Source organism: Centroberyx gerrardi, chromosome 9, assembly GCF_048128805.1.
Source record: "Centroberyx gerrardi isolate f3 chromosome 9, fCenGer3.hap1.cur.20231027, whole genome shotgun sequence".
NCBI lineage: Eukaryota > Metazoa > Chordata > Actinopteri > Beryciformes > Berycidae > Centroberyx > Centroberyx gerrardi.
The window spans coordinates 17,290,039-17,434,217 of record NC_136005.1 but is presented as its reverse complement, the minus strand read 5'-3'; the positions used below and the strand labels follow the sequence as shown (position 1 = coordinate 17,434,217).

General features: G+C 42.2%; 5 protein-coding genes across 10 annotated transcripts in view; 1 reads left to right on the top strand and 4 right to left on the bottom strand.

The window, feature by feature from the left end:
* LOC139922329 (protein sel-1 homolog 3) overlaps positions 1–4,957 on the top strand; it is an 11,704-nt gene extending 6,747 nt beyond the window's left edge. Inside the window, exons 17-24 of one of the 2 annotated variants that reach the window (XM_071912819.2) lie at positions 269–352; positions 483–564; positions 864–939; positions 1,025–1,143; positions 1,340–1,461; positions 1,659–1,773; positions 2,025–2,088; positions 2,373–4,957. In XM_071912819.2, coding sequence (XP_071768920.2) covers positions 269–352; positions 483–564; positions 864–939; positions 1,025–1,143; positions 1,340–1,461; positions 1,659–1,773; positions 2,025–2,088; positions 2,373–2,650 — 940 coding nt within the window. In that variant the 3' untranslated portion in view covers positions 2,651–4,957. The remainder of the gene's footprint in view (positions 1–268; positions 353–482; positions 565–863; positions 940–1,024; positions 1,144–1,339; positions 1,462–1,658; positions 1,774–2,024; positions 2,089–2,372) is intronic. The other variant, XM_078285798.1, reaches the window with a different exon arrangement.
* A 6,702-nt stretch (positions 4,958–11,659) lies between these two features.
* Positions 11,660–16,388, bottom strand: LOC139922332 (sodium-dependent phosphate transport protein 2B). Its single transcript, XM_071912821.1, has 12 exons — positions 16,340–16,388; positions 16,119–16,253; positions 15,883–16,011; positions 15,438–15,581; positions 15,158–15,269; positions 14,837–15,032; positions 14,542–14,637; positions 14,025–14,136; positions 13,177–13,344; positions 12,770–12,886; positions 12,482–12,606; positions 11,660–12,376 (listed from the first exon to the last, which is right to left on the bottom strand). Exons 1-12 carry the CDS (start codon positions 16,383–16,385, stop codon positions 11,822–11,824), a joined length of 1,935 nt encoding a protein of 644 aa, XP_071768922.1. The 5' UTR covers positions 16,386–16,388; the 3' UTR covers positions 11,660–11,821.
* A 10,529-nt stretch (positions 16,389–26,917) lies between these two features.
* LOC139922326 (proproteinase E-like) lies at positions 26,918–29,319 on the bottom strand. The gene is made up of 8 exons (XM_071912812.2): positions 29,277–29,319; positions 29,017–29,105; positions 28,831–28,928; positions 28,453–28,581; positions 27,967–28,103; positions 27,466–27,608; positions 27,093–27,245; positions 26,918–26,935 (listed from the first exon to the last, which is right to left on the bottom strand). The coding sequence occupies exons 1-8, from the start codon at positions 29,317–29,319 to the stop codon at positions 26,918–26,920; spliced, it is 810 nt and encodes a 269-aa protein (XP_071768913.1).
* Positions 29,320–89,722: 60,403 nt separating this feature from the next.
* On the bottom strand, positions 89,723–119,670 carry prdm5 (PR domain containing 5). 5 transcript variants are annotated; one of them, XM_071912840.2, is made up of 16 exons: positions 119,544–119,670; positions 118,626–118,709; positions 117,830–117,952; positions 116,244–116,412; positions 115,897–116,074; positions 115,575–115,667; positions 115,193–115,318; positions 114,191–114,266; positions 111,392–111,476; positions 111,142–111,299; positions 110,340–110,433; positions 108,475–108,635; positions 104,715–104,808; positions 98,182–98,267; positions 94,420–94,524; positions 89,723–91,798 (listed from the first exon to the last, which is right to left on the bottom strand). In XM_071912840.2, exons 1-16 carry the CDS (start codon positions 119,640–119,642, stop codon positions 91,634–91,636), a joined length of 1,896 nt encoding a protein of 631 aa, XP_071768941.2. In that variant the 5' UTR covers positions 119,643–119,670; the 3' UTR covers positions 89,723–91,633. The 5 variants fall into 5 exon arrangements, with proteins under 5 accessions (XP_071768941.2, XP_071768939.2, XP_071768940.2 ...); XM_071912838.2 differs by having other exon boundaries at positions 111,142–111,335; positions 114,191–114,270; positions 115,197–115,318; XM_071912839.2 differs by having other exon boundaries at positions 114,191–114,270; positions 115,197–115,318.
* A 7,175-nt stretch (positions 119,671–126,845) lies between these two features.
* On the bottom strand, positions 126,846–137,556 carry ndnf (neuron-derived neurotrophic factor). The gene is made up of 4 exons (XM_071912843.2): positions 137,164–137,556; positions 131,288–131,491; positions 130,649–130,773; positions 126,846–129,317 (listed from the first exon to the last, which is right to left on the bottom strand). Exons 2-4 carry the CDS (start codon positions 131,488–131,490, stop codon positions 127,921–127,923), a joined length of 1,725 nt encoding a protein of 574 aa, XP_071768944.2. The 5' UTR covers position 131,491; positions 137,164–137,556; the 3' UTR covers positions 126,846–127,920.
* Positions 137,557–144,179: the final 6,623 nt, after the last annotated feature.

The window sequence follows — 144,179 nt, the reverse complement described above, 5'->3', positions numbered from 1 at the left end:
GCATATCTAAAAATAAATGCCACTGTCATTGGCATTATTGTCTGGCTTAGAGAGACCCTGCTTAGCAATGTGACTTTAGTGTCTTTTGAATTTAAAGATGAAGGTGTTGTAGTGGCTGTTTTCAGAATGACCTCGAGTAATCACAAAGTATTTTAGGTCATGTTACAGTGTCGTATCACTTTTCTGTGAAATCCACAACTTGCCATTCAGCGTTTACATGGAGTAATTAAATTCCATAATACTTTATCATCCTTTACCTGCCATGTAGATTGTTGAAAAGGGTCTGTGAGCGGAATGGACACCTTGGATACATGATCAGAGAGGCTCTGCAGGCCTACCTCCAGGGCTCTTGGTAAGGACTTTCATTTTAACGACTTTTCATTTGTCCTCATTTTAATCATTTTCCATAGTGACTGCTAAAATTGTCTTCAGCTTCGGTTTGTGTGCCATTGTTATAACATTTCCAAACATTGATTTCACAGGGGTGAAGCGCTTGTAAAGTATGTTTTGGCAGCTGAAACTGGTCTGGGTCTGGCCCAGACCAATGTCGCTCACCTGTGTGAGGTATGTTGACTTTGGTTTTACTGTAACTCACTGTCTCCGTCCTTGAGATAATATGGCATTAGTTAAACAATGACAGTCCCTTTAATCTGATCTTAAGCACACCTCTAAAATCCCAGTCAAATAAATGGAGTTCAATATTCGTTTGAATGTGGCTGGTGAACAAATTTGCACATAAATCAAGTCACACAGGAAGCCCTCAAACCATGCTAGGGAGAAAATATAACAGTTTATAATGTAACCTTCACCCTTGCTGAAAGTCTCTGTTCCATCTCATTCAATACTCATTCTCCCAATTGCAGGCACTGAATCTCCGTTATGATTTTCAGTGGAGATATCATAACTATTCCATATTAAACTATGATCCCCATCCATCTGGTGAGTTCCTGTCTTGTCATATTGCCTTAACCTCTCTGTCTGTCGATCAGGTTGATAAACAGCAAGCACCTATCTTGTTTTACAGGTCTACTGAAAATGGGAGACTACTACTACTATTCCTCCAGCAGCCGAGAAGACTCATTATCCTTGGTTGGCCGGGCCATATCGATGTACAGCAGAGCAGCTCTAGCAGGCAGTCCTCAGGTGACAGATTTACTCAGGCTGTAATCTCACCACCCACCCCATGATAAACTTAATTAGCCTTCCACTGGCTTAAGCCTGGTGTAATAAAAACAACAAACAGAATTATACAGCGTTATTATTTAGAAACTTTCTCGGTGAACAACCCATCAACCCACTGTTAAAGTCTCATGATTTTTATTTTCACATTGACTCGCAGGGAATGTACAACTTGTTTGTTTTGGCACAACGAGGGCACGTTCATCCACTGAGCCTCCGAGGCTTGCTGAACGTGTCACGTCACGATAACCTGGACATTTTGGCGGAGAAGATCTTACAAAGGTGCTTCTTTAATTGAAAAACTGACACAATGAAAAATGAATAATATTCTGATTATTGTACAGATAACTGATATTAGAGCGTTGGATAGGAAATGATACTGGCAGTATGCTGTGCTTGTAGTTGTATAGGTTGAACAATAATATGGAGGCGTGATATCTACAATGTGTAACATGGTTTTCATTGTTTTGTTTCTGAAGATGTGTAGAGATTGAGCATGAAGATGCGGTAACGCCATGTTCTTTAGCTCTGCTCAGAGTCCAGATGGGAAAAGCCTTGAGGAAAATGACTCAGAACGGTGCACAGCTCGTGTTGGTAGGCATAAGGCAATCATCTAATTTGTAGTATAATAGAGAAATTCAACACACTGCAGGCTGCACCCCTATGTTGTCTTCCTTTGATAATATGATGTATCCTGAATTAGCCTCCATCTATTGAGTCAGTATAAGTGAAAATGCAAATAACACCTTCCTCATGAATAAGAAATTAAAGACACTATAGACTGCTATTTTGAGAATGAAAAATTTGATAATTTATTTAAACCTCCCTTTTCTGTTCCTCTATAGGCTTACGCATCTCTTCTCAGTTTCTTCATCATTATCATTATTGTTCCAGTGCAAATCTGTTTTGGTAAGTCAGTAATTGTAATCTTCTCCATTGCATCATGTGGCATGTATTTGCCACAGGGTGGTGTAATTTCCCCACACATTGGTTTACTGACTCTTGCCCTGACTTGCACGCTACATAAAAAGATAACTTGTGCTATCACCTTATTGAAATTCCTTGTTATCCTTTTCTCTTAAATTGTTTGCCACGAGTGGGAAACCTCCTTGGTTCTATATGAAACATGTAAATGATTATACTGACATCATTAAACAATGTGTGACCATATAATTACCTCTTTTCATCCTCAGAGCATTTGCAAATTAACACAGAACAAAGGAATGCCAATCGCCATGCAGTGGAGGTGAGGACAAGGACGTCGGCTGTCAATCAAGCCGGTGTCAACTGGAATAGAATGCAAGATGGCATCATGGGAAGGCTGGGCAGCATCTCAAGAATGGCTGAGAATCTCTGGCTTACCATACTGAATGGTGAGCAGTGGCTCCGGCAGACCAGTGATTTGGCCGTGACTGTGTCAGGCGTGTGTCTGTGTGCTTTCTGGATCACACTGCTCTATCATCTCTTATGACATACAATACCCAATAGAGTGATCCAATAGCCGCAGTAAAGCCCCAGACAGTACATAAGAGTGTGCATTTAGTGGATGAGTTACAACGCTATTCATATGACACATTTGTATTTTAGAGGCACCTGACTCATTTTAACTTAGGAGAATGAAATAAGAGAGGTGCTGACAGGAATGTGAGTGTACTGCTTTATCAGGCAGTTGATAATGATTTCCTCATTCGCCATTTTTTCCATTATTTCACTTGTGTAAAATACTTATCGCGCTGTTCATTTTATTAATACCGACCTACATTTTTTATTGTCCTGGGGAGGCGGTGCCAGGGGAAGACACTGAAGCCTGTATTATGCAACGTGTACACTAAAAGTTTAGTAACACAATTTCATCAATTAATGGGCTGGAATGTTTTGTTTTTTTTAGAATTCAGTGACTTCTTTTGTGAGAATTAATGACTTCAATAATGGCTTCACACTGTTATAATTGAAACGCACTGGCAAATGCTGTGGTGGTTGGGTTATAAACACAAAGGGCCAGCCAGAGCCTCAGTGATGGATTGGTGACAGGAAGTTTAGTTCTAATAGGTCAGCTATTAAGACTTGTTCCTGGCCCTATCAGTGACATGTTGATGATAAGTGTCCAACAGGAGACTGGACATGCAGCAACAGCATGCAGGGCTCCTCCTAAACATTTTATCCAAGGCCACTGCAGTGGCATTTCAGTAGTTATTGATTTAGTCCGTGAGCGGGCAGGTGCTTTAATCTCAGTCAATGCGTAAGATAAAGCAACAAGGCAACAGAATCCGTCTTACCCATCACTAAGGGAGACTACAACAGGAAGCCTGGCTTGAAAGGCTGAGTTGCCATAGCAATGTAAGACAATACCTGCAACACGCCTTTAGACCACTTCCTGGGTTTTAGTCAAAAATTTGTGCTTTTATTGTGTTGTTACTGTTACCATGAAGATAATCTGATGGCCTGTACCCCATAGAGGGATTCTGTTTCTGTGCGCTCGGACAAATATCTGGAACAGGCCGTGTTATTCAGTCCTTAACTGTTATTTACAGCTCTAGATGACTGTTGTGGTGATGTGGAGTTTATAGCAGTGTGTGTTGTTGCCTGGTATTCATGGAGCTGTCATTAGTTAAATAAGGAGTTTCACAGTGTAAACAGCAGTATCTGGAGCTCCTTCACTCCAGACTGATGATGCCTGTATAATTTGGGAATGGAATAATGATCTCCCTCTTCCTTGTTCTATCCTTGTCCTTCTTGTCTTCTCTCTCTGTCTGTCTTCTCCCAGTTAAGTATAGGTCACCAAATCTGAAATATTACATACTGTTTCACATATGCACTGTAACCTCAGCCTCACTTCACAGTTTGCTCTGTCGTAATTTTATTGGCCTGTATGGCCACCGGCTAATATTTTGAAAAACAAAACAACAACACAAAACAAAAAAATTACTGCTAAATTCACAGAAACAAAGGTTGAAATTATATTGATATTGATGTTGAATCTAGTGAATAGGAAATATGTATTTATCTTTAGAAACCATAATGCACAATTTGTCACTGAAGATGTACAATTTAAAGCACAATTCTATTACTGAGACTCTTAATTATGCTGTAAACAACAACCATTAGTTATTATGTGTTTTTAGCATTTTAAATGTTTTAGCAAGTTATTTTAATTAAAGTTACCTGGTTGGTCATGCAAGCAAATGGAGATGCTGCAGGAAAACTAACAGCCACCAGGCCAAGTTATCTAATGGTAAAGGTAATCTGAGGTTATGATTGATCAAAACATCTACCCAGGCTTATAATTATTATTTGAAAGGCTTTAAACTATGCGGCAGATCCTCTTGATTTCCATTTGATTGTTTAATGAGTTGATAACATACTGATGGATGTGACCTTGAGTTGTGGTACTGTATTTCAGTTCATTGCTATCAGACACTTTGACCAACATTAGTGCGAAGTGACAGAATCTCACATTTGATTTACAGCTTTCACACTGTACATTCTTATTCAGTTCAGTTAAACTCTCACTGAACCTGTGATGTGCTTTTGTGTGTAATTTTGTATTTCGTGTCTTGTGTGTTCTTTTTTGTATAACTTTGTATGTTGTTTTTACTCTGTACTGTTTGTTATTGTGCTGTTTCTTTGCTTTGACCTGCCAAGGGACTACAGATGCGAATTAGCTTGCAGCTATAATCTGGTACGGTGCATCAAATGGTGACATTTATGTTTGAACTGTACATTGTCCCTTTTAAATAAATAAATAAATAAAATAAACCTGCTGCTCTGTTTGAGCAACAGGGTGGGATCAAAACTTTGACCGCCACTGCATTCTTGTCAAGAATAAATCTGTTTATTTCACTTCTAGAAGTGTCAAAGTCCTGTGGGTTCAACCCCACTGGCGTCATATGTTTATTATTATGCATGTGCTATCAGTAAACCTCACAAAAAATGCAAAGAATGCATTTTATGGTTCTGACCTGATTATGGCTGCACAATTAATTGTGTACAAATGCATAGGCTATTGTGATTTTAGTTTCCATCATTATTAATGATAGAATTCGACAATATGTAAACATCTAATTTAATATCATTTACAATGGCTGCTGTACTATAAGCACCCTCACTGACTCCATTAAATTCTTCTGCTATTCACAATGAGCACTGCGACCGATCACTGCCACTGAGAGCCATTCTATGTGACTTGAGCATGCACAGCCATAGCAGAAACAAAACACACAGCTGGCAGGAGAAACGAGCAGCCTAGCACTTGAACGAGTGAATAGCCAAAACTGATAAACTGATATTAGTCCAAACATTGGGTAAGAATGGATAAATCCACTGTTGATAGAGAGACAAATCCACTTCTATTTGGAAATATTTTGGTTACAAACCAGTTGACGTCAAATAGACACTGTGCAAAGTTTTCTAAAAGGTGTTGTTGCACCTCAATAATACAGTCAGGAATCATCACAAAATCCAGTGCAATGAGCACTGCAATGAGCATCAATAACACTGTGCAGTGAGTCTTCCCAAATTCATTAAGACCAATAACTGTGATCAATAATTGTGGTCACACTATTAGGCACAATTCAGTAATAAAGAAGATGATTTTGGCCAGACAGATGCAGCTCTAAGAAAGGCACACACACACACACACACACACACACACACACACACACACACCTACACACACACACACACACACACACACACACACACACACACAAAATACTGGTGAAGTTCACATACACAGTTAAAGTGCATCCACGATCACACACACAGGCGACATCACCCATCAGCAGCCAATTCTTACATACTAACCTGCCTATTGCTGTAACACCATTGGTGCTACCATTAACAATCAGATGAACTTGGCCTTCTGACAGGATCATGTGGGGAGTTAAACTCTGGCTGTGTCACCTCAGGATGCCTGCTCATCTCAGATGCCTCTGTTCTTAACTCTGCGTTCACATACTGAGAAACTTAGGAAACCAGAGCAGAAATGTAAGAAGTCAACTTATTGCTTGGACACGTCTGCTGATATTGATTGGCCTGAGATCCTTGTTTGAGGGTAGTGTTGCCAGATTTGGTTTGTATAAAGGCCCAGACACAAGGTCATACCAGGTCACCAGGTCATAAAAATGTGCTGTAGTGCAGTACTGAACTATGATTATTATCACAAGTGTTATCCTGGCAATGCCTACTGTATATTCATATCAGCAGACAATAAATCTATTGAGGACTTGGGATATTAAGTGCGATTTATTGCCTTCTGGGCTAGTTACACAGGGCAAAATATACTAACACCTCAACTCCTTAGCCTCAGCTGGATTGTTCACAGCCTGGTATCATGAATAAAATGAATAAAAGGCCTATAGGCTGCTGACTTTTTTGAAGTAGATGCACAAACACAAATCTACACCCATCTGTTGGGCTATATGTTTGACCAGTTATAAGTTGAATACATGTATAGTGGCTGTCTAGCTTATTTTTACAGGCCTGCTGTATTCAAGGTTCAGTACAGTTGCCTCTGATGTGTGAGACAGTTAACAGAACGGCAATGAGACGAGTCAGAACCAGAGAAGGGTCTTAATCCATGTGACAGACAGCCGATACTTTGTATGGGCTTATAGCGCATTTGTACATATGTATGCATTCAACCAGTCCTTGCACCTTATATGAGGTCCTGTATGAATTAATTTATTGTTCATCAGTCTGCATTGTATCACGCTGTTGCTTATCAATACAGTATGTTCCAGTGAAAAAGCAAATCCCATGTGCATTCTTGTAGGCTACTTGTTTAAGGTCTATAAAACGTTTCACATTCTGAGATAAAAAACAAACATTACGTTTTTTCAATGTTTATGAAAATTATCTAGTGTAGCCAGAGGTTTATCAACCACAGTAACCTATTCTGGACTGTAGAGCCAAATGTTCTGGTGCAATGCCTGTAGGAAATAGAAGATGCAAAGCATGGGATCTGACTTGCAGGAGTAGGCTACATACTGGTGAAAAGTTACGTTTGTTTGATCAGCATTATACATTTTAAATTAGAAAGTACTTGGAGGGCGTAAACCTCTGTCAATGCTGAACAATTCTAACTTGCTGTTACACTCAAAGACATCATTCCTAAGTTAAAGTGATTTCTTGGCCATGCAAACGAAGCCTTAGGATTTGGAGTCAAGTCTCTCTCTCTGTTAGTTTTATAACTATTGTTAAAAAACCATAATCGTTAATGATCACTATCAAACTCTAATCAGTTGTTCCTTGGCCCAAGGCCTATCTGTCGACCAAATTTCATGGAAATCTGTTATAAATCTGTCATATATCTGTCATAAAATTTTGAGATATCCTGCTGACAGACAGACACATTTCTTAGTTCATCAATTAATAAAAGTTGGCCTGTTCTTGTGCTTTGGTATACAATAGAACTATTCTTATTTGAAGGTTTTACACAGTGACCGATCCCTTGAATTGCCATGTGATGGTTTAATGAGTTGATAACATACAACAGTTTTATTGCTTTTTGACTGCTACTAAGAACAGGATATCTGCAGGGCCCTGAAAAAAGTATTAAATTATATTATCCAAGCTCAAGGCCTCATAATAAAAGGTCTTCAATACAGTTCATGACAGAGACATTTCTTGTAAGACTGTTTTTCCAGTGAGATATCAGCCCAGTCATGCAGACCTATTCTGACATGTTTTCATTTTCACATTTATTTAAATTGAAATTAAAATTTGACTTTTACTATTATATATATATCTAATTCTAACTGGCATTGAAAAAGGTCTTAAAAAATCCTAAATTTAACTTGATGAACCTGCAGACAATGGACTCCCAAAATTTGATGAAATGAGCACAATGTCTTAAAATACAAATGCCTGCACTAAAAAGTGAGAGAAAAACGTTTTCCCAAAAAGGCTGTGTGGAGAGACGACTAGAAACTGGTAGAAGTTTGACATTGAAGTAGCACATTGAAAAGTAAGGGCGTTATGGTCGGTGTGGTAGATGGGTACAATTGCCCTCCGACTACTTGGTTTCAATTCCCAACTAATACCAAGAAGTTTTCTACTGTGAGAGAAGTTTTAATTTGTAGCTATAGGTTTTCTATTTTAACCATGACCAAAACCTAACCCTAACCTCCTGGGACTTCAAACTATTAGGTATCAGATGTTTATTTTTTATCTGGAAACTGACAAACAAGAAAATAAAAAGACTCACATACATGTACACGCACAATATTAAGGGTTAACACTGGTTATTGCTGCAGGACATGTGTTGCGAGGGGTGTAGTCAGCCAGCACTGAAGTCACTGCCACGATAGGCAGATAATATGTCTTTTTACCAAATGCTCGTTTTGTGTTTACCAGTGTGTCAACTCACTTAGAATTACACAGAGCACAGGGCGCCTGGTGGCTCAGTTGTCTAAGATGCGTACCATGTAACTGTGACGTCTTGGGTTTGAATGTGGCCCAGGACCTTTGTCGTTGTTGTTTACCCCCTGCCTGTCATTGTGGTAGCTAGTTAACAGTCAATGTGCTGCTAGTTTCAGCAGCCACCAAAGAGAAACCTCTCAGTTGTGACCAAAGTGGCTGGTGGTCCACACTCGAGTTCATCTGGGTGTTCTCACCTCGCCAAACAAACTGAAGAGAGGGTAAACACTCCAGTGTTTGCTTCAACGGCACCAAATATGTCAGGCGTGAAAGAAAGTGGGTACAAAACTAACTCAGTTACATTTACAAATCCCATGCAAAGGCGGTCAGAGCTCAGCTCATGATGCCTCCCCAAAAGAAATGGAATAATATGTGAGAGTCAGGGAGTTATGAACGGTGAGAGGGCTCAATGCGTGAGGTCAACATGATCTGCTTACTGGCAGTAAGGGTAACTCCTCAAAACAACTAAAGCATATTGTTCACACAGATTCTTTCATCTGTATCAGTTATTTATAATTGCTGTCACACCCTTGCTGTCTCTTAAGAACACTCACTTGGAATTTGTATCAGGAAAAACAATTTGGAGTCGCTCCAAAACAATTTTGCCATTTCTGCCCTTGGCAATGCAAGCCAATAGAAACCAATCCCCAGTCAGCTATGCTGGCAACTCCATTTTCTTTGTAAACAATCCTGAGCCATTTTGTTGCAAAATGTTGGCAGCTAAGGTTTTGCTATGACAGAGTTACAGCACACACCAAGACTGTTGACAGCTGTCCAGGATGAAGTAAGGGTGATGATGGTAAGCAACATTTACACCTACAAGCCTTCAACAATCACTGAAAGTCTCCTTTGCTGTGAGCAATAACAATGTCATTTCTCTGTGTGATGATTTCTTTCTAATATGTCTTTTTTCTTAACTATGACCACAGAATTGGAATGGATAGATAGATATTTCAATTCCATACTCTTGGATGGTGGGTTAAAGGATATTAATTTGGTCCTTTATCCTAGTCTACAGCAAACTGAAACATGGTTTGTTTCACTAGTAACAGCCTTACAGTATATTGGCAAAATTTAGCCACTGGTAATTGCTGTAATACTAAATGATAATGAAGTTTGGTTTTGAAAATACTGAGTTTTTGGTGTCAGTGTCTGTTTTTAATTTTAATAGAAATGATCAATGAATTCCCATTGATGGAGGTGAGAGCACTTTACATACGCTTTAACAGGTATTTACTCATGTTAATAAAATTCTGCCTATATATATGGCTAAATACTACTACTAAATGTTTAGTTATTAATTTGATTGTGCTTGCGATCTCATCTTTGCTCTGGCAGAAAAAGCCTGGTCAGTCAAGTTCATTGTAACATGCTGCTATCTGACTCTATGATGTTGGCTCAACATTTACTAGATATCATTATATTTGCTGCCTTACACAATGAATTGTTTTCATTGTATTTAATACCGTGCTTCCAGCGCTCTACTATGTTCCATCTTTGCGTTCTGCATTGTGCAACCACCAGAAACGTGTCTGTGGTTCAAGTTAAGGCTGGAAATGTGGCACAACACAGAAGCAGAACAAATGTTATTCTAACAATTGAAACTGAAGATAAAACTGGGTAACACTTTACATGAACTCCAGGACACATTCACCTGAACAGTTGTTTTCATGGCACATTCATGAACGCTGATTTGGTCCTTTAGCTTTCATTAGGTGTTCAGATAATGCTGTACTTGGCAATTGCTGTTTTAACTTAAAAACATTGGTATTTTATTTTGAATTATTTGCTCAATATATTGACACACTATTTCATTGCTGTGTCACAAAAATCAGGTACTTCATGCACTTTAATCAAAGCTGGCATATGAGTATATGGGTTGAATCAGTAATCATGAAAGTTATTTAGGCATTATAAATGTGTTATAAACTCGAGTTCATGTTAGGTAAGAGAGGGGTCAATTAATCATTTTAAACAATGATTGTTTTCTTAGGACTACTGTTATTTCTAAGTTAATTGACTTGATAGGGGTCATCATGGCTTGTTGATTGATTCAAGGTGATCTTGACCTGGAATCATTAACATACCACTCCCATTCAATAAATGAAAACTGCATTTCAAGCTACTGGAAACACAATGCAGTCTGTGGAAAAACTAATTAGATAGCTGTATCAGCATTGTCCACAGTACAAGTGTGTAGCCTAATATAGCTTCATAAATGACACTTAGTGATTGTTAGTAACAATAAAGTAATAAAAAAAAAACAATAAAATGAGTAGTGAGACTCTGCCTTTGATCTGAGCATACTGCGGAGTCCACTGGGCGCTCCTGGACCTCATAAATAAAGATAGTGGTGTAGGGCAGCGTAGAGGATAAGTGGAGTGTGGGTGGTGGTGTGGGAGGAGCAGACTCTTTCATTGGTCTCAGGAGGTCAGAGGGCTGCAAGACCAGGCAAAGTCCCTCTCTCTTCAAGCTACTGTTCAAAGGCACATCAGATAGGTCAGCAGGCAGCTATTGCTATGAATCTCATAAAGCCACTGTCGTTTTCTCTTAGCAAATTCATCTGGGGCCAGTAAATCTTCTGATCCATATCGTATGCAAGACCATCAGTATCAGGGCTGAATTTTGAGTGAATCGATCATTATTATATATCGATAGTTCTAGATTACTTTGGCTTCAGGCAATACATACCAAGCTCATATTGCTTACATAATAATGTACCTTCAAATGCTGAAATGACAGAACCGGACAATAAAAGTGACAATACTACAGCACTTTACAAATAATAATTTTTTATTTACAAATATCATATACTCTTAAATACTGAATAACAAATATTTAAATGCTACATGAAACATTTCCTCATATAATCTGCAATAAACCCAATGCCTCATATATATATATCATAAAAAATATAAAAATAATTCAGAACATTCTGAACCAACCATAGTTAAGCCATAGCTCTGCTTTACAGACAATCAGCCAGAACTGCCGAACAGCTACACTAGGTCCTGGGCTCAAAAAATACAAAGTGTATACTCAACACTTCTGGTGATATTCTCCAGCATGATGGTTTACAGTGTTTACTACAGTGGATGGTAAAGGGGAATCATCAATATACTACAACCTGAGAAGTGGTGAACAATTACAAGTGTGTTACAAATAGGTTGTTGCATAGAGTATCTCCTACAGATACAGCAGTTAACATTGATTGATTATTATGTTAAAGTTGTGTTGCTTTGACAGTCTCCTTGGCTGTCTCCTCTGCCTCCTCATCTTTAGACATTGCTGGATTATCATACATTTCCAGACACTTCTTGCTGTTCTTCCTAATCATTTCATCCTCAGTGGACTTGCAGCACTTGCAGCACTTGCAGCAGCAGCAATGTTTGCCACAGAAGCCCGTGGCAGAGGTCACCACTCTGTCCCAGGGTGCCATGGAGTGCAGGGGCCGGGGCAAAAAGTCCCAGTTGCGTAGGCCACTGGGCAGGTAGCGGGGACAGCGAGACTGCATCACATTTACAATGATTATAAAGATTGCCAAAACAATGATAGGCACGCCAACGCCGACCAGGACCTGCCAGCCGGCCAGCGACAGGCCAAATACAGTCAGAGGCATCACCAAGAAGCAAAGGAAGAGGTAGAGTGCAGCAAACCAACGGTATTTGGCCGTACGGTTCCCCAGTGCTCTGGCCAACCTGATGGGTATCCGTGTGAAGGGGATGGGATACCACAGCAAGATTCCCATGATGTTGAAGAAGAAGTGACAAAGTGCAATCTAGAGGGAACACAAATAGAGTCAGTCAGATTCAAACAAGGCTAGGAAACAAGGCTAGGAAAGAAAATACAGGTACACAAGGGGAAACCTTTTATTGCAACTAACCTGCAGGGAGTTGGCTAGTGTTTCACCAGGAGCAGCCATAGCAGCAAGAATGGCAGTGGTTGTCGTACCAATATTTGACCCCAGTGTCAGAGGATAGGCTCTCTCAAGGCTAATGACACCAATACCTGATGAAGGCAATTTGTGACAAGACATAAGCCATCGTATAGCGCCATTAAAAACTATTTAACCAGATATTGGTTGTATTTCAGCTCCAAATGTCAAAACAATGAGAGATACTGGGTAAAAAGATTTAAATGATTAGGTAAATAATGACAGAAACTGGCTTACCAACAAGGGGAGTTATAGCTGAGGTGAAGACGGAGCTGCTCTGAACAATGAAGGTCATTCCTGCTCCCACCACAATAGCAATGTAGCCAGTGACCCAGGCGAAGGGGAATGGGAAGTCTAGACAAACAGAAAGACAGGAGGTGAGCAATAAACCTGATGAAGTGAACATAGTATGATTTCCACACACTATAGGACCACATGACCACAGCAAATGAGGATTTCTGTTTATCAGTTCTTGTGCCTGAGCCTTCTCCTTCACACAACAGGACTGATGAACCTGGAGGTGAGCCAGAGGCGACAGAGAGGCTTTACCTGTGTTGCTCATCAAGCACCACCATCGCAGGAGAGGTGCTGACTATCAAACAGGATGTTCTGTCAGAGTATAGAGAGACGTTTTTGTTATGTACCTGTGTTGAGCACCTTCTTGATGACCACAGCCACCTGTCCCTTCAGCATGGAGTTGAGCAACTTGACGATGAGGATGAGGCAGGTGCAGAGGACGAGTAAAGACAGAGCGAGAAGAATGAGGCCCACTGCCAGGTCAGGCAAGTTAGCGTTGGCAAAGATATGGGGACCTGCAACAGACAAGTCGAAGACATGTTTAGCATTAAACTGGCCTCTCTCTCGAGGGTTGCAGTATACGGCAGCTAAAGATAGTCTTGTGTGGATGAGTCACTTCATAAAATGGCCTTAACAAACCTTCCCTGATAAATGAAGCTGATAAAACAGCAAGGATGGTATTCTGTGGAAAGTACTGTCTGTCCCTTTAATTTGAACATAGCTGTCTCTTTAATTTGAACATAGAGCACTTAGCAGTCCCACAGCCGATGACCCAAAGCAGGGCGATATATTGCACAAAGCCAGGGATTGATCTGAGCAAACAGGAGAGAGATGGGCAATTTGCTTATTTTGTTTGGCTGTTTTAGAAGCAAGCACCAAAGTATTTGCTTTAATTGGCTGTGTAAGACCTGAGAGCAGTGGTCCATTTTATGGTCATGTGGGACTCAGGTACTTCGGCAAGACAGCATGAATAGACCTATTGAGCAGGTAGGGAGGGCAATGGAGGACATTTGCTGAGTCACTATAAGAACTCAATGGTAGTCATTGTCCCTATATCAGAAAGTCTGGATGAAGGAGGTTGCTGTGGCAGAATGGGTCGCTCATATTTCACAGAGCTTCGGTAGATCAGGTAATCCGAATTGCTTTGTAGGCCTTTTTTGCGATCATGGCTATTCAGTGATGGAGGCATGCTTACATCTCTTGAGGTAAATGGTCTCAGACATATTCTTCTGGGTCCAGGTCAGGTTGCCCTCCACCCAACAGAGGGCACTGCCTGTGCAGGTCTCCACGGTCACATTCATATAAGTCTGGGAGAAAAGAATGCAGACCAAAAGAAGCATTGAATGTAAAAGTATATGAGATCAAGGAAAGCAAATGCACAATAGTTAAGAATTTAACAGAGCCATGATAATCTTATCGCCTTTATAATCTCAAAATTATTACACACAACATTCCACCTTCTATAAAATAGCAGAGTCAATACACCTTGACAGTATGATCTAACAACAGAATCCCTGTGGCCGGGATACAACAGCGACAATATCAATCATTAACAGAAAAAAACAGAGGTAAAAAGATAGCCTGCTCATACCACAGCTTTATCTTGTTTTTACTGTTTGAAAACATGCAAATTACAACAGATGTGTTCAGTTCAATGTGTGGCAAACTAATTATAATTTCTGCGTGTGATGAAGCTGTTGTTGATTCCTTACCGTGTTGGTCTCGGTTTTACACCATGTTTTTATCAGACTCTTGTTTCTGGCTGCCGGGTCACCGGTGGCAATGCCACTGATAACAGACTTGTCCAGCTAAGGGAACACAAATGTGACAAAAAGGATATGTCAGTGAGGCGTTTCTTCTAATGTATTTGTTGGTCTAAGTTCTTAATCCTACACAGCTTTCATGCCTGCAGATTTGTATCTGCTATCATTGTAGTGTGTCAGTGCCTTAGTTATGTTGTAATTACATCTCTTTAATGATGCGATTTTTCAGTATCACTGATGCTACCTGGATGATGGAGTCGGTGAGCGGGTCTGTGATGACGTTGAGCAGGTCGGGGGCGTTGTCTCCACCCTGGATGTTGAAGGAGTCGATCAAAAGCTTGGTGAGTTTGTACAGAACTCCTGTGGCGACCTCCAAGGGCAGAAGGATCAGCACAGACAGCCAGTTGAAGAAGTCATGGACAGTAGCACCAGCAAACGCCCTGGAAGGAAAAAGATTGTTTTAAATATCAGTTTCAGTGTTGTTTTACATAATACTACTGCACCATTGTTTTTATTTTACACATGTCAAAGGCAGGTTATCATTACACACTTTACACACATTTACCTGCGGAACTCATTTCGGTCTCCTGCCTGCATCATGGCCACAATTGTATTGGTGACAGATGTTCCAATATTGGCGCCCATGATAATCGGCACTGCAGACTGGACATCTAGCACTAAAGAAATTAAATTACATTATATTAATGCATAATAAACTATGGCTCTGTGTGCGTGCCTGTGAATGTGTGTGCATTTGTGCGTGATTGCACATGTGCATCTTGCATGTGCCGATATTTGCTTGTTTGTGTTTGTGTGTGTGTGTTTGGCTCCATGCATGTACTTACATCCAGAGGACACCATGCTGACCACAATTGAAGAGGAGGTACTGGAGCTCTGCACCAGCACAGTGACTAACACCCCGATCACCAGTCCAGCCACAGGGTTGGACAACACAGCATTGTCCTGAAAGATGTCACCAGCAGCCTTGCCTGTGCACACACAAACACCCTCAGGTCAAAAACATAGCAGACACTACTCCATACACACTCACGCATTACATAAGCAGGTCCACCAACACTAACAGTTTGTGGCGTGATCAAACAAATTAACTAAATGTGCAGTGATGGGTGTGGATAATGACCCAACAATCCCTGTCACAGTCTTTATCAAAACCCTGGTTATCTCCACTTGACTTTTATGGTACACAATTATGCTGTGTTGACAGTTAATAATCAAGATATTAAATGCCATAAAATAAACATTCTGTGAATTGAGAGAGGTTCAAGTTACCTCCGACTAGCTGGAAAGCAGAGCTGAGAACATCCAGAGAGCAGACAAATATGTAGAGGAATCCAAGCAGCAGGGCAAACTTCACTATAGCTGACATTACCCTCATCATCTTTCCTTTGGTGTCCAGATCTGTTAACAAAAAAAAAAAGAAGTGAATCAGCAGCGGGTTTTGCAAAGACGTCAAGGCATTCCCTATCCTAACATCATTGTGCACTGAGAATGGCGAGATGCCTCACCTGACCACTTGGGCCCGGTGTCTTTCAGCTCTGGGAGATCCCAGGGATCTGCTGCATCTGGATCCCCATCCACCAGGTCCACTGTGGAGTAAGCCGGCAGAATGGCTGCATCTTTAGTCGGAGTGTTATTATCATCTAATGGAGAGAAGGGAGACATGTTAGAAGAGGTAGTATCACTACTGTTAGAGGAGATATAAACCATCCCAGAGAAAAGAACATACCAAGAGAGGGAGAAGAATCGCTCCCCACTTCTGGCCTTGGAGCCATGGCTATCTGGTGAATAAAAAGTAAAAAATTAAAACAATTGAAAAAATAAATTAGTAAGGCCTGACAGCCTTTAATTTGAAGCTTGGGCTGTTAAAGTAGTAATGATGCACCTGTGTAACTAGACTACATCAGCCCCTCTCAAAATACAAAAAACTGGAGCTTATATTGTAACATTTTAATTTCCTGACATTATTTTGGTATCAACCTGTGCTTGTCATCAAAATATTGTTTGTTAAAATCTGTAGACAAGCGTCTCATCAAAATAATAATAACTAAGACTTTATTTATGTAGCACTCTTCATACATAAATGCAGCTCAAAGTGCTTTACAATAGAGACCAATAGACAAATTCAGGCAAAATAATGACCACCTTTCTAGTTGACCACCTTCCTGACCACCTATCGTGACCACCTTTCTAGCTGATCAACAGGTAGAATTTAAACCTCAAAGACTAATGAGACTAAAATAAGACGTCCTGCCAACTAGAAACACAAAAGCCAGCAACCGGCAGCGAACTTCACTTTATCTACAGGATTCAGGATCTCCAAGTTAATTAAAACACAAATTAAAGTAATTGTGCATATAAATAGCCCACAGTAGCTTTCCCTACACACTCTGTTTACGCCTATAATCGCATGATTTTTTGTGTGTAAATTGACCAGTTTTAACGTTGTACTATGATTGTTTTTACTCTTTCTGTGAAGCACCTTGAGATTTCGTTGTATTTTAAAGTGTGCTATATAAATAAAATTCATTAATATTTATTATTACTCTCCCGCGGTCCCTGGACCTTTAGCTCTGCATGATAAAGTATTTAAATCATAGGTTGTTACAAAGTGTAAAAAGTTAGTCCATAAGTCAGAGAGACAGTTCTTCAATTACAATAATTTCATAGTAATATAATATGTGAATATGTGATCATCTGGTCTTATCGATAAGGATAATAATGATGGCAGCATACGCACCTGCAGCGGAGTGCTTGTTTTTCAGGAGCCCTTAGCGGTGAAGAGGAGGCTTAGGAGGCTTTACCTGGGTTACCTGTTGTGCAGAGGCTGAGTCCTGCTTTTATACAGCACTGCACAGGGGGAACCCGCTGCTGGCCGTTCAAAGGTCGCGCACACATGTGCCGGCTACAAGTGACCCTAAGGTGCATCCTAATGAAATGTGGGGCACACTGCAGTATAATAAAACTGAAAGTCACCAATCAGAATTCAGAAGATGTTCTGAATTACGTGTGGAAAACTGCATTTAAATTTAGGCCCATCACAAAGTCCCATGGGAAGAAAAACAATAGGAGAGCTCGCCCGTAGAGCTTTATTTCTTAGTTTATAAGAAAATATGCTTTGGTGCTGTTATTGTAATAATTGCTAACAAGATTCAGTTTGAGGGAATTGTGAAACACTGTTGGCTGATTCCAGTAGACTATGGATAAAACATAGAGCCATCAGTATAAAACTATTGTAGGCCACTGAAATACAGCAGCAATCTGCAGACATAGAGCCTAACCCAAGGCACAGGGCATAGGCCAATACATAAATCAAGAATTACCTCGAGAAAGCTGCCCCCTGGTGGCTGTAAATGGGGCACTAGGTTGCATTCCCTCATTTCAATTTTACAAAATAAATCTTCTATTGGTCTGTTATCTTTCCTCAGTTGAAATGCCGCACAGTTACACGAAATTCCTCCAGATTTAAATATTTATGCACTCATTATTTGGTGTCACATTGGAGCAATAACTGGGTCTTTTGGGCAGTGCCTCAGTCAAGAAGTCTGCATGCCAATACCACATGCCTTGGAAAGAAAATTAAAAATTGTCAGTCAGTTTGTCAGTAATACTAAAAATCAGCAGGATTTGTTTGTTTTTCCAATCATCATGTGAGCGACCACAACTGTAACTGCAATATTTGTACTGTCACTGTTGTTAGTTTAAAACAACAGTGCTCAAGTGTTATACATTCTCCACACCTCTCTCTCTCTCTCTCTCTCTCTCTCTCTCTCTCTCACACACACACACACACACACACACACACACACGCAAACATGTTTATAGCTTCTTATATTTGGCACACGCATGGGCACACGTATACTCACACACTCACACACACACACTCACACACACACACACACACACACACACACACACACACACAGTTATAGCTTCTGAGATAACACACACACACACACACACACATTTTCTGCTTTATGGCAGAAGATATGGCTATAACAACACAGCATATTACTTTTGGAATTAAATCAAGTTAATATTGTCTTCTATATATCAGTAAATGATTAAACAAGAATCATTTTCAGTTAGATCCAAACTGCAATAAAATAATAACTACAGGCCTAATGCTGTGCTTGCATATAAAACGGTTCATTGAGTTGTTGGAAAAGAATTCAACTTGACAGGACTCCTGCAAAGTATTTCTTACTTGTTGTTCAATTGACTGATTATCAGTGCATTTGAGTTCAAGGTTACCCTCGTCAGCAATGTTTTCTATGACTTCAATCTCTGTAATCCTCCAATTAATTCTATAAAGTATTACATATAATATAGTGAATTTAATAAGACTAGTTGAACAATTTGTTTTACTTTGAAATGAAAGTTTGTAAACATGTTAATGATTAAAGTTTTAAAATGTCATGGAATACTCTGTAGTTTGAGCTGAGCACTCCTTTTTGGTGATTATGATTTAGATGGTGCACTGGTCTCTGAAATTGAACTCCAAGCACGGCAGCCTTTGTAAGAGTCCCTCATGATGCATCTAATCTGTTTTTGCCCCTAGAGACATTTTTATGCTTGCCAGCAGGACAAGCCTCTAAATCTAGATGCCCGTAGATCTGCTGAAGTCACTGAGTGACTGTAAGGTTTTCTGAGGCCCTTGTTGAACTGCATGTCTGGAACGCCTGTGGTAGTAACCTTTACAGGCCAGCTGCTAGCTCCCATGTACTGTAGCACACATTACATACACAACAGAAGAAAACCAGTGGAAGTTGTCAGTCAGTCAACACATAAACTAAACACCTTTACTGAAAATTACTTTAACTTCTTGGCTAATTTCAATTCCCATGCCTGTGCAACCAATAATATGATGAACATCCACTCATGCAATATAGGACATATAGTGCCAACCTATTGCGATTGTTTGACAGAGAGATGGCGCATAATGTCATCAGCATAGGAGTTAAAGGAGATGCACTCCCAAACAATAATATAGCTAGGAGACAGTATATAAAAAGAAGCTCAAGTACTGAGCCCAGAGGCACTCCACACATAATCAGTGAAGCAGAAGAGGCATGACCACTAATGGAGAAAACTTTCTGTTTGCAAGGTAAGATGAAAATCAGCCAAAGTCCTTCTGAAATGCAAGACTCGTATTTCAAAAGAGAATATTACATGGAAATACATTTTGAGTTTTCAATCAATTTCACTCAGGGTTTGGAGAAACAATTATAGTCACTGTGACAAGCAGCACCACAGTAAAAAGTGTGGCTTCTACTATGACTACATGTGTAAATGACAAAAAATATAACGCTGGAAATCATATAACGCTTGATAAAAAATATATAATGCTGCATTAAAACCCTTGAATCATATTGAATTGATTATTTTGACCAGGTAGCTTATACTTCAAAAAGGTTTTGGGGGGCTAAATATATAAAAAGAAAGATTTGATCTACCCTGCAACAGCAATAATGCATTTTTAAACAAGGCACAAAAGATTTTTATTGCATCTCATGGCGTTTATATCTTGTATTATTCCATCTCATCTACTCCCCACACAGCATGTGTGAATCTGACCATGAACAGCTCAAATGCCTTTCTTTTTAAATTTTTTTATATAAGCATACAAACTGAAATATTTATCTTAGGCAATATTGCCTGTTGATGGTAAAAGCTCCATCTTCATATAAATCACTATGAATGATTTCTTTGAATATTGTATAATTGCATTTAAACAGGTGTAATTATTAGCCACTAAGCACTGTACAGATAATAAACAAATAGATCCAGGTGCAGTGCGGTGATTAAATACCTGTTAATCATGAGTTACCTAGAATTTATTGTTTGAGCGCTCACCCAGAGAGTTAGCTTCTGTGCAATTATGACCCGATAATATTGTGTGATAGTTATTCGATTTTTTCCTAGAGTACTGTCTGTGTAGGTTTGTCCTTGACCTATCCAAAGTGTACACAAATACTTGACACGATGATATGGTGCTGTGCAGGAGCTAACCTGGACTGAAACTAAAAATGTAACCCAGAGTTAAGAGTAAAGAAGCATCTTCATGTGGCTATATTTTACAATTCACCCAGTTATTCATTGACTAACCCATTAGATTTGATGCAATGGTTTTTCCCCATGTGACTCCAGAAGACCCACATACGATGGAAAGATCAGCTGAGCCTTACCTTTAACCTTTGGAATGTTGCTTTCATTGTCCCTCCACCCACACTCTAATCAAAATGCTTTGAAATTATGTCTGTAACCACACAGTGCTTTTTGCCCAAAAAAACAAAACAAAAAAAAACCACAATGAGACCAGTCAGCACAGCATGTTTTTCTTTTTCCCAAGATCGATTTTAAGTGTATGCTTACCAATTCTCTCCTTTTATGGATCAAAATAAACTCCACTGCCTTGAGTCTTGAATGTTTTATGTTTTTTCTCCATGAGAATTATTACAGCATCAGAGTCAATGATTGCCCTCAGGGCCACTGAGTTGATGCTACGTATCTGCCATGCTGGCACAGTCCACCAAAGGTCAAAGAGTTTGCCCTCTTGTTACCGCTGGGGGCCGCCCTCTAGTACTACACTATGAGTAGGCAGTAGGAGTAATCCATAAAGCCATAAAACTCAGCTGCCAGAACTTGTCCTAACTGGTTGAATCTCTGAGGGTGGTGAGTCTGAGCTGCTATGAAGGTCATGACCAAACTGACAATGAATTTGGATGTGATGGAAAGTAGGATTCAGCATATTCAGCCTGTTAGAAGGCAAAATGGTATTAGATCTTGACAGTAATGATAACCTCACCTACACTGACCCTTAGCAGCATGGAAAGCACCTTCTTTTTTTTATAGATTCATTATGTAATATCTAGGGTCTGTTTGGCATCTGGACATGTTGCAATAATGGAGTAACCCTACACTCTGCAAAATAAGATTTAAAAATTGTAAGAATAGAGAGAGCAAACTAAAATTACTTTAGCTATTGTTTTAGTTCAATTGTGAACGTTTTGATTAATGAATTCTGAAAAGACACTAATAAACAAACTATTGTGAAGAATAAGGTGCTATGCTTTTCTAGACATTACTGCCCCCGACTGGCCTGAGTGTAATTTACTGACAACTGGTATATCATTAGTTATATTGTTTTGGCTTCACTGATCTGAAGCATTAACAAATTATTTGATGGAGTATAGAAAATTTAACTTCTGGAGTTTTGCAATGTCTTCTCACTCTATGCTGCATGTTGCATAGATAGTACACTGAGGTACAATAGGTGGTGTTGAGTGTTGACTCATGGCCCACATGCTGAAATAGGGACATTACCAATGAGGAAATAATCATTAACAATTAAACAATCAACATCTTTTACTGGTCACTAAAGTAGTGATGATAATAATGGAGTAAGACCAGTGGTATTCTGATTAAGTATACAGAATCATATAAATAATGTTATGTTAATGGAATTATACCTTTAATCTAATCAAAGAAAAATTTATTTTCATCACTAAGTTAATTGTCACTTATATATCATAAGAGTTTATATGTCATATGTCTGTGATTTCTATAATTTTGAGTGTTAGTAGTGATCATAGTAGTTGACATAATGCAGTGACCTCTTTCCTCTTTCCTTTACTTTCCACTGAGTGGAGCTGCTCTGACACTGTAGCGAGGCTCCAGCTGGTTCCCCTATCTACCAGCAGATGGGGACAGATAAAGATTAGGAGCTTTGTTTCACACATAGTTTAATGCAAAACATCAGCCTTTAATAGAAATCTAATCCTAAGATTTTAGATAGTTAATCAGTATCCATGAACACAAACAATTCTCTCCAAAAGCTAGAAACCAAAGAACATAAGCTCTGATTCATTAAGAGACAGTGTCTGGAGCTGCTCTGTCTGCTCCATGTATAATGAAGTGGAGACTGACTTTGTAGGCATAGATGTTTGTTTTGGCATTTATATTCATTGTAATTCCAAAAGTAAATGAAAGAAAATGTGTCTATACCCTTGCAAAAAAAAAGAAAAAGAAAATGTGTCTATACCCTTGCAAAATCACTCAGTCTGCTGTTCACTGTCAATGGAGCAGATTCATGTTTTGTCTCTTGATGACATCCAGGGGCGTGTCTAGGGGGTGGCCTGGGGCTACCCCTGAAATCTGCCTGGCCACCCCAGGTGCCACCCCCAAATCCTTAGTTATGATTGGCTGATGGGCATATTAGAGGTGGGACCATCAGGCCAGCGCATTGTGTTTTTTTTGTTGTTGTTGTTGATTTTTGTTCAAAACTATGCTCCTGTGTTCCAAGAAACATGCCTTCAAGCAACGGGAAGCAAAGAGAAAACCGGGATCTTTTAATGTGACAAAATAAAGCATGTCTGACCAAACTGAATGGCAAACATGAATGCAGCACCTGAAGATAAAAACCAAGAGGTAATGTTAGTAGCCTACATTTGTTATATGCATACAGTAGAGAGTGATGCTTGGAAACATTATGGATAATATCTGGGCCTTGTGTTCAAAATTTCATCACTTAATTCAATGATTCTCAACCTTTTTCATATCAAGCATCCCTAATTCAGTCAGCATTAGGGCCACGGACCCCCATTTGATTCGGACCCAAATCTGGGAATATTTTTATTGTTAGATACAATTTTGACGAGAATTCCATGACTGTCTGTATTGTAGGCAGATTGTAGTGGAGGAAAAGTATAGTTGCTTGTAATGTTGACAATTTAAGAATTTAAGTTTACTCCATGTATTTTCCCATTATTTTCTATTGGTTGTAATTATGGGCTGTGTCAGAGTCACATTTTCAGGAACATCCTATTGCAAAGTTAATATACCCATCTACATCAAACTTCAGCAATATATTAACACTTCCTTTAGAGCTCCATTGTATGAGTAAATTATTTTGGACTAAAATGTCAAGTGGAACCTTCAAATTCCAAGGTCACAATGTGACTCCATGATGAGATAAATGTAGAGTAACATGGAAGCTCCACTTCCATTTCTGAGTTTGAGAGTTTAGGAGAGAGAGAAGAGAAGGCCCTGTTGTTTTTAACAGCATTTAAATAAAAACCACACACAAAAAACCCCCACCAACAATTGATAGTCTAGTTAAGCATACACTATTGACTGTAGTGGAACTTACTAATCTCTACAGAAATACAACTATACAGGCAGCACATTATTTTAGATATCATTGTTGATATCTTTTATTGAGGAAAAATACAAGGCAAAGGGTTTGTGGGAATTTGAGGGATATAAGGGGGTGGTTGAAAATGGATGTAGGGGGGTTGTGTTTGTGTGTGTGTGTGTGTGTGTGTGTGTGTGTGTGTGTGTGTGTTGACAGTGAGTGGGGCATGTGAGGGGGTGGGGGGTTGGAAATGGATGCATGTGTGTGTATGTGTGTAAGTGTGTATGTGTGTGTGAGCACAGGTGTTAATGTGCTCACATTGAAGAATTGGAGGATTTGTTGGAGTCTTAGTTGGAAGTCGACTCCATCTTGTCCTCCTTGTTCTTCTTCTTTTTCTCCTTGCGTTTCGGAGTAAGGGCATCAGCGAGTCTATGCAGCAAGCTATGCTTCTTCTTCTTCTGCTTCTTCTCCAAAAGCTCATTGATGTCCCTCTCCAGAACAGCAGTCTTATCCATCATTAAGCTTTTTCTCTTTGCCTACTCTCGGTCTTTCTCCTCCAGGGCCTGCTGGTTGTCAATTTTGGCCCTGAGGAGACCGGTTCTCTCCTCCTGCCACTGGAGGAGGCTCTCCTGGGCCTGGACTTGGGCCTGTTCCTGGGCCTTTTCCTGGCCCTGTTCATGGGCATGGACCTGGGCCTTGATCTGAATCTGTGCCTTTTCCTGGGCCTGGACTGGAGCCTGTTCCTGGGCCTTTTCCTGGGCCTCTTTACGGGCATGGATCTGGGCCTTGACCTGGATCTGGGCCTTTTCCTGGGCCTGTTTCTGGGCTTGGGCCTGTCCAGGGCCTGTTCCTGTTCCTGGTCCTGGGCCTTTTCCTGGGCCTGTTCATGGGCATGGACCTGGGCCTGGACCTGGACCTGGGACTGTTCAAGGGCATGGACCTGGGCCTGGACCTGGATCTGTGTCTTTTCCTGGGCCTGTTCCTGGGCCTGGACTTGGGCCTGTTCCTGGGCCTTTTCCTGGGCCTGTTCATGGGCATGGACCTGGGCCTGGACCTGGACCTGGACCTGGACCTGTGCCTCTTCGTGGGCCTGTTCCAGGACCTGTTTCTGTTCCTGGTCCTGGACTTTTTCCTGGGCCTGTTCCTGGGCCTGGACTTGGGCCTGTTCCTGGGCCTTTTCCTGGGCCTTTTCCTGGGCCTGTTCATGGGCATGGACCTGGGCCTGGACCTGGACCTGGACCTGTGCCTCGTCGTGGGCCTGTTCCTCGGCTTGTTTCTGGGCTTGGGCCTGTTCCAGGGCCTGTTTCTGTTCCTGGTCCTGGACTTTTTCCTGGGCCCGTTCATGGGCCTGGACCTGGACCTGTGTCTTTTCCTGGGCCTGTTCCTGGGCCTGGACTTGGGCCTGTTCCTGGGCCTTTTCCTGGTCCTGTTCATGGGCATGGACCTGGGTCTGGACCTGAACCTGTGCCTTTTGGTGGGCCTGTTCCTTTTCCTTGGCATTTTTGCTGGGCATGGACCGGGGCCTTGACCTGGATCTGTGCCTTGGCCTTTTCCTGGGCCTGTTCCTGGGCCTGAGCCTGTCCAAAGGACTAACAGGTGCTGAGATGAGCGTCCATAACACTTCAATCATCTGCATCTACATAGCAACAAACATAAGGGACATATAGGCTACATCAGTGATCCTCAACCTTTTTCATATCAGGGACCCCTAATTTAGTACACATTAGGGTCACAGACCCCCATTTGATTATATTTTTTCTAGTGGACCCAAATCTGAGAATATTTTTATTGTTAGATATGACTTTGTCCAGAATTCCTTGACTATCTGTATTGTAGGCAGAGAGATAACAGTGAATCTATGACCAAAACAGTCATTCTTCTACATTCTCTAACTGTGTTAACTGCCACACACAGTGCCACCCTGCATTGAGTCTGTGCCCCACCTCGCCCCCCCCAGTCAAAATGGCCTGGACACGCCACTGTTGCCACACACTTTCATGTTGACAAATCCAGAATGAATTGTCTGAAATCTTAGAACAGCATGTGTGTATTCTGTCCTGTAAGGATGTGAAGTTAGGTGGTAAAGTGTGCTCCCACTATCTGTAACTGGGACAGGTCTTCCTCAGCTGGAAGACCTAAAACAATTCCTTACACCACAATTTTGTCATGAAAACAGTTTGGGGTTGGTAAAGACAAACATGGGTCTGGTATATCTTATGAAAACAGGGCCCAGGATTGTTATACAGTAAGCTACGATGTGGTATGTCCTTGGGCATAAAGCTTCACCGCAGTAAAGGTAACAAATAACAAATGTAGGCTTATTACAAATTTAACCATGTGACAGCAAATAGTTTAGCTTTTAACACTGACTTTTGACAAATCAGACATACAGCGGGCTAGATAAATTCTCTCTAGACCCACAGTAATACCATACTGTCAGATAAGCTGAGTTAAACTCAACAATCACACAGCTGAGTAGGCTACAGTAAATTATCTTTCTACGCTTCTTTGGCAGTGTTCACACTTTATCTTCTGGTTTACATGTCAGTTTGTTTCCTCCCACCAATCACATTGCAGATATGACTCATAACACAAAATTGTGTGCTGATTATGGACCGATCAGATTGCGGTATTATCATTATGTATCATGTTGAAAGTAACATAAAAACTGTTGTCAGATACTGGATATATAGGTTTGTCAAAAATGGCTGGAGATGCTCCTGTTATCTGATCCAGCAGACTGCTGAGGGAGAGTATTTTGGCATCAAGGTTAGCTATTGCTGCCTATTTATCTGATGTGAAAAGCCCCTTTCCCAGCTCAACTCCCACCTGGGGTGTGCTGCAGGTTCACCAACGCTGACACTTTGCCGGCCTCGGTGATGATTGATCGATAACACTGGTTCATAAGTCCTCCACACAGAAAGATGGTCAGCCATTCATCTTCTTATCACACAACGGGAGGGATGAAATATGAAGTGGTGCGATGCATTTTTACAGAGGTGGTCATTTTTTACTACACTTCTCTTTCATCTTTTCTAAGACAAGAAAAAATGCTGACCCTGTTCTGAAACTCAGGAATTAGCTGAATCTGGATAGTGAAAATAAGATTTATTGAGACATGAGACAATATTTTTTTTCGTAGTTGATCATCTGTTTGTGTCCAGTAGATCCTTAGTAGCGAAGCATGATCTGAGGAGACAAAGTCAGAAGTTTTCTCATGTGCCATTGATGAATACAATTTTTTGATTTGTCAGTGCAGTACATGCCTGTTTATCTACAGACAGAACATTCGAGCAGGTGAGGTGGTACTGTAGGTCAAGTACACCTGGTGTGTTGACTAACTTACATCACTGAGCCACTCGGTGAAGGCGGAGGTGCGGGTGAAGACGGTAGGCTTCTTCACCTCATTGCAGACACGAGAGGAAACAAAACTGGTTACACCCTGGACGTACCACTTACCGTCTTGACCCAGACAGTTCAGAGGGCCTCCAGAGTCCCCCTGAGAGAGAGAGAGAGAAAGAGAGGGGAGAGAGAAAGAGAGAGAGAGAGAGAGAGAGAGAGAGAGAGAAAGAGAGGGGAGAGAGAAAGAGAGAGAGAGAGAGAGAGAGAGAGAGACAGAGGGAGGGATGGAGAGGTGAAAATAGTGTAGTTGTCCTTGTTCATGACAGGTGATTTGGTTATGACAGGTACAGATTGCTTTGTTTTGGTGCCTCACGCACATTGCAGCCAGATACGGTGTCTCCTCCAGCACAGATCATGGTTTTCTTTACATTGATGCCCCACCAGTCGCTGCGGCTGCACACACTGTATTCCACCACAGGCAGCAAGGCCTGCTGCAGCTTATCAGGCATGGGGCCATGGGCTGCGACACAGAGATGATAAAGTTGGTCAGTAGCACATAAATATATCATGTACTGTGTATAGGTTGCAGATTGTACAATGCGTTCATCTTCAATTTATGTATTTTGATTTTACTATATTGCACTATACATTTTAAACGTGCAAAAAAGCCTTGTGCAGCTTTAATATACATTTTGCTTCTGTAGTCAAACATGAATGGCAACTGGCAGCATGCATTATGAAGGGCTGACATTGTCCACAAGTGAGAAGCCTACTCATTGTCCATACAAATGAAAATGCTACATAGTGGCATAACCATATAACAGCGATCAGTGGAGTGACAGGATGACAGAGTCAGAACTAGGACACAGTGACATTACTGTAAAGGTTTCCCCAGCCTGAGATGTAACATGGTGCCCCATGGGCAGGGATCTCTCCAGCCTCAGGGAGACAAGCCAGGCCAATGCTGTCATTCATAATGGGACTCTTATCCAGTTTCAGCAGGGCAAGATCATTGCTGTGAAAAAAATCAACATAGTTCAGATAATTTTTTCAAGATATTCACTGATAATATTAAATGCTTATGGTATATATGGGTAAGTAGGTTACAGTACTTTTTAAACAGCTCGTAATATGTTTTTATTGGGTTCTTTGCCTACAGGTGTTAATTAACAAGCAACATAAGTCATTATTATGGGTGTTACAGGTGATACACTAACATGATTCTTTATTGATGATTCTTTTCATTGTCCCCTCCATAGGGGGGGTCAGAGTGCAGGTCAGCTACAGAACAGCACCCCATGGAGCTGTTGGGGATTCAGGGATGCATGTTGTTGAGCTAAGTGACCAATAAGACGACCACTCACCCGTCACCCACATGGTCAATGTCCCAGTTGGGGTGGACAACAATGCGCAGCACATCTCTGATCTGCTCAGTTCCCTCCTGCTGGCTCATGTCATGCTCTCCCAGGACCACACGGTAGACATCTCCCGGCCTGTAAACCAGACGTCACTCAATTTCTCTCCCTTCAAAATTTAATTACCAACATAATTTCCCTCATAACTTTGTCATTTGCATTACAATGTCAGCACTGTTTTAACCTCACAGCACAACACTACGCTGGCTCACTCTGCTGAGTCATTGACCTCTCTCTGGCCAGTGCTCATTAACCTCTCAGCTGTTACTCTGAGCCCAGAGTGACCCTTGGACCATACAGTAGCCAGCGTGTCTTAATGTTAGTCACCAGATGCAGTGGCCAGCGGTCAGGACCCAGCGAGGACCAATCAGAGTTCCTCCACAAGTGTGATGGAAACGGCTGCCGTGCTTCACCTGCAGGGAAATCTGAGAAAAAATAATTGTGAGTTGTGAATAAATGGGAAATATGCAATTATGATTACTTTCAGGAGTTAATTAAAAAATATATGTTTACCTGCCAAGGCCAGCTGTGGGGACGAGCATCCTCTCCATTCACCACTCTGTTGGTATTAGGCTTGAAAGTGGGTGTACCACATCCATAAACTATAAACACACAATAAAAGATGCCATATTATGTGTAGATTTTGAGAGTCTATATAGAGCTAATTGTCCACAATTGATTCAGTATTAATTGCAATGCCTGACTTCTGTATTTTGGAACAATTATCTTACTTCTGTTTGATTTGGATTTTCAAACCAAGACATGCTACTCACCACATGCTGCCAGAAGCAGCAACAAGGCCAGTCTCTGCAGCATGGTGTCAGTCTGTAGAGTAGATGTACCGTCTCTCCCTCACAGCTCAGCTCTCTTATACCTCCTCAGTCTGTCTGTCACCCCAAACACTGATTACACAGACCCTATGGAACTCTGTTATCAGCATCCACCGCCGATTTTAGCTGGGAAGAACTTCCTGTTCCACAGATGCAGCCCACGCATTATTTGGTCCACTGGACTGTAGCTGCCAGGACACTGAATTGATTCCTCAAAAAATGTGTATGGTAAGAGAGGACAGAAGGGGAGGTTTATCAAAATGTGAGCTAGGGACAAATTTAGCTCCTAGAATTCACAAGAGATTGCTAACGTACATGTACTTGTGTATCTGGGCTGTGCTGTTGTAGATGAATTCCCACCACACCATCCTGCATCCCCAAATTAATTCAACTAAAAGTTTACAATGGGGGATGCAAAATGGCGAGAAAGTGAGAGCTGAGGTTGCAACTCCTGTGAATAGAGTGTGTGAAAGAGGAAAACAGGAGAAAGAGGAGAGGAAGGCAGAGAAATGGAGAGGGGGGCTTAGTGTCGTCAGCTGTGTTGGTGCTTAGTGTGCTGTGAGAAATAAATTTTCTTAGTGTGACCACAGAACTGGATAGCTTTGGGTTACCTTCAAGAGAAACAGCCCTGTAACAACTTTTTCCCCTTTAATAACATGTAATACGTCTACACTGGGGCCCAGGCTCCTGGAGAGTCTGGACCCAATTCTTTACGCCTCTCAGACAGTATCCTTTCCTCCATGGGGAAATTAATATCACTCTCTGGAGAAGACAGCACACATCTATAAATTTCCCCTTTTAAGAAGCAAATCAAATCAATATTGCCTCAACAGCTAAAAGGCTCTGTTTGTTTTCTCGCTGTGTTATGATAATTATCCACACCAGATATTTTATGTAAAGATTTATGAAGCTGACATGTGCAGTATGTTTGCATAACATAGCAATGACAGAACTGTGAATAATTCTGATTCGCATTGCAGCAGTTATAACTCACAGTGAATTAACCACTGAGGTTGCTTACCGGAGGTTAGTGAGACGGGGGGGTGGGCATGTAAATTTTGTGAGTGAGTATGTGAGAGAGCGAGATGCTCTGTTAAACCTTTACTGTAAAGTCTACAAAAATCAGCAATTCATTTGACAATGAAATAATGTGAATATACACACTTTTAAATCACTATAGTGCTGGTGAAATACTGTGAATTAGAATGTAATACCTCAGTGGACTTTCACACATCCTTGCACTCCACACACCACTAGCAGCTTTATTACCGAAACTGACAGATAGAGCTCACAATCACAAATAGAACAAATAGAAAGTAAAACACCTCCTGTTTTTGTACAGCCCACCCTCATAATCGGAGCAGATTCACTTTTTGCACTTTTGAACTTTTTCTAAAGCAAATTTATTGTGTGGATGACAGCACACTGTAATTTAACAACATTTTAGGCCTAATTTTCAGTAAATTATAATACTTTACTGCATACTTCGTAAATAATAGGGAAGGACTTTCTACAATCATTTTATTGCTTCATTGTAATGTTTTGATTAGAGCAGACAGTCCACTCCCTTATGTCTTTGTTTTCTTTATTCAGACAGTAAGAAAGCTGAAAGGGACACAGAGTATGGAAACACAAGAGGGAAAGCGCTATCAAATATTATTACAAAAACAGTCAAATAGTATCATGTAAATATATCTAATTTGAATGAAAAATACACTTCACATATTAAAGCATGTATTATCTTTTGTATTTTAAAAATAACAATTTTGCCTACTCTGTCAAAATGATTGCAATATGACTTTACAGTATCATAGTCACTGAATTTCATGGTAAAATTAATAGTTTGGTGTAAAATAATATGAGCTTTTCTTAAACTGAGTGCATCCATATCCTTTTTATTGTTTTTCTTTTTTTATACTCTTCTTTTATACTACTTTTAAATTTCCATTGAGACAGCGCTCAGCTATAGAACAAAGTAAATCAATATTTCCAAAGAGAAATACAGTTACCACAGTAGCGTGTCTGCTCTTTATTTACTGGTAGCTTAAGACAGAGATAAATTATCTGAGACCAGCCTTCACCGTTTAAGGCCAAGTGTAACTGCTAAGGTTTTCAGATATGTCAAGAATCTGCCTTGTGGAGCCTGGAGACTGAGGAAATGCTGCAAATGGGGAGCTTTGAACATAAATCACATTTTAGTGGCCTGTCAGATCAACTGGCCAATATTCTGTTTCCAGTCATATAAAAGAGGAATATCAGTCATTAATATAAGGCATAAAATGGAAAATTGGAGGAATAAATGTATAGCATGTCCAGCCTCTCGTGAGTTAGTTCATGATAAAGCCTTTCACCTCAAGGGAGGAAAAGGGTGATACATGAAAATGAGGTTGTTCGTAGAAAGCGTAAGTTCCAATGATGAATACTATGAAAGCGATATTAAGGAAGAAAGAGCAGAATCCCTATTAGTAGTGCAACTGTATTACACACATTTACATGGATTTCATCTAAAGATGTTGGCTGACATGACTTTATTTTAAAATATAATCAATTAATCTCATGCCTTATCTGGTCCCTTTCTTTTGATCCCCTTGGCTATTTTGGTACCGTCCACTTCTCTCCCTGCTGTCTGTGTTTGCAGTGGCTGGTTGCTGGTGATGGGAAAGCAGAGTGAAGTGAAGTCCTCCTTAAGGCTCCAGTCAGAGTTGATTATGTCTGGAAGTAGCTCAGCACAAATTACAGCCCTCAGGTTGGCTAACAGTTTTGGATCACATTTTTGACATGCAGTCCTGTCCTCTTGCCGGATAATGAGACTGGCTGTGCCGAAGCAAGTGTGAGCTGATTCCTCCAGTCGTGTGTATCCTGATCCTATTGCTGCTCCTCTCCATGCGAGGCCCAGTCAGGATGGATGGGATGCATTATCTCTAATTACTGCAGCAGATGTTAGTGCTGAATATTTTTTTTTTTAAAATCTTTATTTATCCAGGGAAGTTGACTGAGCGTGCATGGTTTTTTTCAGCAACGCCCTGTTTCACACTCGCACAGTTACACACTTTCTCACCTGAGAGCTGCATAGTCTTCTACTGTTGCTCACTGAGCTTCGCTGCAGCAGTCGGGGGTTAAGTGCCTTGTTCAAAGGCGCCTCGGCAGTAGATGCTGAAGGAGAGGAGTGTTTCTCATTCATTTTCCTGCACTACAAAAGAAGAATTTAAAGAATGTTAAACATCATTACCCTGTTATATGTATGTATCTGTCTGTTATGTATTGAGACGTCATTTCACATTTAGACTGACTTGGTTACAGTTGTCAGGTTTAGGTCATTTCAGGCACACCCGGGGATGTTAATGTTAGCAAATGAAGAGTGATATTTAAGCTTGTTGTTGTAAGGTTTAAGTCCAGGCTGAAATGAAAGCCAAATTTGTTTTGCCCTCAAGTGTCTTGTTCAGATTGCAGCACAATGTTGAGGTCATTGTCAGAAGGAAAAACAACTACAAAGAAAGCACAAACCTCTTTGTTGTCTGTCATGGGCCCTCAAGCCAACTAAACAAAAAGTAGAAGAAAAGAACGGGGCATTCATAACAACCAATTATACCCTATTCTGATAATTGGCATTGATAGATGAAGGAAACCCAAATCCAAATAAACTCAGACACCCTCTGGGCCCAGCAGCTGGAGCTTCACATCGCAGATACTTCACAGGGGATGAGGAGAATCTCTCTCTCTCTCCCATGCTCTGTGTGTGTGTGTGTGTGTGTGAGTGTATGTGTGTTACCATCATCATCTTCTTTTCTTTCACCGTCTTTGTCTGACAATGCAACCTCTACACCTCGGACCTCGACTGTCTCCCACTGGGCAGCTCAGAAACAGTGAGTTTTTACTGGTAATTGACTCCATTTGGGCATCTTGAGGCTCCTGTGGCGACACTTTTCAGTTTGATTCATTGCCACCCCCCCTCTCACCCGACTCCCCTCCACCCACTCCCCTTCCTCCCCAGTCCCCTACTCCTTGGGTCCCTAACTAAAACCTTGTTGGACAAATTAAAAACAGTTTAGTCTGCTGCACTGGCTTGCATCGTGAGCCCATAAACACAAAGTGCTTTGGTCATTTAAGACAGAGGCCCTATGATTATCTCTGCTCCTTTAACTCACAAATCAAATGTGGGTTCAGCTCCAGGCCCTGACATGTTAGAGACATTTTATTGTGTACAAAGGAGGAGAGTGAAAACGAGCAGCCTACTGTTCCTCATGCAAACCAGCTATCAATTCTACCAAAATGAGGGAGCATCCCCGCACATGGAGAGCAGGCGGAGATATGCACTCGATGAACGCAGCTGATTTGATTCACTGTGAGGGATTTTGACTCTGCGATGAGATAGGAAGAGGGTGGAACGCAATTTGATATTGTAACAGTCAAAACTGTAGTGACAGATGGAAATGAATTATGTTCATGTGTGAGATTTAGGAGAATGAGTTTTGGCACCAACCCCTCTGTGGTGCCACCTGGTTATTGTGAGATTCAATTGAACTGAACAGATCTGTAATTCGGGGTCCAGGACATCAAAAGGAAATCAACATAATAAGGCTTAAACGCTAACTTTCTGATGGCTAATGACCCTCAAATTGACTGTCGGGTTAAATTAGAAAGCTCAGTGCTTAACACTAACCTACCAGAGTTGAAATGAAATATGCTACTGAATTGTACTTTCTAAGGGGTGTTTTGAGAGAAACTCTGAGACATCAACAGAGGGATAGTGACAGAGAAACACCAGACAGAGAAAATTGAAAGACTGTCTCCTTCCTTAGTCCCCTCTCCCACAGAGGCTAGAGTTACTTGGCTGAGACTGATGGACAATAACAACGAAACCCTCCCAACACATTACCCCTCCATATTTCATGCTACACTATTTTGTCATTTCTTGTCATCTTGGTACTCTTTGTTCTCTGTTTTTTTTTACAAGTTCTGGACTTCAAACAAAAGATAAAATCACTGGAGAAATTTTTACGCAACCACATTGACACTTCAGACAATGTGTCAAGTTTCCTATATTCTCAACATACACATTTTAGCTTGTTTTTTTTAAGTTGTGTAAAATATTTTTCCCATGCTGGGAAACACGTACAAGTAGTTTGTTGTATCCTCCTAAAACAAAATAATTCCTTACAAAATGCCATCCAAATTAAATATATTAACAGTTACACTTAGTTGCAACCTTGCAGTTCTCTGAGTCACTGTATGTATGTGTGTGCACATGCATGTGTTTCCTTGCATGCGTGTGTACATTTTTTATTTATGTTTATGTCTACCTATGGTGCAAGCATGGCATTAATACATGGCATATGAGAAGAACCAGTATTTGATGTTAAATGCATAACATTTTCTCACATACGTGGTTTTTCACAGTGTGTGCAGCACATGTATGTGTGTCCATGTATGTGTGAGTGGTTATATACTTGCAGCCCTGAACAGATGCAGTTTAATCATGGCGAGAGGCTCTTTTTCAGGATATTTGTGCTTTTCTGTACGTGTTGGGTTCATAATGGGGCCATTGAACAGCTTCAGCTCACCTCACACTCACACTGACACCTGCAACACCCCTGCAAATTGGCAGGCAGCGGTGGTTTAATATACTGCGCTGTGAAGACTTCATAAATCTCGAGCAACCTAGCTAATAGTGCAGCTTTAAGGCCACTGAAGACAGAAAGCCAGGCCAGATGCACAGTACATGATTCATTGAAATATTTTCCTCACAGTGTCACGATGACACCTCAGCAACACAAAATTCTTAATATACTAACATAATATACTGATACAGCAAAACTTTGAGCCATTCGAGGCTGAAATACATAAATTTAACATCTCTACATTTTCTTGGTTGTAAAATGAAAACACAAAGTAAAAGTCTGTAACTCGAGATGACCTTGCAGTCACATGGCCGGCGGCACCAACGTGTTAATGAAAGTGACACGTACTCAGCTCAACCTGAAACCCGAGTCTTAAACAAATACATACAAATCACTGCCCTGATGTGTCCAGCACCGCTTTCACAGTGCCTGTTCTCAAGGCAGACATGGGAAAAAGCAGTTCTCCTGTCCTTGCAGGTAAATACACCTGTATATTTATAATTTTATGTAAACATTATATAAATATTGTCACAAATTCGTTGACATAAAGTTGGAGCATGCTGACTGGCGGAGCCTGCTGAAGTTTAGAGCGATACACAAAGAGCTCTCTGTGTTACATGTAAGCATTTACACATGCTCTCACACTTGAACACCATGCGCTCAAACACCAGCAACACTCCAGCACACACACACAATTAAAAAGTTCATTTTGTGCCTCCCATACATACTGCTGGTGCTCTTTGCTAAATCATTTGCACATTCATCGTGTACAGTATAGCTACAAACAATTTTTTATCATTTCGATTCCTCCTATAAAGGTTTAAATATCTCCTGATGCATCTCATGTTTCCCAGGTGGATTTATTTTTATTCTTTAAAAGGAATAGTCTGTGTGCGTCAGGGGTCAGGAGTGTGGCGCTGAGCATGCCGTTTTTCCAAACACAAGCCGAGTGTGTGTGCTAGGGCCCATGTGCTAGTGATTTCAGCACTCTCCTCTGTGTACGCTGGGATGACAGGGGCTGAGGTTTGGACTGCCTGGTGCCGGCAGCACCACTGTCAACGGGGGACCCAAGGCACTGATTGGTTGTGAAGGAAGTCCGTGTTGATAAAAAGATGGTACGCTGGCGGCCGATTGGCTGTTGTCCTTGTAGAGGTCCTACACTAAACAGCCTGTCATGTTCTCCTCGGACACTGGAAAGGTTATTCAGAGGACAGTTCCACATGGTCCTGCATCAGGGGAACGCAACTTTGGCTTGTTGGAGTTTTAATCTTTCAGAAGGTATTGTAATATCTAATTTTGTTAAACAGTGAAGACGGAGATGGCCTACCATGTGTGCTGGCAGACCCTTAGTGGACTTATTACTGTTCTAATGAATAGGGTGTCCCACATTTCCCTTATCCTGATGTGGATTTCAGACAATTCTAGTAGCCCTATGACATGTGCCTGTGAGTTTTCCTGAGCAACTAATGAGAGCAGGTGCAGATTCCCTCTTGGACCTCTTGAGTCCAGGATGTTGCTGTCTGTCTAACTTGCCTCTCTGGTGTCTGTCTGGCTCGTCCAGACAGGGATTCTCACAGGACGTGTTGGGGCCATTTGTCTCCTTTTTTTCCATGGAACTCTTTTGGGCAGATTCTTCTGCGGTTATGTAAGTCTTTGGGTGTGAGGAAAGGAGATTGGAAATCTCTCAAATCCCACTGGATGTGCCTGGAGTTGTTTGATTAGGGAATGTCACGCTGTTGTTCTGAGGAATGTTATGACAGGATCGGCATCCTCTTTGTGCCAGGCAGATGTTCCAAATTATACTATGAGTGGTATCAATCACTCCTTAACAAGCCAAGGAAAAAGGTGTGAACAGCAAATTCCACTAAAACTCTGGACGTGTTATGATAGCTATTCATTTTCATACCATTTCCATTTACTATCCACAGATGCACACCTGTCGTAGTACTTTAATATTTAACTGTACAGGACATCTCACACCATTTTCCTTACATCCCACACACATCATCTACATGACTATAACCATACTCTGCATCTTAAGGTTAAGTGACCTGAATGGCTTCTCTGAGTTGCTCCAGAGGGGGGCACTGTCTCAAAAGGCATTACAATGCTTCACAATACTAACTTCCACTATGTTGTATGTTATGGCTCCTATATTTTAGCTTCATAAGCATGTGCAACATGCTTGGCAAAAAATGATAGATCTAATACAATGATAAGAGCTGTATCTACTGTATTTAAGCCTCTCCTGGAGAATTTACAGCACTGTAATACAATTCAATGACAATTGAAACTTGCATTTTATGAGTATCTGTGCTTGCAATAATTTGTGGATGAGTTCCTGTAAAACTATTTCTCCTTTAGAGAGATCCAATATTCAACAGCGTTAAAAATATGCCTCCAGAATGTCACTTTGCGTCATTGCTTTACAACACAGCTTGCCTTATTCTGCTACAGAGCAAACACTGACCTTGCAGGTCTTAATTTGTGATGCCTAAGGGGACATTTGAGCAATGAATCATACAGTGATTATTTATGGGACCGGAGAAAAGACTTTTTTGTTTTGTTTTTCATTTTTATGGCATCGGGAATAGGAGAGGGTCCAACGAGGCCTGACCTCATCACAGTTAGTAGCTCCTGTGTTCGTGTGGCTCAGTTGCTGTTTTATTGTCCGTCTGTTCCTGGTTTTGGGTTAAACCCACTGCACTCTCACACAACTGTTCTGAGATCATATTTGGATGTTGGAGTAACAATCCTCTCGAGCAATGTGTTGAGGATGTAATTGGGAGTTTGCTTTCACATCGACTGAATTTGATCAGTTTCTACATAGTCTTTAGGGTTCCTATTTCTTGTTTAGTGCTGATTATGTTTCCAACACCAGAAACACAAGACGCTGCAGTCACCCTGTCTCCATTTTTTAATTACCGCAGGTGGTTGTGACAGTGTGCACCAGTGAAATGTTAATACAACCAGTAGATGGCAGTAGTGGGTAACTGTCAAACCAGGGTTCTGCAGTGCACTGCAGTGGATATTTGAGCCTGTTTATTTAATGGTCTATCAAGGGGAGAAGTGTTTCAGATGTGTTGTTTTTTTGAAGGAGGCACTTTTTTTGCTGAATCCAGGTGTTGTGAAAAGTTATGAATTAATGATAATATTTGGCGAAATATGTTCCTCCAGTGTATTAGGCACGAAACCTACTTGCTTTAATAATTCCGGAGTATAGTCGCTATATTCAAGGTGATGACAGAGTGGGCATGAGTCTGTATAAACCCTGACCCCACTGTAACCCTTCTTTTCCCACGGTCACCTTGGATGTTTGTCTTCTGCTTTCAGAAGGGTTGTGTGTGTGTGTGTGTGCGTGTGTGTGCATGTAGGTGTCTGTGTAGGTGTGTGTGTGTGTGTGTGTGTGTGTGTGAGTGTAAGCATAGCAGTCTTAAAGGATAAGGCCAGTGTTTTTTAATGCATTGCTTACCATCAACAAATCCTATGAAAATAACAAAATCAGCAATGATTTTGTTTTGCCAACAAGTCTCGTCCATGTAGCCGGTGCTCAATGAAGCCATGTCCCAGCAGCCATAGAACTCCATTGTATTAAAAAAACGATTAAAAACACGTCAAAGAGCCATGCCGTTGCTCTGGGCAACATATTTCATCATCGCGATGCACCGGGCCAGCTGACTTTTTCCTCAAACAACTTAATAAGCCGGCTATAAACACTTTGCGATCTCAGGAAAGTAGTTCCGTAGCACCGAAAATAGTCCCCGGCGTAATGAAGAATTTGTTCCCATTTGAATTTGATTTGGTAATAACTACAACAGTCTGACTTTTCGTGGTAACAGTTAGCGATTTTTAAAATTGAAACTATGTCTTTGTGAGCTGTATTTCAAGGTTTTTAGCTTACAATTGGAGCCAATGACTTCCGGGTTGACGGCTAAAAACGGTACGTGGGAAGTCTGAAAGTAACGGGAGTAGAGCATTGTTGATTTTGTTATTTTCATAGGATTTGTTGACGGTAAGCAATGCATTAAAAAACACCGGCCTTATCCTTTAAGTCCACAAGGACAGGAATACAAGACGTTATTCTGTAGTAATGCAGAAACTGAACAGTGGCCACAGACTTACTGCACTTCATTCTTTATATATTCTTTCTATATTTCTTATGATAGTAGGGTATTTAACAGAAAAGCCCTTTATGAACTAATAAATCAGTTGTTTTATGCCTTTGTATTTAGAATAAGAGAACAGCCTTCGCACTAACATAGAAAAGTCCAGTTACAGAGGAGAAGAGTGTTATCCATTCATCTGAAGATAAATGGATCACACCTGACAAGTTCTAAAGTTTAAAAATGTGAAGTCAAAGTTGATAATTTTTTCATTTGGAGTGAATTGCATCCCATTGGGCAGACCTACTAGCATGAACTTCAGAATTACATAATATTTCATGTGAAAGGCCTCTGTCCTCTTTGATGTGCAGCCAAACACCCAAGCCTAAACAGTTCGCACAAAACCACACACCTCCTTCACTCACACTTTTTATAGCTGCAGCTCACCTGTGTGTGTTTAGATGAAGAACGCTAACTACAGAGAGGGATGTTTTCATAAGTTAATGATTTCCTCTGTGAATGAAAACATGCAGACAGGAAAACTGAATTCTTCATACTTGTTACCATGCCTACGCCTCTCAAAGTTTAACTCTGTTCAGGCTACAGGATTCATGTTCTTCCTATTTTCTTTACACGCAGCAAATCCAATTGATACTGTTCCTAAATAAGATGAAAGAGCCAGTCGTTTTGAACTGATGTCATCTCCACCAGTAATGAAATTGTCTCAGTGGGGGGGAATCTGGTAAAAGTTTAACACAGATGAAATATACTGACAAAATACCTGGATGCAAGATGTTGGTTTAAAGATTTATTGAACAGATTTCCACTGATGAGAAAACAAACTTTAATAGGTAAGATATTTATGCTTCCTCCTGCCAGATGAATTTTCCCTCTTTGATGAAGTTTTCAGAATGTCAGTCACAGGATAAATCAGATGTAGCTGGAGCTATTACGTCCGCTGAACCCTTCTCTATTATCCTATTCCCCTTGTTAACTTTTAGCCATTCAAACACTGTTTGCATTGCGTGTCTGTGTGTGTGTGTGTGTGTGTGCCTGGGCGTGTGTGTTTGTTCGTGCGTGGGTAACTCATGCCTAAATTGTAGAGGGGATTGTTTCCAGGAGGTCGTAATGAAACACAGATCATTTCATCGCAGCGTAAACTAATAAAGCGGGACAAACAACAGCTCACGAACATAATCAAACCTGACGACAAGTGACAGGCGAGCATTAGCCGCGTTTCACAAAATTAACATTTTACTCTCTAGCAGGGCTAAAAGTCACATTCGAAAGGGCTGTGAGTTCTTCATGGAAGCGATTATGTGGCTGGCCCCTGGCCCTGTGAAGACCCTGACAGAGACACAAGGTCAGAGGTCAACCAGACCATTAGCAGCCTCATTATAGGGCTTCGCTTCGCATTTCCATGCTGTAGACAGAACAGTACCAGAGCTAGGACTAAAACAAGCACGAGATTAGGAGCCTCAGAGCCATCAGTACCATTGTGCAGCAATACACTGTGGTATCGCTGTGTGTGTGTGTGTGTGTGTGTGTGTGTGTGTGTTTCTTTAAGAGCATTAGCCACTTGCAGTTGCTTTCTCCCCACTTCATTAGAGAACCATCTCTGCAGAGAGTGGAGACCGAGCTTTGCGTGGCAGCTGAATACACCCCAGACTGAAAGTCATCATAATCCAGTTGATCTCTGAGATGTTTGCTCTCGCTTTAGCAAGCTTGATTTCTGTGATAACCCAGTTAGAGTGTTGGTCTTCGAAGGATGTGGAGGCTTAGATGTGTAACAGTATACTGTCATGAAGTAATCGCAGGGAAGAACACTGTAAAACGGTTGGTTTAAATAGTTCAGGCTTAAGTTACAGTTGCCAGCTAACAATAGTACCACTCGAATCATACGATCCTCTTGATGTCTTGGGCTCTCCTGATAATTCAACCAAAATGAGAGGCAGTGTCGGGCCGTCACTGGGGTGTCCGTTGTCTCTGGTGGTGTTGGTGTAGATTAGAAAGCTAAGAAGCCTGTTTCATATTCATGGGCTGATGGGGGATGGTATGGTGAGAGGAATTTCACCCGCCTCGCTTGTCCGCTATTGCTTGTGTATTGTCACACTTTCATGCACAAACACGTGCACATGCGCGTACACACACACACACACACACACACACACACACACACACACACACAAAGCCCACGGAATGGTTTGTGACTCTAATGGCCCTTCCTTTGGGGGCACTTTTAATTGTTTGGTCATCGTCTCCATGCTCAGTGTGTCACAGTCAATAAAGCCACATTAGAGGAGACAGGAGGTGAGGGGTGAGGGGGCCAACACAGGGGGTTAGGACCTCGGTGTGGAGACAATATAAAGCGTCTAAACCCTCCCAGAGTGGCATTCTGCTGCTATCAGAGCTCCATGGAGGACAGGCTGTCACTGTGGCCTATTGTGAGGCCAATGACTCATTCTTACTTGGGGAACAACTTAAAAAGGTCCCAGGGATTTCACAAACTGGGGACAAGCCCCTTGGATCTGCTTCAGCTGGTGTGTGTGTGTGTGTGTGTGTGTGTGTATGTGTGTGTGTGCGCATGTGTGTATATGTGTGTGTGTGTGTGTGTGACTGCCTTTGTAAGTCCTTGTGTTGGCACACAAACAATCAGTGAGAATAGGGTAAACTAAAGCCCATAAACTGCGTCCTTAATTCAGCCAATCAAATCCAAACATTAGGTAATTCTTGATCAGATATCATTTACCTCTAGCAAACCATATAATTTTTGCTAACCTTTGCTAATGCTTACAAAAATAACACGGAGCCTCTCAAGCAGAAAATAAACCGAGCCGAGATTTAATTTGGCTCATATGTTGGAGCAAAGGGCTTTTACATGCATGGCTGCAGTGCTTTATTTGATGTAACTTGCTTTTAAGCTGCTGTCAGTGATAGCCATAACATGTCACCAGGACCTGGGAACTGTGTGATGGTGAGTGCGATAACCCCGTGCCGCGGCTGAGCCTCGGAGCCTCCCAGAGAACCCCGGTCTTAACTGTCACCCTCAGCATCTGCAGACCACCAAGCTAGTCCTAGTGACCTCGCCGTGACCCGCTCCACCTCACTGTCATGAACTCTGCTCACCACACACCCAGCTATCTATCTAATGCGTGCCGCTTGGTCAGTCTACAATAGACTTTATACAATTTGTATGTCTGGTTGTGTGTTTTATTTCTATCTTGTATTCCATTCATGTTTAGTATGTTATGATTGCTGTTTCTTTAAGAATGTACTATTAGTCATTTGCTCTGACTTTTTCTGTGGAAGATGCACCAGATGAAATGTCTCTGTCTGATACATGGGGCTATCATAGGGAAACAATTATTCAATTCAATTCAATTCAATTCAGCTCAGTTCAGTCCAGTTCTGTTTAATTCTTTGGAAATTTGGTTTGCAGCCAGAGTACAAAAAATATGGTAAACACAAATAACATCATGCCAACATCAACCAACAAAAACATTAAAAACAATTATCCAGTTCCATTGTATATATGTTGGACTGGGTGAACAAACAAGGTACTTAACTGTGAGGCTTGTTGAAACCAATGAATTTAGCTAATCTTAGGTTGGTTGTCAATGTTTTGGACACAGGAGGTGCATAGAGAATGTAAATCCAGTCCAATGCTCCCTCTTAAAGGTCCCATACTATTTACTATTAATGAATTTGCAGTGATTGGAAGGAGTTAAACATGTGTGCAGGGAGAGGATGCAGATCACAACCAAATCCGGTTGTGATACATCACCTGGATTTAAATCTACAAAGTGACACATACCAGCAAAGTTTGAATTCCTATAATAGGGCCTCTTTGAATAAGAGAGAGTGGGTGCAGAGCAGACAATTTATGGGAAGCTGCTGACATTAATAGCATATATGTCAAAGGTGTCATTCATGCTAGCAAGGACCATCGCTTCCTCTAGGGGTGAGTCTCTTCCCAGTCTCGAACTGCGAGTCAAAGTTCAATGTGACTCTGACAGCTGCATGCTCCTGGTAACATGGCAGCATGGCAGCACTGCTAACTCACACATGACCCTAACTGTCCCAAATAACCTGGTTAGTGAACTTGCTGGCTGACCTGTCGGGATATGCATCAAATTCCATGTTCTTTCATGTACTACTGTTTGCAAAAACATGACATCCATCTTTGGCTCAATGCATAAATTAGTCAATGATACAGATTTTAACTTAGTTATAAAGCATAAAAATGAAAAGTTGGAGGTGTGTTGAAGAGTGATTGAATATTTCAAGTCACAGTTTTGCTCATTGTGACACAGTGGATACAACTATGACCAATGACCAATGATACTGATCAATGAGCTTAAGAAATCTTCAGTGTTCCATTTGGCTACACTTCTCATAATTAAGCAAATACTGTCCTTCCAAACTCATTGCAGCACAAATCCACAGTTACAACTCTTTTATTTTTTTTTACAGTATTATATGCTGCAGTCAGAGAAGAAATGTCTTCAATCCATAAATCACAAAGTCATTTTCTTTACTTTTTCAGGGTCACGGGGGGCTGCAGTCTATCCCAGCATACATTAGAAAAGCAGGGAAAAACCCTGGACAGGTTCAGGGACAGGCCAAATCCATCACAGGGCAAACACAGATAAACAGACAAATCACTCACACTTACACTCACAGTTATGGGCAGTTTAGAATCTCCAATCCATCTGACTTGCATGTATTTATGGTGCTAACCACTTATCCACTGTGCTGCCTCCCATGTAGCCTAAGTCAAATAATAATACCGGTAATATCAATTTGAAACTTGATCCTTGACTAGAGCCACAGCAAAATTATCATTATTTTTTTATTTTAGTCTCTTGACCAAAATTTTGTTTTGGTCAAAATCTAGTAATTTCATGCTACTTAAGCTTTATCTAGTTTTAGTCACCATCAATGTAAAGTCTTGACATTGAAGTCTACTTTTTGTCACAGCCAAGGGGGGTGAGTGGGCAGACCAAAACACAGAGCAGACTATTGGAATGCACTGGCACCCCTCCCTGCTCCCTGTCTGTGGACAAGTCCCTGTTGGACACATAACTCAGATGTGGGCTTGGACATAGTCTTCACTCCATATAAATCCTGGCCATTTTATGAGCCCCTGGCTTACTAAAGCTGTCCCGTTCTCCGACACGGCCCAATCAGGTCTCCCGTGGGAAGCTCACACATGTTGTCTTTCTTTGGGACATCAGAATAAGTGTCTTTTGATGTCAAAACCACAAAACCAAAACATTGCACAAACACACATTTTCCCCTTTGCTTCCGTGTCCTCTGTGATGACAACTGAACAACAAAACACTGAATATGTTAAATGAACTCTCTGTTATCATAACATCAGCGTCTCACCACACAGGACTGGGCCTCGCCATGTAGATGGAGGTATCGGGACCAACCTGGCCAATTAGCACCATCGGTGGATATGGGAAGCCAGAATCTCAGGTTAAGTCCTTATCCTCTCTGGCCTCCAGTTTAGAACCAACCTGCCAAACTAATTTATGATCTTGTTAAGAGAAACATTGCCCAGGATCTTGACGACAGGATTCCTGGCCCCAGCACTGCTACAGTATTTCACGATTATCCGACTATCCCTAGCGGTGTTATAAAACACCTCATATTACCACGCTTCCCCCTGTCTGTCTCTGCCTCACTCTCTTTTACACTCTCTCTGCGGTGAGGCTCATTCAAGAGACCATATTTTTCTTCCAAAACCTGAACTGGCATGTGACGTCCTTGGAAGCACAGTGAATGGTCATAAGAGTGTAGGATGTAACGGTCTTTAAGACAGGGAGTTGGCCAAACTGTAGGATTTGAGAGAGGCACAGTGGAGGGACCATACCACACTATTCAAGGCCCTATTATGAATAGCCAGGGGCCTGAAAAGTGAAAGACACAATGGAGAGCAAGCCTCTCTGTAAAGTGTGCATATTTCTCTTTACCTACTGGGACACTAATTTGCACTCTCCCATCATTGCTCTTATGTAGCCATTAATTCGAGCATCAGATAATATTTTTTAGACATTTTCAGTATATATTGCTCGTCTCAGAATGGATGTATGTTTTGCTGAGATGTTAATGCAGAAAGGTTGAAGTTAAAAGTCGCAAAGGGAAAGCCCATAACAGTGTTTCTCAGAGAAGTGTTTTACTGGCAGGTCTTTCACCAAAGCGTATAATACTGGTGTTGATTTTAGCTGGCTCTAGACGAACTGCAGTTAGCCCAGTCAATGGCACTGTTCAAGGCCTCTACATCATTCTCTCTCAGCAGAGCTGTGACTACCTCGTAAAGCTGCTCATAAACTGACACTAACAGAGCCAGCTATGCCCCAATACATAAAGCACCCAAAGCAACACACAAATGCATTAACTACACAGCATTAACAACAACTCACAGCACCAGTAATGCTTCTCACCTGAATACAGCTATCGTAGTGCACACGATCAAAGAGGCTTTAAGCAGATGCATTTTTATATCTAAATATAATAAACTTTATATTAGGCTGTTTTTTTTTAAGTTAAGACTATGTTATTGCCTCAAAAAGTTGCCGATGTATCGCCCTAAAGTGATTTGACTGAGAGCTCAAACTCTCTCTCCTGAAAAAAAAAAAAAAAGAGTAAGTACAGGCTGAATTAAGACATGAAGTTTTAAAACCTCTTTAGTAAGATGAAATATTATAATCTTCCAGAGTATGAAGAGATTGACCTGTCAAGCTCACACTGTAATGAGCAAGGGCTCCATATTAGCTCAAATAAAGACCAATTGTGAATTAGTTGGTGCTTAATCCTGCTATTATCTGAAATAAGAACAACTGGCCAGACCCAGTCACTGCTTGGCTGGGAATCTGTTTTGTGTCTTTGCTTTGCTTACGGTTTTAATTGTAACAAGCTGAGGGGAGCAAGCAGAAAGACTGAAATCTATTATGCCAATGTCACTAAGGCAAGCTTTCCCATTGGAACATCACAGCAAAAGGAGTCTTTAGGTGCAGATTCCCACCAGAATGGCATAGAAATACAGCCAAGAAAGCTAAGGCAAGTCTGAAGAGAAACATCCTCATTTTCCATGAAAATTGTTAAATTAAGAAATCTGTGAGGAAAAAAGATTCCAATCAAATGGACCAACAAACTAAGCAGACAAAAGGGGTCAAAGGTTTTTGTTTTTTGCTGTGAATGGAGGCACAGTGACTGAGGAATGAAGACAGAGCAGCATTTAAGGGCCCACAAAGCTGTGCATTTAAATAAACAGGGTTACGTCCTCCTCTTTTGGGCCCAATGAAGTCCATCAAAGAACATGGTAATGCCCTACTGAAAGGACGCAAGGACTCCCAAACTCCCGCCTTTTCACTTCGTGTGAAAGAATGTGACATAAAAAACACAACACCCCCCATGAAAAACAGACATAAATTGAGCTTTAAATTTTTTCTGCCCTGGTTACAGCTTTAAATCATTATTGGGGTTGCCATGTGGGCAATTTTGCAGTTTGCAGATGTCAATATTTGTTAGAGGTTAATGAATGATTTTGTGCCCTTAAGTAGTAAAAACAGCAGTACGGGGATCAATAATAATTGATGAGGGGCAAAAACAGTCCCAGCAACAGTGGAAAATATGTCACTTCTGTTGTTGTCATTAAAGTCATGTGTCTCTTCCGGGATCACCAAAGCTGATCCATATGATTTACTCTATTGTAAGATAATTGAAAAGCTAGTGCATTGAAAATTAAAGATTATTCACATAGAATAGCTTTTGATTTAGACTAGCCTAAATAGACTAGTGTAACTAACTAACTCAATCTTACACTTGTGGTGTTCATTTATGTAATAGATTGGTTATCCTCAAAATCAAGTTGAACTCTTTTGTAGCATGTCTCTTTAAAATGGCAATAACCACTGAAACTCTGAATAGCACAAGCCAGAAACCAGGAACAAGAGAAGATGTTGTTACATCTGAGTAGACATTATTTTCTCCACTCGTCATCTGGCCCTGCATGTGCATGCACACACACACACACACACACACACACACACACACACACACACACACACACACACACACACACACACACACACACACACAACACAACACACACACCCTTGCACACAGGGAAAGTAGCTCAGAGATTCTGGGCCAGTCCTGAGTGAGAGACAGGTGCTGCCCGCCAGCTTGGTCCCAGCAGAACCACCACATAGATGCAGCTCACTCACTCTGCAAAGCATCGACTTTCCAACTACGTTTAATTTTACAAGAACCCAGGGACCACTAGACTGGTGCGTATGAAATCACAGCTCTGGCTCTGGATCTGTGGCGTCTGGGCCTGGATGCTCTCCATGGAACCCAAGCCTCACACACATTTGCCTGTGTAAATACTGCAGTCCCCCACCTAGAGCCGGGGGTTGGTGGCAGCATGGTGGTGCCCTTCAGTGTTCTCTTTACAACACGTACAACAGCATACACTCACACATCTGCTCATTTAACTCATTTAGCATCAGGCTTTCAATGTGCAGGTTGTCTCATTTGGCTTGTTACTTTGGCTAGTTAAGGAGACAGAGGGAATCATATTTTACAATCCAGTTTGCAAGTTGGCTAAGGGTTGAATTTGGTTCAGATAAATGGGAAAATTATACAGACAGCATAGCTGAGGAATTCTGCTGTGTTTTAGGTGAAGTGTCAAAGCCACTCAGCACAGTCATAAATAGGCCATGGTCACATGATGGTATTTGTTCTGGTTTGTGATCAAGTGTAATTGAGTATATAGCATGTGTTCCTCTCTCTTTTGTCTCCCTCTCTCCCTCTCTTCTCTTTCAGCAGACACAGTATCTCATGCCACTGGATGCGATCCCTCTCTTCCTCCATATAAATGATTAAAGCGCTCATTAGCGTTAGGTGATATGGCTGCAGTGGAACTGGGCTTCCTGAGAGCTAGAAAAGAGAGGGAGAGGATGGAAAAGAAGACAGCGAGTGGACTGGCCAAGGAGAGGGGGATGGCAAGTGAGAAGAGAGGAAAAAAACAGAGTGGGGTGACGGAGAGGTGGAAAATGCATGGGTGGTAGGAAGCACGCGGGTGGTGAGATGAGTGTGGTGAAACATAGCAAGGGAAAGAGATGACGGATTAATGAAATTGATTGGAAATTTAATGTTGATGGCAAAAGAGGATGGGAAAGATGGTTGCAGCTGGGGAAAAAATGAGAAAGAGGTTTCACTTCTGTTTACATTCCGCTCTTCAAAATCCTAGCCTTTTGCACTAGGATTTAGTGAACTGAAGGATATTTCCATAGCAATAATTTTGGGGAAGACTTGTTTGTGATTCTTAGTGATGGAAAAAGTGTTCCACTCCTCTGTCATGTGGAGCAGAACTCAGGGGGCGGGACACAGGCTCAGGGGCCGTGACCTGCGGATATGAGATGAGTCTCATCACCTAATCATCTATAATCTGTTGTACAATCCCCTTCTACAAGCCCATGATTATGACTGTGACTCTTCCTTAAATAGGTCCCATTGAAGGGATTGCCCTTTCTGTACAGGTTCATTCATCTGACAGGGAGGTCTAGCTCAGATGAGCAAACTGAGGTTTATTTGCTTGACTGCTAAAAATCTACAGGACACACTTCTCTAAATAAAGCCTTGTAAACTTTGCCTTATGTGGTCACGCCTCAGGTATGCCGGTTTTGAGTGTGTGTGTGTGTGTGTGTGTGTGTGTGTGTGTGCATGAGTGTGTGTGTGTGTGTGTGTGTGTGTATGTGCGGGTGGCCTCCATAAAAGCAGATGTTACAGCACAGCACAGCACAGCAATAAATACAACTACTACAGCTTATTGCTTCATCAGTGATTTACAGCAAACTACTTTGAACCAATGAAACCATGAGTAAGAGCTTGGCTTTGGCCGCACCTGTTATCGTTGGCTGTGATAGCGTGTTTATCTGCTTCTGGCCTGAAACACCTGAGCGCTAAACACTGTTCCAAGTCCCAGGAGAGATAAGACTAAAAAAATGAAGCCAAAAATAGAATGAACTGAAACACCTGACACATTGAGACCCAATAAAATGCTATGAAGAATGAGGAAGTTAATGATTTTAATGATTTTGCTTCCCTTAAAAACATCTTAATAGCTTCCTAAATTCTCAAAAGCATCTCTTTTGAAAATTTGGAAGCTTCCTTAGGATGCACTTCTGTGCTTTTCTGCAACAAATGGTTTTTACCCTTCAAGGAGAATGTCACATTAGTCTGATCTTCCTCTCCCACTTGTAAAGGGCAAGCAGGTGTTCAGAATACATGTGCTCCTTGTCTTTGTCTTAATCTATATTTGGACAAATTTTTCATCCTGCAGAAATTATTCTGAAAATGTAGTTTTGCTTGCTGCTTCACCTCGAAAGAACTATAGGCTTCAAAAGGATTTTCAACCTATAAATACTTGGAAAGTAGTTTTACTGCGTTCAAATTAATTTTCAGTGTGCCTAAAAACTCACTATCAGCTAGACATGATAGAACATGAAGTCATGGCAAAGACACCTGCACCTATACTGAAATGTAACCAATGGAATGCATTTAACTAATGGAAACACAACAAAAGGTGATTTGTCTTACAAAAGGTGAGACAAAAGGTGGTGAAAAGTGAAGCCGAAATAGGAAAGACAGTCTGTGAAACTTGGAGTTCTTATTCTTTATTTTTGACAAATTAATGTAATTTGTCATGTCAGTGATTAGACCACCCAACTACTACAAAATGTAAGTAAGTAATATTTCAGCAACAGCTAAACAACTCTCAAACACTGCATACTGTTGATAGATGTTAGTAATGGCATGGCCTGTGTGAGATATGACAGATATGTTTACCTTTGACACCAATCACTCCATGAGCTGTGATTATGTAAGTTTAGAGATACACAGGTAAAGTCATTTCTGTGTCTCTGTCACACAACAATCCCCTCCTCCCTCTCCTTGCTGCTGCTGTGCAGCGGGCCTTGATAAGGCGTTGGTATGTGTTGTTTGGATCTATTCCCAACTCTCACCTCCTGACTTTTCAACTCCTATCTTTCATGACAGGTCTTGATTTTGTATAGTTGTTAGTGGTTTACCATATTATTAACGCTCGTTGGTGGTTGCTCACTGTCTCATAGCCTCGGGGATCCTCACATTTCTGCGAGCTGGAGCTTTTGAAAGAATGTTCCAGAAAATGGCGAGAACCAATGTGCCGAGAACCAGATGGGAGAAAAAGAGGCAAAAAGGAGGAGATGCTATCTAGAATGTGCAGAGTGAGCGATTTTCCGTCTGTTCATTTTTGACAAAGAAAAGCAATTAACAAGCACTGAGGAGGCTAATACTTCTCATTACAGACCTTTGACAGCCTTAGCGAGGCACCATACAAAAGAAGAAATTATACTGGGATGGGTGAAGGGATGGGAGAAGCAATAAACGTGAACCTCAGCTACTTTATGTAGCTATTTTAGGCCTGTCTATGCTCCCAGTACAATGTAACTTAACTTCTCCATGGACTTCATGCTCGTCTATGACAAGAATATATATATATATATTCCATTGGTTATATAGTACCTGTTCATAATAGACCGGCCTGCTACATATCAGCATTTCATTCAGATGAGCTGTTTTGTTGTGAGAAGCGACCTTTTTTTCAATAGGACAGCTGGAAATATAAGAATGAGCCTACTAATGAGTAAGTAAGTCTTTATTCATATAGCACTTTTCAAAACCAATGGTTATGAAGTTCTTCGCAAGGCAGGGTATATATACAGTATATATAGCAACAATAAAAGTTAAGGCCGCACTATAAAAGAGAGCAATAATGAATAAAAAATATACATAGATATAAAAAGAACACAGATATAAAGGAACAATAGAATAAAAATATTAAAGAAAGTACCGGTCAAGAGAAGAATCACTAACCTTAACTCCTGCATTGAGACAGTATTTGGCAATATAGGTCAACACATGGCACTCAGCATTAATCACTGTAATGCAATCTCTCTGTGGGTAACAAGTAGCAGGCCTTGTCTGCTATTTCAGCGCTGACCCAGTCTGAACAGCTGCCTCAGTCCAAGGCATTGTCCCGCTGTTGTTCATACAATCACCAACGACAACAATAACAGGGCAGAGTCTAAAGCCCACAGGAATGTCACACACAGACACTCTCACCTAGAAATGTACACAGACAATCTCAAGTCTTAAGAGGGAAAAATGTGTCACCTCAGCAATAGGATAGTAAAGTTAAGTTTAAGAGTGCTCTAAAAGGCTGGCTGTGTCCTAAAAAGAGCTCTTACCATCACATGGAATTTAAGCACTTCCTACTGAGACGCGCCCTTCTCCTTGTGTGTGGTTGTGTGCTTTTGTGTGTGTGTGTGTGTTAGTCAGATGAGAAAAACAGTGCTAACATTTTATTTTAACATTTATTGTGGTGCGGTTAGATGTCCATACTAACCTGCTAGTTCAGTGACATGAACAGCAGAGGTCAAGAATAGTAGAGTCTAGCACAGTATCCCTCAAAAAGGACCGAGCCATTCAGATTGCTGTAGTTTTGATTTGAACAAAGACTGTTTACCAGATTGTTGGCATTTTCCGTGAACAGTTAGTTCTCTTCTGGTTCTAACCTCACTGGTTCAGGTTTTCACCTTTCCTCCCTCGCTCCAGGACGTCTTGGACTCCCGTCAGGCTTTGTAAGAAGGATCCAAAGTTCTTTCCAGAGGTCTCTCCAAACTCCAGCTCATCCATCACTGTGATCTCTATTATGAAGCGAGCTCCCTACTGTGGTCAAGGACCGTGATAACAAGACAGCGTAGAACCAGATGTGTATAAAGGTGATCTAAGTGCAGAAGTGCATACTGTAAGTGTGTTGTAAGTGGAAAAGGAGAATAGATGTGAAGAAGAATTAAAGATTTTTGATATTTAGGGTTCAAGAGGGAGTAAACTGGTCAAAGTACGCACTGCACACTTGTACTACAACTGTATTCCTGCTGCCTTCAACCCCCCCCCCCCCCATCACACACATACACACACACACACACACACACACACACACACACACACACACTCCGGATTTTACTTCCAGCACATACAGTATTTAATCACAGAGTTATGACCCTCAGGTTGTCTGTCTTCCTGAGTTTGGCACAGTCATTCTTCTCAGTCCAACACACAGCTGGAAGCTCCTGGCTCACCTCTTTACCCTTCATTTATCTATTTCCTTTGAGAATAAAGGACACATTTTTCTCCATAAAAACAAGAAGAAAAACCCAACTCGATTTTAGTTTAATCTAAGTGCGCAGTTTGTATCTTTATTTGTGTACGCTAAGTCCTCTATACTGTGAGTTCTTGTCTAAACACTGTCTATTTTTGGTTGATAACTGGAAATTGAATCCCCTCACAAGGGACCACCAGTCCTGGGACACAGCAGCCCTTCGTATTCTCAGGTTGTCTGACCCCATTCTCTCCCTTGTGTTTTCACTGTTGCGACTGTACACATTTTTAAGCAGGGTGTTGTCGGGGGGAAGTGTGATAAAGTTCCCTTTTCTTTGCCTGTTTCTATGTTTGACTGTCTCTGCAGTTGGCCGGCCGGTCTCCTCCTGCTGCAGGGGGACTTTGGGCACGGGTGATTGTTTTACGCCAGGTTACAGGAAGGTCAGATCCAAAATCAATGAGGAAACAGCTCTGCTGCTCTCAACTCTATTTCTGCCAAGCAGGGTCCTCTGAGAGGAGCAGGGATATCAAGAACCCAAAACAGGAGGATCATTAACATGACAGATAGAGGGAAGAAGAAGAATGAGAGAGAGGGAGAGGAGAGAAATGAGAGCAAGAGAGAGACAGAGAGGCAGAGCAAGAGAGAGAGAGAGAGAGAGAGAAGAGTGTTATCACCAGTGTGAAATGTGAAACGCGCAGGTGTAATGGCAGTATAGTGTTTTCCTGAAAACATTCTTGGTGCTAAGCAGAATTTTATCCTTTGTATCCTTTTCCTGTGGCATACTCTCCACTGAATATAAGAGCTATTGCATGTTGAGTATCATGCGTGTTTTACAATTGAGGACAGGAAAAAAACAAAAAACCCTGCATGCAGGAAATTACTATAACCCACAAAATGTTTTAGCTGCTATTCAAACCACTGGTGAGGCATTGCACACTTGCGTAATTGCCAGTATCCTTATAAAAAATTGCATGAATAAATGAAATATAATAATAATACACAAATAATGTACGTATTTTAATTTGTATTCAAATGGGAATGAAAAGGGGTGGAAATCAACTTTTTATCTAGGGAATACCCAAGGAGTTTCCTCTTGAAAAGCTCTACACAATGCAATAATGTCCTGAGCGTCTGTGGGCCTTATAGAAAACCTCAGGGGGTTGCTTTAATGTTTCCTTCTTTCTCTGTTTCCTTGGGAGCAGAGCGGATATTACAGATTGGAAGCATAGTGTGTTTATGAAATCTCACCCTGAATATTAGCAATGTGAGCCGTTGGCTTTCAAGTTTTACTGTTCAGTGAGGTTGAACCAGACAGTTTCCAGCTTGGGACAAAGCAGGGCGCACTGATTTTGTTCCGCTGCCTTCCTAGCAGGACACTGGCTCCAAAAACATACAGCAGCTCCCAGTGCTGACCCCCATAGGTCAACACCATAACTCTGCCATCTACACTCATTCATTAGGCCTGAATTCCTTCGAGAGCGGAAAATACAAATCTTTTCAATTGCCTAGAGGAAGAGGAATTAACTTCTCACCCTTACTCTTGCCATCAAGCGTTTCTTGTCCTCTCTGTCTCTTCCAGATTTGCGCTCCATTCTTCTTCATGTGCAGGTCTGTATTGTAAATGCATTCATTACCAGGACCGGGGGGCAGGGTGTCCCGGGCCCCTCCATGCCTTCATTTTATGTCCTCCTGTTCTGGACCTGTCCCACCAGGCAGGGCATGGGCAGGAGGATATGAGCTGACAAGCATTTATGAACTCTACTCATAAATGCCAGTCAACATCAAAGCTCAGTCAGACCCGTGTTCCAGCGTGGTGTCAGCCCCACCTGCCTGTGAGCCTGTATGGCATCACTTCTTATAGGGAGAGCTACTCACCACTCTGATGCTGTACATCACAGTTCATGCCTGTCTTGGCTGAAGATTAAAAACAAGGGCTTACCCTGATGTTTTGATGTCTAATTATAATTACAATGGAGCGACTCCGAGCTACCGTATCATGTCTCTGTGAATGTGGTTAGGGGTTGGAGAGACGAGTTTAACTACACTCCTCTTCAACTCTTTAAGCGTGAGTGAATTCAGACCTTTAACACTGCTGAGGAATGGTGAGGATTAGAGTGAGGCATATTATAGGGCAAGGTTTTCCAACAATATCTGAAGTTATTATACCCTCTTAGATGTGGAGATGCAGTTAAATATTTCACCACCTGAACTCCCATGGTCACCATTACGTCACTCATGTACTGTAAGTGTGCACCTGTGTGTGTGTGTGTGTGTGTGTGTGTGTGTGTGTGTATGAGAGAGAGAGAGAGCGAGAAATAGAGACAGAGAGGGAGAGAGAGAGAAAGGGGGAGAGGGTTATAATAGTTTACAATACAATATAGAAGTTAGTTAGTTATTATTTAGATTTTTTATTTTATTCCAGTCATAGTTGTAGTTTATCAAATGGGATTTGGTCGCTCTAGTGTCTATTTTCCAGTATTTCATTGTAGTTTTCATTTTATTTGTGTTTTTGTGGGAGCAAAAAGAATGTTCTCAAAAAATTGCATTTTCATTGAAATGCATGGAGTGCAACTGAAGCTCAAATTGTTGGAAAATTACTGTAAAATATTCACAGTATCTCATACTGACAGTTGGTCTTAATTATTTCTAAATGGCTGTCTCCGATAGCCTGCTGCGTCATTTGGGTTTCACTAAAATAAATCAAGTTTTGACAATTTTTATTTTATTTCAATTAATTTGGAGGCAAGGATTAGAGTTTCAGATGAGGTTCAGTTTTCTCACACATTTAAGTTCCCCCTTTTTTTTTTTTTATCTCAATTTACAAAGATATTGTATTCATGCCAGCTGTCAATGACAATCTGCTGCACAAGCTGGACAAGTAAGGCATGAATAGAATCACATGACTCTACTTTCCAGTGAGGTTACTTGAATCCATCTGTGAAGATGTAATAAATCACTGGAGCATAATTTGCATAACCACACCCACCATTTCCCTGATTTGCCTGATTGTCTACAATGACAGATTATGACCACTAGGATTATCACAGCCTCATGAAACTAATCAGGACATTTCTATAAAGAGGTGTGTGTTGTCCAATTGCCAAAACAAGCAATTTTCGCAATCATTTTCAAACATTAGCAGTTGTTCCTACCATGTTATTGAAAACATTCTTCCATGTGGACTTGCTCTTGAAGATGCGCTTTGGAATTATTTTTGCCCTTTTTTTTGGTTATAATTTCCCTAAATTTGACAAAAATGTACCCCACTGATTGTACTGACCCACTACCTGCCACAGCAATTTAGGACACCTAATTAAGGTTGAGAATATATTTTATAGGCCCTTAAAGTAGAGTCCCAAAACTCTCCACACTATAGATTGATCCCTTGAATAAACAATATCCAATTGTGTTTAACGCAGATTACCTGTTGTGGACACAGATTACATGCAGATTACATTCCTCCACCACAAACTGGATTATGTGGCAATAACACAAATTGGACAGGCCTTTTTAACCTGATTGTCACGTGAAAAGGTTAGCTAGCGGTTAAGTTTAGGCAAGTAAACAACTTTGGTTAAAGTTAGGCTCAAGGTTAGACTAAACTAAAATGATTTGGTTAAGGTTAGGGTTAAGGTTATGGTTAGGTTTAGGCAACTTCACTCACAGTAGAAAACTTCTTGGTATGAGTTTGGAATCGAAACCCAGGTCGCTGGAGTTGAAGGCAAATGTAAATGCCCATCCACCACACTATTTCAATGTCAGACTACTACGTCTTTCTAGTTGTGCCTTGTTCGCGTAATCTTTTCATAACCGTAGTTCTCCAATTTTTCGTGCATGGAGCACATATTCGCATTTTAAGACATTGTGCCATTTCTGGTAATTTCAGTAGACCAGGCTCGACACTTGTACAGTATGTGGTACTGTGTGGTGCTGTAAGTATGTTGACCTTGTATCTCTATTGAAACAACCCCCACCATTTGCAAGGAGATTAACTATTCAAACTATGTTGCATGAGTGTTCAATTTTATTTTGTAAAAGGACACCTGGAGTGTCCTGATGCAAACGCACAATGTGTCTATTCAAAAGGGTAAAATGAATACACTATAAAATGAAAATGTGCAACAAATAGTGCACTACCAGACAGAAAAACATCAAATAAATTGTGTTTTATGTAAAATAAATTGTGTTCTTTGTTAAATAAAAGCTAAAACAGTGACCTGTGTCAAGATAACCCAGCCAGTCTCTAAAGCCCAAGGAAACAAAGCAGCATGTATCACTGAGAAACCCAAATCCCCAGTGTTAGATACAAACATGTATGCAGGTACACACAGCTTTGTTGAAACACATAAATCACTCCTTCACATGTTCTTTAGTGGGACAATACTGTGTGATTCTACTTTGTCTTTCTATTTTTGTCATTTTCTTAAACAGAGACATTTGCAGCTTTAGCCAGGTTTTATTCAATCTGAGCTTTGCGGATTAGCCTAGATGCAACAATGCTTTGCAAAAATGGTTTGACTGCAGCTTTTTCAAATACTTTCATAATCTTATCACACATTCTTCGCTTCTTCCAGTCATCTTGCACACTATCTATATTACAATGTGAAATTTTCTTGTCATGCTGCAGAGCACATTCAGATGACAGTGTGGGAATAATGCCATCCGAGTGTTTGAAGTTTCTCTGTGGTAATCCAGACAACATGCAGATGATTCATTGAATTTATTCAGTGGTGTTGAGACTGCTCTCAAGAAAACATCAATTACAGTGGATTGTTCTGGTGGCATTTCAGTTTAGTGCAAGTGGTTTGGCTGAACCAGCAAAGCAAAGGCTGTATGATGCGCGTTTAGTGAGTTCTGACACGGTCCAGATCACGGCTGATCCTAGTCTATTGAATAAGCACATGTCTTTGGGGACAGGAAGATTGATGCTGCTCCCATTGAACTCTGGGATATCCCTGTCCTTGGCTGGGCAAGATTTGGGGGTTTGTGGGTAATGGGGGGAAACCACTTCCCTTGCTTGTTAAACAAGACCATTAAAAGGCATTATGAGCTGGCCTCTGGAAAGGCTTTTGCGTGTCATTGCTTGCATCTGTTGGAGGGTGTTTCTGGGGTCTCTTGTTTCTTTTGATTATTCCAAAATAATTCTGCTCCGAAGTGTTATAGAAGTCAGTGGAAATATTGAGGGTAACAGGGAGATGCAGTGAAGGGAGCCCTGTGTGACAGGAGATGACAGCCATGAGGCCGTCTGAGTCTAACTGAAGCATCATCAATATTGATCAGTAAGTCGAAGTCAAAACATGTTTTATCAAATCTCATCTATCGAAAGTCTCTGTTTTTACTTGAGCAATATTACACAGCATCGATACAGGACATAAATCTGAATGATTATATAACATTCATTAAAAAAATATCATTACTGCGCAAACCCAACAAGGGCTGGACTAATGATCAGAGCTGACAAACGTTTCATTTCTCAGAATGACTTCAAAGCTTCCCTCTCCTAAAATGCAGCACATCCCATGATCTCAGCCATCCAAAGTCATGTCAGACCCTGAAACTAATCATGTGCTTTCCAGTTTACAGTGGTGGGATTAAGATTCAGATGGTAAGGAGGGGTTCGGAGGCCTGTTCACAATACCGTTCCTTTCTGGGCCAAAAGCCCCGGAGCCTTTGTCTGGAATCTAAGTGCTACGACTACAGATAGACAGTGGAAAAGGACAGTATGTTCATGCATTTCTGCACTCTAGCAGCCACATGTTTTGTCTTTGTAGTGTGTGTCTGTGTATGTACAGTATGTGCATGTGATGTGATCAGTGGTGTGAATATCATGTTTGTTCACTAAATATGTGCATAGTGTGGTATCCCTGATTTTTTTAACATAAGAAAACAGACATTTGTGGAGGTTTGTACTGTGGTTGCTCATCGTCCGTCTGTTCATGGTGACGATCCTCAAATGTACAGATCTGACCAGAATACACCCACCCATTAATAAGCTAGCTAGCTGTCTCACTAGCAAGCTAACCAAAAACAACTGATGCATGTAAAATCACAGCCACATATTGATTAAAATACAATGGCTCTGGACAATGTTGATAGTTACCACAGAAAAGCAAAGCAGCGGGTTACACTGCCTTTAAACTCTTTTACTGTATTGGTGATTGTCAGTTTATGCGGCGAGTCTTTCTGCTTATTATTATTATTTGTTTTATGTGTCCATCAAATAGCAGTCATTTTTTATTTTCTATGACACACTGTGGCTTATAAACTTGGCTGTGCAGAGGGCCTCGAATTCTTGGATAATCTCTGTTTTGGCTTAGCCCAGCACAGTGGAAAGGGGCAGGAACCCTAGAACTAGGTTCAAGCTCCGGGTTTGGCACACAGTGGAAAAGGGGGTTAATGTGATTAAGGTCATGTCTGAATAGAGACTTCCCTGTTAGAACCCTGAAGGAGGAGGATTAGGTTTGTCATATGTACAGAGGAGTCCTGACTGTGGTTGTGCACACTTCACTGCTTGGGAGGAATCCGTGAGGCGAGTGTCCGTGCTGCTCGGGATGTTCATTGGACAAAGTAATATGAGGGCAGTGTCAGCTGGAGAGGTACTGGGCTCAATTCCCAGAAATAACACACTTGGGCGTATGGAAATTACTGGAATGTTCGTGTAAGTGAGAGAGGACACCAAATGCAGAAAATGAGTAATATAATCTGGATTGTGCAGTTAGATCACAATGTGTGATGGTCATTAAGTATGCATGTAAGGAGAGAATGAGAATGGCATCGCTTTCTCTCTCTCTCTCTCTCTCTCTCTCTCTCTCTCTCTCTCTCTCTCTGACTGTGCCATCATTCCAGTTGCAGAGGATGGCCCTCTTATTGGGTCAGCTGAAAGTGGAAAATTAGCACAATTCCCCCAGGCTGGGATTTATCCCACATCTCTTCCAATTAGCTTCCTGAGCTTCTGGAGATAATTGCAGTGTACAGTGGAGAGACAGGAGCTTCCACAACCTCGCTCCTGCTGCATTCCCGTCTCAATTCCACAGACAGTCGTGCACTTCCTCAAAAAAAAAAAAAAGAAGCTGAGGGAACAGAGAGAAAAAGAGACAGAGAAACTATAGGATCAACATCCCATCTCTCCTGGTTAATCCTGCTTGGAGGCAGCCCCATCCCTTGAGCCTGGTTCCGTTAAGTACTTACATACGCTACCAGAAGTCAGGAGTTTGGAGTTGGGAGAAGTTTTGCATGTGTTGTCATTTATAGCGCTATCATCTTTAATAACGGGGAGGGATTAGCGCCATTGCCTTTTGATCCTATAATCCGCACTCTTCAAAATCCCAAACTTTATCGGCTTGCCTCTCTACTGGACCCACTGATCTGCTGGGAAAGACAGAAATTGACCTCAAATGAGGCGCTGTCCTGTGAAATCTCCGACAGGTGACAGCAGTAATTCATGGCAGGGAAGAGAACAGTTGGCCTAATGTGGCCATGGGAGATGAGCCTGTTGGCGCATATGAGGCTGTTGTCAGGGGAGATTAAAGGACTTCATAAATATGCCCTTCCATTTTGTGGTGCTGTATATCACTGGGCTGCATTAATCAGCGCTGCCCATCCATAGAGCAGTAATTGCATCTGAAGATGAAAGCCAAGGAACTTCATCTTTCCACCTGTACCATACATCGCATCACACATTTGTCACATATGATTCATGTCAAAACTGGAAGCAACATCGCACATCTTTCTCTCAGCAGCAAAATAATGGAGAAAATTTGCAACCTTACTTCTTGGTGGTATCATACAATACCACCTACAGTAACATATCAATGTGATAATATATGCAATAATTGTTCTTATAATAATTTTCACTGCATGCACCTAAAAATTGCAATTGTAAGTATTATATCTCATATTTCACTCTTTAGTTGTAGAAAATGATCAATAAAAAGGACTTAACACAAACCTTTTCTTCCGTCCCACAGTGCTGGAAAGCAAAGAACTGAATGCATGCACTAAAAACTTTAAAGGAAGAGAGATAAACAATTTTGAAGTGTCGTTTAAGGGAGGAAGTCACTGTAGCCATAATCGGGACCAGTGTTATGCCTGGCTTGCCTTGCTCTCTTCATTAATGTGACATGGGCTCCCTCCCATCGCGTTCGCAGGATTGATGTTCTACTTTCATTTACAGCCCTCCTTCCTCCACCACCATACTTAAACAGGGAGGGAGTAGGTTCATTTCAGCGTCTGAGAGAAGCGGCTCGTGATCGCACACTGGAACTAATTAATGAGCTAGGGCTCCGTTTATGTTAAGCAATGTTTGAGAGAAGAGAACGACAGGAACTTAATTACATGGTGCTGGAGACAAGAATAGCAGCTAAAGGTTTCAGCGCCAAAGGGTGCGGGTTGTAGGGGCTCGTAGCTTTGCGAGGCTTTCGGCTCGCGCTCGCATGTGCTGTCGCTGAGTGGATATTAAAGTCGTGTGTCACATTGTTTCTCTCTGAGATTTGCGAGTATCGTATTTCTTATGGGACATGTGCAGGGTGAAGAAGATACTGGAGATTTATTTCTCCCTTATTTTCATCTGCATTCACAGGCCGGCTGCATGGCCAAAGACGCTCACCATTACAACGCTGTTGCACCTTGGCTGAGAAACAACTTGAGCCTAGAATTAGGGACCTTTGGCTAAATTATAACCAAAAGACCTGGGATATATAGTCAGGTGTGTGTGTGTGTGTGTGTGTGTGTGTGTGTGTCTGACTGTCGTTCTGTGTGTCTGTACGTCTACTGCAGTGGTTCACAATGTGGGGTCCAGGGACCACCGGGGGTCCTTGAGGGGGTTCCAGGGGGTCCCCAGCAAATTGATGAATTGTTTCACTTCATTATTTCATTTACAAGAAGTTAACACAATTGGAGAATGCAGAAGAATGACTATTTTGATCATAGCTTCACTGTTATCTCTCTACCTACAATAAAGATAGTCATGGAATTCTGGACAAAATCGTATCTAACAACAAAAATATTCTCAAATTTGGGTCAAAATCTCATCAAGTGGGGGTCACTGATATGAAAAAGGTTGAGAATCACTGGTCTACTGCATGCGTGCCTGTGTATTTAAGTGTGTGTAAGTGCATGTGTGCACACGCTCATGTGTTTGCTGTGACCGTGTGTCTTCTTGTGGCTTGGTTGGAGTGACTGCGATGTTACTGTGTGATAATGTGATGCTGTGATACCCGTGTCCAGTGCTTGTGTGTGCTTGGTGCTCCCTGTGCGAGCGGCGGAGCCCCTTGGGTTGTGTGGAATGTGTGTTAACCTAGAGAGGGGGTTGGAGGGGTTGTCAGGAAGTGAGCCTGAGGTTAGCTGGGGGAGCCTGCAAGAAAATTTAGCTGCCATAAAACAAAGCGGGCTCTTGAAATACTTCACTGATGGATTTATAAACTTCAGACTGGAGAAAAAGGGGGGGTTGGTTTATTTAAGATGCGTAGATGTAATCCTTTTTTTTTTTTTTTTTTTTTTAGGATGGCCGCAATTAAGAGAAGAAAAAAAGAAAACGTTAACTACGGAAAGCCGCAGTGGATTCATTCAAAAAGACATCGACACAAAAGAGCTGGGAGTGCGAGGAGGGTCAGTCAGACTTGGGGTCACCGCTGTATAGGAGGAAGTTATTAACTTAGGGTCATATAATCGACTATGAGCCTGGGCTGCGGCCCTCCCTTTACCTTATTACACATGTGCTGCAAAGCCCTGATCCTCCACCCAGACCTCTATACATGCAAAGGACTTCAGAACTTTACAGGCTCCACACCTGGCAGAGGCAAGACATTTGGGTCTGCGCTTTACTTCTGTTAAAGTAATAATCTGCAACTTTTTCATATAAATACATGTCAGTTTTGCTACTCTCTATTGCCAATTGATACCATACGATAGTGATTCAACCTATATCCAGTTGAAAGGTTTTACATTTGCTGTTCTAAACACCTATAAGGGGAGAAATCCTGTGATGCACAATAAGTGATGTGTTTTATATTTACGGAAGCAGCAACAGGAGTTTGTTTGGATTAAATATAAGAAATATAAGAAGCCGCAGTCTACACTGAGTGTCTTTATTATTACAGTATGTTGGGCCGGTTCTTACATTGAGTGCTAAACACCAAAGCAATGACTGCTTATCACCAAAGGCGTCACCAAAATCAAGAAAAACAAGAATCTTGCGGATTATCACTTCAAGCATAAACCGATAATATTCTGGTCACAGTCTGAAAATGGACAATGACAATTAAAACTTTATTTGGAAACTTTTCTGTAACTTAAAGCCTGTGTATCCAATGGAAAACGTATATCCAGTTTTATTTTGAAGATGTTAATGTTTATATGCTATATACAGTTATATTGCGTGAAATTACTATACGCCTACTTTATGTTTAGCAATAAAAGCGAGACCTGTTCATGGCAAATATGGATTCAGTTTATGCGGTGGAATGTGGAAAACTCCAGTTGGTCACATGTTCTTGTTACCCCAACACATTTAAACAGTTTGTTATTTATGATGCTGGATTCCAGGGTTTCAGCGCTCACCAGGACCTCACCTGCTGTCTGGGCCAGCAGGAACCCTCAGACCAGACTGGCTAACCTCTGGCCATATGTGATAGACAGAACGGAAAGAATAGTCTCGCTGGTGACGACAGCTTGGTTTTGTGTGAGCGGAGGGGGAAGGGGTGGCTTGGGCGTGTAAGTGGAGAGAGAGAAAGAGCTGAGTTTGTAAGAAAAAGAGCAGTGTGCTTTAGCTTGGGAAAGGTGGTCAGCCTCTCCTCCTACTTCCCCTCACAACAAGCGTCCTGGAGAGGTGGCTGCCAAAGCCGCAGCACTTAGAGAGGAAACCGTGACCAGCTGTGACGCAGCTCTGCCTACACTTGTCACCCCGGCATCAATGAATTATTGTGCTATTGTGTCCCGACCTGGCTATTCCAAGTCTTGATACACTTAATTCGCCTGTTGCCTGCTTGCTCATAGCTTGGTGAAAGTCCCTATGTATAGTTTTATCTGCTGCCCTCTCACCTTGGCAGTGCGTCACCATTATGGAACAGTGAGCAGCATTGTTTAGCATTATGTGATCCATGCCCACTTACAGCTGTCACCAGAAAACCACACGGAATTCCCCACGCTATGGTAAATGTCATGCCTGGAAAAGGAAAACGTACTCTTCTGAAGGCTACTGTGTGGATAAAATCTCATTCAACTTTGGCTGACTGGTTGTCGAGTCCATATCCTGTGGCCCATTTATCCACAGTGCAAAGGATGAGTGTGTATTTTTGTCAGCCAGTGATCAGTGACCAACCTAATTACACACTAATCAATCAAGTGTAATGAGTCTGTGCCAGGTTGGGTGTGGCCCGCTCCACCCCTAATCCACTGCATCTGTTTAAGGGTAATCCCGCAACCCACTTGTTTAACTTCACACGCCATACTTTTTTTTGTTTTGTTTGTTTTTTACTGGTTTGGTTCCCATCCTGCGCTGACCTTTGCATCGTAGATGTCCTGCAGATTGGTGGGGAGTCAAATGACAAATGGGGCTTCGATCAGCTTTCGATGACCAGACAGTCTCGGGGTGAAGCAGCAATTTTAAGCTCTTCCGCTGAACTGAACTACAAGCATATAAATATAGAGCCGTTGCATGAAAAGTTTAAATCATTAGAGTTTGGCAACAAATGAGTCTCTGACACTTTCTGAAATTGAAGCAATTCCTAGTTGAGCTGTTGTTTCTGTGACAAAGACTACAAACTAAGACATTCACTTCCAGAGTGGCTTTTCAGTATTGATCCATGTCTTTCCTGTGGGCCGTCCCTCAGTGAAATGATTAATGAAAAAATAAATATGATACTCTTACTATTGTTTTTAAGCTGTAAGAGGAGCACAGAATAGTAAATGTATGAGAACAATGATTAACAACGAATGCATTATCCTCTCAAAACATCTCAATTCACGGTCATAAGGAAAGACAGACGAGCTGCAGAACAGAGAAGAAGCGTTGCAGTCTCCTCCGTTTTTTCAGTCGTATGCACTGATCTTTTTCTACGTTCTACAAATCTCCCCGAGACACAACCTCTCTTATGTGCTCTTTTATTTCCCCTTTTCTTTCAACTCGACTGCGCTAGTGTGGTTCTTTCATGACATTTCTGTAATTAAAGCCAAATGGCATATCCCTCGATTAGCCGTCCAGCTGCTTGTGTTTAATTCCATACAATCAAAGTGTCCTGTTCAGCTGCTTGCTGTCACGGCTACCAAAGCCATTTGTCACAACAGAGATAAAAGAAACATTTATGACCAATAACGGATATCACTTATGTTGTTTTACAGAGTTAAGACTTCTTTAAATAAGAAAGAAAGACATATAACATTTCAGGAACAATGGTAGTTACAGATAATGCTTTCATGGCCACAGAAACCACCTATTCACACAAATGTCTATAGTGTCACACTGGTGGAGCCACAATGTGAAGTGTTAGAGGCAAAGATGTCCCTGTTGGGAACTTAAGTTGTAAGCTTAGAAATGAAAGCCTGTCAGACTCATAATGCACGTACAAGAGCTTAACATTTCCAAAGTTGACACTTGTGGAAAAAATACAGCCCAAGTGTTACCTGATATTCTACACCCCTGTGTCATAGGTTCCTCCAGATGGGCTCTTTTTTCCAGAACCTTGTGACCTCTAGAAAGCGGCAATAGTGTGTGATCCCCCGAAAGTAAGAATACAAGCTTGTTTTTGTTTTTGGACCGGTTTCCTCGTGTTATGACTGGGATGCACGTGTGCCAACTATCAAGTGACCTCACACTTATACATACATGAACTCATCAGTGAAGCTTACTGAACTGCAGAGAGTGCAGCGCAGCTCACTGGCTCAAGAGGAAATGTTTGGAAAAACTCAGATTTTGTTCTTTTTTCTAGCCATGAGAAAGTGCAAGTATTGGTTTTAGAGCCTGTTGTTTAAGAGAAATGGATGGATGAATGATGGTGAACTTTTACACAGGCTAAAAACAATAATAAACTTTAAAACCTGAATGAATGAAAACAGAAATAGCACAACATACAGAATAAATACTCTAAATAAAACAAGGGACCAAAAGAAGTAAAAAGGATAGGAACAAATACAAAAGAATTCAAGACAAATTAAGATAAATCATTGCATAAAGTAAAAGCAGAAATATAGTAAAGATATCTAAGAAGAGATTTAAAAGATGATACTGATTTAGTGAGCTAGGGGTCCTGATGGCGAACGCCTGGTCAGCTTTACACCATGATTATGTCTTTTCTCTATTTGTCTTTAAGTAGTTTAACTACTATCTGCTGTATCACATCTGGCGCTGTGACGGGGAACAGAAACAGCATGTTCTCTCTATTAAGAGGGATTACACAATACTGTAAGGATATTTTTTGCTCTGTTTCTCTCCTTATTTCTTTGTCCTAAATCCTCCTGGCCTTGTTACATTCAAGAAATATCGGGGCACATGGGGTTACAGGATAGAGAAGCAACATCACATCAGGCCTGTCTCTCAGAATGAAATATATCTGTTTTCATAAAAAAGACCAAGAAAATAAAACTTTCCAGCCTCCTTAAACTGTCCAATCTTTTCTAGACTTTGGGCAGTTGTATTCCACCGGGCAAAATTATTCCAGTTTTGGACGCGAGTCTTCATTTTTAATGCCATGAATGAAACGAAGCCAAACTGATCCCATTTCTGGAAAACTTTTCATTCTTTATTTTGGCCTTTGCTGGAAAAATTATGCACTGAAATTGAAATCATTTCTTCACAGCTCTGCTGTGTTTTCGTATTATTATTTCCAACAGTGAAGACATGGGCTCATTGTTGGGGCATTGTGTTGGACGCAGTGGGGAAATTCTCCCTCTCCGACGCCAGTCCTGCCCTGTATCCTGGAGACAAGAGGCCTAAACACTTCAGCTTGAATTTAGTGCAATCGTTAAACTATTCTGAAGTAATTATGAGCCATTAAATGAAGAGTGGGATTGCCCTGTCGCCAGTGGAGCAAAAAGTCACTCCACATGAAGGTGATTTCAGGAGACGCAAGGGCCTCTGTGCCATGGCTACAGGCCGATGGGGTCTCCAAGCGGGCGGACCTCACACACACTGGAACACTGAGGACTAAATGGCATGAATGTGCAACAAGGCTGCTCACATTCAAACATGGATACACATACAGGCGCACACACACACACACATATATCATCTCATCTGAATTTTGCGAAGCATGATGATTTAGTTCAGTGTCACATTAAGTGAGCTTGCTCACCCTTCAGTCTGAATGAGGGCGTTGTGCGCATCCACAGCAGCCCAAACAGACAACTCAGGCTTTTTATTCCCATCGTGCATTTTAAATCTCGCACAGCTCCTGGATAACAACAACAAACATTGCACAGTATATTCATTATATCATGGCGTTTAAATATTTATAATTACTGATAAATAAAACATGATACTGAGATGAGACTGGCTGTATGTTTTAATTCACGTTAACAACAAAACGGTGATTTTAGCCATGTAAGACAGAGAGCAAAAACCCATAACCCCCATCCCATCTCATGCAGAGCAGGAGCAGCCCAGGCTTCTCTATTAAAACGTCAGAGTTGCTCAACCTCAGTGACATCTTATCTGATTCCCCCCTCACCCTCAGTGTCAGACACGCAGAGGGGATAAGCACTTCACTCACTCCGCTTCGCCACTCTGAAATGTCTCCTTCTCCCTGCGGAGTTGGGGTCTGAAGTTGGAGCCGGTGTCCCCGCGCTGACACGCTGCCGACCGCAGAGGGGCCGGTCCAGACTATCAGACAGATGTGTTTCATTTGGCTTTATCTGTTGACACATCCTGTCTGCGTTGCATGCGAGGACAGCATTACGCAGCGGCACCGAGGGCAGAGGCGAAGACACCAGACTGAAACCTGAACTCAACAGGGGGAACGTTCTTGTCTTTACTGCCGTCTTACACCGCAGCCGAGCGAACACGACTTCACTCTGTCCACACCAAGAAAAACACTTTTGAAGGCTCTGCTCTTAGAAATGGTCATTTTGACGAGCTTCAAATGTAAAGAGGCAAATATTGAATGTAAACACTAATATCAATATCATTCCTCCCATAGGAGAAAACATCATGATACATGCATATGCACACACACACACACACACACACACACACACACACACACACACACACACACACACACACCATTGTTCTTAGGCTTTTGTTCTGCTTCGGATCAGGGCTAGAAGTCAAAATCACACACACACACTTTCATGTAAAACTGCCGGTTAGTGAAGTGAAAGCAGGATTTGTTATGAGCTACTGTAAATTGTTAGGATGGAAATCAAGCTAAGTTTCACTTTTGTTCACTGGATAAACACTGCCATTAGTCATAATAGATATATAGCTTTGTGCTAGTTTATAGCTTACAAGTATTTTCTTCCCCAGTAAAAGTCTTGCCTCCACAGTGGGCTTCATTTGGGCTTGTAGGTCCATGTTTTCGCGTTCTTTAATTGTTTTCCACAGTCTATACTGTTCATAAACTCTGCGTGATCCTCCACTCCTCCCTGCTCTCTCCTTTTCCCTCATGAGTTAGAAGGCTGACCGAGAAAATGGGCTACAGAGAACGGGGTTACCTCGCATATGCGTGGTTGTCTTGCTGGAGCAGGAGCCGGCCTACATCGCTCTGATGTGGCGCGGGGAAGTGACCCGCCTCCCCACACACACGCATCCCCTGCTGGTCACTCATGAATATGGCTCTAATTGAATTCACTGGAGACAAACGAGTGTTAATTGGGAGGATAACGATGACCGCGGCCAACTATTCAGAGGCCAGCCTTCAAAAGGGAGGCCTCCTGCCCACTGCAGGCCTGTTCTTCCCAGCAGGAGGGGGTCTGTGGGGGTTCAGGGGGGGTTGGGGAGGGGGCTCTACCATCCTTTGTGCTCCTTTTCTTTGGGAGGAAGCAATAAAGCAATAAAAGCCTTGGCAGTTGAGTCCTCTCTGCTCTTACTCCCCCTACGCTGCAGTGTGAAAGAGGGGGCCCAGTGACAGATCCATAACCACTAACAAGAACTAGGCCTGTGTGTGTGTGTGTGTGTGTGTGTGTGTGTGTGTGTGCGTGTGTGTGTGTGTGTAGATGTGTTTGTGGGTACCCCTTGATTTTTGTGACTGAGAGTAATTTCTTTGTGGTGGGATGGAGCATGCAATAAGATGCACTTTCTGATTGTGTTGAGATTCTCAACACTCTCACGCCCCCAGAGCAAAACTTCAATATTGAGTTTTTAGTCTTTTGATGATGCAAATGCAAAGCAGGTAGAGTGATATAAACATATCCATTATTAAACAGTTATCCTCATCTGTCTGTTTCCCCATCACTCTATAAGGTCGAATACACACACACATATACGCACACATGTGCACACAGACACACAGACACACATTAACACATTAACACACACACACACAGAAATGAGTGCCTGACCCAAGATATCAGTTTTCATTTCATACAGTATTTGAACTGGATTGCAGGACCCTTGCTCATCCCTTTGGATATTACTGTCATTTATTTTATTGCAGTCCTATCCTCACTGTGATGAATTATGCTACGTCCATCAATATTTAAAGAAAGTATGAAGGCAAATATGTTTACACTCACTTGGTCCCTTCACTCTTTATATTGCTCCATCATAAATTCTTCATGAGGTAATATGACCAGTAATGCTAAAACACTGCAAAACTTCACTTACCATTCATGGAAATAAACAACAGCTGGCAGCGTTGTCTTATTACGTAATTGATTCCTGTGTTAATTACGATTAGTCAGCTTTAATCTCCCATACTTTAATGAGTCTTTAATCTTGAATCTCCTTTAACCTGCAGGTTGCTGGGTTTTTTGGGGGATAACAGTTTGCAGTCTCTGTCATTGGACAATAAAGAATAAGCAGGTATGGGGTCAGATGCCACAGACGGCCCATAAGTCAGACTGCTGCCTGGACTCAGCTGGTGGATAGACAAGTGGATTATGGACCAGTGGACTAGCTGGTTATACTGTAGTTCCATACGTTTGACCATCATCTAATGCCTTTCGGTATATCAGTACTGTAGTACGGAGTACTGTAGTGGTGTCAATGTGTTTTTACATGTTTTCATCAGAGGAGTTTGATCAGTCCGCTTAAGTATTTGTTCACTAAATTAAGCAAATTAGGAAAGACATGTCTTTAGATTAGTGTGCGACCCTGCCTGAATTTGGGCGTTCCTGATATATGGAAAAATTAAGATTAATTATTCAGCCTTCATGCCCCCTCAGTGGATCAGTGACTCAACTCAGTGGCCAGATATTACATATCCCAATCACCAGGTTAGTAAATGCTTCATTATTTAGTTTGTTTTGTTGGCAGTCCCGTTGACCTATACTGCTAATATGAATGAATGACTCCACTGTCCAATATCAGCCACCCACTCAGTAGCTAGATGGCAAGCTAGCAGTAAACTGCAAACGTTTCTTAGAACCGGAGATCGGGATTTTCACACTTCTTGGAGGTACAATCAACAATACAGCAACTTTTCGGCATGTTTTTCAATCTGTTTAAACAATGTGGTATGGTCTCAATTAATCTCACTAACTCACATATGGACAATACTCTTCAATATGGATATTTGTCTTTGTTCCCCCAAATTTCCCCCCATGCCTTGGCCAAGCACACTCGATGATGCGATGCTGGTTGAATGTATATTAATAGTTTATTAAGAGATACTCACAGTACGGGGCAGTGGACTCAGAGAGAAATGCTTCTGAAACAGTCGTTTTATTACAGCTTCTCAGTCAGTTCTCAAACAGAGATACTGCGGTGAAAAGTTTACACAAGTCCTACTATTTGTGTACTTGGCCTTTTCTCCGTGATTCATGGCAATTACATTTTTTCGGCGCTGAGGGTGATGTCCGACCGCACTGCCCTGACCTTGGGTTGAGGTACGGCCATTAAGATCCTCTTCTTCCGGTCGGTTCGCTGAAAATAAGTTCTCATCCTTTTCTCTCTCCTGCGGGAGCACAGCCGCACTCAATCACCCCCAGCGTGACCCTGGACTGTGGCACGAGTTCAAAGATATGCACAGCCCCCTGCATCACCCAGAGAATCTGTCCAATCACCCCCGTGTCCCACTGCCTCCCTCGCTGGCATCTGTCTTCTTTCCATATATCACAGGTGAGCGTTGGCCATAAAGGGGATTACTCCGTGGGGAGAGTGTGCATCCATTTCCACCATTAAACAGGATTCAGGTGCTGCCTCTTCTGCTCTCCATAGGCATCCAGTGAGTAATGGATACCCTGTGCCTCTCGCTGCCCTTTCTTATCTACTGTACAGTCTGGAGACGCTCACACACAAGCCCGTGCACAGGCATACACACTGACTCACACAGACAGACACACACACACATATATACACATAGACAAACACACTAGCAGACACCCACTCACTCAAACAGCCACACAGTGCTCCTTACTTATCTCCAGTGTGGAGGCACTCTGGCGTTTTATATGGGAGATCAGTGCTCAGCGAGAGGAATTTTGGATCATGACCCATTACGTGATGGATCGGCCTCTGCACTGTACCACTTCCTTCAGCCTCTGTCCTCCAGAGACTCATAGAGACATAATGTGCTCTCCAGAATCTCGCCATAAAGGCTTCTTGTTTAATCGCGGCTATATTTCACCGATTTTATCTAGGAATGTACTTATAGTGTCGGTTTTCGTCTGTTTGAACGAGAACTGCGGTCAAACTTTGCCGTGGGTGTCTGTCTATGTGTTTAGTAGCTGTGAACTTTCAGGCCATGTTGGACAGCTGATAACGCTTCATTGGTCTTGCAGTGCTAAAAGCCCTGGTCACAGCGCTGTATCTAAACACAGGAATGATTTTCACGGCTGAGAGGGCGACTCTCTAAAGGAGCTTTGACGGTGGATGGATGCCTGTAGTAGAGATGGAGGAACTGCTGACTCTGTAACTCACTGTGATTAGAGACGAGAGAGAGAGAGAGTGGGAGGGGGAAGGTATAGAAAGTGAGAGAAGACACCTTGCCATCCCTGCAAAAAAAGATATCATCAGGTTTCAGTGTTGAGGACTTAAGCAATGATATCAAACAAAGACGTTTGCCAAAAGAAACACACAACCGAAGCCCAGAGCAGATTACAGTGGAGGCGTAAACATTAGTGGAGTTTATATCTCAAGTGATAGTTTGAGTGAAAAAAGGAAAAGAAAAAGAAAAAAGGCACCGCTAATTAGCCTGGAGTGCAATCGCCTTTCGAACAAAGCTTTGGATTTTAATTACAGTCATCAAAATATAATCTTCAAAGTCCATTCCTCTCTTTTTCTTTCTCTTTCTCTCCCCGTCTGTCTCTCACTCATTCAATCTGTTTTGAGCATTTGGAATGACTTTGAAATGCCTTCAACAAATGGCATGAGTTATTGCCAACTGTATTCTATTTAGCTATCCTCCTGAAATCTGCATAAATGAAAGCAGTTACCTTGAAGTTTTATTCCACAATGGGATATCAGCCATTTCAAAAGTGATACTTAATCACAAACTTATTAGCTATTTTAGAATGTTTCCATTCCAAATACAAACATTTTTGAGAATGTAATCATATCTATATTTTTTAACTACTGTATGATGAATTTGAGTAACAATATTTTCTAATAATGGATATGTGGTGTTTTGGAATTATACCTTTCAATTGCCAACCAATGTGTATGGCCTGTGACATACTGTAGATAAGTACTAGAGAGGTCCCATTGGAATCAAGTGGGAGAAATATGCCCATGTAGCCTCTTATAACAGATTTCCCTCTTCTGTCCTCATCGCCCTTACTTGTCTCCAACACACTGCAACCCCCAAAACTCTAAAACCACATGGTAACAGAGCAGCAAAAACCCACAAAATATGTTTTCATTAGAGTATAATATCCACATACAGGTGTGACAGCATCAGGTCTGGACGTGGGAGTTAGAAAAACATCTCTATTTTCATTACTGTTCTCTTGGTTGCCAAAGTATGGTCAGGCGGTTAAACACAGCACCAAGTTGCTTTTTTCCCAGTCCAAAATGGTCAGAGGCAATGAATGGCACTTGTCTTTGATACACTTGTAAAAGCAGTTGGATGTTGTGATTCATCACACTGCGATTTGAGTACAGATACTGCAGGAAAAGGCTGATGGTGGGTGTATGACATAACTGAAAATCTGAAAAATACCTCATTAAAAGCTTTTCGAAGGCCATAACTCAAAAAGTGTGTAACCTATTACAGCTCTATCCCTGTGTATGAGATGTATAACTAATAAATCATTGCTAATATTGTGGTGATGGTGCCACTTGCCATCATGCCACTCATATCCAAACATGTCTGTAATGCTTTGAACACAATTCCCCCCCCCCCATGCTCAATCACTGGTGCTGAGAGCTGGGCCTCAAGAAAATGAGGTGAGGTGATTCAAAACTCAGGTGACTTGAAAGACACTTAACATGCAGACTGAGATGAAATGTTGTCGTGAAGCGGTTGCATGTTACACACACGCATCTGTTTGTCCCATGATGTCATGACTGTGAACATGGATGTGGTCCCCAGCATGGAAAAACCTAGGGCTTTTCTGGATATCCTGCCAGCGCTTGAATCAGATGCATTATGACTGAATGTATTCCCCCAAAGCATATACAGTACACAAAGACATTTTGTGGTGCCCAAAGCCAAAGTAAGCCTGTGGTGTGTGTGTGGTGACGTTGGTGGAGCTGGGGAAACTGTGATGGCAGGGCTTTGAGCGCAGGTATAGGGCTGTGAAATAAAACTCTCCCCTAGAGGAGCGCTGCCCAAACCATGTGTTTGACGTGAAATGTTCCAGAAGTGTTAAATTATTCCTGCGCGAAACCCAATCTATTCCCCTATCGTCACTCCGGTTTAGTCAAGTTTGATCCTGCCACCGCAGTTTAAAGTTGTTCTCTTTGAAAGGCTGCTGTTTTTTTCCCCTTGTAACTTCCTGTATCACAAGTAAACAGCCATAATTATTTATGTCTCCTGGTTCTGGAGCACAAAATGTTTGATGATTGAACTGCTTCCAACAAAGGGCACCAGAGAGCGTCTCTCAGGGGCTCAGATTATCCATCAAAGACCTCCGACAGAACCATAACCTCGCTTGAACAACACACAAGCAAGGTTATAGCAAATGCTTCTGGGGGATATTCCACAGAAACGCTCGCTTGAACACCTGAAAGAGCAGGGAAATGGAAATGGGAAATTCCCAGCTTATCAGACAGACATGGCATGGTATCCTGAGGGTTGTGGAACCCAGAGAGCACGTCGCACTGTGTAATTACTGGACTGAAATGCATACTTCATTATATGCCTCAGACCCCACACACTGTATCACTGTCACAATGGAGGTGAGAAAATGAGACATTAATTGTCAGTGACAGATGAAGGAAGTATTCCAGAAATAGCTCTTTTGCTTAGGGTGAAGGCAAGTGGATGTGACTGTATGTAATGATGATGGGTGTGCCTGATTTTGTTCTTAAACAAGAAGACTGGTGTCATTTAGAGTTAGAGCCCATTTACTTCTGTCTACGTCTAGTTAACATTTCCCCCAACCAATGCATGACATTATGAAATTAGATTTTTTCCCCCCTTTTTTCTTTTAAATACAAACTTTATATTTTGTTGTTGTCAAACCTACAGTTTGAAATGAACTGCTGTCCCAGCTAACAAAGACACCATAAATAAAAAGACACAGATGTGACAATAAAGTTTGTAAGCGGACATGTTTTGAAGGATTATTTGGTGGGGACTTAGATTTCTTAGGATGGGTGTCAGGTGATTGACAGTAAATAGAGCTCAGCGTAAAGCGCACACTGATATCAAAATACTCAACAATAGGGCACACTGAAATAACGATAAAACAGAAACTCTGACAAAAGGCTTCATCTTTACTGTGATGGATATCTAGCTTTGGCAAGTCTCAAGTCTGTGGAAGTTGTTTTTCATACTGTACAAGAATGAATGGCGTTAAATGGCTTCTTCTGAAGTTAGGAAAACAAGACCTGATATCTGTGTGCAGACAAACCAGGAATAATGTAAAGGAGGAGGGCAAGACGATTGGCACAAACTTCTAACAGAAACACAGATATTATCCTTTAAACTACATATAGAATGTTCTTGCCTTTGGCTTGAGAGCATGTGGAAGTTTAGTCAGTGACGATGGAAGCCGTGTTTGTGTATGTTGCTCTGACTCTGGGCCAGACAGTGGGGACACGGGGCACCGTTCATGACATGTATGAGAGGTGACTAGATGACAGACGCTAAAGGCGGGACCTTGTGTAAACAAACCCATTGAAGACAGTGTCAATCAACACCCCAGATTAGAGCTCAGGCTATTAGTCAAGTCAGAAATCCTTCATCTCTCCTTCAACAGAACAGCACACTAATTGCAGAACTTGTGGACTGAACTGACCCATAAACAACAAAGCTACAAACAACAAACTCTGAAGTATGACAGATTATCATAGACACTGGTGATGTAAAACCCAAATAACTTTGAGATAAAGACTTTAATGATGTTCACAGTAAACTGAAGCACGGCTTGATTCTGTGTCGGACAAAAACTTATTCAGGTTCATTACTTTGTAGATTCTTGCTGGAAGTAAGTACAATTCCAAAAGAATGAGTAATGAGATTTTAAACAAAGCAATATGGTAGGTGTTGTTTAAAGCATCTGGTCTGTGTGCAGTACATGAAGTCTGACTGACTGTCTTTGGCTATTCTCCTGAGACCCACACACAGAGATCCACATTGCCAAATACCAGGTGTTTGTTTATAATTGCCTAGACTTTCCTCTCTTAAGTGCCTGACAGCCATGGAAGTGAGATTGAATGGCAGCATCTATTACAATTCACTACCTCTGTAGAGCAGTCATGGTTGTCTGTGATACTAGAAGAATGGTGCTAGAAAACTGGTGTGATGTGTTTGAGCGAGAGAGAGAGAGAGAGAGAGAGAGAGAGAGAGAGAGAGAGAGAGAGAGGATGATGTCATCTGACAGAAGCGATGATTCTCTCATCCTCTCACACATCAGATGCACGGGAGTTTATAGAACCTGCATGCTTTTACTTTTCTGGGTAATCCCCCTCAATGACTGATGTGCTGCATATCAACCCCTATTTTGTTTCAGCAGTTTAATCTGACTGCTAGATTAGAGATAATGTTAGTTATTGTCGAAAAGCACAAGGTCTGCTTTTGTTTTGCTTGTATCAGAGTAATGTGACGTTCACATTCTCCACCTTGTCAGCAGTTTGGGAATGTGTGTTAGGAAGCAGAACTCAAAATATTTATTGTTTTGGAAGTATTATGTTAGATACTACTGTTCTACAAGCCATAGTGTTCATGATGCCATCACAGGTTCACAACAATCATATCCGTATCCACAAAATTGGATTAACTGATATCAAGGAAATTGATATTCTGGTTTTGCTAGATTGGATTTTCATTGAAAACAAAGATCACTTACAAACATAAAGGCTTTCCGTTTATGGCTACACACACAGGTGTGTAGTAAATGCATACACACAGGCACACACACACACACACTAAACATACACATACATAAACTTGAGTGTCAGGGGCAAAAAGTGCACATGTGATTCCCATCGTCTCTACGCAGAGTTAGTTCTGTTTTACAGATCCTTTTCTTACAAACCTACAGCTGGTCCTCGGATCCTTTTTTTTTTTTCAGAAAGTGAAATCACCCATTTTATATATTTATAGATCTCACAAGCTCTTTTCCACACTCCAGCGACACTTGTAAATGCAATCTCTCTCTGCGGAGGTTTTTATTGTGTAACCCGATGATTTGCTAGAGGAGCCAAAACGGATTTGGGATCTTTCTTAATAGCTTCATCTGTGACAGCAAAGTCTGGCTGTGTAAAGGTGACCAAATTGTTTATGGAATGGGACCTGAGATGGAAAAATGAACACAGTTGTCTTAAGTTCATTACTGTTTAGGGCTACAAATGAAGTCTGTGGTTAGGTATTGTTATTGTTTTGATAGAATAGAATAGAATAGAATAGAATAAAATAGTCATGTTTTTTTAATGATGGTGTGGCTTTTATTGCTTTGTGCACTATTAGGATTTGCTTTGCACTAATGAAAATAAGATGGAAAAATTAAAGAAAACACTGAAAAGTGCATGTGTTTTTTGGCAATTCTCTCTTTTGGCAAAATTCTCTTGGATCATTTGGTGTTCCACTGTGTTCATCAAAATTCAGCTAGCTCTCTGTTATTCTATGCTTGACATAATCTCATTATGTGTCTGTTTGACATCAAGCAAATTTGTCAAATTAGAGAGTAAAGACTGGGTGATGATGTATGCTCTTTTTATAAAATGCATAATCATTTGTTTTTGAAATACAACCCCTCCAATTAAAAAAACAGCTTGTAATTGCTCCAGGCCTCCAGGATAAACCGAGTGTGGCAATGTAACACACCATGACTTTATTTATCCAGGCAAAGTCAACTGAGTACGCTTGCTCCTTTCCAGCAACACCCTGCTTCTCTTCAGATAAACACATTCACACACACATTCACACACACATTCCTGGAAGCTGCACAGTCTTCCACTGTCTGTTGGCACTGAGCAGCTCCACTGGAGCAGCTGGGGGTTCAGTGCCTTGCTCAAGGGCACCTCCACAGGAGTTGTTGAGGGACAGGAACGTTACTCCATCACTTTCCCTCACTCACCCTCCTCTAACCTCAGCAGACCTTAACAGGCCTTGTCAATGCAGAGTCGATTACAGTGCCAACCTAAGACGTCTCTTCAGTGCAGCGGTGCTGGCATACGTCCATATACATTCATACACAAACACTGACATTCCTGTGCTTCTGGAGGTTCCTCTCTCCGCCTCTACAAGCTGAACTGGGACATATGATCCACTGCTTATTAAACAGAGCTTACTTGCAATTAAGCCTCCCAGATGGGTTTTGCTTGAGGTTCACTTTAAGCCTCTTTTTTCCTCTGTCTTCCCAAAAGTGATGAGTGAAGAGTAATAGGTTTTATAATGTGCTATAGAAAAATGACGGACTGTTGAAAAACGAGGGAGAGCCGTGAGAGCGTGCCGTTAACAAACTCCAGTAAACCAAACACTTCTTGTTTAGTCCTCACGAAATTACAAGAAAGTCTTCAATTAGACTCTTGAAACACAATCGTCAGAACTGTCATTCATTTTTCCCTTCCAGTGGTTTACATCAAGATATTATGAAGTGCTGTAAGTGATAGGAAATCCAATTGTGTTGCATCTAAAGTAACACTCTTATACAATATGATAATACATTGCACAGTTTGCACAGTATATGATCAAAGGGGATCTAGATAAAAATGAAATATTATGTTCCGACCCAAGGTAGTACATCATGCAAGGTAATGGCTTTGATTTGCCTTGTTAAGTGAATAACATGATGCGGGAGGTGAATTCACTTTTCCATCTGACATCATGTAAACAGCTTATTAGAAAAGGTAGTGTGTTTATCTGTTTATCCATACAGGTCAATGTGCAGGTAAGATTGCTGTATAACACACCAGAGGCAAAGTCATGATGTAAGAAAAGCTCGAAATAAAGGTTTGCTTTCTATTTTTGATTTATCAGTGGCTTTTGTTTGACCACACCACAAAAGCAAGCCAGCACGACATGCTCGTTTAACAGTAAACTAAATCTGATAATACACAACAGAAAGAGCTGGATGGGACAGCCTAAACATGATGCAACATGCTGCGGTGCACAGCTGTGCAGGGAGACAGGAAGCCAGGTGTACAGCAGCAGTGGTCCAGGATCCTGACGGGCCCTCTGATGCATGTGTAGGCCTCCAACACCTCACTCCGGACCTGCAGCACGCTAACGGCTTTTACAGAAACATCTGGCAGGCGACAGGTCTTTTTCTGCACTCCCTTGCCAATTAGTGTTTCTCTTCACTTCAAAAAACTGCGCTCCTCTACATTCCCATGCAGCACACAGCTTTCTGTCTCTCTGTTCTCAACCTGCTGGCTCCTGCCAGGTTGGACACACAAGGACACAAACATGAAAAGAAACCAATTAAAGGGGCTAATCTACCCATTTTTAAACATGAAGTTTATTTTTACAGTCTCCAGCTGGACTTCCCCTTCAGTGTGTGGAAGCAATCAGTAAACACAGAGAGAGAGAGAGAGAGAGAGAGAGGGGGGGGGGGGAGAGAGAGGGAGAGAGAGAGAGGGAGAGAGGGAGAGAGAGAGAATATAAAGATTATACATTCACAGATTCAAACGTCACTAAGCCCTGAGGATAAACTTGAGGAACTTATAAAGGGCCCATTGAAATAAGTTCTGATCCGAGTGCTTGGGCAATTGTCTCCAAATGGATGTAGCATTTTGTTTTTATCTGCAAAAGAGGGTCACTTTGTAAAAATTGAAACATTTGGTTTGTGTGTCTGGGCACCATGCCCATCATCAGCCCTCAAAAGCCACTTCAAAGTGTGTTAGTGTGTCCATGGTCGAATGAAGTAATATAAAGAAAAAAATCAGCAAACATTCTCATGTCTTTGTTTCATATTGTCTTCACTGATCTGTCCCGTATGTATTGTCTGACTACCATGTGACTGGAATTATCTGGCTGTGCTGCACACATTTGTACATTTTAATAATGTTGTAGCTCATCCAATAATGTTTTTTATTGTCTGAATGATCTCTCTGTCTTTCTGTCTTCAACTGTGTGGAGAGACACGAGAGACAAAAGGCTTTACTCATGGAGAAATGTAACCACCCGCACGAGAGAGGAGCCACATTGTAACTGTGCACGCTCTGTCTACCATACTATGTTTTAAGCACTGCTGTATTTACATGGTGTTATGGATTTTCTTGCTAACTGACATAGAGTGTATGCTGTGATCCAAACATCCCGACCAACCTGACCGCTCCTGTGGTGTTTGTCAAGCTTAAACCCTGTTTGACCGAGCTAATACCCTTCGTTCGCCCCGAGGATGACTCTCCTCTGCCCCCCAGTCTGACATGCTGTTCCCCTGATGGATGCGTCCTGTCTGGACAAGGTGGCCCTGTGCTTTCATCAGGCCCTCAGCAGGCAGATAGGCCAAGGGAGCAGGACGATCATCCCATGCCTCCGCACAGGAGATAAAACAACCATCCCATGTCACCACGCAGGAGATAAAACAAGGCTCCTCTTCACAGATCATACATCAACATTATACCAGCTGACACCAGGAAACAGCAAAGCATGCTGGGTAGATGACACACCTAAAAGATGGATCTCTTTAATCTGAGGAGTAAACACATAAATTATCCGGGGATATACTTAACCACGTCCATGGGAAGTTGGTTTCAATTTAGTTGAGACGTAGCCTTCGAGATATTTATCTGATGGCTAAAACAGATTGAGCCGCTTACACATCTATTTTGGACGTCTGAGGCATAAAATGTGTTTATTTCATATGTCACTGACATGCCTATAGAAATGCAAAACAGTGTTTGTCAGAGAATGATTTATTAACCTTGGTGAAAATCATCACATCAGATGTGTGTGTATGTGTGTGTGTGTGTGCATGTGTGTGTATGACAGTGACATGTCACTCCCTCACTATCCTGCTGGGATTTAGCATGCAGCAAAAGGAGAGGCTGACAGGTACTGTATAGCAGTTTTCCTTGTCACACTCTTCATCTGGGAATCAAAACATATCACCATCACACCTTTTCTGAGTGCTCTATGGCACTGCAGCGGCACATCTCTCTTAAGGTCTATAGTGATTTTTCAGCAGACCTTGAGGATCTGTGTACATCAATACACCAGAAGAGACAAAGAAAAATGATTGCAACGGTCTTCATCTCTCACCTTAGATAGATCTTGCCTCCGCTCTTTTTCTCTTTCCAGGTAGTTATGTTTCAGTCCGCTCCCTCGCTCTCTCCTGTACCCCTCCCTCATCTTTCCATTTCCTCTTCCTGCGATGATAACATAAACACGCACATAAAAGCTCACACACACAGACGGTGTGTTGAGCGTGATGCAGTTTGATCCTTTATTGAGTGGAACTGCGGAGGGTTACTCTGTACAGTTTACAGTTGCGATCTGACAAACAGTTGACATCAGCATCTCATTGTATCACTCGGCAGTTCCTCCCGTGTTCTCGACATTTCAAACCCAATTACATGTGATTGTTCTGTTGTCCTCGGAGCATGCTCGGACCGCCCGTCATCCTCCTTGCCACTTACCCAAATGTGGTTTTCATCTCTCTAACATGGTTTGGATTTCTCCTCTGAGCAGCTGAACTGCCTTCTCCCCTTTCCATGACCGTGAACCGGGCCACTGGATTACCGCGTTCAGATGCCCATGGCTTGCTGGGGACTGTTTATTTGGAGAGCTGGCCCTCACTCCGCCTCAACAACCGCCCAGACAAGTGCACCACGGGCTTTAATTATTGGAGTTTGAAATGAGGCTCCATTAAAATGAATGACCTCCATTAAAGCGGTATTAAGGGACAGATGCCTTTGCTGGTGGTTGTGAATGTGCGGGGGGGGAGCACTTGACCAGACGTACAAGTGCCTGAATAAACAGCTCGGCAGGTTTTTCTTTCCCTCGCTCCCTTTCGGCGAAGCCCCACTGCGACTGCCATCGAGATTACAACCACCTGGCTGTGCGTCCCGCTCTCCCCTACCCCAAACATTTTAATCATGGATGAAATTCATTTATATGTTGCGATAATTGTGCCTAATTGTTTCTTTGAAGGGGAGTGAGGCCCGCAGCATCTGGCTGACATATGGCTGTTGTGCTGCCCGACGCTTGAGAGAGTGACTTTGTGTCCCAGCATGAAACCGAGGGCCCTAATCCTCTCCCTGTTGCCCATTCGTGGAGGTGTGGCCCAAATGATGCCTTTGAGCTGTAATGAAGGTATACTGGGGAGCTGACCCGGTGACTGAGGCGGATGACGTACCCGAGCTAATGTACAGTAATGTGCTTATCCTCTCTCCACGTGTGTTTTGAAGGTGTGTCACCACAGGGACTGGCTGTCTGGACCTGTTCTTCTCTTCAGGAATTCAGCAGCTTCAACTTCTCCAGCTGGGCTTCCCCTTTCTGATTATGCATTCCATATGGCCCACAGATCCAGCGTTGGTATTCACAAACACACGTACTGCACTTTACTGTATATGTGCACTAATTAACACGTGCGTACATATACACATTCAGCAGACACACGCGCTCTCAGCATGCATAGACAAGCTCACAAATGCACAGTGGCAACAGTCCTGCAGAGGATGCATGTTCTCTCTCTCTCTTTCTCTCTCTCTCTCTCACACACACACACTCATACACACACACTAGTGTCAGCTATAAAGCAGACATTATCACCAAAAATAAGCACACAAACCTGAGTGCAGTCATTCACATATAAACATAACCTTGCCCAAAAGTGTCTGAAGATACAAACACAGGTTGCCATTGAAAAGGTGATTATTTTTCTCTCTCTCTCTCTCCTTGAGTGATATTTTAATTCACCCTGAGAGCCTGTCAGTCATCCCCCTCCTTCATTGAGTGTCGTTGATGCTGACATGTCACATCTGGAAGCTCTTCTCTACATGTGCTGCATAGACATTTCTCTGCTCACTTTCCCTTTCCCAGGAGGCCTGATTGTGAAGCTCCTGTGATGATGTGAAAAAGGAGACTGAGGCTTCTGCACAACAGCTCTGGGCTAATGAATGCATTCTGGACATATTCCTCTACCACGTTATGGGATCGGTTTTCCCAATAGATAGAGAATAAAGAAAGATCAAAATGGTAGCAATTTGCAACGAGTACATAATTCTGCGCTGCTGCTTTCCATGTTGAGAGTCTTTAACACCTGGTTTATTTGGAGGGGCTCTTCACATCCGAGTTCAGAAAAGTGAAACCTCTCTCTTCTCAGAAAGATGAGACAGTTTATGGAGGGATCTTGTGTACAGCATGCTACCATGAGCAAAGCAAGAAATCTCAATGATGTTTGCCCAACACTTGACACATTGTTGGGTTAGTGGGCGGCGACAGAGCCATTTCAAGCCCCTGTTTCCTGTGGAAAATCTATGCTAAGTCTGCTGCTGTGCTCTGTTACAGGCAAGGGTGTTTCCCTGGCAGGAGGAGAGAATGAAATAATCATTAATGTGTCTGAGGGGTAAATGATGTCATGCACACTGAATAAATGCTGCTGCCAGGCCATGCAAGATTTGGATATTGTTTCACAGAGAGAGTGACACTTTGGTCTATAGTGATTCAAAGGCAGCAGATAGGTGACACACTAAAAAACACACAAACACAGGTGTGCACCCACACACACACACACACACACACACACACACACACATACACATATGTAGCTAAGTCCATTGATGAAGGGTAGGATGATCTGCTTCCAGTTAGGTTGCACTCTGTTCCTGTTCAGCGAGTGTACAAAGGAATGGATCCAATTTCAGGACATGCTTTTAATGAAACTCAAACTGAAACACGTTTCTGATTGGAGAACAAAGCTGGAGAATCAAAAGCTGTTGCAGAGGTGACCTGGGCTAAAGCGTGCTCACAGCTCTAAACACCAGCTCTTCACAAAGGGCCAACTCCAAACAAGACCCCTCCGAAGCCTCCGGTTCCCGTAACACCGCAAAGCAGGTTGACAAATGTTGCCAAACTTTATACCTTTGCTATCTAGAATTACATTTTGTTTTGAAAACCGTATGACATGTGCATAAACTACAATTAAAGCTGCTTATGACTTCCAGATCAGTAACGGACAAAAGCAGAGGCTACTGAAACCCTGCAAAGCTTTGAAGATGAGAAAAAAAATCTGTTAAATGAATGGGAATCTCTTATCTCTGCATAAGAGTTCTCTCATAAGAGTTCTCTTATGCAGCATGATTCACAGGAGATTTGTCTACATCTATGACACATGAAAAGTATACATTGCAAATGGAACAATATGTGTGTTCTCTGATAAGATACGATTGTTTAACCAGGTGTCTAAAAGAGAACAGGCCCATTCTGAGCAAACTTGTTACTGTGAAAAGCTATGAAGTGAAAGACTTATTTGAAATGAAGTGGCTGTGCTTCAGTTATAAGTTATAAATCACAGAAGTCCCTTTTAACCAATAGGGTGCTCATTCTAAAAAAGTTAACCCTGTAGGGGTTAATGTAAATGTCCCCACTAGCAGCCTAATGCTGGTATTAGGATTTATGAAAGTAAAACCATTTCAGAGTTGAAAACGATTGCATCATTTGCATCTTGACTCCAGCACACAAGAGTACATGTTGTATACACATCCCACACAAATGGTCCATATCAATCCTGGGACTGAAAACCTGAGGTCATAAGTCCATTCTCCCAGTCGGAGTGGGTGTAAGGTCCATTATATGTCCCACAGAGACTAGTGTGTTTGGTAGGCTGCTGCCCCAAGGTCTGTGGCTCTCCCTGCACCTGTGGCAGGCCACGTCCCGAGCTGAAAAACACAAATAAATAACTGCCCTTCTGCTTAATGGAGCTTAAGAACGGCCTCGCTCATTTGCCGTGAAGAGCACAGGGTTTGAAACGGCTTCGAGCACAATGGCTCTTAGATAGCGCTTCACAGTGTGAGCGGTCCGCAGTTGTGTTGTGCATGAGTAAACTTGTGATCGTATCAGTTTAAACTGTGCGGAGGAAAAGAGAGATGTGAGAGCAACGATTGTAAAGGTTTGGTGCAGAGGTTAAATATACGGGTTGCCCACATTCACCAGGAGAAACAAGCAGAAAGTCGTACACACACATCTTTGTCTGCTACTGAGGCACGCCGACTGAGGGCCACTGCATCAAAGACTACTTCAAGGACATGGAGGTAAACTGTGCCAGTCACAACGCAAGCTGAAACTTGAGCACGTCAACACGGTTTCTTTCATTTGCTGTTCAATCGATGTTTAGATTCAGCATCTGGTTGTTTTCATTTTGAAGAAAACAACATCTTTTTTCTTTTAGTATCGTACATATTGTCTTCAAATTTCAGGAATACTACAAAAGCGTGCGTATTACGTATTCCCTCAGATTTTCATGGTAGCGAACAGAAGCTGGATTTTTCCACATCTTCTGACTGTTTCAGCGTGTGGACAGGTTGTTATTTATAACAAGGGGGTAATTTATGGGTACCTGAAGGCCCTGGCTACTCTGTACCCAGGTCAGCCTCACTCATTCTTCAGGCTGACAGGGCTGGGCTCCTGGAGTTATGGGATCAAGGCTGATGTCTTACAGACCACCGCTTGGGGAACAGGTATCTGCACTTCCTTATTTTATCAGCTTTCCAACAAGTGAACATGAACACGGGCCCCTATAAATCACTTGGTTCAGATGACAGCCCCGAGGCAGCGAGGCAGAGCATCGTCTGATGTCGTACATGTGTGCTGTCTTTTTTTTTTTTTTAACTTCACAGCAATGTACCATGACAGAGTTACCTCTCCTGCCGTACAGTAATACCTCTGTCAGTCTGTCTGCAGTTCACTTGCAGTCATCCCTACTTTGAGGACTGAGTGATGGCACTATAACTGTGCTATGTCAGTAGGGGGCCGTTTTAGCCCCTCATCTTTCAGTTTCCTTAGTCCCCATTTCAAGCAGCATCCACAGTAATATGTCACTGATAACAGCTATTATCACCAGCCATACAGAGCAAACAGACACGTGATGGACTCTTTTTTTTTTTAATATGTTTTACAGCATCGTCTGTATGCATGCACTCACATATTGCATGTGTTTATACAAGCTACCGAGACGGCTTTTGTTGATCGAGCGCTGAAACCAAATGGATGCATGACCTTGATTCTCTTTCCACTCCACTGTTTCTGTTTAAGGGAGAGAGGTAGCAAGAGTGTGTGTATATGTTTGTGTTTGTGTATATATGTGTGTGTGCGTGCATGTCTCAGCGTGTGTGTGTGTGTGTGTGTGTGTGTCTGTGTGTGTTTGTGTGTGTGTGTGTCTGTGTCTGTGTGTATGTGTGTGCATACACGCACATGAATGCACAGACATTCCATGTTTTTCAAAGAGTATGTATAGTGTGTGTGTGTGTGGGGGGGGGGGGGGTACGGTTGTGAGTGCGTGTGTGTGAAAATATTGTGTGAGTTAGTGAGGTAGTATTGTAGGAGTGGGGCAGACAGATACGGTCACGGTTAACTGGCTGCGACAACAAGACAGGAACAACGGATTCATTACGTTTGTTTGACCAATAGCTTCCTGTGAAAGATAGATGTGTTTTGGCCCGGGCAGCTGTTCATCCTGACAGCAGTCACTCCCCTCGCATGATGTCCACTGTGTGGTTGGGGAATTACAATTCAGTGCACGTATGTGTGTGTGTCTGCCTGTGTGTGTGGTCTGGGTTAGCAGGTTCAGCGTGTCTAATTCAGAGGGCTCAGACACAAACCCTGTCCCACCTCTCACTTCTCAGAAAGGCCACAGACACTGGAGGCCATTCTCCATGAAGTTAGCTTGCTTGTGCGCGTTCTGTTGTGTATATGTGTGCGCGCATGTGTGTGTGTGTGTGTGTGTGTGTGTGTGTGTGTGTTTATGTGTTCAATCGAGCAAAACTCAAATCAGCACATGAAAGGTGTGTATCTCAGTGTTGCTTCTCTTGCTACTCTGACGGGAAACAGACCCTCTCTGCGGTATTTGGTTTCTCCAAACTCACACACAGGACTCAATTTCAAACATGGTACAAATTCAAAGCAGAAATGTAGCATGAGAGGGGACAATAAGGCCAATGTTATGTCACTAGTTAAACTCAATCCCATAGATTGTTCACTGCTGTTCCAAACATAAATCTTGCATGAAGCAAAACATGAAGATGTTTAGGTTGCGTTGAAATCTGCTTTTCCCTTTTTCAACACACTTGAAGTACATGTTTACTTATAATGTATTATTAGCTTAAGAATTGTATTTCACTCCGCTTCAGTGCACGTCTTTGTCTAGAGTGAATCCCTCTCTCAGTGCTTTCTCTGTGTGTGTTCTGGTGGTGAAACATTGCGAGTCATTACCCTCGGCCTCTCTTGTTCTAACTGGTCCTCCAGCTCAGTGGGAGATTGGTGTTATTTGTGTTGGGCCGTGTGTAACGACGGTCTCCCAGAACACCAAGATTATGGGGGCTAAGAGAAAGAGGATAGAGAGGGGGAGGATGAGCAACAGTCTGACCAAAGTGAAAAGAGAAGAAATATGGCGCATCTCTCAACACATTTGCGCAAATGTTTTGGCTAGACCAGTTAAGTCTTCTCTGTCATCGCTAATCACCTAGCAATAAATCCCTGAGCAGCGGTGAATGAAGCTCGGTGGGACGGAAAGCCCAGACAGATGATTCTGGTTCTAGGAGAGGCAGCCATTACACAGCATTTTCAAACATTCACAAACTAATAGAAAGAATGGGTTGAATTTGTTTTCTGGCAGCTCATCATAGACATTTTTCTGTTTTCTGCTCTGTGGGCTACAATGAGCCTTGGCAAAGGTCAGAATTTGATTGGATTTTCTGTTGAATCGTTTGTTTTCTGCCGAGGAAAATTTGTACTTGGACAGCTGAACTTGAGCACAACATAAGCACAGCTTATTTTCCCCAGGCTGTGATTGTCGTTTGTGGTCATCACACATTATAAATGGCCAACCTTGTCCGACTCAGATATCAGAAGAAATCTGTTTTGTTGCTACAGTGCATGGCCACATAACACAGACACAAGACGTCCAGCTAGTGTGTATGAGGTGAGGACAGCACTGCAGTTACTAATGAGACTGAGGAGTGACGGCACACAGCAACAACCTGATGACAGAACTGACCAACACCAAAGCTCCAGAGGTGAGCCAGCATACTGACTGATGTCTTTTACCCTGCAGCCTTTCAGAATTGGCCTCTATGTTCTGTGCTATCTTACAAGTGCAGACCTTTTTTTTGCTGTCTTTCATCTCCATTTTGTTCTTCACAGTTGGAAAAAGACAACAACATTGTGGTTGTCGTTTGTGGGAATTAGCAGCTATACTTCATGACCGTGATTATGGCAAAGGCCTAACCATTCTTACAGGGTAAAACCTCCCTGAGAGTACAAAACTGGGGAAAAGGAGTCAATTCTTCATCATTCCTCTAGAACATTTCCTGGCCAGCTTTTTTTTTTCCTCTGTGCATTGTCACGTTCTTGTCTTTCTCACAATTCTGGGTCCAAGGCTCCATTGTGCTCCAGTGCTTCAAATGCAGTTCCATTTCCTTCAGGCAGTTCAAACATAAACAATCATGACATGCTGTTTCCCCTTCAATATACGTCTTCTCTGACAATCTGATTTTGCAGTTTGTTTTCTCATGGGAAACAAAATGTGATGCAAAATGACAATGACAAATGACATATTGTTCCCGTTTTTCTTCCACTACAAGTGAGTGAATTTTCTTAAGTTGACTCATGATGCTACTTGCTTGTGAGTTGAATTCTGAAATGCTGAATTACCAACAGTCATAGCTAGATTAAAAATCCACATTTTCAGAAATCACACTCCTTTTGCTTTGAATCTTAACTATTGTTGTGCTTAAGTGATTGTGTATAAATTAAGTGTGGGGGTTTGCGCAGGGTGGGGGTGGGGAGTAGCTGTGCACACTTTAATGATAGTTCCTCTCCCAATTTCCTCCTAATGAAATAATCCCTGTCTACCTGACCTGATACACCGCTCTCTTGCCTGGGGTGGAGTCTGAAGATTAAATTAGAACCATCTTGTAATTCAGCGAACAAAACAGACAGCGAGAGAGAGAGAGAGAGAGAGAGAGAGAGAGAGAGAGAGCGAGCAAGAGAGAGTGAGAGAGATAGAGACAGAGAGAGAGAGAGAGCAGCATCCAGTTGACAGTGGAATAATAATATGCAGTATTTTGAACAATTCAGGCTATCAAACCAGTTGTCTTTTAGTTATTTTACCTCTGAAGCCTTCTCCATCTCTAATCCGAGTGTCCAAAGGCTCTTTCTCTGTTCTTTCTCACAGACAAGTTTTTGGCTTAAGCCCTCTAGCCTCATGTCAAGCATTTGACCTTTTGGTGGTTTTGAGTATCAAGGTTTTTTAGGTACCCAAGTGCCACTCTGTCTGTTTCCATGGAAGCAAGGCTTTAAGTGAATGTCCATCAACGTTGAAAGGGAGACCCAGAATAGACCTAAACACACCCTGCCCATACATATTAAAATTCTTTTGCATGGCACCCTTCACTGGGCATCCACATTCCGCATTCCCCTGGTCAAGGCAAGTGGAAGGGGAGGCTACCTGTTTCCATGGCAATGCCAGCCAAACACCGAGGTCAGACAAGCGTGTCCATGTCATTCCCAACGTGACAGTGGTTTGCCATAAACCCTAGCCGGCGTGGTAATGACACTCCTGCGCAGTGGGCGGGGCTGGCATGAGGCTCTGTGGACGCTGGTCGGGGCCCAGTCTGGCCACACTCACAAATGGGGAGGCAACACAGGAAACTGGGGCTTCCAGTAAAAACATGTAATTAGAAACACATTGACTGGGAGCCTTGGCATGATACACCCAGTTAGAGGGGAGAGACACACGCACTCAGGGGTGCGCAGGGGAAAAGAGGTTTGATTCAAGTGGAGGACAAGATCACTGGGGTATTGGGTCACTGGGAAAGTCCCAGGAGAAAACCAAATTTTGTGAAACAAAAATGGAAAACCAGGGAAACACCAGGGGAAAGACACAGTGACAGGCAAGACGCAAACACACACACACACACACGCACACACACACACACACAGTACTATAATAACAGATACAGACATGGAGTAGTATAACAATCAAAAACAGAGATATCTCAGTTCACTGCGTAACTTCTCTGACCGGTCAACCCACTTAGGACAGACTAGGTGTGTGCTATGACAGGATGGCGGGGGCATGCGGTAGGCAATAATATCCCACTGTTGAAAATCCCTACTACTACTACTGTTTACAAGATGCAATATAAATGCCACTGAGTTTGGGAGAGCGTCAGCGTGGCCCTGAGGCCTCACCACAAAAGAGCAGGCAGCGGGCAGCACAAGCGCAGCTGGCAGCGTGGGCCTCAGCGGGGCCGGGTGAGCGGAGCCACGCCCTGCATGGCCATGCGGTGAACCCAGATCCAGAGGGAGCGCAGGTTAACATGGCCGCATGTGATCTGAGAACCATGTCATCACCAACCGTGCTCCTCAAGAGGCCTGACAGAGGCCGAGATGAGCCGCAGGAGGAGACCTTGTACAGTTTGTGAAGTACTGAGATGGAGCTGAAAACTAATCTACTGTAACATGAATACTGGTGTTGATTTAATTGTTGTTACACAAACAGCAAACACTCATTCAAAAAGTGAAGATAGACACACTGTAATAGTTATGTGTTTCTAGGAAGCCAAAACCACAGATGGCAGGGTTTATTGAGTTTGAACAGCAGCCCATTTGACAAACTTCACAGCACACTGATGAGAATAACTCAAGCTTTCCCAGGTCTCTCCCAGGTCTCTCATGAGATTCTCACAGAGTAAAATCCTAAGATACCTCTTAGTCAGGGAGCTTCAGCAGGGGATGAACGTGAGAAATAGTTCCTCCCTCCACAGAGAGAAACCATCAGAGGCACTCTTTAGTGTGTGGCTTTAGAGATCAGGCGAGTGGTGACTGTGGCCTCGGAAAAAAGCCTTAATTAGCCTTAGCTCCCAGCAGACTGCCAACCCAAGAATAGGGGTTACATTAACAACAAAAAGTGAACACTTTTAATCAACTCTCAAAGTGTTTCCTTGTACCCCAACGTCAACAGTTCACTAACACATAATTAGAATGAACAGAGGAAATGGATGTTTGGTAGGTGATGAGGTTTTATACATTTCAAAACACAAAAGTGTGAAGTGACAATTCACAGTCCGCAAATGCAGATTAAACGTCTGGAAAATGTGCAGTAATCAGAGGAACACGGGAAGCAAATGGGTCTGGTTATAGAACAGGAAAGAACAGAATTGCACTTCCATTGAAATACATATTTAACAAGGATTAATACAGAACAACAATGTAAACATATAAAGTACAATATCCCTGGGGACATTCATATGAAAACAAACTCAACGATCCATTATGAAAGTCAAGGAACAGAGTACTTTGGACTCATTTTGGTCTTTTGTCCCTAATAAAACACAACAACAGCAACACACATCAAGCACCAGTGATGCTGCTTCTCCAGACAGTGGGCCATGTTAAAGCATGTCAGCACCCTAGACCAGTGACGCCCTAAAGTGGGGTCCTGCAGGGGGTTTTAGGGGGGCCCCGACAAAATAAGGAATAGTTTAGTTTCTTCATTTTAATTTAGGACAGTAAGAGAATGATACAGGAATGTCTTTTTTGGTCTAATCTAGTTGTCTACCTAACAACAGATCATACCTAACAACAGAAATCTTCTCAGATGCCACTCACACAAAATCTCATCAAATGCAGGTGTGTAGTCTCCTCACCGTCCCACAGTGCAACACACACCATGCAGCATTTCTCAAGTTTTGTTAGGGCCTTTCGTAACTGCTGGATTAATACCATTTGGTTACTGTTCTCACCACTCAATTTCTCTGCTGCATCTCCTCTTCAGCCAGAGTGTGCTCAAAACACTTCAAGAGGAAGGGAACATTGCTCTGACTTCATAAATGGTCCAATTTGGTTTGGAAGTACACTCTGGGGTTTGCAATCTGTAAACATGTTGGGACACTTTGCACCAAGGAACAGGTATGAAAAATGTAACAGAAAGTTGTCAACATGCACATGGTCTACAAGTAAAACAACAGAAGTGTGCTAAAAGAGCTCAGTAAACATCTCTGGTTGTAGGTTTTCTTTGACAGCTGGAAACTGGCCACAGATGTACAGTAAGTTATTCAGACAGTTTGTCAGTGAAAGAGGTCAGGCTGTTACAGTATGTAACAGTAGTTAGGAACTCAGAAAGACTGGAAGCATTCAGTGAGAATATTTGTTTAGAGATGCAACTCCCAAAATTTAATCTCTACCAGGCCCTGTGACCAAGGACAGGGGTTTTGAAGGCGGATGAGAGATATTTGGTGATTTGGCTGGTCACGCCCAAATCAGTATCTAAAATTTATGACTCAAAAGTTTATTATGTACAGTATAGGTTTCAATTTTGAAATACTCTTGCTAATCATTTCCATATTCTACATGTGTATACTTTTAATAGCAAAACACTGTTATCTTATACATCTGTATATGTATAGGCTGTACTGGTTGTATGAATTATGAGACTGAACTTTTTTCTCTCTGAGGAATCGGATATCATTTTCAGTCAATGCTTCCATAATAGGTTCTAGCCCTCCGTTTCCCCGTGGACGTTCTCCATATGCACTTTGAGGTAGTCGTTCCTGGTGAACTTCTTATGGCACAGCTGGCACTCTGCCATGGGCCGGTTAGGGTTGTGTGTAAGCTTATGCCTGCTAAGCATCTTCTTCAAGCTGAATGACAGGTCACACACCTACAAAACACAACAGAGAGTATAGGGTTTTAATAATCATGGGCGTTGAAGCACACACAATCTCTTTAACATTGTTAACCTCTGATCTTGTTTACCAAATCCATCTGCTCACTGTAGCTCATTGTCATTATCAAGCTGTGAAAACCTTATCACAGGCTCAGCCAGAGATACTAAGAAAAATTTGTAAATCACACGCGATAGACCTTGGCGACAGAAATCACTTTTTTTTCCCAGTAGCGAGAGGGAATGCATTCAACTTAACATCCATCATAAATGAGCCATTTTACACTGTACAAATGACTCCATCGTCCTCTATCAATCATGATAATCCTCCATTGGCTAGCGTTCAGCTGCAGCTGAACACATCGGTTCAAGAATCGCAGCATGTCTCCTCCTCACTCGACTCCATCTGCTGCTCTTAGAGCCGTCGCTGTGAAGAACTTCAGTGCATGACAGGAGAGGAGAGCCTTATCTTTGCTCCTGAAACATCTGTAGCGTTTCTAAGCGTGACACACCCATCTCATAATTACAAACTCACAATTACATTCAAAACTCTCACACACAGTGCACATCTGTGGATAAATGGCAAAGAATAGAAGAGCTGAAAGAATGAAAAGTGGCAGGAAGAACGTCTTGAATTTGATCACAATCATGGTCTGACAAAAGTTAGACTTGTATATCAGACTATAATGCAGAATGTCTTCACTGGTGTCCACAAAAAATGGACTGGATTTACATAAAAAAATCTGATTTTCAATTCTTGTACGAGTCCTGACAAACCAGCCACTTTAAACCATGTTTCCCCGCACATTTTGAGTTATGTGCACTATGAAGACCATTGTCTTTAGTTTTTCAGGTTTTCCCCACAACTTTCGCAACTCCTGGTGTCGCTTAAAATCAGTTGCAGATTTTAGACGGGCCTGAAACAGTTGGTAAAGCATCGTGCAACCTTTATCTGACCCTCTAGTGCTGGGAATCATAAGCTTGCTAACTCAAATTATTCATCACTAGACCTTTCTTAGTAGACACTTGACGTTGAGTTGAATTATAGGCAAATGTATGCCTGTAATGTAATTTAATTTTGATTGTAGAGGTCACCTGAGAAACCATATACAATGGCTGATTGTAATATCATGTTTCTGCTATCATATCCATATGGCATTAAATATAGTGAGATCTAAAATCTGATCCAGTGTTCAGTGAAATATTTTGAAATTTAGAAAGCGACACACAGTAACAGAGAGCGATGAGAGAATGGCTTCCTTGTCTCGTCTTAACCCAGATGTTACTGTGTGCTTCTACAATGTTTTAATGCTGTTTTGATAGACAGAGCTTACAAAGCCCTCTACATGCTCGTCTGGAAAAAAAAACCTCATGGAATTGCGCACTCCTTTTGTTGGAGTCAAAATCCACCCAAAAATAAAACCCACATGTTATTTCTATTATCTTTAATAGTTGAGTCTAGAATTATGTACATGAAAAAGTCTGTTCCAAAAAAGAATCCAGACGAATGTTGGATGTCACTGGGAGACACTTTCTGGAGCTGCTCCACTGACAATGAATAGGATACTGACTTTGTGGTCTTTAACAATAACTATGGGCAATTCCCGGGGGATATGGGCACATTTTCTGGTTTAGAACTCAAGGAAAATGCCATGATTTGAGGCTTACTTGGGTGTAAAGGCTCAAACAAATTTTCTGAGAGTTGACAAAGTCAGCCGATGGATCAGATCCAAAATTGTTTTTTGATGTTCATCATAGAATATAGAGATTTCTGCATTCTAGCTTTAGGAGAGAAATGTTCACAAATGTTGTTGCATCTAGCCTTTGGTTTTACATGTGGGTGGAGAGAGAGATAGAAAGAAGACCTTGCTCTTTGATTCTGAGGGGCTGACATCAAAGCCTGACATTCACCGCTGATGTTTTAGAAAGTTGAAATTGTTTCTCCTCTTAAACTCCACTGTGGCTGCTGGAAATATCTTGACATGACGTCACATCATCTATGTTTGGCCAGTTATCCACAGGAATAAGAAAAATACACCACCAAACAACAAAATGGACCCAGGAATGCGGGAATGCAAGGTACATCGCCAATAGCTGTTTTTTTTAACAGTATTAAAGTGTTTTACGGTGGATTTTTCCTTTCTTAAGACACAGTTCTGGCTTTCTAAATAAAAGAAAACAGCAAATATGGGGTAAATATGTTTTCAATTTTCAGAAATGGTGATAGAAAAGCATGGCATTCAAAGAGTCTTAAAAGGTTTGTTCTAAACATCAGCAAGATCTTCAGCCGCGTGTTCTCTCCCCAGTCTCTGAGAATAATTATTACTCCTACAGTATTATAAGCAGAGGGTAATTTCTCCCTCTGATCCTCTCAATGTGTTTACGTGAGATCAGCCCACTAGGCCCCTCCAGAGGAGCAAGATCGCTATCTGCCTCTTATTGAGCCCCCCTACCCCACCCCACCCCCAAACCCCCCTCCCCTTCCCCACATCTGGCCTCGTGCCAGAGGCTGCCAGAGCGCTGTCACACATACACACAGCCAAATACATGCAAGAATCCAGGGAGTAAAGACACTGGTTGGGTGTACAGTTTAGAAGAAGAGGTGGTGGGACACTCACATCACACTGGAAAGGTTTCTCTCCTGTGTGGGTCCTCATATGCTCATCCAGTCCTCTTTTCTGACTAAAGGCCTTGTTACACTCGCTGCATTTATACGGCTTCTCCTGCAGGGACACACACACAAGTATACACAGAATTAAAAAAAGGCACATCATCTCTCAGTATACAGCAGAACTTGAGACGAGGCTTCCCCAGTCTGTGCACATATGGACAAAACCTGGAAGAGAAATTGTGTCCAAAATGTACAAAGGCGCGCACAAGTGTAATGATACACATATGCGCGCACACAGAAAAACAAACAGACACACACAGCACAGAGGGAAACACGAAAAGGCATCAAGATATCCCTTTAACACAGACACACACACACACACACACACTCATATCCTCTCACTTCACACCCCGGTGCTCTCCCTGTGAGTTTATGAAGATATGAAATGAGAGATTGTACAGCCCCTGCAGTAGGGAGGAAATGACCGGCATAGGGGCCATCAGAAACACATGGATTCCTCTAAAGAGTAAGGAAAACACGCCACAGAAAAGCCCTTTGAACGTGTATCAGTGCACTGGCACTCTGGGGCTGTAGAATATCACTCCTCTGTCTCCACACCTCATCAGTTTACCAAAGAACATTTCCTTTGCGCCTTTCAGAGGCCTGTCTGGGTGTCAGTCAAAAGAGCTATCTCACTGTGGGTGTGTTTCCACCAAAAAACTGTAACTCTGCGTGTGTGCGCATATGTGTGTGTGTGTGTGTGTGTGTGTGTGTGTGTGTGCACATGCACGAGTGTTCAACAGGGTGGACATCCGCACAGAGTGGGTGTGTTTAAAAGTCTGAAGGGAAAAAGCGGTGACACTTAAAAGACTTTTTTGAGTTTGAGTTAAGAGAAATAAGAAGCATAGAGATAGTGGGACTTTGGGAGTACGGTTCGCAGTGTCAGTCTTTGGGAAGCTGTTTTTGACAAGTCTGGCTGATAGCAAAGGCTCTACCCATTTAAAGCTTAGTTGTCATGGGAACAGGGTGAATGCAGGAAGTAAGGGTCCTGGGAAAAGAGCTATCATGTGGGCGGGGCAAGGAGTGCCCAGTGACACAGGATACAAAAGGAGGTAAAGATCAGGTTCATTGCATGTGTGTGTGCGTGTGTGTGTGAGTGGTTGTAAGTATGCAAGTGTTTGTGTGCATGTGTGAGAATAACGGAAAAAAGAAACACCCAACAAAGTGTGAGTTGTGTGTCTGTGAGAAACCTGCCTCGAGGAAACAGAATGTGTGACGGTCTGTGTAATGCAAATTTCCAGTTAAACCTGCTGGTTTAACAAGGATCACTTTCCCAGTAAAGAATCCCCTTTTCCATAAGGGAATAAGGCTTCTTGAATAACAAAGACAAAAAACTATGAGGGGTCAAGGTTCAGAGGTCAGGAAACACATGGATGGACTTAGGTGATGCGGCGTACCCAGAATGCATCACTGTGACCCCGGTAACATCGAACATCTGTACCTGGTGACCTTCACTCTTCAGCAGCTGTTCACCCTTTGACCTTTGGCCTAACCTTTCCTCTGGATCTGTCCACTCTCTGCAGAGAGCGCATCTACGGACGTGAGGATGGAGCCTTGTTTATTTACTCCGAGACAGGCTCGCGTCTCATGTGTCATGTAAAATATGTGGGTGTTTGTAAAGCAGCATGGCTACAGGACGTCGACATACTCAGGGTGTAATTTGAAATTTAAAAAAAACTGTAGTTGGTCAAAATGGATTTCATTATATAGTGCGAATTATACAAGATGGATCTACCAACTCTCTTTTCTACTCTCTGTTAACAACCCTCATTATCTTTATTCAGTCATGGAAAGAGAAGTTGAACTGCAAAACTGTAAAAACTGTACTAGACAAATGATAAAAACGCCCTGCAGAAAAATCCAAAGCAGAAAATTGCAACTTTGCACATAAAAGAATTCACTTTGTCCACATCACAGAGATCAAAATGACAAAAAATAAAATATCTCCAAACAGCCAAAATGTCACCAGGAATGATCAGCATCAAACGTGCGTCTCACTTTAGTCACTGACGATGTGGTGTATGTGGAATAAACACGCAAGCTACAAACACATCCGTCTCAAATCTTCTGTACATTAACAGTGAGCTGCGGCTCCTTCTGCCAAATGACATTTGTTTTGCCGAACGGTGACTTCATCTGGTTCTGCTGTTTGTAACTGTTCAGCCCATATTTCAGAGCGCTGTGAGCAAAGGCAGATCTGGGAACATTAGGAACAAAGCATCAGTCAGTTTAATCAGCTGCTCGCTAGAAAATTATACCTGCCTGTTTCTACTAGGAGACTTCAACCCGGACGGGATACCTACATCATCAAGACAATCTAACAGCAGAGCACTGCTGTTCTGGACAGTATTAAAATAAAACTTTACATAAAGCCTTTGAATTAATAGCGTTGACAGGCCACTACTGTCACTGTCATAGCCATAGAAATTGATGACGGGGAAACCTATGATGAAATACATATTAAGTCCCATTCATCAAAAGTGACACTAACACACATACCCAGATGCACGGAGAGAGCTCATGGAAAGTGTCGCTTTGGCAGAGAACTTCAATGGGTCGAGAAGGGGTGCAGGGAAACGAGCGGTGTCCCTTCCCAGGAAATGACCTCATGACGTCCAGTAAGACCGTACCTTTTCCTCTCTCCACCCTGGGCTCTGACTCACTTTACATTTACATGTTCGGGGCATCAAAACAAAATGCCTCCTCTGAATGTTCTGCATCGCCACACAGTGAGCTGCTGTCTGCAGATTCATCTGTTCTCAGTTTATAAAGTGGTGGATTTGGGGCTGTGAATGACCAACACAGTATTTAGTGTATTTCATTTTCTCTTCTATATCTACAGTATCTTTCTCTTTCTCTTCTTTCACTAGGCGAGTTGTGTGAGCCTTTCTTTCTGCAAGCTCAGCAATACAGAGAAAGGCCAAACATAAAACCTGAAGCGTAGCACTCCAGATTGAATGATAAAGGTACTGGGACACCTGGGACTGGGTTGGCATCTCTCTCTCTTTCTCTGTGTGTCTATCCCTATTCACTTTCTTGTACTTTCTTTCTCTTACTCTCTCTCTCTCTCTCTCTCTCCCTTTCACAATGGCTTGCACAGACTTTCCTACATCTATAAAGTACACATCATATATGTTGCTCTCACATATTTATACAACTTATTTTGTGGTCAGAAAGAATTTTCTAATGGCCATCTGGTTGGCTGGTTAAAAACATCATCAGTGAAACAGCTCCAAAAAGTTATTACTCTACCTTTGCTTTCTGAAGGATTTTTTACATTTACATAATACACACTCATTGTCACTGTACACAACTGTTAGCTCACACTCAAATAAACATTAATGCAAGCAATCACACAGAAATGCACAGAAAGTAAAGACAACACACATCCCAGCTAACCAAATTATGTCAGCACAACATTCAGATAACCAAAGATTTGTCTTAGCGATGTAACTTATGTAACTTATGTGAATTTCATAAATAAGGACCACAATAAGAGACAAGAGTGAAAACAGTACTACAGTAGCTGCTTCTACTTTGAGCAATACTGCACTGAAAAAAAGTTAAAATATATATTAAGGTGCAAAAGTGCAATAATATAATTTTATGTGTTAGCTGGGATGCAAGCTCACAGTGTGTGCGGTTGGAAATAAATGGGAATACAAAATAATTTCCAGCTGCCCAAACTGTGCATGGAACAAAAACTTACGCGAGTGTGTGTGCGGATGTGCATCTTCAGACCATCATTCTTGCTGAATGCTTTGTCACAGTAGGGGCACTGGTATGGGCGCTCACCTAGGGAACAAAAACATCCATCAGTGTACTGTTCACAAGACCACATCATTCACATATGAAGCTGACACTGAACCATATATGTTTTAAACTAGGACTCCGGAGGACGTACTCACATTTTGATCGAGGAAACATCACAAAAAATTATGGACACATTCTCTAATAGAAACTCGACATATAAATCATATCACATATATGCGCGCGTGCACACACACAAACACACACACACACACGCACACACACACAGATACACAGATATTGTCTACCATAACCATTAACATCTCCAAGACAGATCTGCCCTGTCAGGTAGAAGGCAGGAAAAAAAGGACAGAGTGAAAAGTAATAGTTTTATATCATGGTCGTGCAAAAACTGACCAAAGTTCTCTGTTTCCAGCCAGCGCTGTGGCTGTGATGTCCTGCCTCACAGATGGAAGGTGTGTGTGTGTGTGTGTGTGTGTGTGTGTGTTTGCCAGCTTGGTCCTGCCCCTATCAATAGGTGCTGTTGCTGACATGCTCTACTGCAGAGACTGTTTTTTGACCTGGCTACTGGCGGAGCAGATATCTTTCTCTCAGAGACATTCATCTCTGATGCACATTTGCAAAGCGAAAACACATCTCCTTGTGTAAAATCCTTAGAATCCATAGCTTGCCATCTGAGCTACCATTGGCCCACAGTGTAGGAGCACATCAGAGGCCGGGCTGGCAATGTGGCTTATCCCAGTTGGATCAAAAGCAGTCCGGCCAAACTCCTGCAGATCCTATCTGAGCACGCACCAATGATGACAAAGAGGAAGTGACAGGCTGTCAGTCAAACGGCCCGTCGACACGTGGATCTGTTTACCCCCGAGCTGATCCACAGGCCAGATAGGAGCACCAGAGTTGATTACTAATCTATAGAAGGGATATGAGGTAACCCACAGAACCACAATGAAATGAAAGATTCAGACAAAAATACAGTACAATACTGACTAGAAAACATTGTGGGTTCAACAATTACTGAATTCATTTTCACAGCTGGGCCTTGACTTTTCACCATCAGACTAAAAACATCTTGATGACCAGGATAAAATATCAGTGAATCAAACAGAAAGCTGAGTTTTTCTCGCCTCACTTGTGTTATTCTTAAGGAAATAAGGGATTTTTGGATGGCAAATTACTCTCGTCTGAATGAAGAAATACTCCTGCTGGTGTAAATAGAACAGCTCCAGGGGGACGCTGGGAAAGCAATAGTAACTTAATAAAACGCTGCCTGATACAGATAGCTGCACATTTGTGTTCATTCTTGCACTACAGCAATCTAATTTCTCATCCACTTCATAGTAGTGTAATCTCTCTTTAGTGTCTAATTGTTGAACAGGCAAGCAAGTCATTTTATTGATGGGGGAGATGTTTTGCCCCTTTAAGTAATAAGGTTAATTAGCTGTGTTTCCCTGGGACTCAAAATGCAAAGATGCTTATTAAATCAGAGAAGCCACCCAGGGAGAATATGAGAAGAGTAATATTACCCCACGGCTACAAACACAACCATGTTAGAGGGATATTTCACTGCTGTTCCTTACAGTAAGTGAATGTCGCTTAAATTCACACCCTACTTAAGCGGTCAGGTTGAAGTCTTTATTGGCCATTTTCTATTATATTATTCCATTAAGATCTGGGTAGCAGAGGAAAACCTTCAGATCTGTCTGAAAGCGTTTACCAGAGTTATTTTTAAATTAATCGGATCCCATGAACCCTGTGTGAGTCTTTCAACATAAAAGCTACAATGGGCTATCATGTAGCAGATATAGAGGGTTAGGGTCTAAGCCCACCATAAACCCCCCACAAGAGGGCTTCCAAGGAGCACAGAGAGGAGTGTTATGAAACAAACTAATGAAATGTGTAGCCTCGTGTTGGTGTGGAAAGGGTTAACGTGACATATGCAGAGTGATTACACATTCTGAAACATGTGCAGAGGGCAGCTCAGCATTCTGGCCAGAAATCCCCTCCTGTGCAATTTCAGCCTCTAGGAGGCCTTTTGTTGACAAACAGGAAAATCTGAATCCCAGATGTGTTTTGAGACAGAGGAGAGCAAATCTTATGTCTTATGTAGCATGTGTGGTATCAGGTTAAGGCCCAGCGCTAGCCTTGGGGAGTCCTGGGGAAGGCATTAGTGTGCTAATAGCACCGGAGCACAGTGTGCCAGTGTACTCTGTGGCTTGGATCGCATCCCTCCCAGGAGCTGGCTAGTGTCAGTTAATACATAGCACAGACAACCACACCCTACAAACACAGGCTTACAATAAGTGCACACCAATTCACCTACTTAACCTGCATATGCTTAGGTTCTGGACATGTGTGCCTGCGTCATGACTCAACTGTAAAATACAAACAGAGAGCTTGGTGGTAGTCAATAACGGAGGGGGGGTCATTCATAAAGGTGGTCACTTATCGATTAAATATCTCATTGAACCTTACTAACAATACATTGTTTTTGTCTGACAGAAATCCCTAATTCACTGGTTCATCCTGCTCAAAATAAAATCAGTTCCCTCTTGAACTATGCCTCAGATACAGTATATGGTACTCAGCTAAGAGAAACTCAATCCCTAAGTGAAACAGGAAATAAACAAATGCTACTCTGGGAATGAAGTAGTAACATTCTTGTTACATTCATCTCTATTATTCATGCAAGAGGCTTAGTGTCTGTTCTGTTGAGCATTACTGTAACCAGAAACCCTCCACTTATTCTCCAGATTGAGCCAGATTGTTTGGGGATTATGAGGGGTGGCTGCAGCACTGAGCCGGGGCTTTATGTGTGTGGAGATGGTAACTGATTTAGCATGTGCTGAAACAGTACACCATCTCTTTGACCCTGGGTGTCTCCCCCACCCCCTGCTGTGGCCCTCACACTCCTTGTCTGCTAATCGATCCGTTTGGCACCCCTTGTGTGTTATGTGAGTGTGTGTGTGTGTGAGTGTGTGTGTATGGGTGTGTGTCTGGTTAGCAGATGGTCTGCTTTGTCGCCTGCCTGCCGCACAGCGTTCGTGTTATGGAGAACGCTTTGTAGCTTCGGGCCCTGGTCTGAAAGACATTAGTGCTGTCCATCAGAAATTAATTCCCGGCTTCCTCCAGTCCAGCCAGACAGTGGCCCTCCACTGTCCCTCCGCCTGGCCTGTGCCACATGCCGACAGGGGCCACTGAGGTAATGTGATATCAATGTGTTTGAGCCGATAAGAGATTGCCTTTGATCAGCCGTAGAAACGCCCAACAACTTTTACACTTGACCTTTTCATTACGGCCAGGGTCTCGGTAGATTTCTTCACTTCCTCAAACAATTCTCTTAAACTTGCCCATGTGAAGGAACCTGTATCAGACAAGTCCACGCCCGAGCCTCGCCACAGACTCGCCTTGCCACACATGCAACGGATCTGAACGCAGAATCCTGACACATCGCTCACAGCACAGTCCACACCACCCGAATTAACCATCTGCATGGCGCCCAAATAAGACTTGCACGGTGTTTGAGAGGAGAACCACTGCTCACCATAGGTACAGACGATAATTCAGAACGTGGTGATTTTACTTTACAAGACTGTAACCATGACCATGATCAAGACAAACAAAACCTACCAAAGTAGATCCAGTGATTCCAGAGCGCAGCCAGATGTACATTTGGACTGGAGCTGTTTTGGCCTGAGACCATTTAAAGCTGCTACGTGTAGCATTTTTTTTCAAAATATATCTTGGTATAATTACCGTAAACAAATGACACCATGGTCGAGACAATTGGTAGCCTCTGACTCACGCCAGTGGTACTGATAGTGCTAGTGTTTCTCAAAAAATAGAGCACATTTCCCATAAACCCTGTTGCAAATGGTTTTTGGTAATTATTCTCCCTTTGTTAAAAATCTGAAATTTCAAATCAAAGCAATTAATTACTTACTTTTTTGTTGTTTATTTTGTAGTCATTTAGCTGCAGTATATTATGAACTGTTTATATTACATAGAGTAAGAAATTACTTATATTTATGTAGAGTGGTCATTTTAATTTGTGCCTGTTTGGCCAGTGAAAGCACACTAAGGGCAAGTAGAACTCTGACCTACTGGCCTGACCGGGCAAGTGGAGTATAACCTTTATTCATAATATAAGATGGTCACTAAATAGGGATTTTGAAACTAAAATGAATAAAATGCAAATTTGTTGCAAGACAGCTGAAATTATAGTGATTATTTGTGCGTCCAATCATGACGTGTCCTATGATGTCAGTATGACATTGAGGCACTGGGTTCTGTCAACATTTCCTTTGGCACCAGTATTTTTCATAACCCCTCTACTGTTATTTACCACATCATGGCACACTTGGGGAAAAACCACTCACTCTGACCTATGATGTATAGTAGACTACATTTGCGCCATCATATGCCAAATTGAATAATCTAGAAAAAGGGTAGAAACACCCATCATAACTACTGAGTTCAACATCGTTCTCATCATCCCCTTCCAAGTTTTTGACGGCTCACTTTTTATGGGGAAAATGATGGTTGGTGATATCATCAATAATATTCTCTGAGGAGAGGCCTGCGCCTGTGGCTCTGAAAACAGATTTGGTTGAACACATGGAACAGCAATATGTCGTAGCCAAATCAAATCAAAACAAAAACCAAACCACTTAATACTTTCAGACTGATTTTTTTTAATCTCGCTTAAATCTACTCATCACTTTAGCCATTTCTCTCATAATGCTCAACAGTGTCTGGTGGTAAAATGATACGGGGAGGAAAGCTCTTGGGAACCCTTACAAAGTCCTCTGTGTTAAGCAGGTAAATAATCAATGCTGACTTTTCCTGAGAAGGGATAGCAGGAAGACAAACAAGATCAAGCTTTCCTCTCTGCCATCCAGGGAAACTGTCGACACACAAGTCTTAACCTCAGCTGGTGGCCTTCTTTAAGAGATTACTGACAGAAAAACCAGCCATCTTAAAAGTTTTACTTACATGACAGCGCCATTTTATGATTTACACATTCCAAAATTCTAGCACAATTTACATATCCACACATGAGTTACATGAGCTGTGTGTGCCCACCAAATTACTCCTCACTGTTAGAGAACAAGATGAGCCTTGTCAGGATTGTCGCTCAGGGAACAACTCACACTTTCACCAAAGCTTATTTTTCCTCACACAAAAACACAACAAACAAAAAGTCCCTGGTCTATAGAATGAGGGGACAGATTTACAGCCAGTCAGGGTCAAGGGTCATCCCGCTGGATGCTTTCTTGGAGTGGTCTTTTCTCTCCTTTCTCCTTTCTTTCTTTGAGGTGTCCCCTTCGCTCCCACCCCTCCCCCAGCATTCCCCCACGGCCCGCTCTTTTGTTTATTCTATATAAATACAATCAGACTGGGCCATGTCCCACACTGGTATACATTCTCTTGCTGTGCCTCTCTGTCTGTCTGTCTCTCCTTCACACATACACATGCATGTCAACATGCACACGCACACACACACACACGGATACAAAGGAAGCCGTTGACAAAGTGCGGCAGGCTTGTCAAAGGACCAATGTTTTGCCACCCTACTTCCTCACTCATGTTCAAATATACACACACAGCAATACACACTAACCTTATCAACACCTGGAGGAAACCTTTGATAGGCTACAGAAACGTTTTGATCATTTTTTATTTGATGTGTGCTATGGAAAGCAAAGGTAAAAAAGGGTGGGAGAGCTGACTGAAGCCAGATTAAAACACTGAGTATATAAGGTAAGTGATTTGCTCATTAGGATGGTCATTTACCATGTGCTGGTAATGATGCAATAGCTCTACTTGGATTCAATAGGCAGATAAGCCCAGAGAAAATCTATAGCCCTACAGCTATGAACACATTCCAGAGATTAAGGGATTGGTATATTATATTGGAAATCGCCATTGTTTGAGGAAGCTACTTAGTTTGAGAGGATTTCAGCAGGTGCATCTGTAGCAGAGTGAACTGATGTGAGGTTTCAATCCCACAAAACGGGGGAGGACAATAACGAGAACGAGGAGAGAACATGAGAGAGAAAAAGACAAGGAAAGACAGGCGAAGTTTAAGTGGGAGTGAGAAAAAGAGGGAGACAGCCAAGAGGAGGCAGAGAATCAGCGAGAGAGAGAGAGAGAGAGAGAGAGAGAGAGAGAGGGTGAGTGAAGGGAGTTTAGAGGCCAAGAAGTGTGTGTGTGGCTGTGCCAGGTCTCTGCACCAGTCTGTTGGTAAGGAAACGCACAGGAATGTGTAGCTCTCCAGTTTAAGGCAGTTTAATGAACATCCAGTGTGAAACAGGGACATTGTTGCTGCAGTGAGTAAACTGGCCGGCTCTGTGGATATGACCGCATGGGTAGTGCTGATACTCTGGATCTTTCACAGAGCATGTGATGTTAATGACAGTTGATGGTAGGTCGATTTGACAAAGCATCCCACTGTGGCGGGCCACTGACCTGTATGGCTGCGGATGTGGACCCTTAGCGTGCCGTTGCTGGCAAACTTCTGTCCGCAGTATGGGCAGATCTTCTCCTTCTCCCCCGTGTGCGTCTGGGATGGAAACGATAAACGGACATATGGTTGATGTTAACAAAAAACATTTGTAACGTTCATCCTCACATCCTGCCTACATTAAAAAATCAAAATGTGATCTGCTGTGATAGCAGAAATTCACTAACAGAACACTATCAAGGCTAGTGAAATTATGTTTTCTCATCTCTTCTAAGTACAAAGTTGATTAGATTTTGTTACTTTAAAAAGCAAACAGCATAAAAGCGAGCCCCGTACTCTGGGGTTCCACATTTAAATGCCGTCTGGAGAAGTTTCTCTTAATTGAACTGTGTGGTTAAGTAAAGAATAAATCAAATTTAATTATGTCCTGTAATGCACCGCTGTCTACTAGTAGACCCTGTGGATGGAAGTGCACATGTTCACATGACAGTGCTTCCATTGAATTATCCTGAAGGAAGGATCAAAGAACATAGGAGATGCAGATTTGCTACTAGGGTCCAAAGCCCAGGAGACAGAGGGCCAGGGTGCATGTATGCATTCCTCTCTTCATCCTTCGCCTGCTTCTTCTTCTTCCACTCCCTTCACCTCCCCACAGTCCAAAGTGTTGAGCTGTATGGACTCATAAGGGGTGCACGTGCACACAGGGGAGAGCATGTGGAAAGAGTGTGCTGCACGCCTAGCAAGGCTCACAGGCTTTTCTTTTTTTTCCTCTCTACCTCTACCTTTTCTTTCATCCCCTCCCCTTTGCTCCGCTCCCTCTTTCTGTGTCTCGCTGTTGAAAAGTGCGCTCTGAATTCTGCTCCTGGCCTGTTGTAAATTCCCGAGAATAAACACGAGTATGAAAGGCTCAAACTCAGAGTGACAGTTTCAACAGCAGTACAACAATACAGGAACACCTCCTCTGTGGGCCCCCATCCTTCCCTCCATCACCCCCCGTGTCCCTCCGACACCTCTGGTGTTTCGTTACAAAGGCTCCGTCCACACACACACACACACACACACACACACACACAAACCTATGCATTCACACACATACATGCACACACACAAACACATGCATACACACACACACACAAACAAACATACACGCAGGCACACACACACATTCATGCACACACACAAAACCACATATACAAACACATGTGTTCCAGATGGTCCGGTGTTGCATTGTTTAGTTAGTTGTTTGTACAAGAGGGAGAAACATCACTGGTACTCTACCTTCATAAATGGCAGCAGCATAACTTCCCCCTGGCACTTTCATCTGGGAACATCAAGTTCCAAAACATAACATAATGGAATTTATTGGGAGTTGTAGGTAATCATTAACAGTCTTTTTATATATGATTGATCTATATGTCATTAATTATTACTCAACAAACAACCCTATTACTTTAATTTATATGTGCATATGCGTACATGCTTCCAGCCTGGTACTGAAAGAGATGGGACAATCTTGTACAATACAGAAAACATATGTGTATGTATGCATGCACATACGCGCTGCACGCGGTACACTGTACATGCTGTACACACATGCCCCCCTCTCATATAACAAATCCAGGCTCATTCAGGAGAAAGCATTTACTGTAATACAAGAGCACTCTATGAATAACCCAGTTCTCTAGGTATAGGCCTGTTCTGCCAGAAATGCGCATCATTTCCACAAGCAATCAGTGGAGAAAGTACACACATCCATATATGACTAAAGCACAGGGAAACAAAAACATATGACAAGAATTAAAAGATCCATTCTCTCCTGCCTTGAGTCAGAAAGGAAGCAAGAGGATAAAGATTCAGTAATTCAGTCTCATATTCAGTATTAAAAGTCTTAGCGTTCTTAAAACAAACAAAACAAAAAACCTGCCAGTAGGGTGAGATAATTCCACTTATTTCCAATGCAATTTCATTTGTTTCAAGTGTCAGTTTCTTGAAACAAGGTAGAATAATCTCCCCACTAGTAAAATGAGAAAGTGACACTTGATTCAGAGAATTCTTCAGAAGTTCATTGGAAACAAGTGTAATTATCTCACCCCATTGGCAGATTTTTTTCACTTGTTTTAAGAAAAATATTATTTAAGACTCAATACAATATTAAGTGATAATGGATATTTTGGGCAGTGTAGTCCTGAGCACAGAGTCTAATGTTTTGCTGTGCATCGGTATCTGTCCCAGTCTCTAAGTCAGTCCATTCAATCTCTGTGGCTGTATTTACATGCTTGGAGGATTCCATTCATAACCTGGTTATTCAAGTAAACTGGTTTTGGGTTATTATGATGCATGTAAGCATCATAATAACCCAATAATTAGAATAACCCAAGTAAGCTCATACTGTGATTATGAGAAACCTGGTTAAGATGCTTACTCTGGTGTTAAACAGGTCACTCTGGCATGTAAACATCTCACTCCTTTCACTTTTGATTTTCACCATCTGCGCAAACTCAGACTCGCACAGCATTATGGGTATATCTTGATGCCAACAATACATGGCGGCAAGGAGTACTTACTCTTATTACAACTACTGGGATAATTTATTTCCCCTGTATTATAACTAACCAACTATTGCTCAGTCAAAGAGGGAGGGGGTAGCTGGCAGCCAAAACCTTTCATACTTTTTTGCTGGCGGATTGTTCTGTGGGCGGGACAGTACAGTTGGACAGGAATATTCTGATAATTGGCTTATTCATTGCAAAGGGAGACGCAACTGCAGGGTATCAAAAGGTGCATGTAAACAGCTTAACCCGAATAAGACCTGAACCGGCGTACGGCCAACAGCCGGGTTACTCTGTGCATGTAAACGTAGCCTGTTAGCTGTCCTCTCCTCAGCAGCCTGACTTTGATCAAGGCCAGGCCTCTCAGCAGTCTCCGGACTCTGTAACCAGTGAGACAGTTCATATGCTGTCTTCAGCCCTACTGTTCGGAGACAACCTCCAAGACATTTTCTTTTGCTGTGTGCCAAGAAGCTGTTTGGTTTCAATCTTGATCCATAACCACACCGGACGTTGTCAGATTTAGGGCTCATAATCTGCAGTGAGATCTGTTTGGGGCTTTGAAACCCTGCGGAGCTAATGGACTAACTGCCATTTCTAATCAAAGTGGGAATTGATTCCTGGCCTCTATGGGTAGCAATGGCGAAGGTGGATGTCCCTGCCAGGCTTGACAGTCCAAGATATTAGTACAACATATCAGCTAGCTACATCACTTTCCTGGGATGAGGAGTCACAGGAATAGTGGATATGAAACGATGAAAACCATTTGGTAGAGTAGATGGTAGGGCTGTCGTTTTTTTGATAACAGAAGATTGATGATGGGAAATCAGATATGATACTGCAATTCAGTTGAATGGTTATTACTTTTGCCTTTAGCGCAGAATGCAGCACTCAGAAAGCAGTATATTATTTGTAGTTAGGCAATGTATTTAGTCAACATTATTTGCAGGAATTTGTAATACAATGATAAATAAATGTTTAGGCTGCAGTTTCATGCAGTACTTGCTTCATATAATATCAGGTACTGCTCTGGCTTCATAAGATCAGCTACAGTCAATCAAGCTAATTTTACAAGGTTTCATATGTTATTTTTGACTGTGTACATTTCAAATGAATATGAATGAATTTCTCCTGATAACAGTTTTGTTTGAACTCAATTTTGTTAAAAAGTGACAGCAGAGATGAATTCACTGGGTAAGATTGAGTTCTTTTCATTCACCTTCTTGTGGCTCTTGAGGACAGAGGGAGTGACAAAGGCCTTCTCACACAGGTCACACTTGTACTTCTTATGGCCGTCGTGCACCACCTGGATGTGGACGTTGAGCGTGTCCTTCCTCTTGAAGGTGGCGTCGCACTGGTCACACTTGAATGTCCTCTCACCTGCAGCAAGGATAGGAGTCCAGGAGCATTTAAGAGCCATTTCCAGACATCTATTGTTGTGCCTCTAAATGCACAGCCATCACGCACAGCAAGAGGGGACCCAATTTCACCGGGACGATTGTGTGGGCAGAACTACAAAGAGGGGTGTTTCATTGCACCAGACAGTCCCAAACAATGGTCTTCAGAATGCTCTGGTTCTGTTTTTTTTTTTACCTTTTAACAAAAATGGGCTTTTACCATGGATCTCTAGCTGAACACATCCCAGGGGAAGACAGTAAAACAAATCGGTTGACCATATGTATTGCCTGAACATTGAATGGTTCTGTTTTGGGTTTTTTTTACAGTGAAAAAAACATGCCCTACTTTATGATTCATTCCACTGAAAAACATTGAAAACACCAGACAGCACTCAGACAGTGAGTTAGAGCACAACTCTCAGCTGTTCCATGCAAGAGCCCCTCGCAGAGTGAAGCATGATGTTATTCTTCACGCCTCTGCTCTCTGCCTCCATACAACAGGCTCTATTGTTGAGGAGTACTTGTTTCCATTATATGGAGATCATTCAATTTCCATAGAGTGGTTTAGAGGGTGTGCGTATGTTTGGCAGGGCAAGTGGTTACAAGCTTGTGTTCATTCTCCTGTTACCAAGGCCAATGATGGTCAGCTCAATAAAATGGAACACCAGTGCAAGCCGAGGTCCACTGTGTTTTTAATCAAACAGAAACATTTACTTGATGATCGTTAATGTCAACGACACCCTCAGATGATGATTTCATTAATCCCTGGAACAGGGTTTAAAACATTATTAAAATACACATGCACGCACTCACACAGTCACACACACACACGGCACACACACACCAGGATTACTCTTGAGGTGTTAATATGGCTTTTAAAGAAGGATTACCACAAGTGACATTTGACCCTACTCAAAAGTGCTGTGCATGTTTCATTGATTTAAAAAAAACAACTTGATTTAACGTGAAAATGCTATGACAGCTGTGCTTCATTTTCTCAGTGTGGGGCAAACGCATGAGAACTCATGTGGTACACAAACAATAACTCACAAAGACAGATACATTTATTCAATGGCAGGTCTTTTCTCTCTGTACAATGAAATCACACACTTTATCCTCCCGCCCCACATATTGTCTAGAACTTGATACATAATACTAGTCCCAGTATTATATAGCCCCATATCCCAGTGATTTCACTGAACAGTAATCTGTCTCCTGAGACATGGGCAGGAAATGCCTCGAGCTTCACAATCTCTTTGTTATCTGTCTCGATTCGGAGACCAGGACCGCATCCTGCCAAGACTCAGTGTGCGCAGGCACAAGGCTCCTGAACCCTAAGTACACCAGGGATGCTGCAACCCAACTCTCCAGGGTGCAAAGTGTCTGCTGGGCCACAGCACCCAGTACTGGGATGCTTTCTGAACGCTACTCTGACAGAGAAATAGAAAGAAAAGGCTTTTTGGGGGGAATATGGTGTGTAGTGTTAATGGAAATATGAGAGTCAGGTTGACTTGAAGGCAAGTGAAACTACAACCACCTACAACCTCATAAGAGATATTAAGATGCTTTGTAAGCTTAAAATTCTAGATGATTTAATAAAAATATAGAGATAAAATATGTAACTTTTGCCCACCAACAATTATTTGCATTCATGAGAACACACAAGCACACTCATACTCATACTTACTATTGTGGATGAGTAAGTGACGCTGTAAAGAGAAGGGGGTGCGGAAGAGGGCCTTGCACTCCTCACACTGGAACGGCCTCTCCTCCGAGTGTGTCTGCAGAGAGAGAGAGAGAGAGAGAGAGAGAGAGAGAGAGAGCGGATCAGGATCAGGATGAGAGGGAAGGCTGCTCTTTCATAACATACATACCATGCCATCTCTCTCCTTGGATAGCTGGGACAGCGGCCTCCTGTCTCAGTGTTGATGCTGATGAAGCTTCTTATATTGATGTGGGAGGATTTGGGCCGGGGGTTAACATAAGGCTCCATAGCTGATTTGGTTTGTTGACTTGATGAAGACAAGTAGCTTGAGGGGCTTAAGTTCAAAGTGCTTCTGTTTATCTGCTCACCCTCTGTGTCCCCCACCTGTCTGTCTGAGTGACGCCCCACTCCCATAAGTAAACATGGGGAACCTCAGGGGTGGACACAGGCCAGAGACCCCACAGGAAACAGCCACCAACGAGACCCTGATTGATTACAGCCTATCACTAATAATACTAGCTTTGAAGTGACTCTGCCTAAATGAATACTATCTATTAAAACTGACTCTAAAAACCTGCGCTATACAGTCTTCCTTAATGCGATTACATGTATCAATGAAACTGTAATCAGAGTAATAATAGTTGTAAATTGGAATATTGCTGTGTGAGGAAACACTAATCAGCTATATATGAACATATTAAAAAAGTAATTACCACAATTATGAAAGAATAATTCACCAATGGTTTAGTATGGAGAGTGTAACTCTGTCCCTCCATCTGCTCACCTTCTTATGATTCTTGTAGACGTTGCGGTGGGCAAACTCTTTCCCGCACAGCTTACATTTGTATGGCTTGTCCTCACTGTGGATGATCTTATGAGCCGTCACCTGGTCCAGACGCTTGAACGAACGACTGCAAATCTCACAGGTATATGGTCGCTTCTCTAATGGGTGACAGACCAGGAGAGATGCATTAAGGTGGGTAGAGATGATGTAAGAAGGAGTGAAGTTTTTAAGGCATCTTTTTTTTTCTTACCTGAGTGTGTGATCATATGGCGTTTTAGCTGATTGGTAGAAATGAACTTCTTGTCACATGCGTGGCAGTCAAATATTTCATGTACCTATGTGGCAACAAATGCAAAAGAGACATCAACTTAGTTTAGTTTTGCTGACAATTTTAAAAACTCAAGATTAAGTGCATGTAAGATGTTGAAGGATCACAAAGTCTATGATGGTCAACAGACATACAAGCTTGTTCACTTTCTTTAGACCGTCTAAAGACAGAAAAGTAATTAAAGTGATGAAAAGTTTGAATCCCTTTTCTGCTTCAGAGCATAGTTCCAATAATTGCATATTCAATAGTTCCCCGGCCTACAGCTACAATAGCATATGCTAATGCGAAGCAGCTCTTCTTGTCACAGCTGCTACTGCAAAAGCTTGTTCAGCTAAACGATGATAATGGTGGCTTTAAGCTGCTTTGGAGCAAACTTGTCATTACGGAAAGTTTGATTGCTCTTCTGTAAGAATAATGCTTAACTCTTCATTGTCTTTGTTTGAAGCTATAGAAATGTACCAGATATTTTCTGGCAGAAATGTACCTTATTTACTATAACACTGTGCTCAAGTATGACTCAATTCTTCAGAAACTTTTGAATAAACATTTTGCTAGAATCAAATAGTCATTCATCAAATTTAAATGTGATGCTGACCTAAATGTATTGAATCATATTGTGGTTTCCAGACCTCATACTTTATTACAGCTGTCAATGAGGAGAACATTTCAAGCTCAGACAATGGTACATGATTAGAGCGTCATTCTAAAAATATTTCTATCATGGACCACATAATGGCTATAATTGGCACATGGACGCATAAGGAGGTCATATAGGAAGCCTGCATGTGCCTTTTTTAAACACAGCGGGGATCTGAGACTACAGAAAACTGACTCATAGACAGGTAAGTGGGTTAGATGATCCACTGCAGAACTATGTCACAACTTCCACGTGATTTTAAGTGTTGAACAGTTTGCAAGTGGCTTGATGATGAATTAGCTGACTGGAATGGATTAATGCTTGCTGATTAATCTAGCAGATAAATGTCGACAAGAGAAAATGAAAATCCAAACTCCAGCTGGGGTCAGGGTCATAAATAACAATCAATGGGACAGATGAGGACAACTTGCATATTAATCCAGCGCCCAACTTCATCAAAAGTGTTGATGATAGCTTACTAAGTTAACTTATGATGAGAAAAACTTTGCTGCAGTATACAGGTAAATCCATGTGGCTACAGTAGCATTATGGTAATCCAATGATATAAAAATAAAGCGATAATTGATTCTTGTTTTTCTTGGTTTTGGCGACACCCTTGGTGATCAGTGGTCATTGCTTTGGTGTTTTGCACTGCATTTCCCAGCAATCACTTCGCAACAGTGCGGCCAGACCTCCAAACTCCAAGCATGGGCTGTTCTACAAACAACTACAACTAAACAACTAGAAATAGCAGAACTACAGCCAGTGCCTAAGACGGTAATATCGACAGTATATAAATATATTAAACATGTTTTCTAAAATGATGTGATAACTGTGTGCTTACATTATTACATTATTACAAAAGAAAGCAACTACTTACAATAACATTACTAATAGACCTACATTCGTACTTTTAACCTGCTAACCAAGCTATCACTAAACTTACAAAACCGAGGTAAGCAGAAAGTTTGCTGTTATTCAAATTAGCTGTGAAACATTTATCCAATCTTTGACGACCAAAACTTGCAAGTTTTAACTCAACGTAGTCACTGGCTCAACATGACAATAAGACACCCAATGGAGACTGCAGCTAATAAACAATAGTGAAACCAACCAGTCCAAAACAAACAGAGCCACTTCTGCATTGCTCCTCCTCGTCACTTCCCATCTTTGAGTAATTACAGACAAAAAAAGGCAATGGCAATGTTCACTCTAGTTTTAGCTTGGAGACGGTCACTTTCCTTTTTAGCACGCTTGCCTTCCTCTGCCTTCTTTCTCCTTGGATTTTCCGTTGATGAACTTTGAGTTTCTATAGGTACCAGTCTCTTCTTTATCTGTTCAGCCATGGTGACTATCGCTGCTCATGCAAACTACCCAATTCTTGTTATATTTATTCCAAACAAACTGCTGCTGCTGCTGCTTCCATAAATGTAAAACGCATCACTTTGTGTACGGCAGGGAAAGACCAACCCACTCCTAGGTGTTTAGAACAGCAACTGTAAAAGCTTTCATGAACTGGCTATAGGTTAAATCACTATTATATGGTATGAATTGGCAATAGAGAGTAGCAAAACGGATATTTATTTATATGAAAAAGTTGCAGGTTATTACTTTAACAGCCCTGTTATTCTTCAAAGCTGTAATCCATCAGTAAGAGGAAGAATCCTGACGCCAGGGTTAAATCCTTATTGTCTGCCCACAGTGGCTCTTAGGTTTCACAAGACCTGTGGGATGAGCTTGTGAAATAAAAACCAACCCTCTGCTCTGTGTCACCCAGAATAAATTTGTAACAACTTTATCATAAAGACACCCTCCCGTTGAGAGGGAATAACGGAGAGAATGAGACTCAGACACTCAGGAAGCAGAGAGGGGCGTGAGATTACGAGGTTTGACTAGGTTACAGGAACTGAATGGGGTATGATGGAATACAAGGCAGTGGGACAGCAAAAAAAAAGGCCATCTTTAAAAATGGGCTGTAGTTCACCTCTGACCCCTGACCACCCAACAATGAGAAAAAGACCCACGACAAATAACAGGTTAGGAGAATTTGAGCGACAGATGTGCATAATAAATGAGGGCCTCACCTTGCGATGTTCCTGTAGATTCAGTGAGGAAGAGCATTTTCTGTTGCATATGGTGCATGTGAGTTTCCGCCGGGCACTTCCTGAAAGAAAAAAGAGGATGAAAATTACCAATCCTGATTCTATGGGACTGACATCACAGTATATTAGACATAAAGCAGATTGTTTGCAAAGTGGTGCCATTTGAAACACCAATACAGATATCTTACAACCATGACAATCATTATACAGCAACATAAAAATACCACAACGCTAATAAGGTGAACGCTGAGAGACAGTGTTACAGCATCGGGCTGCTGTTAAGTTTTACTGGACAGTGAAATCTCCCTTCATTGTAGGGCCAGAATGTGGTCCCACCATCCCACCATCTAAGGATCTGTGGCACCCTCCCCTCGTTCACATCTGAGTCACATGACCCACATCTGTCGAGTCTGATCCTGCACCACTTCCCCCTCGCCCACACACATACCCCGTGTCCCGACCACGCTGGTAAAACATCAAGGCACAGATCTCTACTCCATCAGACGTTGGACACAGTGAGAGCAAAGTCCTAATCTTGCGTTGATACTTTGTCATGATGCATGTGTAAGGCTGCACAGATCCCCATTGCCCTACATCCCATCATAAATGGCTATGGAAGTCCATTTATCTGAAAGAGTGTGCTGCCCCAGAACATACAGGTCAGCAATTATATCGCATTAGTAATTAGAGACGTGTCTCAATGTTGTACAGATTTGAACTGAGCGAGCCCAAGCACTGTGCACTGTGATTCCTTGAGTGTTAAGGCTACTAATGGACAATTAACCTCATTACATGACCTATGGAAAAACTAAAACTGGTATGCAAGTGAATGCTTGTGTGTGTGTGCCAGAGAGAGAGAGAAAGAGAATGAGAAAGTAACTGATAGAGTGAGAGAGAGAGAGAGAGACACGGAGAGAGGGAGACAGAGAGAGGGAGACAAAGAGAGAGAAAGAGAGAGAGAGAGAGAGAGAGAGAAAGAGATGCCCACCTGTGTGAACATTCCCTTTATGCTTCTTCAGAGCATCCTTGCTCTTGAATCTTTTGCCACAGCTCTCTGCTTTACAGATGAACCTGGCGTCTCCTTTACAGGCTTCTTTATGCTGTTCAAAACTGCACACACAGGATGAAGAATTGCTCAGGAGAGAGGAGGGAAATACAGAATAATAGAAGAATGCTTTTAAACTGTATACCTGTGTTTCTCTCTAGGCAAAGCATGGCACCAATACCACAATAGCCAAATGTTTTGATCTCAGCTGGAGCCATCCATGCATGGACATACCCATTGTACCACTCATACTATACATTATATGCACTAACAGTCTTGTACGTCCCTTTGAAAAAGCCTGTGCACAGTAACTTATATTACCTGGATTCTGAGCTGAATGTGTTGTGGCACAGTGAGCACTGGTGAGCTTTGGAGTCGCCTGCCGGACCCAGTGACTCAGAACAATGCAAAACACTGGGGAAGGATTAAAAAGGTAGACACAGTCAAATAAAAACAAATTGGGAGACAAATAGGGAATGAAAGACATCTGGGTGGTAGCGTAACAAGGACAATGGATGCTAAAGCAGTTAAAAAGTGACAAGAGCAGATTTATGGGATAAATTTGGTTGAAGAACGCTGATTAGAGGAAAGCTGATGTAAAAAACTAGACTACTACAGGTTAGTGGTGGAATAGGAAACGCACTGGCGCTGCAGAGCCTGTTTGATAGGGAACTTCTTGCCACAGTTCCTGCATTTGAACTCCTTCTCCTCTGTGCTGGGCCTCTGGTGCAGGCTCTGGAGGTGGGCAGCCAGGATCTCCTCACTGGGGAAACTACTCTCACACAACAAGCAGGGATGGTCCTCCTTCTTTATCACTAGTTCTGTACAGATGCAGCACACACACACAATACACATGCGGCTTAAGTCATTAAACACAGATCTAAGCGGCAAATATAATTTCCTTGGTGTATATGAAGCATAATGAAGTATCTGTAATGGAGACTAAACAAGAAAATGATGTGTAATTCATGCAGTATAACTCAATTGTACCCATTTCAACAAGATGCTTGGCCTCTTTGCTGTTCTCATCTTCATCTTTGATGACTTCCTCCTCTTCTTCCTCTTCCTCCTCCTCCATGTCACTGTCCAAGTAGCCTATCAGGAGCTCCGTGTCTGTCTCAATGTCATCCACAGCCAGGTAGAAGATATTCTCTCCATCCTGAGAGACAACAAAGACATGGTAACTATCTATGGTAATCACACAGTCATAACTATGCACTGGAGTACTGGCTGAACCATATCTGACAAATTTGAAATAAGAAGAACGTAAAAGCATACTGTGGTTGCTCAAACATATTTATACCCATTTGTGTTAATGTATACTGAGTAATTATTGAGGTTTGGCTGAAGGTTGAACTCATTACACCCAGACAGCAGTCTGCTGAGGCCTGATTGAGGGCACAGGTCAGCAACTCAAACCCTTAAAGATGTTGTCATTAACTTTCCTGTCCTTAAAGGTCACACTAATAAAATCAAAGTGTCATTTTGCTTTAGCTATGGGATTCTAAATATACATAAATATTAATTAACAAGAGGAAAGCCACACAATAAATGTCACTGTTGATGGAACACAGAGCTTTAACACACATGAATGACCTTTAAACAACCAATCACTTTGGGCATATGTGTATTAATGGCAGGAGCTTGGCCCTAAGACCTGAAATGTTCCTCTTCTTTCCCTTCTGCTTCTATTTTTTCTGTCTTTTTTACACAGAAGTGCAAGAAGTGAAACTTCCCAGAACCAGTGTGCTAAGGTCATATTCATGAGTGTTTGCTAATGTGTTTTTGTATGTTTTAAGAGGTAGAATTGTTGATGTTGTTGTTCTTTTATTTTTTTTGGTATGCATAGGCCTGGCTACTGTTGCTGATTACATTAGTTGTCAATATCAAAATTAAATAAATGTTTTAGAATCTTTCAGAAATCACAATAGTGGCGATGCTAATACATAGCTTTGGCATGCAACTTCCAGACTATTCCCTTTTCACCTTTCCCCTATTTACATTATGAAAAGAATAATGGTTTTCAATGAGAATAATTGCTCAAGTTCAATTTGCAGGGTAAACAGGTAGACATAGATTTGTTACTCTTTTCCACGCTCTCTCTGCAATCCTCACTCGCGCTCACCGCTAATCAACTTGTTGTAAACAATGGCATAAGATGGGAAATGTTAAATAATAAACAATGATAGCCTACACTGAACACTAAAAAACTTTCGTATTGAGCCCATTAACACAACCAATTCGCAAAACATACTTATATCCCCATATAATATGAAGGAACTTTTTCAAAATGAGTTTGACTAAAAACGTACTTAACATTTATGTCATCTGTAAAAAAAAAAGTGTTTGTCTCATCATGGAGTCTGACAGAACAAACATGATGAAATCTTGTCATTTCTTTGGCCTAAGCTATACTAGTGAAAATGTGGCTTTTTCAGATCTTATTTTGAAGGGTTTCCTGTGTGAAAAGATTTTCTTTTGTTGTGAAAACATCCAAAATTTGTAATTCGCTCTAGCTTTGGTCTGTTGCCTTCAGAGGCTTTATGTTTCTCTGTCTCCACATAGAGGAAATATACCTGAATGGCCGCCAAGTTTTTCTGTTCTTGCGACGGCGCTTGATGGACAAAGCGCAGCCAGTTGGCATAGCGTGGGTTACTAGCATCCAGAATATAGAGCACATCCCCTTTACTGCCACGGACCTGAAAGAAACAACAACAACTGCATGAGTTCTGTCTTACTGACACAAATATATCACAACTCAATAATAGATTTTTCTTCTTTTCTTGTTGCTTTGATGTTTCTTCTTATTACATCAAAGTGCTTTAGCATTACATAGCAATACCAACTCATGTGGACAGTTGTTTGCCTCACAATGTGGCAGCTATAGATAACTACATTCATTTCAGTGCATCAATGGCATTCCCACAATAAGAGATAAGAGTCAATTCAAATCAGCCAATATGGTTAATTGATTTGAAATGTAATTAAATATTCCCCTTATCACATTAACTGAAAACATAATTGGACATAATTGGAAACTATTGTGCCTGACAGCAGTACTATGATAAAGGTGGTGTTTGCTAAGTTATGCCTAGTTGCAGCAAAACTTGCAACAAGACCAGTATTTGCTTCACTATATGAATTAACATTTAATGTATTCAATACAGCTTTTACAGGTACAAAGTTATTATTGTTAAGAGAATGCTTTTATGCACCTATTATCACCTAAAGACAACTTAAAGCCATATTTGCCATTGCCAAAAAAACAAAAACAAATTCATAGGGTGTTGATTTAAACTTGTTTGACCACCTAAACCTTTGAATACTTTGAATGCAACGCTAGAAGAGTTAGTAGTCTGTGTGTGTAATCACCTCCCACATCAGTCTGGTGTCCGAGCTTTCACCCAGCTCACCAGGCAGCTTTTTCTCACCTGCGAAAGGGCCAAACTTTTCTCCCTTGAAAACAAAACACAGTCATCACTCGTCAAAACTGATGCTACTGTAAACCAAAATAACAGCCAAAAAGAATTCAGCACATAATTATAATAAAACCATTATACGCCCCAGTGGAATGCACAAAATATGATAATATGTGGATGAATGTTGGATGGCCGTTTAGTGTGAAATGTTAATACATCCCTCAGTAGTGGACATTTTCCTCCAGACCTTCCAACAGTGCAAAAAAAATCCAGGGGGTGTGGTCAAAATGTGCTTTTCATGAATGAAGTATTCATGTTCATCTTCAACCTATTTTACCACATTTAATGTATCACAGTTAACATGGCAATATCGTATGCATGCATCCCGACTGAATCCTGAGCAAATTCATCTCTCGCTCACATTTCAGAGCTTCTTACACGCCTTCCCTCTAGATTTTTAAACTGCAATGCAAAAAAAAAAACTATTTGTAGTTTTGTAAAAGGATGGAAAAAGTTCAGAAGTTTAAGTTCAGTGCAATGTTAACGTTTAGATAGCTGGTGTATGGAAAATGTAGGCCTGTCGGTCTACAAGGTAACAGTGCGATAGGTCTTTGTTGAAGTGAATACATTGTTATGCAGTGAACGAGAGAAACAACTTGAGTTACAGTATCTACGTGGCACTTCACGTCAGAGGAGCCTTGGGTTGCAGTCGAGATTTTGACAGCGACGACAAGGAATAACGCGAACAGAAAACTCCTTATCTACTCGTTATCGTTAGCTACATCGCTGCGAATTTAAACAGAAAGAAAAGCCTTTCCGCGGGTAAAACCTTTGCCTCGGTTACATAGTTGTCCAGTCAAAAACAACAAACCTTTTTCACTCGCCTCGCCGTGTAAAGACCGATTCCATCCTGGACCTTTGACGATTTCAGGGAAAATCTGTCTGGCACATACATACCCAGCATTGTCATTACTCAGAAATACTTCCTAATGTGACAATTAGTTGGCTCTGGGGTATGTGAGCGGAAGTGGATAAGTATTGTCAGTTTGAATTTAAAGCAGATTGTTTCTCCGTAAAGCGGTCCAGGTTGAACTTCTGTTGCTCCTGCTGCAGGAAAGCAATGCGGCGTCCTGATTGGTCCAAAGTTTGTAACCAGAAGCTACCTTTTCTGTCATAGAGAGCTCAGGCTGAGCTTCATTCAGGCTGCACTACTCTTCCCCCCCGGTCGTTTGGCTTGGAGGATAACAAACATCCATTGTATCGATGAAATCCAGTAGCTTATAGCCTCGCCATACATATACATAACCCTAACGCTGTTTGGATCACATTTCCTCAGTGGTGAACTTGCCTGTTGCTCCCTGCATAAGGCAGTTAGTGTGCAGACCAGGGGCTCCCAAACTAATTCATGTCAAGAAACCCCAAATAAACACACCTTTGTCCCAAGATTTTAGCTGTTTGATATGATTTAATTACACAGCTGTCTATAGTGTAAGTGGGGAGGGAGCAGTGAAACTTATAGCCTAGATTCCTATATAGCTTAAATATTCACTCATTGTGTTAAGCTATATTGAGTGAAAAAATTGTGAAATTAAACTATTTCTTATATGGTGGGGGCCCCTGGAACCCCCCTCAAAGACCCCTGGAGGTCCCAAGACCCTACTTTGAGAGCCACTGGTGCAGGCTACAGCGATAAAATAATAAGGTTATTCTCATCTTCATGTATCCTATGAAAAAAACATAATAATAACTCAGAGGATCTAATGTACATTTCCTATTTGCCCTAGTGAGTGTGTTTGTAGAAAACTTGCATGGATGTTAGTAGGTGTAGAGTTATGTAGTTATGGATGCGTCATTGAGCGTCATTGGGGTTATCAAGAGGACTCCTCCCAACAGATTTTTTTTTTTTTTTTTGTGGAATTAAACCCACAAAACCTCCAGACGGCTCCACAGTAAATTGTTGCAGAATCTAAGATACACTACACCTTCACTACACTGACGCTGCATGTAGCCTTACACTTAGCCCAGAAAAACTCACCAGCAATTTTCTCATCCACCATTAACCTCAAAAACAACAGAATATTGAAGTAGTTGTGTATTTTGGCTTGAAACAACCCATTCAACAATTCAGAAACCACATTGTACCAACAAGCAGAGGTTAAAGAGACGGCCGATCCTTTTAGCTTGAAACAGTCTGCTCAGCAGGTCAGAAACCACAATTTACCAACATGCAAAGGTTATTCGGCCATATGATCCCTCTGGCTTGAAGCAGTAAGAAAACAGATTGAACCAAACGTTTAGTGTACAGTTTGTAACAGCAAATTATAGACTCAACTATGTAAAAAGAAATACAGAAGGAGCTGTGGATGACTGCCCACTACAGCTACCATAGTTTTACCCATAGTTATACATTTTGTTTTAAGGACTCTTTATTGTATTTGTACTGTACTACATGGCATTGTGTTCTTACTGTGTTTAATGTGTCTTGCTGCAAAATGAATTTCCCCTTGTGGGACAATAAAGACCTGCACCTGAACCTGAACCTGAACCTGAATAGCTATGCCATCATATCATAAAGATTATTATCATTATCACTAGGACTGGCGATTAGATAATTTCTGTTTTCATGTTGTTGTTACTCCAAGTCTTGTACAAAGCTCCAAGTGAATGAGAGGTTAACATTTCACAACTTCAACCCTACCATACATTTGCTTAATAACTCTGTAAAGAACATTGTTGTACCTATTCAATATACTGTCTTACGTATTTCAAACAATATATAATGTTCACAGCAAGTTCTCTGAGGGTCACAGTTCTTGGGGAACATCTTCATTATATAAGGACAATGGTGAAGTTACAGGCAGACACACAGAATAACTAATTACCATTAACACATAATACAAAAATGATGGGTGACAGTGCCATGGTAGGCCCATTTCTTCATCAACCAGTACACAACTGCCATATGACAACAGGATGGGGATGCACATGTCAGAATGCAGAAACTATCAGGCCACAGGCAGACATCACATCACACTATCTACATTACCGCCATGTGAAAGATGGAGGAACAAAAATAAACAAATATGTCTTCTATCTCCCAAGACCACAAGTGGAAAATAAAAAGCCCATGCACCTTGATTTGTTGACTTTCACCCTGCACACAGAGAGATTAAGATAATCAAGTATACAACAACACTGAGTGTTTGTGTGTATTCTGTTTTTTGAACACCTCTTCGGTAAATCTCTTTCCCCTTTAATCAGCGTCGTGTCAGCGTTATGTTGGTTCTGTTTACGTTGTCTATAGCTCTTGTTTATGCCAACGGCTTCCTGCTGTATTATGGCTCCACATTCGACTGCTTTCGTGATTGGCCCAAATGACCAGTGTTGGTTGACAAGGATACTGCAGAGACTTTGAGTCACGATGTTCATGTTTACCTTAAAGTCAATGAGCTGGTATAATGTATGCTCTGCCTCTATGTCAGAGGATGAGTTTCCTAACTGCTCTCCAGTCTCCAATGTGCAAATCTTGCTAAAGCTATTGACTTTTCAATGTGAAATTGAAATTATGTAATAACTTCAAATTCTTCAAACTGATGCTAATCTCAGTTTTTTTTAGAGCGTCTTCATCTCATATCACAGAACAAGGGGAAAATGTCTCCTTAAACTGTTACTTTTTCACCTTTCTTCTACTATTAATTTATTGCTCCAATCACCATTGTGTTTGGGGTTGTGTCATCAATGGCCTGGTGTCATGTTCCAGGTGTATTTCACAGACGTAAACCAAAGGAAAAGGTTACAGGGAGACCTACTGGGTGACATGCCTGACCGCGGCTCTGAGAGGGTCTTTTGTGTGGCCCTGCCCTGCCCCACCCATGTCCTCACTGGTCCATTTCTGTCTCCCCTGACCTCTCTGTCGGTGCCTTGGCCTGTCGAGGCAGGACGATTAAGTGTCATGACCCCTTTTTTCCTCCATGCCCTCTGAAGACCCTCAACCCCATTAACTTTCACTCAGCTTTCACTAATATCCCCTAGGTGATCCGGACCAACTCTGATCTCCAACACCTGCACAAAAGACACACAGGAACGCACACAGATACCGCCACACCCCCCAAAACATGCTCACACACACACACACACACATTGATGGACAGCTTCTCCTTTGTCGTTATATTTGATGGAAATGTATTGAAACCATTGTCTGTTTATCTGTGTTCGCCCTGTGATGGACTGGAGAAAATGAATGAATGAATGAATGAATGCAACCAAGTGTATTTTCTATTTATTTATTTAATTCTTAGGTAAGTATACAGTGTGGTGGAGTACAATGAAGTACAATGGGCATCATCTCACTAAAATAATTGACAATCACTGACAGATTCATCTTACCTAGTCCTGACAATTGCTTTAAATCCGTTAAGAGTCACCAGTTCCTTCAGTTTAAAGTCTTTCTGCAGGGTATTTCATGCAGTGGGGGCAGAGATCACGAAGGCTCTCTTCCCAAACTCTGCTCCACATTTACTAATATAGACACATAAGTATGAAGGAAGCTTTCCCAGAATGGCCTTATAAACAAAGACAGACCAGTGACTAAGCCTACGCATGGTCAGAGATGGCCAACCAGCTCTAGCATACAGAGTACAATGATGAGTCACAAATTTATTGAGATAAAGGATACATTCAATGGGAATTATTTCAAAACCTATATTTTCGACCAAATATTACACAGTCATTTGGATCACCAGCACCACAGGAACAGAACTTTGAACCTGAGAGTACCGAGCCTTGGAAGCGAGCCACTCAGTGGCTGGACTGCCAGTGGAGTCTCAGAGGGCCAAAAAGCACAGAAACCACATTTAGGACATGGCGAAGGAGAGGATTGCACTGAAATAAATACTTTCAGAGTTTCTTTTTTTCTAAGTAAATATTTTCACTGGAGGAAAACCTCAGTTTGGCAAACATACAAATGGTTCCATACAAGATTTTCCAAATGGATGTGTGCATTTTTCTGAAATCTCCCAAACCTGATACTGTAGATTTAGGGGCCAGACCACCTTTTGTTTCATGTTTCACAAACCCCTGCAGTCCCTCACCACAACTCCCTATTTCAAGGCTGTCGTTGAATAGCCAGCAAACCATTTCCTGCAGCTCCGAGGTCACTGGATAAATGATGTTTTCATTTGTCAACCCCAGGTCGCCACTAAAGGAGGGTCTTCAGAGGGAGCCTTTTGAAATTACAGTACTGATGAAGCGTGAGAAATTACAGGCACTTAGGAGTGATTTCATGAGCACCAGAGAACAGAGGGACCACCCCAACGCCGCTCCAACAACAGGGAGCGTTGGCCATGGGTACACAAACACACAAACACACAAACACACAAGCCTTTACATGGGCACACACCTACTGTAGTACATACACACATAGACACGCAGACACACACACACACTGAAATCACATAGCGTTTACATTCCCTTTACGTACACACAAATAACAATGGCACTTCTTTTTCTTTTCCAGGGATCCTCAAATGCACATCATGTGTACGAGCTTGCCCATGGTAAAAAAAAAAGGCCCAAGAGTTTAAATATATGATTAAATGACAGTCACAGTCAGGAGCAGGCATTGTTTGGTTCATTCCTTAAATTATTCTAATGGAGATGGGCTGGGACTGGCAGTGCCTGAGGGCCGCTGGTCCCTCTCCACCCTGGGAATGGGCTCTTGGTCAGGATGGGTTTGGAAAGGAGCCCCAGACTTCTGCCTGGCCCTCTGTTAAATCAGAGCTATGTGGAGCTGGTTTGGACCTGAGCCTCCACAGCGATCCATCCCCTGAGCCACAAAAGTGGAATCATTTTCATCATGGTCGACTCTTCTTTACTTCCTTGCCGGGGCTCCCTCTGTGTGTGTGTGTGTGTGTGTGTGTGTGTGTGTGTGTGTGTGTGTGTGTGTGTGTGTATGTGTGTGTGTGGGTGGGTGTGTGCTCATGTGTGAGATTTAAAAGCTCAAAGCATCATAATTTCATTACACACTGTTTGCTTTGGAGGTTTAGAAGACAGTGGCACCAGTGTAAGGCTGAATCATTTAATTTAACCATTCTCTGGTAGTACCTACCCCAGAGATGGCAGGAGCCCTTAATTCAATACTGAGCTTTTGACACAAGAGTTTTTCACTGCTTCTCTTTTTTCTGCTGTGGGAGTTACACTCAAAGCCCTTTCAGCGTGCTTGGTGGCATGTGTCAGTCTGTTTCTCTGTTTGGATGCCTTTCTAGCCTCCGCTCCTTTTTCACAATCTCTTTCCAAAAGTGTCACTCAGCCCCAAGTTGAGCAGCAAGTACATTCACACACAGATACACACAAAACACACTCACAAATGCCAACTCCTAAAACCCTTTTGAAGTCCTGTCTCCCCTGAGCGAAGTAACTAACATTTAAAATCAATAAAGAATTTCTAACACTGTCAGCAGACCACAGCATCTATACTTATTTAATTTGTTGTTTTTAACAGCATACATTTTCTTTCCTTGTCACTTGTCCCTTTGCTTCTTAAAAGCTCACACCGGCCTAACTTCCGACACCCGCCTAGTGAATTTGGGGGCTAGGCGAGTCGTGCAAACCCTGACCAGGAATCAAAGCCAGGTCTTCCGCACACAGCTCTGATTACTCCACCACTTACCAAAGCACTAGATGTCTGTCTCCACTCCTCACCCTGCTCCATGTACACACATATATACAAAACTCATACATCAAAGCCCTGCGCTCATTACCACGCAAAAGATAAACACAGACAGCTCTGTAGATGGTTAGCTCTCGGATAGAGGTTTCTGTGTATATGTATGTGTGTGTGTGTGTGTGTGTGTGTGTGTGTTGGTGGATTGGGGGTGCTTATGAAGAGAGCTCCTGAAGGAAAAGGAGTGTGTTGACTTTTTTTTCCATCCCTAGACCTCTTGGGTGACCAGAGGGCAGAGGATTCTTGGTTTCATTAATGAAGCCAACGACTTCAGAACAGATCTTATTCACGAGTGCTGAGTAACATCTGAGCAGATCCGTCCCTGCTGGCCAACTTTATTAGTGGCACTTTACAGCGCTATCCGTGACACTCCCACAGCTCCCTGGAAGCTCCTCCACATTATTCCAGGGCAACGGCAGGTTAATGGAAGCCAGGTGGAGCCTCCCCGCATTTCCTCTGACCAGGACCGTTTGATTGACAGCGAGCTGTGGAGATGAATCGGGAGCGTATAGCTGCTCAGAATCGGGTCGTGATGGAAACGTAGCGATTCACAAGGAACAGCTGTTTTTCTTGGCCACAACAGAGAGAGCTTTCCCATTCACCTGAGACTTTTCTTAATTGGAACGTGTCGATATGTGCGTTGATGTATGTCTGGTTCTCCTCTTCGCTTATTTGCGGTTAACTGTGTGTGTTGGTCAAATAGTATTGCAAGTCACCCGATTCTCTAAAAGGCACTTAAAAAAAATACGGGTTCCAAATGGATTCTTAGGTGGACAGAATGATGGTTTGAGAGGTGATGGCCTGTTCATCTGACCTCTGTTCATCTTGTTTTTAATTATTCTGATAGGTGACAGTGTAGTTTCAACAATTAACCATGAGAAAGCCTTCTGCAAAAGTTAGCTGATTTGATTAGTTGATAAATTAAGATTTTTTAAGCGATACCCCTGTCAGAGAAGGGAAGCACTCCATTCTAGCAATTAGCAAAATTATTTGTTCCAATAAAAATATCAGCATTGTGATTTGTCATAATAAAGTTAAATAAAGGTGTTTCATATCAAAACTGGTCCACCACCCATCATGATACTACATCTGTTACCTTCATAAGTCTAACATGTATGAATTGCAAATTTCCTGATCAAGACATTCTGTGTGGCTCAGTTGGTAATACATCATAGAGGTGATCAAAGTACAGAGCAGAACAGCCATTTATAATTGTTATTATACAATATCAGCGGTTGCAAGGGGACCCTGCTGAACAGATTACCTCTAGAATCAGAGCTGTAAAGAGCCAAAACACACTTGCAACTTCGATTAAATTTCTATTCTGAGTTTCTTGTGTGAGAAGGGTTTTCGGTAGGCCTTTGAAAAAAGCTAAAAGGGTTGTCCAACAGGGTCAAAACAATGAACCCATAAAGGTGCTGAGATGCTTTTATTACTGTACATTTGTGAGAGTGTACATCTGTGGCACAGTGATTTGATTGCAGGCGCTAGTGAAAGAGGGTCTATGTTCTAGTGCCGTGAATCTTAGGCGCTACTTTTGAGAATGTGAGATCTGGCATATGAGATCTTTTAAAGTCGTTCTAGCACATAATTAATCCCTTAGAGTCAGTCAGTCTTTCTGTGAGTCACAAATCATTCCTGGGATCAAGTTATCATTTCATTTACTCCAAGTATCAAGTTCTGCCTATGTGACCATAATTTAGCCCTCTGAATCTATAAACACAATATGCAGTGTGCCCTTTCATCTCGGAGCCATGATTGTGATGTTAACTGCTTGGCAAAAGAACATGACACCCAGGGTGACACAGGGATTACTTGTTCTATATTTAGTGTTTATGTACATGAATATTGGCAGGACAACTCTGTACATGTGACACACACAGTGATACAGTGATAATACACAGACCTCCAGCACAGAACACATTTACAGATGGGCTCTAGAGCAAACACTGGCTGAGATACACAAGGGAATGTCTCAACTACGACAATTTCCTCATAGAATTGGAATTTCCTCATAACAGTTATTATCGTCATCAATAAAAACAAACAATCAAAAAAAGAGGCAAAAAGTATAAAATAATTTAAATCCCTCCTAAAACATGTACTGAATATGCAGTGAGAGAACTATACAATGCGGGTAGCTACTGTATCTCCTCCGGTGATTTGAAACTGAAGGAACAAACAAATATGACAGACAAAAGCAAATGTCATGCAGCAACAAAGAAACATACAAGATGAGAAATGATCTTCTTTGAAGTTCTGCCTCCCCGATGGCCACAGGACGTAGAGACCTCAGGCCTGGCGACGAAGCACCGCTCGCTACGGGTCACCCAGACGCGCCACAATGAAATGTAAACATAAATATACAGGTTGATATCTCTCTCTACAAACAGTTCAGTCACTGCCACAGGCCCATCAGCTGTGTGAGTAGTCAGTCTGTATACACTCCTTAGTAGAATATCACTTAGAGTTAAATAAACTTATTTAATATATATATTTATAATAGATTTATTCTTTGCAGAGTCATTTAGCAGTATTTCCTTGTTTTCACCAGTTTGCTCTGGTATTTGACTGAGTGCCCGCTGTGGCCGACCACGTAAACGTCCAGCAGGTAGGTCTTGCCTGGCTCCAGACCTGTGATGGTCTCTGTAGTCACAGCCTTCTGCAGGTTCGGGCTGTGGAAGTACTTGCACAGGACCTTTTCTGACTTCCTGCGGGTCTCTGGCCCAGCGCACTGGTTTTGTTCACGACGCCGCTGCTCCTCGCCGTAAGTCTCAGCCACCTCCTTGCGGTAAATGCAGTACTTGTTGCGGTCCTGCGTGCCCAGCCAGGCCACGGTGGCGGAGGAGCAGGTGCGCAGCTTGTCGAAGGCCTTAATGCGTGTGTCCTCGGGAAGCGAAGGGAAGGGCTGCTTGCTGCTGGGTCGTGTGGTGGCGAGTACCTTCAGGGTGGAGGCCCCTTTCCTGCTGCCTCGCAAACGGATCAGGTACTTGGCCTTTGGCTTCCCCCGCAGCTGGAACTGCCGTACCCCCTCCACATTCTGGGAGAGCAGCAACTTGCCGTCGCGCCTCACCTGCACCTGCACAGCGTCCAGACACGTGTGGACGAACAGGGTGACCCTCTGGTGGGACGAGACGGGAGCAAAGCGCAGGAACTTGCTGCCCTTCCTCTTGATGAAAACATCAGACACTTTGCCATCCTTCAGCTCCACTGTCTTCTGACGGGCTTCCTCTTTAGTGCGAGCGAACGTGCCCACATACGCTGTGCTGGTGTTGGTGGCAGAATTCACAGCAAACACGTCAAAGTAGTACTGTGTGTCTGGTTTCAGGTCTGACACCGTGAAAATGTTCTTATTGCCAATACACACCTTGAGAATGTCTGAGGCTTTGGGCTTGGCTGTGTAGGCCCGCGAGATCTTGTTACTTGTGAGGCCTCGGTCCTTGCCAAAATCATTGTCAGAGGGGACAAAGCCAAAGTGGGCAAAGTCAAACGGGCTGAAGTCTCTGCCGGGCTTCGGAGCCAGCATGAAGGCGTCATCGGCGCTGATCTTAGCTTCAGCAGCGCACATGCTCTTGAAGTTGTGCTCCTTGTTGATGACTACGCAGTACTGGACGGGCTGGCCCATCAAAGAGCCTGTGGGCGTAGGCTTCCAGGCCAGAGTGACGGTGGTGCGGCCCAGCGCGGTCACGTCCACGCGAGGGTCGTAGGGCAGCTCTGGGTAGGGCTGGTCGGACTCTGGAGTGGTGGTGGCGTACACCTTGAAGTTGCTGTCTTTCTCTGTGGACAGCAGTTCCAGCTGGTAGAGACCAGAAGGCGTGCTGGTGGCCACATAGGACTCCACATCGTTTCCCTTATAGGTGAAGAGCTCCGTCCCCTCATCTACTGTCACCTGCTGCTTCTGCTGGTCCAGAGGTTCAGGCTCTCCTGGAAGACAAACAGGCACAACATGAGCTCTTTCCATAGCACTGCTTCCAAATGGGCCTACGTTGATATTACCAAGATTAATATCTTTACAGATTCTTATTGAAGACCTTCCCAGTGTTTTTTCTCCTTTTTCATTTGGCTGAGATGAGAAATAATTTCCACAGGTGCTAAAAATGACCCGTTTAATGTGTTGATGCCGGTGAGGTCATGGCGAAGCGCCGCAAGCCTCACGGACGATTAGCCCCTCACAGGCCAGCCATGTTTTCACTCTAAACATCCCCTAAGATCACAGGCCGGTATTCACTTGGCCTTTCCGGGGAAGCTGTGCTACAAAGAGGCGCCTTGTAGCTTCTACATGAGGGAGACAGGCTAAGGTCTTACTGCAGCTGAGCAAGAAATCATAATATTATGTTTGTCAACCAGAGAGTGTGCTCAGTGGTGTACTAAAAATTAATGCTCAAAGATCTGCTCCCAGTTGAGACATTTAGCAAAAAGAGCAGCAAAGGCAGGAAGAGACTAAGAAGTTTTTGTGGAGTTAGAGTTCACTGTGAACTATGGCTGACAGCACCGTGTCATTCCACCTATGTGAAGTCACGCTTCCACCTTTGGCACCGATTTTTGATTCTATTCTATTGATTTTTGTGTCCAAATTTGTCATTATGCTTCCAGTTAGTGATGAATTCTTTTCACTTGACTCAAGGTACATGTCTTCAACAATATAATCCCCCAATAAATCATTTTGTAATATTTGATTTGACAAGGTCACACACACACACACACACACACACACACACACACACAGCTGCACGTGTATTCACATTCAAATATATGCTCACGTCACACATGTGTGCTCTAAACCACCGATTTATTCATCTGGCATGATTGGGTCTGATCTTTTGTGTTGAAAGGATACTCTCCAGATGGAGAAAGAGTTTGAGTGTGTGAGCTAGAAAAAAGACAAAGAAAGAAAGAAAGAAAGAAAGAAAGAAAGAAAGACAGAAAGAAAGAAAGACAGATAACAGACAGACAAACAGACAGACAGAGCAGCAGGGGTTCCCTTCAGAAGACCAGCAGAGCCTAAGTAAAGGGATGTAATAGCTTTGATTCAGCAGGCTGAGTAGAGCAGTGCCCTTCTCTAAAATTATAGACGTCACTTTGGTCAAGCCAGACATCATAAGTGGTCAGACTAGACACTACGACTGTGACTTAATTAAAACCCACCAAAACACAAAGCCTAACATCACTGCGTAGGTTAATTGTGTGTGGGGGGATAGTGATATTTTCGCATAACATGTGATTAACCTCTTCCACCGCTGCCTAATGTCATTTACCTGATCCCTCTCCGCTGGCCTCCTCTGGCAGCTCCTGCAGAGTGAGTTTCCACTCCAGAGGAGCGTCACAAGGCGTCACAGTCACAGACAGGGGCGTGTTGTCCTCCTCCACCACAAAGTAGTACCTGTGAGAATAAGATTTAAAGGCACCGATATGAGCACCGCATAATCACTTTGACTCATCGTACTTTTAAGTTATCCACGATGATGCACACCACTACATCAGAGCAGACTGCCTGAGCTTATTATGCTTCAGCATGCAGAGATATTATTGAAACCATTGACCTTGGTCTCTCTCGCTCTCAACCGACAGACACTCAATTACATGAACACGACTTTCTCATCAATTATTTATTTTCGCATCAACATAATAGTTCATGTTACAGCGCAACATCTGATGTTTCCTATCTGTTTACAGTAAGTGCCCATCAACAAGTTTAATGTTTTCCTCAGTGATTGCTATGGCTCAGTCAGCAGATCCAGCGGAAGTGCTAGAAAATCACAGAGGAGCATTTCGCCTGTGGGCATTTACCTTCATGACGGCATGGCGATGTTTTGTGCCACAATTTTGTTCCTAGAAATCGCTGACTAAGATGTATCTAGTGAAACTGATTCATAGACTGTCTGGGAAACTGTTACCGTTTGGGCGTGTCTCTGAACAGGTAGCCGCTGATCTCCGCTCCATCCGGTATGACGGACGAGTCGTGGAACAACGCCTTGTCTCTGATCTGCATCTGGAACAGGCCTTCGTCTCGCGTGGGCAGCTTCTGGGCCACAGCACCCAGGCCCAGCAGCACCAGCAGGACCGCACTCCAACCCTCAGCTTCTTTACACTGCCTCATCCTGGAAAAGACAGAAGAATAACTGAAATCTCACTCACAGTATAACACAACCATGGGAACATAAGCAGGGTTATAATAGTTTTATTATTTGCATTGGCTGTTGTTTTGTTTTTTATTTATTTTTGTAATAGGGTTTCAGGTTCAGTTTAGTTTTAGTGAGATGTGATTTGTTATTTCCAGTGTAGTTTTTATTTTTCAATCATTTTTGTTTTATATTGTTTATATTGTTTAATATTTTTGTTTTCTTTTATTTTGAGTTTGAGTTTAATACTCAATACTTTGAGGTTTGACGCAAGAAGAATGTGTGCAAAGTGGCTATTTTATGTGTCCAATATTCAATAAAAATGCATAAGTGTTGAGGAATTTCTGCATTTCTCTCTCCTACCCTCCTCTCTCATTTTGGCATTGACTAAAAAGACTACAAACTATTCTTTTATGTCAGCTAGAATTGGCAACAGAGGTTATAGTTTCACTATAGAGTTTAGAATTTCTATATTATGTTTCTTTATAGAGTTTTGCTTTATTCTTTTTTTGTTTCATGTTACTAAATTATGTTTTCATACCAAGTTGCAGTTTTAGTTTTAGCTTTAATTAACTTTAATAAGAAAATGTAAGGGACACCAAAAAGGGACTCCAGGCCACAGAGAGGGGGAGAGATTAGATTTAAACGAGGATGTGTGGAGGAAAAGAGATTGCTAGAAGCTCCAGGGAGCCATACTATTTCATAGAAAGCTATATAAAAATGTTTAGTGTAGCAATCTACAGATATAGGATGTGGTTCAGGACAGACTAGGTGCAGCTGACCGTGGCTGAGAGCCTCTCACGTATCCCCTGTCTATTGATTTTGCCCCATTGATTGCAGCTGATGGGAACGCCAAATCCCTGGTGATTTAATCAGCGTAATGACGGCAGATTAGCCAGATACTTTACTGCCATTTACTGCAAGCGAGATGGTGTCCTTTTAATGACCCCTCTCCCTCTCCCTTTCTCTGCTCGCCCTTCCTTGTCTTTCTCTCTTTCCCTTGATCACCCTTTTTCCATCAACAAATACAGCTAATCTCTTTCTCATTCACACGTGAGCACATATAATGTACATCCCTCCCTTTCTCGGTCCCTCCTGTCAAACACGTTCCCTCCTCCCTTCCCTCGTTGCCTCCCTAAACAGAGACAGATAAGTAAAACCAGAGGGAGCCAGGCCTGGACGTACCTCCACACTACAAACACGGCTTCATTACTACATTATCGTCCTTTAAAACGCAGGCCAGAGAAAAGCCCTTGACAGCTCCTGTCAGTGTCTCCGTCTCTGCCGTTGTCTGAGCCCAAGCCTCCCGTCATGCTGCCAGACTTCAGAGAGCAAAGGAAAGCCATGTAAGTGGTACTTTGAGGTTTGACTCACAGGGAGAGGAGATCCTTATCTCCTCGGCTTGTCTCATTCCACTTCAGAAGCGTGTCGGTCGGAACAAAGACATGTCTATTAATACTCAAGACAGCGCTGAGGTGGTATGTACGGAGCTGTTCAGAGCCGTCTTTCATTCCGTCCCCAAACACCACAGACACAGAGAGGCCCCCGTCCCCGGCTGCTTCATCAAGCCCACGCAATGGCACTAACATGTTGATGTCATTAGATATAATGTCTGCTATCACTCATACAGTAAGAGTTTCATCGCCATGCATTTTCTTGCCTAGTTTTGGACATAGGCATAGCGCATTTGATGTGTGCCTTGTGTGTCTCCAGTATGTCCCATGTGCTCTTCACATGTGATATTACTGATTTAAAACCAACAGCTGAGCCTGACAATATTTTCACTTATCCCACCTGCACTAAATGTTACATTCCCTGATCCACATTCAGAGTTTTGCTGAAAGATGAATATATAGAGCAGCTGAGGTTGCTAGTGTCTGGTTCCTGCGGCTGAGTGGAACAGCACACAGTATACATAGTCATACGGACTTGGATGGATCTGCTTATATATGCAGGCCTGCACCATTCTCATGCCACAGAGTTCCCTTACTGAAATAAAACATCAAAAAAGCGGCATCTGGAACAAATAAAGCCTAATGTTTAATTAGAATGAGGAAGAATGTATGATCGTAATTTGGGGGAAGATAATTTTAAGGCAAGGTCACCCACAATCGTGTCAACTTTGTTTTGCTGCCGTTTTATATTTATTTATTTATACTTTTTTTTTTGTTGTTGTTTCACTTTAACTAGAACTTTGTTCAAGACCTTTTGGCTGAAAACAGTCTTATGTATTCTAACTGGGAAGTTGTGGAATCTAGATGGCTGTGTAATGGGATTACAGGCAAAATACAGCAGCCTAGACTGAACTTCCCTGAATGAGGAAATAGTGATGATCTTTCTTCCCATGGCTGTCACCTAAAAATGCCTACATCATCAATTAACCTTTAAAAAAATGAACTAGAAAATGTCTGTACTAGATCCAAATCATTCTAAATTAATGTTAGATTTACATGTGTCTTTACAGTCTGTCAATTTTCAGATAAATTTAGTGATGTTAAAACCCCCCTTCATGTTACTATAATTCCTGTGTGATTATAATAGTTGAGTACTTGAAGAATGGAATCCCTTCATCTAAATTTCTACTATAACAACTTTGACCCTGGTCACATTCAGGACCATTACAAGCAAAATGAGACATTATGTACAAAGCCAAAACAAAATGTTCACACTATGCCTTTACATGTCCCAGATGGACGCAATCTTTTCAATGACATCAATCAACTGGCTAATTAAAATCATTTTCAATCCACTGATAAGATTAAAGCAAAATTCAAAAAAATACAATTACTCACAACAATCCACAGAGACTATTTCCATCCACCTGATCGACCACTCAACATAATTCACATAACAAAGGTGCATGAAAATGAAGTGTGTTAAATGTGTCTGCTCTCAATGTGTGTGTGTGTGTGTGTGTGTGTGCATGTGTGTGCGTGAGTGTGAGTGTGAGTGTATTTCCAGCAGCCAATGTGAAGTAAGGAACACATTGATTATTAGCACATGATCACCATGTATGGAGGTGTTTCTGAACAAAGAACACAAACCATAACACACGCATGTACCACGGTGCGGCTTACCCATACCACTCATCCACTGGTCCCACCCCCATCAGTTAACGTGTGTGCACGTATACTCGTGCATGTGCATTAGTGTGTGAGCACCAAACTACCCCTGACCTTCCCTTTCTCCCCTCACTTTGTTTAACCGGTCTCTCTCCTTCCCTCCAGCTCCTTGTCAAGACGGATAAGCCTCCTGCCTGCTGCCACATGGAGCTCATTAACAGAACAGGAGGGAATAAAAGACACTTTAATTTCAACACAAATAAAGAGACATTTCGGATTCCACCCAACAAGACGCCTGGCAGGACTCACAGGACCTGGAGCCTCTGTGTGTTTTCTTAAAGGAACTCTGAAGGCAGATTTACGGTAGGTCTTCAGTAGCAAGCTCCATCACTGCTGTCACTTCAGGGCCAACGTGGGGATTGGAGTGAGTGGAGGATATGCGGCTGAGAGCCAAGGATGGAACCACACAGGACCTGGACCTATTCTATAGGCAGGCCAAACCAAAGCAGGTCTGGTGCTCTTGGAGAGCCAAACAGCTCATTAATGAATTGGTAGAGACTGTGGTAAGGGCTCGAATCCAAAACTCAAGATTCTATCTGGTGTGTATGTGTGTGCGTGTGTGTGTGTGTGTGCGTGTGTGTGTGTGTGTGTGTGTGTCCAAACCATCACATTCCTCTGCTCCGCACTGTGTATAAGTCTAAATCATCACTCAGGACCTGTCTCCTCGCCATCCACAACATCACTCACAGTTTGAGTTTCTGAACTATCCACATCATCAGACCACAAAGACATGTTGGCACAATAACATGAGGGAAAGGAGAGCCCAGTTTCCCTCTCAGCCCCTCTTCTTTATAGCCCATCTCCGGAGCGTGCATTTAGCACTGCAACCTGGAATGCTTCAGTGAGGAGAGCGGGTCAGGTCGCAGGGCAACTTTCTATTACTGCAGTGAAAATGAGGCATTCAAATGAAGGGGGCACCTCTGACTGATGTGTGCTCTGCATTGCTGGCACTGTGGCTGCCGAGGGTGATCATAGATTACAACACAGAATGCCCCATGGGAAAGTCATCCACCCACTGCCCATCATCAAGGATAAGGGCACGGAGCGGCATCGTGGGAAATGAGTCAATCATGATCCGTTATGTTCTACTGGGCAGAGGGAGCACAGAAGCCCTGTTCAGCAGCCAGACTGAGGGCACTGCCTCTGCTTGTGTCCGTCTGAAGGAGCATAATGAGGGGCTTTGCACAGTGAATGTGCCGGGGGACCGGGAGTGGGTGTGGATATGATGAATAATTTAACAAGGAAATAAAAACGTGTCGCCATGTCCTTAATCTTCCACCAGTGACTCTGGACGTGACATCCAGTCCGGACAAAGGCAACGCGGAGGAGACTGTATATACACCGCAGCCTGTCACTTCTCTGGACGCAAATGGCTATAGCAACACTGGCGGAATTCTTTCAGCCCGGAGTTTTCATATGCAAATCACGGTTTAGTTACGGTATGCAACGCAGACCTTCCCATTTTAAGACTTTTGTTCATGATTCATTCTCCTGAGAAAGTAGAAGGGAGGCAGTGTGGCTGCTACTAAATACAGTTATTCAAATTCCCATCCCGAGTCTGTCTCTCATTAAATACTCGGAGACTGAAGGGAAAAACATGGGTCTCACTATGGACTGGATGGGGAAAATACAACTCCCAAAATAAACTAAAATACTATTAATCTGCCTTGAATAATTGAAAAAAAAAATGAGGTGATAGAAAATAAAATATATACCAAATTTCAATGATACAGAGAGAGTGGGAATTTGGAGTAGACCTGCTTATAGATTGAATAAACGGTCTCATATTGCTGCCTATAACCCCGTTTAGGGCTCTTGCAGGTGCGTAAAGCCACCCATGGGTGACAGGGGGAAACAACCTCTACTAAATTATACTCCAACTCACAAGCCATGCAGGGTTTTCACACTTCACATCCGCAGCTCCACAATCAAAAGGGTAGATGGAGAGAATAGCCCACATAGCGCACTGGGCGTTAGAAATGGGGGCGAGGACGCATATTGATGAATCGCGTCTGGTGGCTTTATTGGGTGCTCTGTCACCCCTGGGAGCATGGGAACCCTTAGGAGCACAAAGCAAGGGGATTTTCAGCACTCCGGCTAAAGTTCATCAGTTTTGCAGGGAGCAGTCATCGCCACCGTGCCGTGTGCTGTGAAATACAGCCCAAACCAAAGAGTCTAAAATTAAAAGAGCATGCGAGTTCGGGCTTGATTGAAATGTGTTTGAAACTTTTAACTTCCCGGAGTTGTAAACCGCAAAACCTCTTCCCCTCTCTCTCTGGCAGGCGTTTCAAAGGCAAGACTGCTTTACTCGCAGAGTCCGTCTCTGTTTTTATTTGGAGCTTTTATCCAGAGTCAAAATAAAAGCTTCAGAAAAGTTGAGGAAAAGATTGAAAGTTCTTTTTTCCCCCCCATCAGCCTACCGCTGTTATAATTTAACAGAAGCTCGCTTAATCAGTATCAGAGGCGCAGCCACATGCCATACGCAAGATCATACGAAAAATAGACAAACGTTCAAGCAGGCAGTCTTACCTTTCGGACTATGAAACGACGAAGTTGTCTGAAGGATGGTGGTGCTTGCTTTCAAAACAGCTCTGATCTCGCCACAATAAAAAAAAAAAAAGTACCTTACAACTAAAGGAAATGTGAGTTAAAGAAAATTCAAAATGCAAGTTGTCCTCTTCAGTGTCCAATAGTTTCCTCAGTTCAGTTCTGCTGTAGGAGCCTATCAATCGGATTAGGCGGCTGCTCTGGTGCGTGTTGGCAGTTTTCTTGCGGATTTAACTCTGCTCTAGTGTGTATGAGTGTGTATGAGTGGGGTATGAATGTGTATGAGTGGGTATCCTGAGTGCTGGCAGTGCGTCCCTCCCCTGCCGCGCTGCTGCTATTGAAACCTCGACTGGATTGGAGGCAAACTGGTGCGAACTTCTCCTTCCCTGCGCTCTCTGTAGGAAGACTCCAAGAAACAGCCTAATAAGTGTGGAACCAGCCCACTCCTTCAGCACACCACAGCCCCTACAAATCAAAACCCAAGCAGGGACCAGCCACAATCACTCCCTGGTTTGACTGGCAGTGGCTTTCTTTATGAATGAAAAACTTCTAACAGACACACAGCCTAAACTATTTAAATATTTGAAGTGTTTGGCTTCTTTTTTTTTTTTAGTTCAGCAAGAATTCACAAAAAAATTCTGATTTTTAATTATTCTTCAAATCAGATTAGTTTGAGTAGACAAGGCTAAGTGCTGCTGAGATAACACACATTGCCTCTGCCACAAATCCAACCAGTGCATAAATCTCATGCTTGGTCTCTGTTATTCTAAGAGCGGGGATCCCCCTCATACTTCTTATTTGGTAGCTGTTTACCGTGATGCGCCCTGGAAATTATTACTTTGGGCACTAGCATCCTTTCAAAGTCACGCAACCCTCGGGGCTACATTTGTGTGTAGGCAAGTTTTATCATGGGCCCAGATAGCTGGGTTTGCAAAACATGATCATTCCTCTGCCTCCTCCGCACAGCAACTTTGATGCTGTGGGGACTGGCGCAGCATTTTTTTATTAGGTGGAATGTGGCCTTCACCGATACAGAGAGCTGCTGATCAACTGGAAATTCCCGGGGGGACATTCGTGTTCTTGTCTGTTCCTGGGCCGAAACCCATGGAAGTAAATATTTATCCAAGATAAGAGGCATTGACTGAATTCTGTCTCTGAAGTGAATTGCCCTGAATTTATGACTTGATGGGGGTCCATGTCTGATGAGTAGGCAATCTAGACTTAGAGGATGCTGCTGTTTCCTGCTGTTTCCTCCCCAGGAGGGCCGCCTACCACCTTACTTATGTTGCTGTAGCCTTTTACGCATGAACGGGAGCAGGTTGCATTGTAAATAACATCTCTACCTACAATTTAGGCTAGCGTTTCCCTCAATCTGCAGCCTACGTGGACATACATGTACATATGTGACATAGGCCTACATGAAAGGTTTTGTTCCAAAATTAGATATTCGACATTTGAAAAATGTGAAGTCTACACTTACAAAACGATTCATGACATACAATTGAAAAATGCACCTTTTAAAGGAGAGCAGGGAATTTAAGTCATCAGTTGGTAAAATGATAAAACTTTCACAGACATTACCTACATTTCAGAAATACTGAACAACGAACGTCAGGTGCTGAGATTTATTTTCCCCAAATCGATTGGGAATACAGCTCTTCAGACATTTTTAAGCCTTAAATCGACCATTCATTTGCAGGAGCCTAATAGCAGATCTACGGGTCGGTAGACAAGTGATAGAGTGAGAGTCTGGACAAAGTGTTGGTACAACAGCGTCATCTAGCGTCTGTTGGTACAAGGCCACCTGGAGAGCAGCAGTGTGGCTGCAGGACTGCAAATATACACAGCAAACTGACTTACAATGAAAAGAAAAAGGTGAGATTCTGCATCACCATACCTGATTTTCCCAACAAGAGGACTGCTTCAGGGTCAAGTAGGTGAGTTTTGATGTTTAAAAATAGAAGTGAATCTATAGTGTACCATAGGGTTTACCAAATTAGTAATATTGTGTCGGGAGTGAGAGAGGGCTTGTGTACACAAACTCTCAAAGTTATAGTCTTTCTCCAGGGGAAGTTGAAGGAAACCTTGAAAACATATGTGTTCAGACTAAAATAGATTAGAAAAGGGGATTGGAGACCAAACTTCAGACCCATTTCAGACTAGTGTCCTTCACACAGGGTCACATTTGGTCTTCCAGATTAGAAAATCATTATCTCTTTTAGACATTTCAATCTAAGCATGGGTTGGAGCTATAATGTATAAAGCAGCCTGAAGCATTCTGTACCTTTCTGAATGGTACGGGAATGCACTTGTAACCTACACACACACACACACACACACACACACACACACACACACACACACACACATACTATACATACACACACACACACACACACACACACACACACACACACACTTACTGTACATACACACACACACAAATACACACATGCCATTTTCTTATGGGGGGGTTGATGCCTGGGATGATGATTAGGCCGCTGTGACTTTCACATCCTTGGGATTAAAATAGATGCCAAATTGAATCTGCTCTTAGCCACACCACCAAGCTGTGAAAACGAATCCACTCTAGGGATATGTCTACTCACAATAACACAGAAACACACACACACACACACACACACACACACACACACACAATGCACACACCCCAGCTACATGCCAGAACCTTGAAAATGTATCCACACCAGGGACAATTTAGTACAGATGGAGGGAGGAGGGGAGTAAGGAGGAGGAAAGCGCTCCTGTAATGGTGATCCCTCTGCACTACTTCGGCTCCAGCGCAGGGAAAAAACAGAGCTCATTTTAACAGATTCACGGAAGAAAATTTACACAAAACACACCAATTTCTTAACCTTTATTCATCTAGGGAAAGTCAGCTGAGTACACACACGCTCTCTTCCAGCAACGCCCTGTTTCACATTCACACAGATACACAACATTCACACCTGGGAGTTTCTACTGTCGGCCACTGAGCAGCTCCACTGGAGCAGTTGGGGGGTTAAGTGCCTTGCTCAAAGGCAGCTCGACGATAGTTGTTGAGGGAGGGAAAAGCGCTACTCATTCATTTACCCCACGCGCTTTTTTCCAGCAGATTGAAACCGGCGACCTTCCAGCTCCCTCCACTCCTGAATTTTACACATTCAATATATAAACCTCACAATGCAAAAGCAATACAATACAAAATGTTACAATGTAAATAGACATCCAGATACCAGTATTTGCCATTCATAGTCAGATACTCAAAGTCCACATACAGTATATTGTATACTGTGCAGTGGTGAGAACAGAAGAAGATTTGTGTTGGGAATGCAAGGTTGCTTGGTGATTAGGGAGACAGTCTTTCAACTGGAAGGCTCAAGCTCAAACCCGGATTGGCAAGCGTCCGTCCTGCTGAAGTGTCCTTGAGCAATATAGAATATGTCCCTTGTGGAATATAAAATGTTACATGAGGCCCTATTTTTGGGGGAAAAGCAATCATTTCATAAACCCCAATATTCTAGATAAATAATATTGTAACACAAAAACGATACTATCTTTTTGTGTCATTTACCTAATAAATACAACTTTAAACTCTACACCTGCTGACAGAGAAAGAGAATGAGAAGTGGCAGAATCTCATTTACTCCAGATTCTGCTTACCAGTGCTCTGATACAATCCAAGGTTAACTGAGTGAGTTTCGGGAGAATTAGCCCAGTAAACCAGCAGTGATGAATGGCTCATTATCAGTTTGAAACATGGTATCAGAGACGTGATGATTATGGGTTGCGGTGTTTGCTCTTGGACATAAAGTCAATCATTGAGCCAACCTTGTTCTCCATCCAGAATCTGAGTATTAGGCGGTAACATCAGGTCTAAACAAAATTGTACCAGCTGGTGTTCTCTTACATTGTTCTCTGCATTTTTTCTTGCCACTGTTTATATTCTCTCTTTCTCATAATGCAGTTGCCTCGCGCTGCATACGGAGGTAAGACTCATTGTTTTGCGCTGGCCTCAGTCTGTTTGCTTTGGGGGATGCTGTAATGCTGTCGCCCACTGTGGCCTCTCCTGAGCGATCTCCTTACACCTCCCCAGCGGCTCAGGTAATCCATTAATGCAGGGAGGAGGGAATGTAATATCTTATTGGACTGAAATGCATTCATATGATTGTGAGCGTGGGCCTGGAAGGTGTAATCTGCATCTCTCACATCACATTCATTTAAGGTTATCAGAGCTGCGGAATGCCACAATAAAGAGGATGGAGGTTTCCATTAGCGTGGCCGGTCGACCCAATATTCAGTTCATCATTAACTCAGCAGAGCTAAGAGTCTGGCCCACGCAAACATCTACTCTGTAAACATTTCTCACTATCCCTTTTCCTGTTGCCTCTGTGTGTGAGGGGGGGGGGGGCAGGCATGAGAAACAATGTGTGAACTCCGACCTAGCTGAAGTCGGCGGACACTAGCCATCTCTTCTAATAGTGACACCGGTTCAAAATACCCCGTCTCCACACTGGGAGACACTGAAGGCATCATCCCTGAAGCAGAGACAGCAACGAGACAGAGTGGGAGAGGAGAGTGAAGGTTACAGTTCAAGGGAAAGAATGAGGGAGGAAAGGATAGTGATGGGAAAACAGAATGTGCTAAGGACATCCTATAGTTGTAGCAGTGTGTGTGCCTCATCGCGTACCCACCTGGCCTTCAAGAAATACCTCTGTCAACTAATACAAAATAAACCTGTGAGTGGAGATAGGACGGGGCTTAGGGGAGTGTTATTTGAAACCCTTCTGTACACTTGAGGAACTTTGCTTGAGGATTTTTTTGGTGTCTTGTTGAGTTTGTGTGGCATTGAGGCCCACTAAGTCGCAGAGATGAATACAGATAAACATTACAGGGTATTCTGGTGACATGAGTGGTTCATCCTTTCTAAAATTAGTCCATACGCCCCCTCACTCTGTCTTTCACTAACTCTCACTCACTCATCCTGTCTCTCTCCAAAAGTTCTTTTGGCCCCGGATAGGAAAAAGACTAAAAGCCACAATTGAAACCAGATGAAAGAGGACAAGAGTGAAGAGCGAATGTCGTGTCAGTGTCTAACTTCCTCTCATTATCCAATAAGAGAGCAGTGTGTCAGCGTCCAACTTCATCCCATTATCCAATAAGGGAGCGGCATGTCAGCGGTGCCCAAAATACTCAGGGGACAGGAGACATAAACAAAGAGCAAAGTTTAGATTCACAATCACACACAGGCAGATTCAAACAGAAGTCTGTCCCAGGCCTTTTTAGTGAAACTCTAGAGCACAGCAGCTCCAGGCATGGTATGTCTATTGTAAACACAGCCGAGAGGAGGCAGAGACGAGCGGAGGAGCTATCTCCCCCCACTCTGCATCTTGTCTACAGGCAGCAGCAGGACAAACAAGCACTGCATCATTGGTAACATGTTACACAACTCACATTCACGCTTATATTATCCAAACAATCTCATGAAAATGAAACAATTTTCTACATACCCATGGGGCATGAACTCTACAAACAATTCCATTTATTATTGTAATGGGAGTCATGGGCCAAATGCTACAAACAAGGGTAAGATACTATAGGAGCATAATGTAACTCTAGCACTGAGAGTTGTCCTGTTGTGAGACAATGAGGTGAGCTCCACCCTCCTGAGGATGCAGCAGCTGCACCCATGAGGCACGCATGGCTCATACTGGACATGACAGTGGACCAAATGGCCCCGACACATGCTCATCCACCTTAGAGAGAGAGAGAAACATGTTGATGCTTTGGAAGACACAGTATAGATTAATAATGTCATGTAAAACCTTCAGCTGTGCTAAAAAAAAAAAAAGATCTGTGTGTGATTTGCATGTACGCCGTGTAATCTGAGATTTGAATATGTAAACAAGATACAAAAAGAAATTTCTGGGTGCTAACTTGGTTTCATGGCGGTGAAGAACACAGCAGATCATTTTACACAATTATGCTATTTTTTAATGCAGTTCAACATTGAAATTAGAGAGGTGTGTGGTATAAATTGTGTAAATTGTATCAAATTTTCCCCTTTTCCTGTCCCAGCAAAGAGTTGGTACCCTTCACCCAGCTCTATACATTGTTAGAAGCTGAGTACTGGGGGTCAAAATCATCAGGCCACTAAACATTCTGAGGACAAAATGACAACAGAAAAGGAAAGGAAAAACACTGCAGCTGTACCCCAGACCCCTACACACACACACACACACACACACACACACACATACTTGCATACACACATATACATGCATGCAGAAACCTAGCCTTTATTTACTTTGACACACCAACACCAACAAGTGTTGCGTGGTTTGATCCTTCTGTATACACACAGATAGAAATTCAGTTATCTCACTATGTCAACGTACAAATGCAAACACAAAAACTCTAAAATAAGGTTCAGAATTTAGTCCCAAAACACAGAGAATAAAGACCTATCAGTCTAAGAGGAAATTGCCCTTCCAGATTTGAGATTTATTTGCAGGATATTTAGCACCACTTTGGAGGTTCTCAGATAGTCTGATATACAAAGAGATGTTCCTTTTTATGGCCTTGCGGTATAAAGTCTGTGTTTCTCGTTTCTCAACCGCAGTTTAAAAGACATGGGATTTACATTGATATTTTATGCGCCAGCAAACCGGAAAGCAAACTGGAAACTTACATAAAATGTAAATCATGCATTCCGAATGTGGATATAATTGTAGCATCACAGCTGTATTGTAATTTAGTGGTGAGACATGAACTTCTCCTATTTAATGCATCATAATATTGAGCAGAGTGATGATGCAAAAAAGTCTATTAATGCAAGAACCACATCGTCTCGCAGATTTTGAGTTTCTATCATGTGAAAAGAGAATATTGCAATCATCATAGAGACATTAGAGAGTCCAGCGAGGTGCTCAGACTTTATTAGATTTGTTCTGTGGTTGTCAGGGGGAATTTCTAACAAAATACTGAATGTCCTGACT

Excerpts from the sequence above, each read along its gene's own strand:
- LOC139922326 (XM_071912812.2), bottom strand. The coding sequence starts at position 29,319 with ATGCTGCAGAGACTGGCCTTGTTGCTGCTTCTGGCAGCATGTG. Across the intron at positions 29,106-29,276 it reads GCTGCTTCTGGCAGCATGTG|TTTATGGATGTGGTACACCC; the intron begins GTGAGTAGCATG and ends GTGTGTTTATAG. Across the intron at positions 27,609-27,966 it reads AGGCTGGGGAAACCTTTACA|CCCATGGCCCCATGCCTGAT; the intron begins GTAATGTCACTG and ends TCTGTGTCGCAG.
- prdm5 (XM_071912838.2), bottom strand. The coding sequence starts at position 119,642 with ATGACAATGCTGGGTATGTATGTGCCAGACAGATTTTCCCTGAAATCG. Across the intron at positions 118,710-119,543 it reads CGGCGAGGCGAGTGAAAAAG|GGAGAAAAGTTTGGCCCTTT; the intron begins GTTTGTTGTTTT and ends TTTGTTTTCAAG. Across the intron at positions 111,477-114,190 it reads ATCTACAGGAACATCGCAAG|GTACATGAAATATTTGACTG; the intron begins GTGAGGCCCTCA and ends GTTGCCACATAG.
- ndnf (XM_071912843.2), bottom strand. The coding sequence starts at position 131,490 with ATGAGGCAGTGTAAAGAAGCTGAGGGTTGGAGTGCGGTCCTGCTGGTG. Across the intron at positions 130,774-131,287 it reads TTCAGAGACACGCCCAAACG|GTACTACTTTGTGGTGGAGG; the intron begins GTAACAGTTTCC and ends TTATTCTCACAG. Across the intron at positions 129,318-130,648 it reads GGCCAGCGGAGAGGGATCAG|GAGAGCCTGAACCTCTGGAC; the intron begins GTAAATGACATT and ends TTTGTCTTCCAG.
- LOC139922332 (XM_071912821.1), bottom strand. The coding sequence starts at position 16,385 with ATGGCTCCAAGGCCAGAAGTGGGGAGCGATTCTTCTCCCTCTCTTG. Across the intron at positions 16,012-16,118 it reads CACCGGGCCCAAGTGGTCAG|ATCTGGACACCAAAGGAAAG; the intron begins GTGAGGCATCTC and ends TTTTGTTAACAG. Across the intron at positions 12,607-12,769 it reads AGCTATAACTCCCCTTGTTG|GTATTGGTGTCATTAGCCTT; the intron begins GTAAGCCAGTTT and ends TGCCTTCATCAG.